Source organism: Manis javanica, chromosome 14 (assembly GCF_040802235.1).
Source record: "Manis javanica isolate MJ-LG chromosome 14, MJ_LKY, whole genome shotgun sequence".
Classification (NCBI taxonomy): domain Eukaryota; kingdom Metazoa; phylum Chordata; class Mammalia; order Pholidota; family Manidae; genus Manis; species Manis javanica.
The window spans coordinates 63,706,387-63,850,565 of NC_133169.1; the positions used below are offsets into that span (position 1 = coordinate 63,706,387).

Consider the following 144,179-nt stretch of genomic DNA (forward strand, 5'->3'; position numbering starts at 1 on the left):
GCCACATTAAAATAATGTCAGTGTTCCCATCTGAACTCTAGTTCTGGATCAATTCTCTATATAATGAGTATAAGGTAGAGCAACAGAATAAGTCAAAATGAAGCCATCATTTATAGGCAGCGTGAAATATCAAAGAGGTAACAAGGATGAATACGAGCAAAAAAGTGAGTTTTTTCTAAAGCAAACTTAGTTCAATTTCTATAAAATAACCGAGATATTTCAATATGGGATATAGCTACTCTTCTTAGAATATTTAATTAATTTCATGAACATTCAAATTAATATCTAGCAAAACATAGGAAGTCAACTCTTAAAGATAGAAAAATGGGAAATGGGAATAATTTGAGAGTATAATAGCATTATGTTTCTGTTATTGCTGCAATAAATCATGCTTTAATCAAGTTCTATCATTAACATATTCTGGAATCTTAAAACATTTCCCTTTCCAGGAGTTGCCATGTTCACAATTACCTCTAGAATTTCTGAAAGCCTGATAATACAGCTTATCTCTGCCATTAAGTGACTGTTACTTACTACGTCAAGTCTAAATTTCTTCATTTTACTTTTTAGTATGGGGTGTTCTAAACCTTCCACAGACTTATTCATTTCTCAGAAATTCCAACATGAAAATTTTGTTGAAGTCTGACACATTTCAAATTCTTTAGAATATCTTACTTTCCATTACGCCTTCACTATATCATTCTCCCTTTCATATAAGACAGACAGACATAAGGCACACTGAGGGTATTTTTCCAAAACTAAACAATCTTACACTTTTTATTGTCAATACTAAAATTAGCATTTATTAATAGTATGTCAAAATAGTAATTTTCTATAAAATGTATCATCACCATGTTTTCCTGTAAATAAGTGGTCTTACACAATGTCTATGGTACTTTATCCCTGAAATTGTTTCAAGCTTGTTAATTTAGGAATATGAGTATTACCTCAAATGCCAATGTAGTAAATTTAATTAACACTCAATGTTATAATAAATTCCCTGAGGACTTAGAGTGAATAACTTGCAACTTGGTAGGCTTGTGATTTGTTCTGGCTATTTTCTTCAAGACTATACTTTTACTTGACAAAAGGATAAACTCACTTGATAAACTTGCCCATAAATTTTGGTTAAGCTACTACATGAATGAAGAAATCCACTGTTGGCTGAAAAGAAATTCAATTCCAAAGACATATATTTTCCTCTTTTCTTCTGGATAATATGTCCAAAGTAATGTATTAGATCACCTCTTTGTTCCTTCAGCAGCTTTTAAAGGTTTGCCAGCTCCCTCCCTTACCAGAGTAGGCACGGGCCTCACCCAGGAAAGCAGATTATGTCAGATGAAAACAAGTGCTCCAGAGATTTACTCCCAGGAAATTCAAAAAATCAGCAATTATGATTAATTGTCTGGTTTGGAGCATTTATGAATCATGATCCCAAAGGATCACTTTTTCTTGTGAATAACTTTATTGATATTTTCCAAATTACAAAACATATTCATAAACTGAATTTCAAACAGTTACTAGGATGCTTATATTTTATTAGCATTTTGATAAGCATGCTTCATTCCATTCTTCCCTTCCCCTATCCCTCCCACAATTATTTATTTAATTACTGCTATGTTATGCAGGGAAAAGTCTGAGGAATGGTATTCTAAGCAGAGAGAAAAGCAAGCTCGAAATCTTGGATTTTTTGTGATGTCTGGGCACTGCAATTAGGATCCTGTACCTTAAATACTGTGAGTGATAGGACAAGGCAAAAGTGCAAGGTGATTATTCATTGGTAGCCAAAACCCAAATAATCATGTCAAAGTGCTCACTCTCTGTGATTTATTTCCAGACTTGGAGGTTTTGTTAAATATTAGTAGGAATTTGCCATCTTATTTAAAGAAGTTTTGGGAAAACCCCTGTAAGTACTGGGCTGGTGTGAGGGATCAAAGTGCTAGATTATTGCATTTAGCATCCTTCCACCACTCAAAAGCTCGCCATTCTTCTTAAGGTAGTCAGCTTTTTAAGGAAATTGGAATATATTATGCTATTTTTAATTTTCTATTTTCTATTCATTGTAAGGAATGGTAAACTATGAGAAAAATATTCACATTTGGAAATTGAGGTCCTATAATTAAAATAGGGAAATATCTGTTATATACTAAATCTGTATTATAAATTGATATTGAATACTACATAGTACAGACTTATATGTATTAGTGTGATCAAATGTAATTTATTCCTATCAAGTATATTTATGCATATTAATTGTATTTCTATTATTACTTAATGTTTTTTATAGAAGAAAAGCAGCAAAGGTAACTAAATTAGAAAATTCTTAAGAAGTAAAAGGTTCAGATTTGTTGTGGGCAAACAGTGGGCATCGTAAATGAACTTTAGCGTAAGTACTGTAGCTACATGAATCCAAAAGATGTAGAGCAGTCAAGACAAAAAAAAAGGCAAAGTAATCCATATTGAAGGGAGGGAGAAGAACATCCTCTGTTTGAGGACATAGATAATGTTGATTTGAGATCTTTCGTCTTGACGTAGGCATTGACAGCTATGTATTTCCCACTGAAGACTGCCTTCACTGTGTCCTGTAAGTTTTGAGATGCTCTGTTTTCATTTATTCACCCCCAAATATCTCACAATTTCCCTTGTGTTTCTTTTTTTTACAACATGGTTTTTTAGAATGTGTTGTTAAATTGCCATGGATTTGTGTATTTTCTAGTTTCCTTCTGTTTTTAATTTCCATCTTCATTCCTTTGTGGCTGGAGAAAGTATTAATGTAGTGCCAGAAAATTTCCAATATATCGAGGCTTGTTTTGTGTTTACCACATAGTTTTCCTAGGGAATATTCCATGTGAACTAGAGAAGAATATGAATTATATCACTGTTGCTAGACTGCACTATATATGTTTATAAGGAATCTGTTTTATTGTGCTATACAAGCCCTCTAACTTTTTTTATGGGTAGATGTTCTATATATTATTGAAAATGAAATATTGAATTTATGAAATATACTATAAAACTCTTTCTCAATTCTGGCAAAAGTTGCATTATACGTTTTGGGGTTCTGTCGTGTAGTGCAAATATTTATATAATTGCTTCATCTTCATGAATTAATACTCTATCAAAACATAGAGATTTTTTGTACTTTTTAAACTTTTTTGTCTTATAAGCTTATTTTTTCCAAGGTTAGTTTAGTAAACCTAACTCCATGTTAGTTACCATTTGCATTAAATATATTTTTCTGTCCTTTCATTTTTCAGTCAATTGTATCTAAAACAAGTATCCAGTGGACGACCCATAACAGGATCACATTATTTCACTTATTCTACTAATTTTGACATTTGATTAGTTTACTACTTATACTTTTAGTGATTATTGATAAAGGACTTAGGTCTGACAATTGCTATTCTTTTTGTATGTCTTTTTTACTTTTTATATCCTCCATCACTGATTCCATTTCTTTTTGCCTTTGTAATGAATTGTTTTATTTTCCTTTGCTATATCCTTTTTTGTATATTTTAATACATATTTACTGTTACATTGAAGTTTATTTTTCCCATTATGAATTTACAGCAATCAAATTTGAACTTATGAGAACTTAATTTCAGTAACATAAAACTGTTTATATGCTCTGTTTCTGTGTTATTGCTGTTGCAAATTACATCTTTTTAAGTTGTGAGGCCATTGACATTAATTTAGCACTTGTTTTTGAAATTATGTAGAAAATTAAAATGCAATTACTCTCTAAAGTAACAATAATTCTGAATTTACATTTTTCCCAAATATTTAACACTATCAAATCTTTAATTTCTTCACAGGGCATTGATTTATTCTCTAGTTTCCTTTCATTTCAGTTGGAATTATTCACTTTAGCATTTCTTATAGGGCAAGCCAACAAGTGACATCTCTCATGTTTTATTTTTCTGTGAATGGCTTATTTTCTCCTCATGTTTAAAGAACAGTGTTACTGGATATAAAATTCTAGTTTGACAGGATTTTTTTCCTTCAGCATTTTGAAAATATCATCCACCTTCCATCCAGTCTGTCTGCTTTCTGATGAGCAACTGAGTGCAGTCCACAGAGGGTCTCCGGTCTGTGAGGATCCGTGTGGTACTGGCTGCTTCTAGAATCAGCCTTTGTCCTGGGGTCTTTGTTTTAGCCTCCAGCCCCTTTCTTGTAGTCTCAGTTGTCAATCTCTTTAAGTTTTTCCTATTCAAAGTTATTTGAGCTTCATGAGTAAAGTTGTGTCTTTCATCAAATATAGGGAATTTTGTGCAATATTCATTAAAACATTGTCACATTCTCTTTTCTTCTTAGAACCTTGCACTCTGTGTACTGGCCTCCTTGATGGCAGAGTATCTTTAGGCTCTAGTCATTTTTCTTCATTTTTTTTTCTTTCTTGTCATGAGATTCAGTAATTTCAATGGTTGTATATTCAAGTTTGTTTGCTCTTTTATTTCTCTGCTCATATCTATTGTTAAACTTTCCTACTAAAGTTTTCACTGATTGTGTTTTTCAGCTATAGAATTTTATTTGGTTCATTTCCATACTTTAAATAATTTCATTAATAATATTTTGTTAACACATCATTTTTCCTGTTTTTCTTTATTTTTGGTCTAGGGCTTCTTTTAGCAAGTTGAGCATATTTTTGCCTCTGTTGTAAATCTCTCTTCAGTCGTTTTAAACACTGAGCTTCATCAGCAATGATATTTGTTATTTATTTTATTCCTTTGGACATAATTTCCTATTATTTTTGTATAGTTCCTAGGTTTGTGTGTGTGTATGTCTGTGTTTTTATGACTATTGGACATTTTCTTGTTATGATGTGGTAACTCTGGAAGTCATATTCTCCCACCTTACCTCAAAAATGGCTGATTTAAAAAAAATGTTGAAGTCTCTAATAGTTCATTTTTATAGGAACCATTCCAATCTATTTTTAAACAATTTTCCCTGTGTGAAGTCACTGAAGTCTGCCCCGTAATATACTTTCTTCTGTGTATATACTGCCCTGTAATATACTTTAGCACATATTTTAACAGACATTCTGTTAAATTCCAGGAAGAAGAGAAAAAGAGAAGAAAAGCAAAACACACAGCTGCACACTGCTGGTCTATGCACACTGGCTTTCTATTGGACACATCCTCCACTCAGGGCCAGCATTGCACTGCTCACTGGTACCAGCCTATGTTAAAAGCTTTACATCTTCTCCAATCTTTTCTCAACACATGTTACCATGACCATTCATATGGATTTCTATAGTGCCCTGTATGCATGACTATTTGTGAATGTCCAAGATTTCCAATGAATTTCCAGAGCTTTCTTGCCTGAGCCTTCAGTAGTTAATTCTGTTTTACCAGTAATATTTTCCTGGTTTTCTATGGTCTATCAGTGTTCATTGCAATATTTTTGAGTAACATTTACCAGTCTTCCAGTCTGCATTCCATGTTAGACAAAACAGGTAAGCCCCTTATGGTACACTTTCAGATAGTTCCCATGCTGGTTTGAATACACACACACACACACACACAGATAATATGTGACTTGGAGCTGCTCTGTTCCTTCCCGAACCAGTGATTAGGGTACCTATTGGGAATGTGGTCTGTCACCACTTTGGACTGTTGGTGATTTAATAATTCACCACTGTACCATGGAGGAGGCTGGGATAAGGGAATTTTAAAATAACCTCCATAACTACTCTGTGCAAGTTGCCTTTTTTTAAATTTCAGCATTTCTTAGGTTACTGGGAAATGCTGGACATTTTTCTGGAGTTATGATCACATTTGATCCGAGAGTTTCTGCTCAATTTTCAATATTTCTTAAAGGAAAAAACTCTTGGAGATGCTTAATCTGCCACCATGCTGACATCACACTTTAGGTTTTTTGTAGCTTTAAATATGTGATTGTAAGATTTTAGTTTTTAACTTCTAATGTTTTATCTCTTTAGAATTGAATTTTATACTTTACAAACTCCATAAATTTTAGTATATTTTTGTTTCTTCAACAGTTAATATAATCAATAATGATGGCTTATTTTTAAAAGTTACACCAGTGTTTCATTTTTAGATATTACAACACATACTTTGTCTTTGTTTAATTAATGGCTGTTTTGATTGTTTTGTCAGTGTTACTGAACATAGTGTCATATAATTTTAATTTTTGTTTTTCTGCTGAACTTGTATGTTACCCCTGTGAAAGTTTTTAAAAGGGGTGCCTCTTGTTTTATAACCAATAAAACTTTACAGGTGATAAAGTTACTTTTTAAATACACTTATTAAGATATTCTGAAGTGATCACCAATTAAAAATAAATTAATGTTAAACTACTTATGCTATGAAACAATCTGAAAAAATAAGAAAAAATAGAAAAATATATAGTTTAAGTATTGTGACACTGAAATCTCAGTCATAAGTATGGTTAGAAGAAAAAAATTGAAGACTTGAAATAAGGAATCCTCTATATTTACCCAGTTTACATTCATAAACATTATTTTTTCAGTGTTTTTTTTTCAGTACGTATAAGCCAAAACAAACATTCAGTAAGTGCAAATGACAACCTGTGGTGCATTTTCTGTGGTATAATTGAATCAAATCAGAGATCATAAGAGAAATGTATGTCGAAAAATCTTCAAATATTTTGAAAAATTTTAAAATGAATAAAGATGAAGAAATGACAGACACATAATAAATATTTTGTACTTTTTGTCAAATGTATTATCAAAAGAGAAATACAGTTTTAAATGCTGACACAGGGAAATGAAATTTATAAGATGAATCTTCTACTTTAGGAACTAGAGAAATAAGGACAGATCAAGGCAGAGTAGGGTAATATAAAGAAATAATTATAAGAACAGAAATCAATGAAATACAAAGGAGAAACATAGAGAATGTCAATGAAATAAAAAATTGGTACTAAAAATATTAAAATCAAAATATGGAAGTCTCTTTCCTAGCTAATCAAGAAAAAAAACCACTTTCAGTATCAGGAATTAAGGAATATATATCAGGCAGTAAAAAGATAAAAATATTACAGTATGCTCTGCCAATAATTGCAACAACATAAATGACATTTACAAGTATCTTAACAGACACAAATCATGACAATTTCCTCTATAAGAAATACCAAACCTGATCAGTCATATTTTGGAAATACACTGAATAATAAAATATCCTTCCAAATCATTTTATTGAGCAGACTGTCATGTGAATTTATCAAAAATAAATAATATAGAACCCTTCATTAATAACTTTTGTGAAGAAATAATACCCTCATGGACACATAAGCATATTAAATACTCCAAAGTATTCAAAGATAATACAACATGACCAGATGAAATATATTCAAGAAATGTGAAGCTGGTTTAACATTTGAAAACAGACAATGCTACTTTCCATACAAAAATAAGTGTTAAAAATGATAAGAATGTCTCAATAGAAATAAGCATTATAGGATATGAAAATTTCAACAGTGTTTTGTGTTTCAACAACAGTCACAGCAAAAACACTCTCAGAAAACTATAACAGAAAGGGGTTTTGATAATCTTTTAAAGAGCTTCTATTAAAAAAACCCTGTAGCTAACATCTTAGTTAATAGTGGAAAACTGAAATCCTTCTTTCAAGAATAGGTACAAGGTACGCCCAAACTCAGTATTTCCACTAGAGACTCTCACAATAAGGCAAAATGAATGATGAAGGCACAGTTAAAAGTCAGCATATTGAGTTGAGAGAATGAAGAAAACTTAATTTGTAAATAAAATTATAGTGTATATCTGAAATCACAGAGACTATGTTTTAAAAATTTACTAGAAGCAGCAAATTAATTTATACAAATCACAGATTACAAGGTCATTATACAAAATCAAATGTATTTTTACACTCAAACAACAAAAAGTAGAAACTGATATTTGGAAAATACTTTTAATAACAATAAAATATTAAATGTAAAGGATAATTTTTAAAAAGCATGAGAAATACCTTACAAAATATTGCTAAACGAAATTAAAGAAGGTCAAACAAATGGTAAAATATACCATGTTCATATTCAGAAGACTCAAAACTCCAGAAGATGTTTGTGTGTGTGTGTGTTTTTAAATTGATAAGCTTCTTGTGAAATATTTATGGAAAACTATTGGTTTAAATAGGGCAGAACAATTTTTAAAAAGTAAATCAGACTTGGAGAAAAATGATGGACTTGAGGTCACCTCAATCGCCTGTTACACCTGTATACCAAGGAAGAAACTACATTGACTATAACCCTGAAAATGACCTGCAGACGTCATAATAAACCATCTGTAACTGGCAAGGAAGGGAAGACCACACTGAGAAGGGTAAGGGGGTGTAGCCATTATCATTTGTGACCCAAGCCATCCCCTTATAAAAGTCCACAATCAGGAGGGAGAGAAATGGAATAAAGAGGTATAACCAATCAGGAATGTCACGTACATGGCCCTGGACATAAGCTCCAGGAAGAAGGGTACACATTGAATTGGGGCTTGGTGATCAGCAGGACCAGATGTCAGGGAGAGTGGGAGCTCTGGGAGGGAGAGCAAGGCTCTTCTCACTTGTGGAGGACCAGTGTGCTCTGTCAGTCCTGCTGGGACCCAAAACAGAGGTGGCAGTCTGAAAGATGTGCTAGATGTTGGAAGTATGCTACGGTGGCAGGGTCTGAGGGAGCAATCTCTAGAGAGAGGAACACATTCCCAGCTGCCCTCAGACCAACTGCACAGATGTTTTCAGAAACCAGTTCTGATATTCTACACCTGCCCCTCTGGTTCATCTCCAGCTTTCCCCTGGAGACCTGCCCCACCTACAACTCTAGGCCCAGTACAGGTCTATCATTAATAACGGGCATTCCCAAAAGAAATCCCTCACTTCAGACAAAGGACAAGAAGAGGCTAGTTGTGGATCCACCATTACTGGCAGAGAAGTTGAAAGGCAAGCCCCATCCACAGACCACCAATGGCAGACTCTCCTGGCCACCAATCAACCACAGCAGAAAACTGGTCTCTGTCTAGCAGAGCATTTGAGCTTCTGGGCACCACAGGCCACCCACTGCACACAGCCACTATGTCCAACATCAGGCAGCATTGCTGATCTATCTGACCCGAAGGAAGAAACAGAAACCTAGACAAAATTAGGGCTCAGTGGAATATGTCTCAAACAAAAGACAAGATAGACACATGTACGTGGAACAAAGATAAACAATCTTCTTGATAAAGAATTAAAAGTAGCAGCCATAGGGATATGCACCTGAATAGGGACAAGAATTGAGGATCTCAATGAAAATTTCAATGAGATAGAAAATATGAAAAAGACCCATTTGGAGCTGAAAAATACAATAACTGAAATGAAAAATACACTAGAGGGAATGAATAGCAGACAGCAGCAGCTGAGGAAAGCATCCGTGAGGTAGAAATTGGCAAGTGCAGAGTAACCAAGCTAAGGAACAGTGGAAATAACAATATTTAAAAATGAGAAGATGCTAAGAAAGCTCTGCAACAATTTCAAATGAAACTATATTTGCCCCAGGAGGATATTAAATATCCTTCTCCCAGAAGTAGAAGAGAAAGACAAAGGGATAGAAAATCTATTGGAATAAATAATAGCTGAAAACTTCCACAGTCCGGGGAATAAAATAGGCATCCTGGTCCTAGAATGCAGAGAGCCCTTAATACAATGAACATCAGGAAGACAACACAAAGAAGAACAGTACCTGAAATGGCAAAGATTGAAGATAAAGAGAGAATCTTAAAAGCCTCAGGAGAAAGGAAGACAGTTACTCACAAGGGGAACTTCATAAAGCTATCAGATTTATTAGCAGAAAGTTTACAAACCAGAAGGGTGTGGTATGAACTATTCAAACTACTGAAAGGGAAAAATCTACAACCAAGTATGCTCTACCCAGCAAGGCTGTCATTTAGAACTGAAGGAAAGATTAAAAGTTTCCAAGATAAACAAAGGTTAAAATAATTCATGACTATTAAAACAGCCTTACGGGATGTGTTAAAGGAACTTTAGATGGAAATATTTTGTCAAAATATTTTTCATCAATGAAAACAAACTTACAGTAAAAGTAGTATACCAATTACTTACAAAACAAGTATGAAGTTCAAAACACAAAAGTAGGAAAAGCAACTATAATGAAATAAAAAAATGCAGGATATAACACATACATAAACTGTGGAGGGGGAATAGGAATAAAAAAGTACAATGTTTGGAGTATGTTTGAAATCAAGCAACTTATTATAGACTGTAGTATATTTAATAAACTGTCTATGAATCATATGGTAACCACAAACCTAAAGCCTATAATAGAAAACAAAAAAATGAAAAGAAAGGATTACAAGCAAAACACTAAATAAAATCACCAAATCACAAGGGAAGCGTGTAACAGAGAAAGGATGCAAATATAACACAAAGAAGAAAGGCAGAGACAGGAATTACAAAAACAACCAGAAAACAATTAACAAAGTGCCAATAAATACATACCTATCAGTAATTATGTTAAATGTGAATGGACTAAATGCACCAATCAAAACAAGATAAAGAAACAAGACCCATTTGCATGCTAGTAAAAGATATTAATATCAACATAAAGACATACATAGACTAAAAGTGAAGGGGTGAAGAAAGATATCCCATACAAATAGAAGAGAGAAAAAAAGGAGTAGCATTACTTATATCATGAAAAATAGGCTTCAAAACAACAAAATGAACAAGAGGTAAAAAGACATAAAATTATAAACAGATCAATCCAAGAAGAAGATATGACAAATATAAGTATATCTGCACCCCAATATAGGATCAGCTAAATATCAAAACAAATACTAACAGACCTATAGTGAGAAATAGACAACAACACAAAAATAACAGGGGATTGTAACATCCCATTTATATCAATGGAAAGAACTTTCAGAAAGAAAAGAAATGAACAGCGGCACTGAATGCCACATTACTATCGATGGATTTAACAGACATATAAAGAATATTCTATCCCAAAGCAGCAGATTTCACACTCCTCTCATGTTCACATGGAACATCCTCAAAAACAAATCACACATTAGGACACAAAAAAACCACAATAAACTCAAGATTAAAACTGTATTAAGCATCTTTGCATTACAATGTTATGAAAGTGTAAACTAATTTCATGAAGAAAACCAAAACTAATTACTTGAATATATATCAAGTAATTAGTTTTAGTCTTCATATATATAAAATATATATATATGGAGACTAAATAACATGCTTCAAAATAATCAATGAACAAATCAAAGAGAAAATAAAACAATACCTGAAGACAAATAAAAACAGAAAAAAAATAGTTATGTACGGGAGATGCTGCAAAACTGGTTCTAAGATGGAAGAACAGCAATACAGGCCTAACTCAAAAAACCAGAATGTCCCAAATAAACAACCTAACCTCAAAACTAAAGGAGCTGAAAAAAAAAGAAAACAAACAGCAAAGTTAGTAGAGGGAGGGACATAATGAATATCGTGCCATAAATAAATAAAATGGAAAATAAGAAAACAATAGAAAAATAATCAGTGAAACCAAGAGCTGGTTCTTTGCAAAGATAAGCAAAGTAGACAAACCGCCAGCCAGACTTTTCAAAAACAACATAAGATAAAAATTTAAAAAATCAGAAACATAAAAATCTTATCTATCATTTTCTTTATTATTCCTTCTATTGAGTAAAATGTTAAATGTCTGTGTTTTCTAATAAAGGTCCCAGTTCTGCCTATATTCATAACTAAATTCACATCCGTAATTAAGAGCAATACCTGGCTCATATGTGTTCAGTAAATGTTTATTTGAGTGAATTATTTTGAGGTACAGAGAGATACTATTGTAAGAACCCTTGTACCACATGGCCTAACATTGTTCCACCTAATTTTCGGCCTAGGGGCAACTGTTGAGTTGTAAATTATGAAAACATTTAAACTGTAATACTATATGGGATTAAACCAGCCCATTTTCTGATTGCGGAATACCTTGTGGGAATAAATAATCTTTGTGCTATCATTTTATCACTTTGTGTTGTATGAAAATATTCTTAAAAACAAAATTATACATTGCCAAAATATCTATTTTAGTATATAATTCAATGCAAATATGTAAAGTTCGGAGAGACATCTTTATCAGGTGGGTATCAATTACTTAATATAATTTTCAGTACTTGCTATTTCCAAATGTGGTCTGAGAATCCATTCTAAAATTGCTTCATAGAGTTAGTTTGCTCAAGTCTTATGTATGTTTCCGACCAAGAAGAGAACCTCTTTTGTGCTACAACTTTGCTGAAAACTTTCTTCACATCTTTGATTGTCAGGGTGTATATGAGAGGATTTACCAATGGCATGACCATGCAGTAGAACACGGAGACCCACTTTACCAATGGTGAAGTTGTACTTGGCTGGAGGCAGACATTGGCAAAGATGATGAGGTGCCATAGTAGATGGTGACCACAGTGAGGTTTGGAGGCACAGGTGAAGAAAGCTTTCTTCGAGCCTCCAAGGAAGACAGTCTGGTTATTTTTACCACAATGTGTTCATAGGAGGACATGGTGAGAAGAAAAGAACTGAGAATCACAACAGACCTACATGTGTAGCCGAAGGCCTCCCCCTAGGATGTGTCTGAGCAAAAGAGTTTAAAAATGGGATCTGAGTCACAAAAGAAATGGTTGATCTTCTGTGGACCTCAAAAGTTTAAATGGAAAACGAGTATGGTAGACACGAGAGGTGATGAAGCCGCCAATCCAAGATCCAGCAGAGAACTGCAGGCACACTGGGATCCTCATGAGCACTGAGTATCGTAGAGGGTTGCAGATGGCCAGGTACTGGTCATAGGCCATCACTGCCAGGAGAATGCACTCGGTAGCTCCCAAGGAGAAAAAGAAGTAGTACTGGGCTATACAGGCAGACACAGAGATGGTGACACCCAATGACAGGCAGGTGGCCAGCAGTTTGGGTAATGTGGCTGTGGTGTACCAGATCTCCAGGAAGGACAGATTTCCTAAGAAAATGGACATGGGCATCTGGAGTGTGGGCTCCATCACAACAGTGAATATGATGAGGGTGTTTGCCACGAGGGACAGCAGATACACAGTGAGGAACATCACAAACAATGCGAGTTGCAGGTAGAGAAATCAGGAAACCCAAGAAAAAAGAACTTGGTCACTGTCACCTCCGTAGCTCATCTTCTCTGATCTGGAACCAACAAAGCCCAGATGATGGATGAGCAAGAATGGGATATTTTAATATTCATTCACTTCATGATGATAAAGGACCTCTAAACATATTAAAATTAATAGCTTCCAAAAACATAATTGGTGTCTTTATAAACATTTTTACATGGAATAGGTCATTTAATTTAAAAAATTAATTTTGAAGGTTAATAGTAAATACTTGACCAACATGAATATTTTACCAATGAAGATACTAAGGAAAGACATTATTTTCCCTCAGTTACATCACTTTATATGGTGGGGCACATTGTACTCAGGTGGGGCGTTTTAGAATACTACAGTGCAAATTAATTCATAAAATTAGTGGCTGTTGCAAGAACATGACATTGTTCCATCAGCAAGTATGTCTCATTCCAGACATTTAAAATGGTGAAAAAATCAGCACCATGAATATCAAAGGCCAGTGACCATGGCTGGATCTCAGATGGAGCTCCTGGGCCACACCTATTGCCTTAGGAACCCAAGGCATTGCTGCAGTATGGACATTATGGCCCCTATCCCAGGTCATCTCTCAGGGCGGGGTGCAAGACAGGAACTGGAGGAAATGCCATCACCAATAAACAATTCAGAAAGTAAGATTCAACATCTAAACAAAAATGATTTTTTCATAAATATTTTTCTAAATTCTTTTCTTGGCTTGTTTTGTTTCAGAATCAGTTCAACCACCAATTTTTCTACACTGGTTAGGAACAGTCAATCAAATAACTTTAAAGTCAAAATTCTATTGTATCTTCAAAAGACATACATTTTTTTTCTATAGCTTGGCTATTATGAAGGAACATTTAATATGAGATATATCCATTTATGAATTTTTAAATATATGATACAGATTTTATAACTATACTTAAGTGTTCTTTCTAAAATAAAAAAAAATACAGAAATCCTTTTTGTAGGGAAACAGTTTTCCAATGAATGTAATGTACACATGTTCTTTAGTTCCAAATAATCCACATGAGGCAGGGAGCCAAGATGGTGGCGTGAGTAGGACAGTGGGAATCCCCTCCCAAAACATATATACATTTTTGAAAATACAACAAATACAACTATCCCTAAAAGACAGACCAGAAGACACAGGACAACATCCACACCTGCAAGAACCCAGCACCTGGTGAAAGGGGTAAGATACAAGCCTCAGCAGGGCGGGACCTGGGCGCCCCTCACCCCCAGCTCCCAGTGGGAGGAGAGGAGTCGGAGCAGGGAGGGAGAGGGAGCCCAGGACTGCTGAACAACCAGCCCCAGCCATCCGCACCAAAGCCCAGATGTACAGTGCATGCGTGGGGTGCTGGAAACTAGGGAAGCAGGACAGTAAGAACTGTGAGCAGGTCCTACAGCTGGCGCCCCTGGGACAAAGAAAAGCGAGTGATTTTTGAAAGTCTTAAAGGGACAGGGACCCCACAGCTGGACGGAAGCATCCCGGGTCACAGTACAACAGCTGGAAATTCCAGGGAACTCCAGGCACACTAACCCCCTGGGCAACAGCTCTGAGACCCCTCACAGAGGTAAACAGCCAAACAGCCCCCCTTCCATTACCCCTCCGGGGCCCCGCCATAGCAGTGCAACTGCCTGAGGCTGGCTACACCCACAGCAAGGGAGCTTCCTTCACACTGGCCGGGCAAGATACAGAGACCCAGTCTACATGCAGTTGCCCAACACAAGCCACTAGGGTTGCAGTTGCCCCAGTAAAGAAAGGCCAGTAGCAAGTGGAAAGAGTCTTACCTCTCCCAGCTGACAGACAAGTCAATAGCATACCACTGCTCCTATCAACATGAAAAGGCAAAAAATTTGATCCAGACAAGACTAACCCAGACAGCTTTGAGATCTTCTCCATCTTTCTCTGAGAAGGAACCTGGAGAGATAGATTTAACAAATCTTCCTGAAAAAGAATTCAAAACAAAAGTCATAACTATGCTGATGGACTTGCAGAGAAATATGCAAGAACTAAGGAGGGAGAATACAGAAATAAAACAATCTCTGGAAGGAATTCAAAGCAGAATGGGTGAGATGCAAGAGACCATTAATGGACTAGAAAACAGAGAACAGGAATGCAGAGAAGCTGATGCAGAGAGAGAGATAAAAGGATCTCCAGAAATGAAAGAATATTAAGAGAACTGTGTGACCAATCAAACCGGAACAATATCCTCATTATAGGGGTACCAGAAGAAAAAGAGAGAGAAAAAAAGGATAGAAAGTCTCTTTGAAGAAATAATTGCTGAAAACTTCCCCAAACTAGGGGAGGAAATGGCCTGTCAGACCAAATAATCCACATGATAAGTGTACAGTAGAAAAAATTATTTGTTTCTATAGTAAGAACTTTGTGGTATATATACAATTTTTACTATTTTTAAAATTCCTTGCCATAAAGGTGCAGACTTGACAGCTCCTATATCACAGTGAAAAGATCAGGAAAATGAAACATGATGGCAATTATGTTCATGTCTACACATTTCTGTGTTAAACACTTAGGAAACTCCCAATCATAAAACTTTACTGAAAGATGTGAAAGGCTTTATGCCACACCATTACTGTTTCCTATTGTGCACTATTGATGTATTATAATATATAAAATTACATATAAAGTGGAACTATAGCTTATAAGGTATAGTTATATGACATAAGCTATAGTTCATATGTAAGTTAGTTATGCATTTTACATGACAAAGGAATGTCTGAGAAAGAACAGTGCCTCAGATTACAGAATATCCAATATTATAAATGTTCTATTATGTAAATCCATTACTCTCTTGGAAAGTAAAAAATGGCATTGTTTATGTGTTCCCCGGTATACTCACAAGACTTTATTCCATTTGGTTATTTTCAGAAATGGAATATTATGGGAAAATTTTGTTTAAACTCTCCTTTTCACCAAGCTCTGTAGTAGAGCACACTACTTTCAATTTGTTCATAAGGGAAGAAAGCTAATTAATTATGCCCTGCTGCATCATTGGCTGTGTCACCCCATCTATGGTATAAATGAACACCAAATTCCTCAGTTTTTTTTTCTGAATTGTCCTCTCTCTGGCCAAGATGCCCAGAAAAGCCTGCTCTGAGATCTCCCCCTGTGGGGATGAATGGGGTCACATCAGCTTTGAGCCTCAGAAGTTTGCCCTGCACCTTGAGACATTCGTATAGATTCCCAGAGGACTTTCCTTTGAAGACGGTCAGTGTCCTCTTCCTTAGGGACCAAAGGAAGAAGAAAGTCTGGAAACTATTAAAAATGACTTCGCAGGAACTGAAGGAATAACATCCTACGTGGTTTCTTTAGCTCCCATTACCCATCTTATCCACCCTTCATTTTTGATTTCAGAATTGTATTCCTCAATATTTCAGACACCATAAACACAGCCAGAAAATCATATTATCTAGCTACAAAGCTAATTAAGAGATTAGCCTGGATATCTCATTTTACAGTAATACAGTGCAAAAAACAACCCTGGCTTGCATCTCTACAGCAAATGATTCAATGGAGAAAGCATTAATCAGATGCTTGGGAAAATTATGCTTCCTACTAGAGTAGATACCAAGATTGAGCCACTTCATGAGACATTTATGTATGAGAGCACAGTGCCTATATGCAAATGGTAAAAAAAAAAACCTGATGAAATTTGTTAGCAGAAGAGAACACCAACCTAGAGGACTGAATAGAATAAGTCTATATGATATTCACATATGTATAGTGATAAGGGAATTTACAGTATAACTTTAAGCTTGCTTAAATAGTTCAAGAAAAAGAATATGTTGTTTAGCATGTTTTGTGAGCATTGGTTAGCCCATATATAAAATCAAATAAAAATTCAATTCTTAGTCATAAATGCCAAGTACATCAAACATTTACCCATTAGGGAAAGAAATTGTAAACCAGTGGTTATAAAGGAGGCAGTGGAAGTCACCACGAAATACTTGAAAATGTGTGGAACAATCTGTTTGCAGTGATATGGAATGTTGGTGGCATGTATGGGTATGGGCATGAGTAATTATAATTATTTAAGGAGCCAAATTCTACACCCAAGGGTAAATGTTTGAATAGTGCGTATTGTACTGTTGTTGGGTGGGATTTCTATGCATACATCTGTTAAGTTTATTTGGTCTAAAGTGTGGCTTCATTTCAATGTTTCCTTTTCTGATTTTCTATCTGATCGGTCTATAGCTGAGAGTGTGGTCTCCCCTTACTATTTATTGTTGCCTTATTCTACCCTCAGATGTTAGTACTTGCTTAATATCATTTGGTGCTCCAAAGTTGGGTATGTGTAAAATTAAAAAAAATTTTTTGAATATAGTTGACCTACAATATCATATTGGTTTCAAGTACTCAGCAGTTATATATGTTATTAAATCCTCACCCCAATTAACATAGTTCCTGTCAACATATAAAGATGTTGCAGAGCTGATTATATTCCTTATGCTGTACTTTCAGCCCCATGACTAATTTGTATTTTGTTTTGAGATTTTGTGCCTCTTTATCCCCTTCATCTGATTCACCCACCCACCTCAACCCATCCCCTATGGTAACCAATGGCTACATCTCAATGTCTATGACTCTACTGCTCTTCTGCTCATTTTCTTTTGTTTTATTTTTAGATTCCACAAACAAATGAAATCACCAGTTATTTGTCTTTTTCTGCCTGGCTTATTTCACTCAGCATAATACCCTGTAAGTCCATCCATGTTGTCACAAATGGCAGGATTTCTTTCTGTTCTATGGCTGAACAATATACCACTGCATATATGAGCCAGATCTTCCTTATTTATAGCCAATAGATGTATTGACAGACACTTTGGTTGCCCCATATCTTGGCTATTGTAAATAATGTGACAAACATATGGGTGTATAAATCTTTTTAAATCAGAGATGCTGTTTTCTTTGGGTAAACTCCTAGAAGTGGAAATACTGAGTGGTAAGGTATTTCTCTTTTAAATTTTCGAGGAATCTCCATATTGTAGCTGCACCAATTTACATTCCCACCAACAGTGTAGGAGGGTTCCCATTTCTCCACATCCTCACCAACACTTGTTATTTCTGATCTTTTGGATAGTGGCCATTCTAGACAGTACTTTTTAAAACTCTTTCTAATCATTTAGAATATTGAGCTCTGTCAGGAATATCTGCCAATTAATTTTTTTCCTTTAGATACCCTTTGCTATTTTTCTGTATGCCTCATTATTTTTTGTGAATTATGGGCATTTTCTTTTTATAACACGTTAATACCAGATGTTGTATTGCCCATTCCCATATTTTTCTGATTGTTTTAATTGATGATGGTTCTACTTGTCCATTTATTTAGGTACCACTCATGTTTAAATACTTTTGCTTTATGTTTTACTGCTTCTTTGTGCTTTAGTTCACTTTAGTTTGGGTTTAGCTAACTTTTTTATATATTTTTATTAAAGTGTAGTTACATACAATATCATATTGGTTTCAAATATAAAACATAGTGCATCAATAGTCACACACATTATCAAATCCTCATCCCAACTAGTGTAGATACAGTCAACATAGAAAGATGTTACAGAACCCTTGACTATATTCCCTATGCTGTACTTTCATCCCCATGAGCAATTTATTTCTTGATCGAGATTTTGTGCCTTTTTATCTATTCCCTTCACCTACCCACTCCAGCCCCTCCCCCATGGTAACCAGCAGTTACGTCTCAGTATCTAATTTCAGCAATATAACGGAAACGTTAAAATCTCTTGAAAGACACAAATTATGGCAATTTCCTCTATAAAAACATGCAAAACCGGATTAGTCATATTTTGTAACTATATTCTGTAATTAAATATCCTCCCAAATAGTATCACTGGGCAGGCATTTATGTGAATAAAAACAAGAGGAATATCTTCATTAATATGCCATCAAATATCCTCATTAAAACACAATAAAATAATATCTAACAATATATTAAGGATCATAAATCATTGCCAAAAGGAATGTAAGCAAGAAGTGTGAAGGGGGGTTAACATAGAAATAACACACATAGAAATAATAAATCTTAAGAATGATATAAATATCTCAATAGAAGCATTTGTAGCATTTGAAAAATTCAAACCTCTTGTGTTTTAAACAGCAAAAAGCACACACTTATCAAACTATAATAAAAAATGGTTTTCATGAATTTAAGAAAGACAGCCTATTTGTTAAAAAAGAAACAAAAACACCCTGTATCTAATACAATAATTAATAGTTGACCACTAAATCCCTTCTTTTCTGATTAAGGACAAGAGAGCAATATCTAATCCCAATATTTTACTAGAGGCCCTGGGAAGTATAATATGGCAAGTTAATTTAATATACCCATTCTTATAAGTAGGAATATTGATTGGAAAGAAAGAAGATAGGCTTATTTGTGAATAATATTGCTTACATATAAAAATCATAAGTAATGTATTTAAAAGCTACCAGAACTAGAAAATGGATTTAGTTAGATCAAAGATAATAAGGACATTAAACAAAAATCAACTGTATTTTTATAACAAAAATTAGAAAGTGAAATTTGAAAAAACACTACTTTAATCGAACTCATTTAGCAAAGTGTATAGAAGGTCTTTAATTTTAAATATATATGGAGGAGCTTTGTGCTTACAGGTATAAAATAGTGCTAAGAGAAATTCAAACAGCCAAATAAATGGTAAGATATACCATATTCATGCATCAGATCACTCAAAATTCTAGTGTGTGTGTGTGTGTGTGTGTGTGTGTGTGTGTGTGTGTGTAAATTTATGAGATGTTTCTGAAATGTTTAGACTAGAAAAACTATTTTGAGAACATAAAGTTGTAGGATTTTTACTATCTGATTTCCAGATGAAATATAAAGTGCTGTTAGTAAACACTGCTATTTGCATAAATATAACCAAATGCTTCATATAGAGTCATGAAATAGACCCACTGTTTCATAATTTTCCAAAAAAAAGCAAAAATTCAGTGAATAAAGTATTGTACTTGTTAAAATAGCATAGAAAATCCATTCTGGAAATATAAAATCTGAAATTTCCCTTTATGCCATGCACAAAATTCACTAGAAAAGACTCATTACCTAAATGTAAGATTTGAAATTACAATTTTCTAGAAGAAATATCAAAAACATCATAAACTTGTAGTAGTATAAGTCATATATGACCCACACCACCAAGAATAAATCATAAAAGATAAAAATGGTAATATTGACTTCATGAAAATTAAAACTTTGCTCTTTAGGAAACATTGCCAAGGAAATGAGAAAGCAAAATAAAAACTGAAAGAAAAATATACACAAACACATCACACAAATATACTATAAATGGAACTAGAACGATTAAATAATGGGGTAAAATAATCAATTATAAATGCCCACATTTGGGCACTTGACAAAATTTCATAATAAATGGCCAGTGAACACCTGAAAAGATGTATCATTAGTCATCAGAAATGAAAAGTGAGAAATGAGATACACTGCACACACACTAGAACAGCTAAAATTTAAATGGGGCAATATCAAGGGTGGGTGAGAATATGGAAATGTAAAATTTTGCAACAATTTTGGAAAAGCCATGGTAATTTCTTAGTAAGAAAAATAGGCACTTACCACACCTCAGCAGTGGCACTCCTAGCTATTTAATCAAATGGAAGGGTGAATGACTGTGACAAGGATTTGCACATGAAAATTCAGTGGCTTTTTTCTTATTAATCCCACATTGGAAGCAGTCTAAATATCTACCAAAAGGTAAACAGATGCTTAAATTATTGTGTGCTTGTTCAAAGGGATGCAACTCAGCAATTGAACAGACTTACAAAACACCTCAGCATGGAAAAATCTCTAAATTATGATGTTGCAGGAAGCGTGACACAAAAGAATACATGATCTATGCTTCTGTATGTGTGAAAATCTGGAGTAAGCACGGCACAGCTATAGTAACAAAAATGAGAGCCTTGGTTGGTTGGGCCTAATGGAAAAATTGAATGAGTGCATGAGGCACGAGGAGACTTTCTGGAATGAATAAGAATGTATCTTCCTTGATAGCAGTTGTAATTACATAAATTTGCCAAAAATCATCAAACCTATATGTGTAATAGGTATATTTTATCATATGCCAATTACAGCTCTAAAAGTTCATTTAAAAAATTATCCTCTATACCCTTAGCATAGTGATTCTTAGTGGGATCTCTTTTAATACCTTCAGAGGGCTTTTGGTATTTTCAGGACAATTTTCTTCATGCCCATGCCAATACATGAAACTGACATTCCATGTTATTGCAAACACACCACCTACACACATTTTCAAATATCTCCTGGTGACTTACACTTCCTGACAGCCACTAGTTGATACTTTCTTTAATAGACATATAGATAGCATCTAGATTTGTTTTATTCAGTCTTATAGGTAGCTGTTTTTGTTCTCCTCTAATACCAAGATTTTTCAGACGTTTATACCCTCTACACATATTCACTAAGGGCCCTAGAACATAACTGTTACATGAAATGGCTCCATCTGCTAGAGTGGGTGACAATTTCCACATTCAGTCAGCAAGTGCTTTTTAGTTTTGTTTATTTGTTATAAAGAGATGTCAAGCAATGAGAGACGTTTTTTGCTTGTCTAGTTTTGATTTTGTTTTTGTGGCTTTATTATTGGAAAAAGAAGACTATTTTCTGATGTATGTTGTCACATTTGGATGTTGGAGAATGCTACATTCTGGTCATGACTTGTGGTGACTGAAAAACTGAGAGATGCCATTCTACAATCATATTTTGAAGGGTTAATACCAGAGGCAGTGGCGTCTAATGCCGCCAGTTGGGGGAGACATTCTTTCCACTCCCATGAAGGCATTTCTAATGGTTCCCCAAAGTTGCTTTATTCTTCCTTTTGATCCTAAGGGGAAAGTTCTCTGACCCTCACCAGACGAAAAATATTCAGGGAATCTATGTGGATGTCCCAAAAGAGAGCTGATTAATGAAACTCAAGATTGATGAAATCCTAATTCTTCTCACAATGGGATCTGAGGTAATGCCTTTCTTTGCAGCTTGACCGCAGAGGAGAAAAAGAAAGAAAATAAAGAAATTTGGTGTTTATCTAGAGCACAGATGGTGCCCCACAGCCAAAGGCACAGCAGGGAGGAGCTTCCACGGCTCATTCCACTGAGACCCAGTTGAGCGTGGTGGACTCCGATGCACAGCCGTGGTGAAAGGGAGGGTTTAAAAGAAATTTAACTAATAACATCCCAGTCCTGAAAAATACTTCAAACAGAATATATGCTGTGAGTATATCTGTGGGGGTTGATCTGAGTTATTCCTCATTTGTCTAGAGTAATAGAGTTCTGTAGCAATTCTTTTATAACTTTTATAATGTGTAATCTGAGGCCATATACTTTCTCAGGCATTCATTTAGCATATGGGATGAGTGACTATAGTTTAAAAAATTAAAATATCAAATAAATAAAAAATTATATGTAAGATACTTTTTATAAGTAAAAGTTATTTAATATTTACAAAAGTGTTTATTTTTTTTTTAAAGATTAAAATGTCCCCATCATCCAGTTTCCTCCTAAGATTCTATATAGATAGAGAGTGTATAACCCCTAATTTTTTGCTGTAGGCAGAGTTAGATAACCATCACATCTTTTACAAAAGAAAATAGATTTCTCTTTGTGATGATGTTTCCTTGATTCTGTTCTAAACCTCTACTTATATAATTTCCAAATAGTTAATAAGTGATTAAAGGTAGGAGAAGAAGAGTTATGTAATATTCTTTTCATAATAGGAGTAAGAAATACTTTGGAATCTTGATGGTAAATTGATAATATAAACTGCTAATAATTTTTCAAATGGAACCAGAAACAAAATCAGGGAAAGGTTTTTTAAAAAATAAGTCTAAGTTCTTTCCTTGAAAATTTTCTTTGAATTTAAAATTCTAGGTTGGTTGCCAGTCATAATACTTTGCAAAAGATTTTGAATAGTGATATAGCCTGCAAGAAACAAAATTTTAGTTTTACAAAAAAGTCAGGATTTTTATAGTATTAAGATCTACAGATTGGGTTTCTGAGACAAATAAAAATATCCCTTGGCCATACTAGTATAATTTTAAATTTTAACCAGATGTATCTAAAATTTTTATAATGTATATTTTGAAAACTTCTATGGTGTCAACAGGGCACCTCAGAGACCATTATTATTATTGCATAAAAATCTGTACACATTTTTCAATAGTATTTTGAGATTCAAATTCTCCATAAAAGTTTAATTCAGAAATATGTGAATATGAATCCAATCGTCTTCACATTTTTTCAGCCAGTTTTTCATTATGATATGAGGTAGTAAGTCTGTATCTTTATTATAGGAATTAAAAAAAAAATGGTAAAAAATATATATTATTGTTACGTGGAAGAAAACAGATATGAGCTGGTGGAGGGAAAATAGGCCAGTAAAGCCCACTAAAAGGGACTCAAAGAGTTAACAGGATAAAACTAGAGAGCCAGAAAAGATAGAGTTAATCCCTGTAATAAAAAATTATTATATATAAAAAATCCCTATGATAAATCTGTCTTCATCTACCTTGACTCTAGTCTGCTCCTCCTTTGGACTGTATTCAAATAAAACTTCTTCTCTGCTTCACTGCTGCGTCTCTGCCCTTCAGTTCTCTGTTGCCATGGGAACAAGAACCGAGGAGAGCAAACTCAAGCCCCCTAACATTATTATATTGCATATGAAATTATTTTATATATGAAAAGTAATACATATATAATATATAAAAGTTTTTATTATTGCTACTAATATGTTACCACTATACTTTTACAGCTATCATCTGGATGTCTTTGGCCCTAAAGCACATGTATCCATTGGAAAAATTGTTTTTTATGAAAATGATACTTATCTATTTTTTATTTTGATAAAAATGCAACATAATTATAACTAGCATATTGTATTTCTTATATTTGGTATGACTCTATGTCTCATGTAAAGTGTTCTTATGCTATGGAAAGAAACTCTATGTCCACTAAAGGATTAATGGACTTTTGAATTTAAAATTATTAGCTTGGAGTTTGTGTCTCTTTTATTCCCCTTCACCTTTATCAACCACCCCTTCATCCTCTTCTGCACAAAACTTCAAATTATAAAATAAAAGTAGTCATAGGAATGGAAGCACAGCATAGATAAATATAACTAATAATACACTGAAATATTTTGGTGTCGTAGCAGGGTATAACTATATCTAGCATGGTGAGCATTTGGTAATGTACATTTGTCACTATGTTGTACATGAGAAACAAATATAGTATTGTAGTTTCCAATTTAAAAAAAGAAAAATTTTATGGTTGATTGTTTCTAACCAGTGTAGAAAAACTGGTGGATACACTGACTTAAAAAACAAGTATCTAAGAATAGTAAGCTTTTAACAAAATATTTTTATTTTATTTTCTTACATGCACATAATTATACACATATATATGTATATGTGTATGTATATGTGTATATATATATATATATATATGTATATACACATAATATACATAATATATATATACATAATTATATATACATAATTATATAATTATATATACATATATATACATACATTATACATACATAATTATACACATATATATGTATATGTGTATGTATATGTGTATGTATGTATATATATATATGTATATATATATGTATATATACATATATATATTTTTTTATTTTGGTATCATTAATATACAAATTACATGAAAGACATTATGTTTACTAGGCTCCCCCCTTCACCCAAGTCCCCCCCCCCCACATACCTCTTCACAGTCACTATCCATCAGCAATAGTAAGATGCTGTAAAATCACTAACTTATCTTCTCTGTGTTGCACAGCCCTCCCCGTGCCCACCCTACACTACTATACATGCTAATCATAATGCCCCTTTCTTTTTTCCCTGCCCTTATCCCTCCCTTCCCATCCATCCTCTCCAGTCTCCCTTTCCCTTTGGTAATTGTTAGTCCATTTCTTGGGTTCTGTGATTCTGCTGCTGTTTTGTTCCTTCAGTTTTTCCTTTTTTTCTTATACTCCACATATGAGTGAAATCATTTGGTACTTGCCTTTCTCCACCTGGCTTATTTCACTGAGCATAATACGCTCTAGCTCCCATCCATGTTGTTGCAAATGGTAGGATATGTATTTTTCTTATAGCTGAGTAATATTCAATTGTGTATATGTACCAACATCTTCTTTATCCATTCATCTACTGGTGGACACTTAGGTTGCTTCCATTTCTTGGGCTATTGTAAACAGTGCAGCTATAAACATAGGGGGTGCATCTGTCTTTTTCAAACTGGAGTGCTGCATTCATAAGGTATATTCCTAGGAGTGGAATTCCTGGGTTCACATGGTAAGTCTATTTTGAGCATTCTGAGGAACCTCCATACTGCTTTTCACAATGGGTTGAACTAATTTACATTCCTACCACCAGTGTAGTAGGGTTCCCCTTTCTCCACAACCTCTCCAACATTTGTTGTTGTTTGTCTTTTGAATGGTAGCCATCCTTGCTGGTGTGAGGTGATATCTAATTGTGGTTTTAATTTGCATTTCTCTGAGAACAAGCGATGTGGAGCATCATTTCATGTGTCTGTTGGCCATCTGAAATTTCTTTCTTTAAAGAACTGTCTATTCAGCTCCTCTGCCCATTTTTTAATTGGATTGTTTGCTTTTTGTTCTTGCTGAGGTGCGTGAGCTCTTTATATATTTTTGGATGTCAACCCTTTATCGGATCTGTCATTTATGAATATATTCTCCCATACTGTAGGATACCCTTTTTGTTTCTATTCATGGTGTACTTTGCTATACAGAAGCTTTTCAGCTTGATAAAGTCCCACTTGTTCATTTTTTGCCTGTGTTTCCCTTGCCTGGGGAGAATATGTTCAAGAAGAGGTCACCCATGTTTATGTCTAAAGAGATTTTTGCCTATGTTTTTTTCCAAGAATTTTATGGTTTCATGACTTACATTCAGGTCTTTGATCTATTTGGAGTTTACTTTTGTGTATGGGGTTAGACAGTGATCCAGTTTTCATTCTCTTACATGTAGCTGTCCAGTTTTGCCAGCACAATCTGTTGAAGAGACTCTCATTTCCCCCATTGTATGTCCATGGCTACTTTTTTCGAATATTAGTTGACCATATATGTTTGGGTTAATGTTTGGGGTCTCTATTCTGTTCAATTGGTCTTTGGCTCTGTTCTTGTGCCCAGTTCCACAATTGTCTTGATTACTGTGGCTTTGTAGTAGAGCTTGAAGTTGGGGAATATGATCCCCCCACTTTATTTTTCTTTCTCAAGATTGCTTTGGCTATTCGGGGTCTTTGGTGTTTCCATATGAATTTTTTGAATTGTTTGTTCCAGTTCATTGAAGAATGTTGCTGGTAATTTGATAGGGATTGCATCAAGATTTGTATATTGTTTTGGGCAGGGTGGCCATTTTGGACAATATTAATTCTTCCTAGCCATGAGCATGGGATAAGTTTCCATCTGTTAGTGTCCCCCTTTAATTTCTCTTAAGAGTGACTTGTAGTTTTCAGAGTATAAGTCTTTCACTTCTCTTTGGTTAGGTTTATTCCTAGGTATTTTCTTTTTTGATGCAATTGTGAATGGAGGTTGTTTTTCCTGATTTCTCTTTCTATTGGTTCATTGTTAGTGTATAGGAAAGCCACAGATTTCTGTGTGTTAATATTGTATCCTGCAACTTTTGCTGAATTTTGATATTTGTTCTAGTAATTTTGGAGTGGAGTCTTTAGGGTTTTTTTATATACAATATCATGTCATCTGCAAATAGTGACAATTTAACTTCTTCTTTACCAATCTGGATTCCTTGTATTTCTTTTTTAACAAAATATTTTTTCATGTACATGTTGACTACTATTCTGTTTACTAGATATACAGTTTATTCATGTATAAATTTCCCCCTAAGTTCTGAATGATGGCATATAATGAGGGTCACAATGTTAAAAACCAAAGCAGCCCTCTGTCTTCATGAGGAAACCGGCATGGCTTAGGAGCTCTGTTCTGAAGCCTTCTCTTTCCTGGATCTACAGGTCTCTGACTAGGCATTGCTGTGGATGTATTCAGCATCTAATGTCTAGGGTGTGTATTCCTCTGGGATGGAGAATGCCATGTTCTTCTAGTAACCACATTTCTGCAAGGATTAGCTCAGATTGTGAACATTCATATTCCCCCTACGTAGATACAAATTCTACCCCCAACACTTAAAGTGATGTAAACTGAGGGGAAAACTGCTTCCTCCCTTTAATATCTTCATTTGCAGAGTAAATTATTAGGTTATTTACCTTGGAGGTGTATTATTTAAATTAAATGAGCTAATTCATGCAAACTGTTTATAAAGACAGCAATTATGTTTTTGGAAGCCATTAATTATAATATGTTTGGCGGTCCTTTATCATCATGAAGTAAATGAATATTAAAATATCCCATTCTGGCTCATCTATCATCCGGGCTTTGTTGGTTCCAGATCAGAGAGGATGAGCTATGGAGGTGACAGACCAGACCACAGTGATCAAGTTCCATTTTTCTTAGGGTTTCCTGGTATTTTCTACCTGAGACTCACATTGTTTGTGATCTTTCTCACTGTGTATCTGCTGTCCCCTTCTGGCAAAACACCATCATCATACTCACTTGTGATGGAGCCCACACTCCAGATGCCCGATGTACATTTTTCTTAGGAAATCTGTCCTTCCTGGCGATCTGGTACACCACAGTCACAGTACCTAAACTGCTGGCCACCTGCCTGTCACAGGGGTGTCACCATCTCTGTGTCTGGCTGTATAGCGCAGTACGATTTCTTTTTCCTCCGTGGGGAGCTACTGAGTGCATCCTCCTGGTAGTGATGGCCCTATGGACCGGTACCTGGCCATCTGCAACCCTCTACAATACTCAGTGCTCATGAGTATTCCAGTGTGCCTGAAGTTTCTCTGCTTGGTCTTGGATTGGGGGGCTTCACTGCCCCTCTTCTATCTACCATACTAATCTCTCATCTGAACTTCTGTGGCCCCCCGGAAGGTCAACCATTTCTTTTGTGATTCAGACCCCATCTATAAACTCTCTTGCTAAGACACATTCTAGGTGGAGGCCTTGAGCTATTTATGTAACTCTGATGTGATTCTCGGTTCTTTTCTCCTCACCATGTCATCCTATGAACACATGGTGGTACCAATAATCAGACTGTCTTCCTTGGAGGCTCAGAAGAAAGCTGTCTCTACCTGTGCCTCCCACCTTACTGTTGTCACCATCTACTATGGCACCATCATCTTTGCCAATGTCTGCCTCCAGCCAAGTACAACTTCACCGTTGGTAAAGTGGTCTCCATATTCTACTGTGTGCTCACCCTGCTGGTAAATCTTCTCATATACACCCTGACAAACAAAGATGTGAAGAAAGCTTTCAGCAAAGTTGTAACACAAAAGAGGTTCCTCTTGGTCAGAAACATACATAAGATTTGAGGGATCAACTCTATGAAGCAATTTAGAATGGATTCTCATACCACATTTGGAAATAGTAAATATTGAAAATTATGAGATTGATACCACCTGATACGGTCATCTCTCTGCACTTTACATTTTGGTTTGAATTATTTTAAAGTAGATTTTCTATAAATATCTTGTTTTCAACGTTATTACAGTGTAATGGCTCAGTGATAAAGATGTAGATACCACAGGCTCACTGCCCTTCATCAGTCCCCCAGTCAGAAATAGACTGGCTTAGTCTCATACAATATTTCCATTGAATGTTTTAATATTTTAACCTTATCAGTAATCATGGGACAAAAATTATTTCTCCTAAATGGAGCAGAGTCATGGAATCTGGTAGTTGACTATTAACATATATAAAACAGTTTTATATAATTGATTAAATAAACATTTTGTTTTTCAAAGTTTATTCAATAAAAGTATTAAATGTATATGATCAGCCATGTGTTCTATACATGTATGTGTTTAATAGTGAATATTAACATAAATGGAGATTTTCTTACAAAATAGTAGGAAAGTATTAGATAATTAGGATTTTTTTCTGGATAATATAACTGATTTTCAACATATATAGATTTTAAGAACCAGAAGTTAAATTCAAAGTTAAATACTTTGAATATTCATAAAGGGAGACCAAAAGGAAAAACTTAGAACAAACAGTACAAAAATGTTCAAGCACTCATTTCAATTTACCAGTGGAGAATAAAAATGAAAGAAAAGAAAATGGTTTTTCTATTGCTATGTTCACTTTCTATGTTAATTAACAACCAATAATTTTCAGGTTTTCAGCACAGTGTGTAACAAAAACAGATGACAAGGGTGCTGGAAGAAAAAACTCCTATCCAAGCTTTTTAGGATGAATGTTCTCCACTCGATTGCCTCTTGAAATCTTGCTATTCAAAGCATAAGCAGTGTTCTAGAAGCATCAGAGTAATGTGGAGCTTGTTAGAAATGCATATCCACACCCAGACATCTTGAAGGATACTAAGCATGGCAACAAGATCCCCAGTTGCGTCGTAGGCATATTAAATCACTAAAAGCACCATTTTAGACAACCAAAGCTTTAAATTGCCTACTGTAATTGCAAAAGGACATAATGAAATCAGGAGTTTCTTGCACATGCCAATACTTGAAATTTTTCTTAGTTTAACTTCATCACATCATTTTCTAGGATAAATTAAATCTAAATTTTCTCTCAAATGTTCAATTAACTTTTTTTAATAGTACACATCATGGAAATTATCATAAAAAATACCTGTACATCTGAATGGAAAACATACTGCACCTTACCCTTTTTTTTCCAACCCTTCCTTTTCCATCAGAATATCAAAAGCCATATGCAAACTCTCACAATAACAGGGAAAAATTCTGTGTCCTCACACAGGAATTTCTGTGTGTCATCCCCGTGTAGGGGAGGCCAAATTGCTTCTACTGTCTTAGGTTGTATGCCTCAACTAGGTATTGGACTAACACAAGACAGATTAACAGGAGAAAAGCACGCACATTTTATTTTATTTTGTATGTGCCCATAGGTGGCTTCATAAGGAAAATTAACATGAAGAAGCTGTTATAACCATAATCTTATATACTTTTAACAAAGAATAATAAGCTGTGGGTGTGTAATAAGTAAAGGAGCTTGAGATCAGGGTGGGAAATTATAGGAAAGTACCTAAGAAATAGAAAAATATAAAGAGAAAATTAAATAAAAAGATAAGATAAGTTGTACTGGCCCATTTTGGCATCAACTCCCAGTTTGCAATGATAAGATTCGCAGGGAGAGCACTTTCCAATAACAAGTGTTATGATCTGCTTTTGGACAGACCTGGGCAGGTCAGGGGGTCCTGACTGCATCCACTTTTTCTCAAGTGCTTCAGCTCAAAATATTCAGTGTGCCAAAGCAGAATATTTTATGTTCCATGTTCTTAACCACTCACAACTAAGGAGAGACTTATCTCAGTAATGGTGGGTGTCATTCAAGTCTAATTCCTTGGCAGATGTACATATAATTCTTCCTCCTTTAATTATTCCACTTATTCCAAAATTATAAATGGGATTTTTTCGAGGGCAAGTCAGAAACAGTGCATGATGTTGAAATATTCATAAAGGAGAGAGTATGCTGTCTACACCAAGTACAATTTAAAGACATACTAAAGAAGCCTGCTTGATTCATGTATTCATTTTTATATCATTCTTATATTTTTGTCAAGTCTGGTCTTACTTTCAAAAGCTTCAATAATGGTTTCGCTGGAAATAAGAGAACTTGGAAGTAAAGTAAGTATGACTTTATAGAAGGATGCATTAAATCAGACATGAAATTTCAGAATCTGTTTTGGTAATGGTCTTCATAAAAGCATGGTAACAGCATAAAACAAAATGCGAACATGAGTCAATATAAGAAATCACAATAAAAAAAATTTAATTCAAATAGTATTTAATTTTATTTTGATTATAACACTAGAAGGGTAGTTGATGAAATCAGACGGAACATGAAGAATATTTTATATAGAGAATAATACATACTTGTAAGTTGTTTTCTAAATTTTGACAGTGTATTTATAGACATCATTTTATGAATGAGAATGACAATGTATATAAGGTAATCTGTATAAGTAAGCCACTCGCTGACTTAGAAAATTGTAAACATATTATTTATTTGACTGTACATTTTCCTGTGGCTTAAATTTGCTAAAAAATGTTTATAAAAACCATTTATACTTTGAATATTAAGTTTATACTCATGTGTTCCCTTGCAATGGAGGTGTACTGAATTGCACATAAAATATGTCTGCTTCATATTTCCTTGTTAATAGAGGGTTGAATTATGGATTATCTTTAAACGTAGAACACTGAAGTCAGATCTATGGCACTATCCTCAAGGAAAAAAATAAAACAGCTACATTGTGTAGTGGCCCCTCATTATTTTTATCAGAAACCTGGCACCTCAGCATTTTCCCTGCCATCCCCTGATTCATAACTATTCATAGTTAATCATCACAAATTTGTACTTTTGTTGCCAAGTTATTTTCATATGCACTAACATACTTTGATTTCCTTAGCCACTAGCAGAATCTGCACTAGATATGTCTTTGTTTGAACACAGCAGTGTTCTCTTCACGGGTCTGACACTTGCCTTTAAGGATGTTGTCCAACATAACCTGCATGTGAACACATTTACTTCCTTATAAGATGGATAAATATCTTTGTCCTGCTCTAACAATATAAACTAAACCATTCACCCTGAACTGAAAGTCCTATATGGCATTCTTATTTCTTTCCTCATTTCCTCACTCATCTTGCCAAAGATAAACAGTTAGAAAAAAGGTTACCACCTCTGCCTCCATACTGTACCTCTCTTTGCTTCTTTAACCACTGAGCCAGAAAAAAAAGCAAATGGAAAGGGCTTCTGGCCCTACTCACTCCTGCAGAACCACATGTAGGCTTGGAATCATCATGCCAGTCAGACTATGCTCAACTGTATTTTCACATAATCCACAGTTATAAGATCATGGGATATAATTCATCTTATTCCATTTCCCTTCTAAGTTGTCATTTGTTTTAAAAGAATCAAAGCTATATGAATGATAAATATTCAGAAATCATAATGCTTCATTTTACTTTAACTCTGGAGGAAACCTGTTCCCAACACAGGGCAAATTACATGTGAAACCAAAAATCAGTCAAAGGGAGAAATAAAGGGGGAGAAACCATTTATTGCCATTTATGGGCAAGCAGTCATCCACTTTTGCTTGCCCATGTCTCTCATGACCCATCTGCCAAAAGAGGCCCCATCCAACCTCTCTGGTCCAGATATGTCCTCACTCCACCAAGTAATCACCTATTCATATGGAGATGGACTACTTCTCTCCCTCTGCAAACACCAATTGATATGGAGATGCAATAAGGCCAAGTGAGAGATTCTGGAAATACTGACATTTTACCTATACTTTTCTATCCTGTTCTTATTTGTTTACATGGACAAAACTTCAAAGTGTTTTCTTTTATATAAGTCAATTTTACCTGACATTCTTCTCAATTTTATCTTGGGTAGGTCAGGGGTACCGTCATATAAAATAAAAATGAATTTACAATACCTCCTACACAAAGATCAAATATAGTATATACATTGTTTTTTGGCTTAATTGTTTTTATTTAATTGTATTTGATGCCAGGGCAAAGAGAGGTTTTTATTTGTTTGTCTATGTTGATGAATTATTGCATATAATTTCAATTCCTCTAGTATTCGACATTGTTTCTAGCCCTTATACATTATGGCATTTCCCTAATCAGCATTACATGAATATTCCATTAAAGGTCAACAATCTGTGTATGAAATTCTTGGAATCCTAGAGTAATTTCTGGTTCCCAAGAATTTTGCCCAGTTTTTTATGTAATTAAAAGGGTGTATCACTTATTTATCTGCCCTGCACCATGTACACAATGGTGAAATTTACAAGTGGATAACCTCCAAACTTTATTGGAACTTGTAGTCAGTTTTCTTATTTGGGGAGAACAAATAACAGCAAAATATAATATTTATAAATACAAATACCATATTATTGAATACACAAAATACCAAATTCCACCACTCTTCCGAAGTATAATCCATATTAAGCAGGAAACATTTAAAATGCAGGGAAAGGAAATTAGATTAACTAAATTAAAATAAATTCTTAAGAAAGAATAAGATGCACCTGAGAGAAAACAGCACAATTTCTAAAAGAGCCATTCTATATAAAATAAAAGGTTAGGGACTATTTAAAATGTTAATACAAGTCTCTCCAATATGAAGAAGATCACACTCATCAGAGAAAATTAACCACTGGGTTATTTACTTACTGAACATGTTAAATTTTCCAAAATAACACTTAAACTTACATTGTAGTCAGAGAAACAAAACATACACGAAGACAAGTGACACAATACAAAATATCAGGCATCAAATTGGCCTCTAAAATCTGACTTTACAAACATCATCAGTAAAGCTGCTGGTAAGACAGAATTGAATCTATTGCCAAGAGCCATAGATCCTAGATTAAAGCAATAGGCCAAAAATCATCCCCAATCTGAACAGACCATCTGATCAGATATGTTGTTATTAGCCAAATTATCCAATTGTATGTGTTCTTGGACTATGCCCTAGATACTTTTGAAAAACTGAAGAGAACTGACATAGGTATAACATTCTTTTCCTAAAATAGCACATATTTCCTCTCCAAGAGCCACTCACATCCAAAGGAGCTATCCCTGGACACAACTACCGAGTTCTATGATACTCTCAGGAAAGAAGGTCTTGGTCTTCATGACATTATCTAAATATACTTCTATTTCATCAACCACACTATGCAGGATTCATCCTATTTTATGGGCTTCTTTTAAAGTATGAAATTAACAGGTCACAGAAGAGAGAATAAATACCAGATTTACACTAGCATAGTTAAAACTTCAGTCCTTGAAACAGGAAACAGTTGTTTTCCCACTTTCAACATTGGATTGATACTTTGGACAGTAAGGAATCATTAGACTTTAATTGTAGTTTAGACCAAACAGACCTAACAGACATCATATAGAACATGCCATCCAACAGCCCCTTAATATACATTCTTCCTAAGCACACACAGAACACGCCCCAGTGTAAAGCTATCTTACATGGGTAACAAAAGTGAGTCTTGGCATATTTAAAAATATTGAAATAAAACCAAACTTCTTTTGGTAAGTATCTTCCTCAGTATTTCATTTTTTTTTTTGCATTGTGAATGGGATTGTTTTCTAATTTTTGATAGTTTATTGTTTGTTATAGAAACATACCATATTGTGTATGTTGATTTTGTGTTCAGCAACCTTAGTGAATTTATTAGTACTCTTTCCTAAATTGAGTTTCTTGGTGTTACATATTTATATATGATACATCATCTGAAAAAACACACAATTTGTTTTCTTCTTTTTCCTATTTGGATGTCTATTATTCATTTTTCTTGTCTAACTGCTGTGTTGGACTTTCACTATTATTCAGAAAAGAAGTCGTGAGAGTTGGCAACATTGTCTGCACCAGATCTTACAGGGGAAACTTTCTATTGTCCCTCTTAATTATGGTTTGAGCTTTAGTATCCTCATAGGTGGCCTTAATTGCACTGAGATAAGATCCTTTTAATTTTTTGAGAATTCTTATGATAAATATATGTTGTCCTTTGTCAAATGCTGTTACTGTGTCTATTGAGATGGCCATATGTTAAATTTTCCAGCTTTATTGGTATATAATTCACAAATATTATATATATTTAAGGTGCACAATTTGGTAATTTGATATCATTATATTCTGTGAAATGACTGCCACAATCAAGATAATTATCACACCCATCATCTTACACAGTTACCACTATTTTGTGCATTCACTTAGCAAATTTCAGTATACACTATAGTATTGTTAACTAAAATCACAAAGCTGTACATTGGATGCCCCAATTTTTTCACCTTATAAATGAATGTTTTCACCCTTTGTGTATCATCTCCCCATTTTCCTCATCCCATAGGCCCTGGCAGTCACCATTCTAACTGCTTCCATTAGCTAGACATTTTGAGATTCCTCTTATCAGTAAAATCATACAGTATTTATCATACTGTGTCTGAATTAACAGCCATAATGTCCTCCAGATTCATACATGTTGTCCAAATGGCAAAATTTCTTTTAGTCCCTGAATAGTCCCTGTATATGTGTGTGTGTGTGTGTGTGTGTGTGTGTGTGTGTGTGTGTGTGTGTGGACATCTATATCCCATTTCCTTTTTCTCCTTATAGATTATTGGACAAGTAGGTTTTTTCATGTCTTGGACTTTGTGAATGATGCTACAATAAACAAGGGAGAGTGGATATATTATTTTTAGATATATACTTAGGAGAGGAGTTGATGTATCATATGGTAGTTGTTTTTATTTTTTGAGGAACTTCAATACAATTTTCAATAAATGCTGCACCAATTTACATTTCTGACGGCATACAAGAAATCCCTAATCTCCAGATCCTTGACAACTGTTATCTTTTGTTGTTTTGTTAATAATCATCCTATTATTTCATTGCTGTTTGGTTTTTATATCTATGATGATTACTGATATTGACCTTTTTTTTCATATACCTGCTGGCCTTTTGTGTATCTTCACTGAAAAAATTTCTACTCAGGTTTACTGCCCATTTTTAAATCAAGTTTTGTGAGGAATTTTTGCCCCTGAGTTATAGGACTTCCTTCTATATTCTAGATTTAACACCTTATCAGATATGTGATTTGTATATATAATTTTCCCTTCCTTAATTTTCCACTATAGTTTTTTTTATTCATTCCTTTTATGTGCAGAGTATTTTTAGTTTGCTTTAGTCTCAATGTTTATTTTTGTTTTTTTTCTTCAGCACATTTGCTGTCATATTCAAAAATCATTGCCCATGTCAATATAAGTTTTCCCAATATTTTACTTGAAGTGTTTTCTATTTTCAGGTCTTGCATTTAAGTCTTTCTTTCACGTTTAGTTACTTCTTATGTAAGAATAGATTATGTCAAATTTCATTCTTTTGCATTTGACTATCCAGCTTTCTCTGTACAATTTATTGATGATATTTTCTCTATTGTTTTCTCTTTGAATCCTTGTCAAAGATTAGTTGTTAACACATGCAACTCTTTATTCTTTTCCATCTGTCCAGAACTCTTAATTCCATGACCATACCGTTTTGATTACAGTAGGTTTATAATATATATATTGGATTCTTTGGGAGAGGTTGCTCTTTTTTACGTCCAATTTTCAACCAAAATCACAAGTTATGCAAGGAATCAAAATTATGTATTATGATAGGAATAACAGCTGAACCTGCCCATGAAGGAACGCAGGCAGTAGATGTAAGACAAGGATTTTTTAAATTGCCTTACATATGTTAAAAGCTAAAGGAAAGACACGGAAAAGCAACTGAAGGAAAATAATATGAACAAAGAATATTAACAAAGAGATAGTAATTGAAGGGTCCCCACCAGTAAGATGGCAAACTTCCGGCTTCTTTTCGGGGTCCTCGGTTCCCGCTGGCGCCACCTGAAGCCCAATCACCTCTCGCCCCCCTCCCAATCCCAGCACCTAGCCAACAGCCACCAGCCCCGTAAAAGTAACACCACAATCACCCTATGCCCCTTCCTATATAACCCAGCACCTTTCCCTAATAAAGCGGAACTCTCCGGTGAATTGCTGTTGTGTGTCGCTCCTTTCCTTTCATTGGTGCCTAAACCCGGGAGACGGGACACCCCAACTGGGCCCCGTCTTCCCCCAACACCAGAAGCAGCTTGCCCTCATCCTCTTTTTCTGGCGCTGGCTCATCACACTCACCACTCCTCTCTGGCCTTTAGGTAAGTTTCCCCCCCCCAGGGTGGGCCACTCTTCCCCGAGCTATCGCAGTGCCATTGACCGTGATCGTCCGGCAAGGCCCTGACGCTTGGGGACGAGGAGGGAAAGCTCCCCGCCTCAGGCCTTCACGGCCCCGGCGGACCCTCAGGCCCCTCCCCCGACAGCCATAAATCCCCGCCTCAGGCCTTCACAGCTGCAGCAGACTCTCAGCACCCCCACCCCCAACAGCCATAAACGAGGTGACTCCTTTGCGGATGAGAACGCTCCCTTTCCCGCCCCCTCCTCCTTCTGTTCCGTCCGCCAAAACCTGTTCAATCTTCCGAAAACGCCTAGCGCTAAGTACCTCGTGACTCCAGCACTCTGCCTTCTTAGGGAAGTCTGGGTGACGACCCACACTTCCCAAGAAATTCCGACTCGTATACGAGTTTCCGCAGACCACCAAGGATCATCGGGGACACCCTTTGTCTCCTTGTGGTCTGCCTCCAGTCCGAGGATCTCCGTTTGTCTTCCCCTGTTTGTCTCCTTCTCTGTCCTTTAGCCATGGGAGCCTCCTCATCCCTCCCTGAAAGTTCACCTCTTGAATGCCTGCTTTAGCATCTGGCTACCCTCTCCCTGACGCCTGATATAAAACCAAAACTTCTCCGTAAATATTGTTCCCAAGATTGGCCGACATACCCCCTAGACAATAACAACCAATGGCCCGCAGGGGGAACTCATGATCCTAACATCACTCACAATCTCTTTAACTACTGCCAGCGCCTGAAAAAATGGAAGGAGATTCCCTATATCGAAGCTTTTCGCCTCCTAGCTCAAAATCCCAGCTTCTGCACCACCTGCTCCCTACGCCAAGTTCTCCTAGCCTGCAAGCCGTCCCTCCCCTCCACACACTCCCAGACCCTCTTCAATTAACTTTGACCCGGCGATGAGCCTCCGCCATACAGACTTCCCCCTTCGGCCCCTCCCCCTCCTACAAGCCCTCCACCCTCCGCCGCTGCTGCCGCCTCTTTCCCCATGGCAGAAGCCTCCCGTCCTCTCCCTTCCCCTTCTTCTCCTACAACAGCCCCTCCTCCTTCCTCTACCGCCGCCACCGCTGCCTCTTTCCCCGGGGAAGAAGCTTCCCATCCTCTCCCTTCCCCTTCTTCTCCTACAACAGCCCTTCCCCCTTCCTCTATCGCCGTAGCCGCCTCCACCCCCGCAGAGGCCTCCCATCCTCTCCCTTCCCCCTCCTCCACCATCTCCTCCTGCACCTCACCACCTCCTCCTCCGTCCCCCTCACCTTCCCCCCTCCTGCAAATCGAGCCTGAGTCTTTCAGCCCACCTCTAACTAAGTTCCAAGAGCCTCATCCGTCTTTGCCCCCTCAGATTCGGTCCCAAGGGCCTCCCAAAATTATCGCGGCTTTGCCCCCATCACCTGTTTCCCCCACACAGACTGAGCCAGAACCCTTCAGTCCCCCTCAGACTCGGTCCCGAGGGCCTCCCAAAATTATCGCCCTGCTCCGGGAAGTAGCAGGATCCAAAGGCATTGTGCGCTTTTACGTCCCTTTCTCCTTAGGAGATTTAGCCCAACTAGAGAAATGCCTAGGTTCCTTTTCCACTGATCCCACGACCTACATCAGGGAGTTTCAATGGACCCTCCAGTCTTACAGCCTCACGCATCATGACATTTTCATGCTCCTGGCCAATACTCTCCTCCCTGAGGAGCGTCGACGAGCTTGGGACTTCGCCCAAACGCATGCTACCGAAACCCACAGGACTGACCCCACCTGTCCCCCTGGTCCCACTGCTGTCCCCGAACAAGACCCACACTGGGATTATAACACCGCCGTGGGTCTCCACTCTCAAGATATTTTTGCCTCCTGCTTAATAGCAGGTCTAAAAAAGGCAGCTCGTAAAGTAGTCAATTTTCAAAAGCTCCAAGACATAATTCAAAAGAGAGACGAAACCCCCTCCGAGTTCTTAGATAGACTCACTCAAGCCCTATTACAGTATACCAGCCTGGACCCAGAAACACCTGAAGGAAGACAGGTCTTATGACATACTTCCTAGCTCAAAGCTACCCCGACATTAAAGCTAAACTCAAAAAGTTAGAACAGGGCCCCGCTACCCCACAGACTGAGATCCTAACAGTGGCCTTTAAAGTCTTCCATAACCGGGAGGAGGAGAAAGAATGCCGTAAACAAAAAGCTGATCAGGCCGATTTCCAGATGTTGGCCCAGCTGATAAAACCACAACCTGTGCGCCCCTCTACAGACAAGCCCCCCCCAGGAGCTTGTTTCAAGTGCGTAAAAGAGGGACATCGGTCAAGGGCGTGCCCCTCCCCCAGATCTCCTACCACCCCATGCCCCAGATGCCACAAAAAGGCCACTGGGGGTCTGATTGCCCAACCACCCGAAGGGGAGGCTGGACGAACAACCCCCATCCTAAGCCCACCGTAGTGGGGCTGGCAGAAGAAGATTGATGGGGCCCGGGGGCTTCTCGCCCGACCATTTCTATCACCAAACACGAGCCCAGGGTTACTTTAACAGTAGACGGTCGCCCCATATCCTTCCTCCTAGATACAGGAGCCACCTTCTCAGTCTTGCGAGAATACCGGGGCCCTACCACGCCAGCCATTACTCCTATAGTCGGGGTAGGAGGTAAACAGATTTTCCCATTAAACCCCCCCCTTTTATGCACAATCCTAGACAGTCCCATACCTTTCTCCCACTCCTTCCTAGTTATGCCCCAGTGTCCCATCCCTTTACTAGGACGGGACATCCTTTCTCTCCTCCACGTTTCCATAACTATATCCAATCCCACAGCCCCCAGTACTCTCTTTCTGATGGCCCTCATAGCTGACAACCCCCCTCTACCCAATGAAAGCTCCGGTTCTGCCCTTATACACCCTGTAAATCCCAAAGTTTGGGACATTACAAGCCCCTCCATGGCCCTATGTCCCCCTGCCTCTATCAAATTACATGACCCCTCTCAGTATATCTGTCAGGCCCAATACCCCCTAACCACTTCAGCCCTCATAGGCCTCCAACCCATCATTCAAGATCTCTTAAACAAAAACTACCTCAGACCCACTCACTCCCCATTTAATACCCCCATATTAGCTGTTAAAAAAAACAATGGATCTTTCCGCCTTGTCCAAGACCTTCGCCTCATCAACATAGCCGTTGTCCCTATCCATCCCTTAGTTCCAAATCCATACACCCTTTTATCGCAGATCCCTGCTTCCGCATCCCACTTCTCAGTCCTAGATCTCAAGGACGCATTTTTTTCTATCCCTCTAGACCCCACCTCCCAAGATTTTTTTGCCTCACCTGGACGGGCCCATACACCAGACATTCTGTACAACTTACTTGGACAGTTTTACCGCAAGGCTTCCGAGATAGTCCCCATATTTTTGGACAAGTCCTAGCTCAAGACCTCAAACAGTTTCACCATGATCACCCCGAGTCCACTTTATTACAATATGTAGATGATCTTCTGCTCTGCAGTCCCTCGTGGGAACAGTCTCAACTTGACACTGCATCTCTACTTAACCTTCTAGCTTCTAGAGGTTACCGAGTATCCCCCGTCAAAGCTCAAATCTCTTCCCCTTCTGTCACTTACCTTGGATTCCTTCTGTATCAACAAAGAAAGTCCATTACCTTAGACAGAAAACGACTCCTCTCTGACCTGCCCGTTCCCAAAACCAAGACAGAAATCCTTTCCTTTCTAGGCTTGGCTGGGTATTTTAGAGCGTGGATCCCTAACTTCTCCCTGTTGGCAAGACCCCTATACGACCTCAGCAAGGGCCCCCCTGAAGAACCATTATCATCCTCACCCTACACTCCTTCATTAAGCTCCGTCAAGCCCTGGTAGAAGCTCCAGCTCTCCATCTCCCTGATTTGTCAAAACCCATCTCATTATACATTCATGAGAGGTCCAGTCAAGCTCTAGGAGTCCTAGGCCAATATTATGGCCCATCCTTTGCCCCAGTAGCTTATCTCTCCAAGCAATTAGACCCCACAGTTCGGGGATGGGCCCCCTGCCTATGGGCATTAGCCACTGGAAAGCTCTTGCAGAAAGAAGCTCATAAACTAACATTCGGAGCGCCCCTTGCCATTCTGTCCCCACATCACCTAAAAGATCTCTTAACCTACAAAAGTTTACAGACTCTCCCTCCCTCCAGACTCCTGACCTTACTGTCCTCTTTCCTCCAAAATCCAAACATTTCTTTCCTCCCCTGCCCGCCCCTGAATCCAGCCACTCTTCTTCCTCTGCCCTACTCTCCTCATACTCCCTCGCATGATTGCCTGGAAGCCCTTCACAACTTCCTTCCGTGCCACTCCACGATCTCCGAAAGGAGCCCTCTCACACTCCAACTTCATCTGGTTTACTGATGGGTCCTCCTTTAAACATGAGGGCATCCACTACTCAGGATATGCAGTAGTCTCCCTCGAAGATGTCATTGAAGCACGAGCCCTACCCCCTGGTACAACCAATCAGCAGGCTGAACTCATTGCAGCCACCAGAGCTTGCACTCTGGCCCGGGACACGTCTCTCACATTGTACACTGACTCCAAGTACGTATTCCACATTCTCTTGTCCCACACGGCAGTATGGAAAGAACGAGGCCTCCTCACCACAAAAGGGAATTCCATAACTAATTCAGCCTTAAGTACTAAACTTCTAGAGGCTTCACAACTCCCACACCGACTAGGCATAGTCCACTGCAAATCACATCAAAAAGATGACTCCCCCATTGCAAGAGGTAACAACAAGGCCGACAGAGTATCCCGGTCAGCTGCCCTATCAGAAACGCACCAGACAACAATCCGTCTGCCCTTGCAGTTTTAGCCTTATCACAAGACGCCCTCTGCTCTCAGGACAAAGAGTCTCTCTTCCGCCTCTTACATGACCTGTTCCATCCCAGCCCCCAATCCTTGATCCACTTTTTACAATCTTTTCTTCCTCTCTCTCCTGAAGACAAAACGCTACTTAACCAAATCACCTGCAAGTGCACCATCTGCCAACGCACTAACCCTAATACCCCCCTCAAAGCCCGACCCTTCCCGGCTCATCAAGCAAGGGGTAATGTCCCCACTGCAGATTGGCAAATAGACTTCACTAACATGCCCCCTGTACGACGTACCAGATACCTACTCGTGCTAGTAGATACATTTTCAGGATGGGTCGAAGCTTTCCCCACCACTAACAAATGAGCATCCATAGTTGCCTCTATCCTCCTCACCCAGATCTTTCCTAGGTTCGGGATGCCCACTTCCCTCCAATCAGATAATGGCCCTGAGTTCACTGCCCAAATTATCCAGAACCTCTCCAAGTCGCTCTCGCTCCCCTGGTATTTACATTGTCCTTATCGACCACAAGCTTCAGGAAAAGTAGAAAGAGCCAATAGGACTCTAAAAGACATCCTGACCAAACTATCTCTAGAACTACACCTTGACTGGGTTCGCTTACTTCCCTTAGCTCTACTCCACATTCGAGCCCTCCCAAAGAAACCTTCCTTCTTGTCGCCCTTTGAGATCATGTACGGCCACCCGATTCTACCCCTGGGGCTCCCTTCCCACAAAGGACCAATTCATCCCAATATAGCCCTTCCACTACTCTCTCTCCTCCGCACTGAATTGTGGAAATATCAGGATTGGCTCCTTCCTGATCCATCTGCCTCCCAAAATCCTCCTGTCTTACAGCCCGGCCAACTAGTGTTTTATAAGCCACCAGAGGATCAGCCCTCTCTCACCCCAAAATGGGAAGGTCCACACCCAGTTATTCTCTGCACCCCCTCGGCCGCCAAGCTCTCACTGCCTGATAACTCTGTCACCCCTTGGATTCATATCTCCAGGTTGAAACCAAATACCCAAGACCCACCTTCTCTGGACACCCAAGACCCTTCAGTCACAATCCAGAGTCCTTCGGATACAGCCCAAGACGCTGTCTACTCTACCACGCCTCATCCCTCTGATCCCTTGAAGCTCCGCATCTCCCGTGCACCCCCTTTGCCATCCATACCTGACTTTTTCCTCCTTTACTGCTCTCTCGCTTTTTTCCCTCATTCCTATTGTCTTCCCTGCCACCCCACCCTCCTTTGTATGGCGATTCAAAGTCAAGCAGACTTACACACAGCATCAAACAAAAGTTACTGCCTTCATTGCCACATCAGACTGCCCTCTGAAAGGCTGCTCTGAGCCTTTGTACCTCCACTTTCCTCCCTCCACCGAAGTATTCATTTACAGCTACCTTTATTCTCCCTACCTCTGCTTCCTCTATGACCAAAGACAAGCCTATTGCAGGCGATGGCAAGACACCTACGGGGGATGCCCCTACTGGTCTTGCACCATTCACTACATGGGTGACTTCCAGTACCCACAGTATTACTCCTCCAACCGTTTCATGAAATATCCCAACGGCTCATTCTCCTTATCAATCCCAGATCCCTGGGACTCTCGATGGGCTGCTGGAGTAACAGCCTCAGTTTACTACAAGGGGTCCTCAACCCCCCACGGTACCCTTCATATCTCTTGAGAGTATGTTCCCTCTCGCTCCCAGATCTCTCAAGTTGCATCAGATATCAGACATTCCGAGAAAGTCATTATCCAAACTCTTGATGGCACCTCTTCATCTTCTTATTCCTCCTACTTTTGGTTACAGCTCATTCAAGACACCACCATCTTTCTCAACCACACCCTCAACACCGCCAATTGTTTCTTGTGCGCATCACTACAGCGCCCACTGCTGGCCGCCGTGCCCCTCAATATTTCCAACTACTCCTTCCATGCAGAAGGACAACCCCTCCGTCCCCTGGCAGACATACTCCTATGGGAACCAGAATACCCAGATAATCTCACCATCCACCACTGTGTAGGCCCAACTCCATCCCCCTCCAGTGCACTTCACTGCCTCTCTATCTACACCCCTACCTCCGGCTCTAAGACTTTTACACAACCGGGACATTTCTTTTGGTGTAATGGCAGCCTTTTCAACTCACTACCTCTCAACTCCGATACACCCTGCATTCTCGTCACCCTAATCCCACAGCTTACACTTTACAGCATGGCAGAATTCCTTGAGCTCCAACCTCCCTTGCACTCGTGCACAAAAAGGGCTGCTTTCCTTCCCATCATGGTCGGTATCTCTTTAATCACCTCAGCCATTGGGGTGGGGTTTTCGGGAGGAGCCTTGGGTCACTCTCTATGGGCAGTTAGAGATCTCAACGCCAAACTTGAGGGAGCCCTGACATCCACTGCTGATTCCCTAGCCTCTCTCCAAAGACAGGTCACTTCGCTAGCTAAAGTCACCCTTCAAAACCGGCGGGCCCTAGATCTGCTTATAGCCGAGACGGGAGGCACCTGCGTCTTCCTCCAGGAAGAGTGCTGCTATTACATCAACGAATCCAGCATTGTAGATACTGACATCACCAAACTCACTGACCTTGCCTCCAGCCTCCACTCTGCTTCCAATTCCAACCCATTCTCTTCAATACTAACAAACCCCCTCCTCACCTGGCTCTGGCCCATTGCAGGCCCCATAATAGTCATTCTTCTCGTCTGTCTCTTCTTACCCTGTATAATAAAGTTCATCAAATCCCAAGTCGGAAAAATCTCTAATCAAGCTTTCAACCAGCTTTTACTTAGGAACTACCAGCTTCAGGCCACAGAAGACCCCTCACCCTCACGTGACCTCCTCACCACATGCTGAGATGGACCCCTCTCTCTGCTGGAAACTGTTCCTGGAAACAATGGCCGCAGATGCCTGGCTCCTGACACCCATATCCTCTTGTCACCATTGGAATCAACAGGTCCTCAACCTATGGTTACAGGGAACCTTCATTGATTTCCAACCTGAAGAAGTCCACATCTACTCATCGTTACTGTGGGGAGTTCTATCAACCCTTTCCTCCCAATCCCCAAACCCTCACTCCCTTCTCTGCCCCTGTTCAGCAGGAAGCATTCAGAGAGAAAGCAACGTCCACAAACCCATAGAGGAGAAAGGGGGGAATGAAGGGTCCCCACCAGTAAGATGGCAAACTTCCGGCCTCTTTTCGGGGTCCTCGGTTCCCGCCGGCGCCACCTGAAGCCCAATCACCTCTCGCCCCCCTCCCAATCCCAGCACCTAGCCAACAGCCACCAGCCCCGTAGAAGTAACACCACAATCACCCTATGCCCCTTCCTATATAACCCAGCACCTTTCCCTAATAAAGCGGAACTCTCTGGTGAATTGCTGTTGTGTGTCGCTCCTTTCCTTTCAGTAATTGTACAAAAGAGCTAAACAGAAGTTTCTCTAATATTAAATATTAACGGTGTTGAAACAAATCAGTAAAGTTTTCCAACAGCATACATTCATTAATAGGCAGGAAAAATAATTGAACGCATTTGCAGATAAGACATTTGAACTTTTGAGGCTGAGGAAAAAAGACACAAGAACGAGAAAAGTGAACAGAGCCTAAGGAAAATTTTGGAGAACACCCAGCGGAAAAAATGCGTGCGGTATAGGAATCCCAGAAATAAAAGAGAGAAAGAAAAGGCCACAAAGATTATTTGAAGAAATAATAACTGAAATCTTCCCAGAATCGAGGAAATACTTAAATCTGCAAATCCAGCAATGTCAATGAACTTCACATAGGCACCCACTGAGATGCTTTATAATCGAACTGTTGAAAGACAAAAGAAACAGTCTTGCAAGCAGCAAGAGTAGATTGACATTTGAAGGGAGCCCACACAGAAAAGACTATGAAGGAATCTGTTAGCAGAAAACCTAAAGAGCAGTAGGAGGCCAAATTACATATTTAAGGTGCCCCAATGAAAAAAAAAAGCCGCCAACTGAGAGCTATATCTGATAACTATCTTTCAAACATGAAAGAAAAATTAAAACAGCCCCAGAAAATCAACACTGAGAGACTCATTACTTCAAAACCTCCCCTAAAGCAATGTTAAACTGAGTTTTTTTGTTGTGAAATGAGAAGACACTAGAAAGTAATTATATGCTTTACAAAGTTATTAAGTTCCAGGAAATGGAAATAAGTGGACAAATGCAAAAATGAGTATTATTACAAATGAATGTTATTGCCAAAGATTTGCTCAATACAGGTTTGCCTTCACTTTGGAACAAACGCAATTATCTATGAATTTCAGTAAAGTGAAACACAATAAAATGAATATGTCCATTTAACCTAGTGGGAATTCCTTTGTATGTGAGAAGCCTCTTTTTCCTAGCTGTTTTAAAAATTATTATTCTTTAATTTTTGACTGTCGATTACAAAGTGCCTCCATGAACTCTTCAATTTGAACTTGTAGGGGGCATTTACCCATCATGTACACAGATGTCTATCTCCCCAGAGTTTGGAAGTTTTCAGTCATTATATTTTTTAAGTAAGTTTTTCTACCTTTTTTTCTGTATGTTTTCCTTCTTGGACACCCATAAAGCATTTATTAACTCCTCTGATGAAGCTCCATAAATGCAGAAGGCTGCTTTCTTCATTTGCTTTTGGGTTGTTAAATTTCTTGTGTCTGGATTTACAAAGATCTTCTCTTTGAGTAAGCAGATTCTTTCTTGAACTTGAATAACTTTATTTTCTTGAAGAAAAAGAAACTTGTTTTCTCAAAGAACTTTCTTTTGAGTTCAAATTTCAAGAACTTCTAAAACTAACCTTATATTATTTTCTGAATATTGTTAAACAGTTTGTATTTGCTAAGCTTTTTTCCAAAAATCTCACAAGAGTTTTAAAACTGACTCTGGAATTTAACACATCATAGTAATGTGCATTTGCATTGCACTCAGTCTCAAGGAATTTGTGTACATGACGGCCTATCAATTACTGAACATTCTCTAAATGTGAGCTAATTTATTATGTAGTCAATGCTAAGTATAAGTAAATTAATTGTTGGTTAAATTATCTTTCATATGCCTCACTGCCTGTATGGACTGGATGTTTTTGAGTTTGTGATATTGATTGATACCTGTAGACACCCTAGCAGTTAACCTTGCTGTAATTTGGTTTCTGCTTAAACTTAATCTATAGCCGAAACTAATCTAAGAGAAAGAACAATATGATTTGTATCCGAAACTAATCTAAGAGAGAAGAACAATAGGTGGTGTGTCTTGGAATCTGGTGCGAGTCATGAGCGGTGTGACAAGGACTGCAAACAGTTCTTGGGATCCTTTCCGAGGCAAACCCAGATGAGGATCACACCGTGAGGCTCACGTGGCCGGATGACTTGATGAGACATAAGAGAAACTTTAATAAATAATTAGCTTGCAATTGTTTAGCTTGATGAAAAAACTCATCTTATAATCATTAATCGATGCCTGTCTTTTCGCTTGCTGTAACAATAAAAGTGCAGGGGAGCGCTGACTTGGTGCTTAGTCTCCAGAAGAAGTCTAAGCCCTCTGCTTAAAACGTCATTCAGACTCGGTTTCTCATTTTTGCAGTCCCCGACTGCTACTGATACCAACCATTGAAATCACGTATTTGTCAGCCCAGATCTCTGCAATATGAATGGACACTCCAACACTACAAGTGGAAATATGACTTTGTGATTTCAATATACTAAGTTAATAAAAGTGTAATTGTACTGGGAGTAAGATGACCAGCACCTGGAAAAGTGCCAGGTAAATGGCTCTTCTCCATAAGAGCTCATTGGGTGTCTGGGTAGATATATTTCTTCAGTGCCTTCTTACCAATTATGGAGATTCTTGACTGCATGCCAACATAGGAAGTGACTCATTAATTAAGGAAAGGCCATTGTGCTACTTTATTTTCACAGGTTGCATAGTGCCAAGATTTGTCCCATAACAGTGAGGGACAGATCACGTAAGTCAATTCCAATGAAAGTGGCATCATTTCTCTTTGGAATATTCCAGAGTTCAAGCCTTTGGGAGATGGAAAACTGATATCATCGTCATACTCGTTCTGACTGCTCTTTATAAAAACTGTGCTAAAGTTGAGACATCAAGAATCAAAGTGACTTTCAGGAAAGGAGTTTCTCAATTCTTGAAAGTCCGAATTAGTGATGTCCTTCTGGATTAATCATCGGTAATACTTTCACCAGCAACAATACTCAAAGCTTGCTGATGTCTTGAATCTTCTACAGAACAGACACTTTAGTGAGTTTATTTTCTTTTAATCTGGTTGTTGATAATGATTTCAGCCAGAAAAGCATAGACCTGCTAGGAAATTCTTAAATTCTTCAAAAGTAAAAGTTTCTTGGGTTATTACATGTTAATTTTAAGATTTCTAAACTATGGGTTTGCTAACAGGCCACAGGAAAACTGTATGTATATACTTACTTATGTTGCAGCTCATATACCAAATGCATATTAGACTTTGAAACAGTTATTTACAGGACTATTTAAAGCATAAAAGGATGCTGAGTTCACTGGAATCAATAAAAATTGGTTAAGATATTAGGTACATTTTATTTCAGTTATAAACAGAAAGTAATGAAGAATGAAGTAAAATAATGATGTGAAATAATTAAAATATAGCTAATTTGGAAATAAATACCACTAAAATATATAGAATATAACTTGGATCATAAGCTAGTGTCTTAATAAACATTGCTTAATTTTGATTCATATGAAATGGGAAGGTGCCTTAAATTATGGGTTAGATAAGAAAAATAATTTTAAAATTCCAAGCATTTGATTATGTGTGACGTAGATTCTTGTATAATTCAGTTATAAATCTCTTCTCTGCTATTAAATCTGATAATCTGTAGTGAATATAATTTTGAAATTGTTGGTTTTAAGTGGTTTTCTTCTAGTAAAGGATGAGAGCAGATATATTGTGTTTCAAATATCCAATTGCAATCATTATTTATTTATGTATTTATTATTTATGTATATTACTCAAAGTATAAAACAGGACACACACACACATACAGTGCCTAAAACTTGTGTGTATGTGTGTTTATTTATGTATGTGCAGAGAGAAGAGTAGAGGGAGAGAACACATAGCATTAATGGAATAATAAAATAAAAATAAGCCTGGACCAAAACTAGTAAATAAAAAGATACATTAATAGTATTATGAGAGTTAAGTGAAGGAGTATTTTAATAAAACTTGTGCACTGAAGAAAATGACAAATACCTGCTTGAAATGATTGCTATTGTTTACTCCTGTTATTTAAAAAATCAGAGGTCTTTTGGAGGGAGCCAATCTTTCTATCATCTTTCTAGGCATATAGATATCAAAAATGTATAAAATGACCTTAGAGAATGCCCATTGTTTTGTGAAGTTCATATTTAAGATGAAAATGAGAACAATTAATTTTAGTCAAATAATCCATTGACTAAAAGTCAAAAATTGTAAAGCACAGGATAAAGGACATGGCATGCAATGTTTGCATTTTTCATATCTATCCCTTCACTTCCTTTCACATGTAAATTAAGACTTTTCTCCATGAGGGATAGATAGCATGGTGCAGTGAATATGGTAAACAATTTGTACATATGCTTCCATTGCATTATAACACTTAGACACCTAGAGAAACAGAAACTTTGAAAAGAAAGGTACATGTACAATGACTAATTAATTGGATTATGTTGTTGGAGAAAATATACTCTTAAAACTGTTTCTCACTTTCTCTTTCAGACAAACACAAATACACATGAACACACACACATTCAAGTGACAAACATTAAATAGGAACACAGTTTTTCTTTAGCTGTACTGAAGTAAACTTAAGTAGGTGTAGGATTTTGACCACTTTAACCATACCTTTTCTTTTTTTAAATGCAGAACGTTTCATCAAGAATGAAGAATATCTCAGTGGTGGCAGAATTTCTTCTCTTGGGTTTTTCTGGACCATCGAGGCTTCAGTTTTTACAATCTGGGATCTTTGTAGTCATCTACCTGTTGGCCCTAGTGGGGAATGGCCTCATTGTCACCATAGCATCCTTGGATCCCTGCCTGTGCACACCCATGTACTTCTTCTTAAAGAATCTGTCCCTTTCTGATGTTTGCCTCATGTCTTCCACTGTGCCCAAAACTGTTGCCAACTCCTTGACCCACATCAATTCCATCTCATTCTCTGGCTGTGTCATGCAGGTCTTCCTGGTGCCTTTTGCGGCAGTGGCAGAGCTGTTCCTGCTCACAGCGATGTCCATTGACCGCTATACTGCCATCTGCCATCCTCTGCACTATGAGCTCATAATGAACAGGGGCCAGTGTGTGCATATGGTGACTCTGTCCTGGCTCAGCAGTGGCTTGATATCCATTATACATACAGCAGGAACCTTCTCCCTAACTTACTGTGGGCCCAATGAAATCCAGCAATTCTTTTGTGACATTCCCCAGTTGTTAGCTATTACTTGCTCAGAGAATGTAACTGCAGAAATCGTGCTCATTCTTATTAATGCAGTCTTGGACTTATGTTGCTTTATCTGCATCATAATCTCATACACATACATCTTCTCCACTGTCAGAAAGATTCCATCCACAGAAGGACGGTCAAAAGCCTATTCCACTTGCCTCCCACACCTGGTAGTGGTTGTACTTTTTCTCTCAACTGCTTTTATTGCTTATCTGAAACCTATCTTAGGGTCTACATCGGTCACTGATCATGTTCTATCATCTTTCTATATTTTGTTGCCGCCTTCCCTTAATCCCATCATATACAGCCTAAGAAACAAAGCCATGAGAGCTGCTTTGGAGAAGCTGATCACTAAGAAGCTCTGGGTGAGGGAATATCATTTTTCTCCAAGAATAAAGGCATTTTATTCTTAAGATTTGTGTAAGTCCAAGTTTAATTTAGCTGCTCAGTTGCAAATCTGTGCTTATCTCCAGGGTTATGTGGAACCCTGGTGGTGATTCTGCAGCAAATTGGAATAAAGTATTCTAATGGAAAAGAATGAAGTTGTCCTCAGGTCTGACAGTTACAGCTTTCAAGCATTGGTAGAAAAAATGTGCACATTCATATTTGTACCCGGTTTCTGTTAGGCTGTCTTGATTTTTGTTTATTGATCATGCATTCTGCTTTTGGGTACTTGAGTAGATAGTCAGAAAAGTCTCATACTTGAAAGGCAATGTGGGTTCCCAGGTGTTCTGGCTTGCAATCCGGAGGAAACATGTCCTCTGTGACTAAGAATGGCCCCTGTAAACAGCCTGGGTGTTCTGAATCTCCTTAATATTGCATTAAATGTCTGTGTTCTTCCTGCACTATACTGTTTAACAAATCTTTCCTTAGATGCACTGGCAGATTACAGTGGTTCTTTTGTATTATCTAAATCTAAAACCTGGAACAGTGGCAAATAAAACATTTGCTTCTATCTCAAAAGCAATTCATAAAGAGAATAAAAGAGGAGGGACACTTCTTCCTGGGAGATTAACTTCTCCATAGACAGGCAGTTCTTCTACCTCTCCACAAACTTTGTATTTACTACACCCATGTGTATACATCATTTCAACAACTTTGGATTGTATAACATATGGAAAAAACTAAGAATGTATTAATAATTTGTGGTCTAATTGCAGAATTAGTTGTTTTATTTATTTAAAAAATTTCACTTTACAATCTACTTCTTATACAACATTTTAAAAATGGTATTAATCTTCCATCATAACTGACCAGGACACAAATATAAATGATATGGGATTCCTTGATGTGTGTTTTATTAGAGTTCATTTTAGGCACTGCCAATTCAACCTCTGTATCAAATAACTACGGGAATTAAAATCTGCTAAAGAACAAACTCAAATTTCTCAGATAATATTGCTGAAATATACATATATATATATATATACACATATGTGCATAAGTTTCTATACTTTTCTGGCTCATGATCTCAGCTAATGTGAATCAAATAAATCTGTACATGAAAAGAAGTGTTAGAATTTACTGGGGAAAAGTGAGAGCTAATGATGTGAGCCTTGTCTGCTTATGCTTTTATTACATTCCCAAATCATCATCTTTTGAAATGATTGACTTAGTTTTTGACATTGAGTATAATATTTTTCACCACTAGTATAATTGGTACATATTTGTGTTTTAGAAGAAAAGTTTAGCATATTACATTCATGTCTTCAAAAATGTACAAGGGTTAATAAATTTATGACTTCAATACTGGTTACTTAATTTGAATTTCACATTATACTTTACACTTATTTATAATTACAAATATACAGATATGTACTCATTTTCTTTGAATCTATATTTTAAAGTGAATACAGTATGCTGTTTATACTTATATTTAGCTCTAATATTTTCTCCTTTCAATACAGAGATGTATGTCAATATTGCATATATGATGGGAAGTAATCGAACTTCGTCATCTTGTTTTCTTCTGTTGATTACCCATTTTGCTCTCTCTCTATCTAGAAGTGCAAGGAAGTGTGATTTAAGCCTCAGCATTCAGCAAATATGCTTCAGTTGGATTCAGCTTTATATCCATCATGTGTATAGCTAATAGCTTCCTGTTTTAATGTCACTGATATTCTGGAGCATTTGCATGATATATGAGCAATGGATAATTTAACACTTATTTAGTTTTATAATTTTAATGGGTTATAATTTATTGTTCATATAATTATGTGTTAAAGACTAATACATGAAAATACATATATGTGTATACATACACACATTGATCTAAAAAAATAAATATTCAAGTGGTCCATTCATTCCAGTAGTTGACTCATAAGATTAATATATGCCATATCTTTTAAAACTAAAAAAATTAAAAAGAATAAAACAAAGTGTGAGTAATTTTTGACTGTAAAGATTTGAAAAAACTTACTAGAACTAACATAAATGGAAACAGATTATTATTTAAATTAAAAATTAAATGAAAGCTTAAAGATTAAAACAAGATAATGAACTCAACATGAAGATGAGCCAGAACATTTTACAGAGAAGGAAATAACATTTTACAAGCACCCACCCATACACAAACTTACACATGAGTAAAAATATAAAGTTATATAGAGAATAAAGAAGGACAAAATGAAGAGACGCTTTGTTTTAGTGTGGGCAACATAGTTTACTGGACATGCCTTTTCATGAATGTAGGCAGGCATTTCTGCTGGAATCCCACGGGATGGCCGAGCTGGCTGAGAGGGCTTCCCAGAGAAAAGCTGATACGGAAGTTTCGCCCAGAGTTGAACTGAGTTGACAGAAGTGTCTACCCAGAGCTGAGACCTTCGCCTTTCAGACCACAATACCCCATATGGAAACCTTCAGCTAAGGTTCCAAAGGAATAGTTGGTAGTGGGCACAGGATGACCTTTTCTTGGTTGTTTAATAGATGTGGTTTAGTCTTCATGTGTTTGCACTTCATTCAAGTTTCCTTTTTGTAATTGATTTCTTGATGTACACCACTGGGTTCAGAAAGTTGCTTCATATTATGTCAGTCCTCTTAAATTTACTGAGACTTTTTTGGGGCCTAACATTGATCTACTCTGGACAATGTTCCACATCCACTTGGAAAGGATGTGCATTTTGCTCTTGAATACAATGTTCTGTGTGTGTGTGTGTGTGTGTGTGTGTGTGTGTGTGTGTGTGTGTGTGTACGTATATAGTGAAGTCCCTCTGTTCTCATGTGTCATGAAAGGTCAAAATTTCCTTACTGATTTTTCTGTCCGGGTGATCTATCTACTGATGTGAGTAGGTGTTGCAGTCCCCTACTATTATCACGTTGCTTTTGCTTCTCCTTATCCCTTTATATCTCAGTAGTTGCTTTATAGCATTAGGTGCTCTTAGCTTGGCTGCGTAGATATTCATAACTGTTATAACTATTTCGTTACGGTAGTTGTTTTGAAGTCTATTTTGTCCGTATGAGTCCAGCCTCCTTTGGTACCATTTGCATGGTAACTCTTCCATCCTTTCACTTTAGGTCTCTGAGTGTCCTTAGGATTTAAGTAAGTCTGTTGCAGGTGGTATATAGAAGGGTCTAATTTTTTTTCTCCATTCAACCACCTTATGTCTTCAATTGGAGAATTTAGCCATTTATTGGCAAATGAATTATTGGCACGCATGTACTTTCTGCCATTTTGTTAATTGCTTTTCTCACTTTTTTTGTAGTTTCTCTCAGTTCCTTTCTTCTTTCTTGTTTCCCTTGTTATTTGAGCATTTTCATAGTGTCATGTTTAGATTCCTTTCTCTTTTTCATTTGTGTATTTACTATAGGCTTTATCTTTGTGTTTTCTGTGAGGATCACATATAACATCTTATGTATATCACAGTCTCTGTTAAGTTGATAGTAACATAATTTTAAACATATTCCCAAGCATTACATTTTTACTCACTGCCGCATATGTTATATTTTGGATGACATATCTGATATTTTATTTTATGTATCCCTTAACTATTGTATTTTTAATTTATAATTTTGTTCTTTTATCTTTCATACTTGATTTGTGATTAATCAACTACCTTTATTATTTACTTTAACCAGTTAGATATTTACTTTTGTATGTCTTGTTATTTTTAACTAGTTCCACTTATTAGCTCAGAAAATTCCTTTTTATACTTCCTGCAAAGCCAGTTTAGTGGTGACAAACACCTTTAGCTTTTTTTAATCTGGAAAACTCTTATTCTCTTCATCAATCTGAATGATAACCTTGCCAGTTATAGAATTCTTTGTTGTTAATCTTTCATCCCTTTCATTATTTTAATTATGCCATGTCTCCCTTCTGACTTGTTATGTTCTGGCTATTAAATCTGCTTATTGTATTATGTGGTTTCCCTTATAGGTAATATGCTGGTTTTCTCTTCTGCATTTCTGATTCCTTTCTTTTTATCCCTAACTTTCACTATTTTAATTATAATTTTTCTCCATGTGTTTCTCTTTTAGTTCCTGGCATTTGGAACTCTTGTTATTCCTGTACCTGGATGTCTGTTCCTTTCTCCATATAACAGAAGTTTTCCACCATTATTTATTCATGCAGTTTCCCTGGCCCTTTCTTTCTCTCTTTTCCTCCTGGGGCCCCTCTAATGAAAATGCTGTTCTCAATGTGTCTCAAAGGTTCCTAACGGTGGCCTCACTTTTTAGAATTCCTTTGTCCTTGTGCTCCTCTGCCTGGGTATTTCCCTTTGCTTTGGCTTCCAAATCACGGATTTGTGTTTGAGTTCATCCATTCTGCTGGGGAACCCTTTTAGAACATTTTTCATTTCAGTTATAACTTTTCTTTGGTACTTTCTTATTTTTTTCTCTCCCTTTATTGAAATTATCATTATGTTCTCCCATTCTTCTGAGTTGGGTGAGCATCTGCATGACCATTGGTTTGAACTGTCAGATTGTTTATCTGTTCATTAATGTTTTTTTCTGTGGATTTGACTTGTTCTTTGATATTGCACATATTTCTCTGTCTCCTCATGTTTCCTCTCTGTGGTTGTCTTTGTATATTAGGGGAAGTGGCAACCTCTTTCAGTTTTGAAGAAGTGGTCTTTGTAGAAGCTTTGTTTGGTGGCCCAGAGCTCATTCTACCCTGGACACCAGAGCCAGGAACCCTGTGGGAGTCTCTTGTGTACCTGGGAGAGTCAGCTGGTTCTGATATGGCTGCAGCTGCTGTGTGTGCAGGGCAGGGCTTGGTGCACTGGCCACCTGATTGCAGCTTGGCCACCAAAAAGGATGAGTGAGGTTTGGGCTGCTTTCTCACCCCAGTTGCAGTAGTGTCTCTGCATAAGTTGGCCAGAGCTCAGGGTGCTCTTCCTTCTGGGGGCAACTTGCTGCCTGTACAGTGAAGATGATGCTCACGGTGACTGCCAATCCAGCTGGAGTCCAGGCACTACATGGGGAAGCTGGGCTTGGTGCACTGATGTGGCCTATTTATACCTTCACTGCTGATTCAGGAGGATGGTCCTCAGGACCAATGTTGTGGCTGTGTCTCTGCATGGTATGGGGCGGGGCTGGTGCTGGCCGGCCCTGCTGAAGCTTGAGTTATGCATAGGGTGGGTGGGGCAATAGCCTAACCCAGTTACCGCACAAGGTGGGCAGAACACTTTCTGGGTCTTGCAGGCCAGAAGGAGGGCACCAGAAATGGATTCTATCAGCTCCATCCCCACAAGTTAGGATGAGACTGTAAAAATGTCCACCAGGGCCTCTCTCCTTGAGGGTAGTCCCTGCAATTCCTGCTTCTAGAGCAGTCACTGTAAAATTATGACCATTTGGTAAACTCCCCATAGGTCTATGGTTCTCCGTTAAATTCTATTGATCTTCAAACTTTACATTTTGGTGCCACATCTGTATGGCCTGGAAGTGCAGTCTGTCCCTCTCACAAGAGGCAGACACCCTTTTGGTGTCTCTTTATGGTTGGCAATGCCCGCTGGTGGAGATAAAGCTGCGGCTGCCATGTGGTGATGGTCTGGACACTGCATAGTCCAGGTGTCTGATGTGGGCAGTCCCTTCACTCTGAGAATTCAATATTTTGGGATCCCTCTTGATTGCCAGTTTCTAAGAGAAGCTGTGTCTCTGCCTCTTTTAAACTTCTCAAAGTGTCTCTTGTCTTTTCTTGTAGAGGTGCTATTCATTTAGTTCTCAGGTATTTTTGAGGATAATTATTCCATATTTAGGCATAAATTTGCTGTGTCTATGGGAGGTGAGTTCAGGGTCCTCCTGCTCTGTCTTCTTGAACCCTAATCCTGGAGGTTATACTTTGTGCTTTACAATTTGGCGTATGATCCATGTTGAGTAAATTTTATCGCTCTTTTCTTTTTATGTGAGAAATCTAGCATTTAATGAGTTTTCAAAAATATGTGCAGATGGTCATTCCAAGTCCATATCAGAAGATAAGAAGTGACTTCAAAAAAGATTCCTGGTGCCCCACTCAGCCACCTACACATTTATCACTACATAAGCAAAAACCATGGGGGTTTTTCCAGAATAGGTTAGTTTATTCTGATCTTTTATAAATGGTGTGAACCCAAGGGGATCACACTGATACTATGTACTTATGCACATATCAGGAGAGTTTTCTCTTTTAATGTCATAAAATACTAAGAGAGTGAGCAAATCTACCAGAAATTTTGGTTTTTCAGTTTTCTGATACTTGGACCTAAAATTTGAGGCTTTTATCAATAGCATTTCATGACTATTCTATTAAAGCCTGATTCTAAAAGTAGGACTAAGGAATGGATAAATGAGGTTCATTTTTATTAAAATAATCAGTATATACTTTTCTATTACAACACTGCATCTCTGGGCATTTTACTCAGTGGAAACACAAGAGATGCAAACACTGTTATTCCAGGGCGTCCCACTTACCAGGAAAGAGTTGGAAGAATGTGTATGGGCTTAAGGTCTCGCACTGAAATTTGCAAGTATCATGAGAATGTAGAATTATTTGTTTTAAGCAAAATGAGCTTTTCACTAATGGATGTGGGCAACTGATCTTTGCCCTCCACATAAGGCTGATTTATATCCATAAACATGGAATTGTAGAGTGTATGAAGGTGCATGTTCTCTAAAGCCAACATATCAAAAAAAGCCATGCACTAATGCCATAGCCACTTTACTTTTTAATATTAGGCTAGAGATTTCAGGTTGAAAATTTACATAAATACAAGATGGGTATTTTAATAGTTAAAATTTGTCTCCTTTATTTGGACATTCTTAACATGGCAAATAGCTCCTTGATTTCATAATAACAGATATGAAAATATTGTATATATTTTGTGTAGATTTAGATGGTTTGTGTGCATCTTCTGTGTGTTTGTGTGTTTCTAACAGGCATTTCTAACAATGAAGGAAAGAGAGATTTGGAGAAAATGCCCAAATATATATCACCTTGTGCCCACAGAGCCATCGAAAATATATAAGCTTATGTCATCTTTGCAGCTTTTCTTAGAGTGACAGTGCTTGGCTACTTGTTTTCTGATATTTTTGTGGTATTTTTCAAAATTAATAAAATTTTAAGTACCATCATTACTTTTTAGGTTATAGTTATTGCTTCTTTGTTTTGTAGAAGTAATCTTTCCTAACTGCAAGGTCATAAAGTTGTTTTCCTATGTATGGCTCTTGGGGAAAGGGTGTTCCAGCTTGGGGTGAATTCCCCATGAGACTGGTAAAACGGAAAAAATTCAAGGGACAGTGTAGGATGGGAGAAGCCATTTTTCTTGCTAACAGCCTGCTAGCCCTGTCTGGTGCCTCTGGCTGCTGCTTTCACTCTACCCTCATGGTAGAACTATTTTATTAAATAAAAATATTATTAATATTCTCTTATGCTGGCTTTTCAAGTAGGAATTCTAAATTACTTTGAATTATCTTTATTAATATTGCTAAATAAATTTTGTTAGCCACTACCCAAAACATACCAGAATAGTTGTGTTCCACTGATCTCTCCAGGTATTATTTCCATGTGTCTGAAGAAAATTCTAGAGTGGCTAAAATACTACAATAATTTTAAGATACATTCCCATTATTTAAATGGTAAAATTAGAAAATGCTGTATCTCAGAACTAAGGAGGCACCTCTCTCTAAAACAATCAAATATATTTAATTTGCCTTAAATTCTACAATTCCAAGGACTTTCCCCATAGTCGATTTTATGTCCTTGTTTCTAAGACTGTAAATGATGGGATTCAGTGATGGAGGTACCACCGTGTAAAAGACTGATAGAGTGATATCTAGGTCTGACCTCAAATCAGACGTTGGCTTCAGGTAGGCCACGGCACCTGTTGTAAGAAACACAGTCACAATGATCACATAAGGGAGGCAGGTGGACAGGGCTTTGGACCTGCCTTCCAGGGAGGAGATCCTGAAGACAGCAGAGAAGATGTGCACATAAGAATACAAGATAGAGATGAAACAAACCAGTGTAATACTTGCACCAAATGCAGTCACTGCCACTTCATTTATATTCATTTTGGTTTCTGAAATCAAAATAATCTGAGGGATGTCACAGAAGAAATGATGGATCCTATTGGACCTAAAAGTTGTGGAAAAAGTTGCGGCAGTGTGCATGGCTCCATAGACCCCCACAGTGATGTATGATGCCACCACCATCTGCCCACAGGCCCCCTTGGTCATAATGGTCTCGTAGTGCAGTGGACGGCAGACGGCCATGTAGCGGTCATAGGACATCACTGTGAGGATGGCAAATTCAGCAGCAGCAAAAGTCACCAAGAACAACACCTGGAAAACACATCCAAGGAAGGATATTTCATTCCGTTTCATCAGGGAGTTGAGAGCAAATTTAGGAACAGTGTCAGAAATGTAGCAGAGATCTATGAGTGACAGGTTCTTCAGGAAGAAGTACATGGGTGTGTGAAGCTGAGGATCCACAGTAATGAGCGTGATGATGAGTCCATTTCCTAACAGGGCTGCCAGGTAAGCCATGAGGAACAGGACACCATGGAGGGTTTGCCTCATCGGGTCCTCAGAGAATCCCAGGAGGAGGAACTCAGTGATACCTGTGTGGTTGCTCATTTCATGCAATGCCAAGTTTCCAGGAGTTAACTGTTTTCTGTAATCAAAATCATAGAAATAAAGGGAAATGGTACCTAAATGTGCTAATGGATATATTAATTATCTTCTCTTTGTTTATTATTTAACAATATTTGTTCAAGAATTTACATAGTACATATGTGTATCTCCATATCAGTTATACTCATTAATTAAATATATATATTATTTGCCACTTAATGTCAAAAAGGTGAAAATAAAAGGAATAGTGTCAAGGAAAAATTAAAATGTTAGGGTTGTAATTTTAGCTGTGTAATTAACTTTAGTGATTCCAAGTTGCAGGGATTCATTGATTTTCTATTGTGATGATGGGTGCACAGCTGTTTAATGAGTAGCTGTGATGGATGGATGAGGTGACCATTTACTGTTTGTCCTGTCCAGTGGGGTCATCACCATCATGGTTGTGCTAGCTTTCCAATGGGTCACAACTAACAGGAGGGAATAAATTCTGGAAATTCCTGTCCAAGCTGTTGCAGGAAACTTCAGCTTATCACTATAAAAAAGATTCAAGAAACCCAAGGAAGAGGCAAAACCAAGGTCTTCCTGGAAACTTATTTAAATATTATCATTATGTGCATATATAACAATGCATTAACATGTTTTCTTGGTTTTATTATCTTTAAACATGAGTTAGTCTTGAGTACATATGGTCATTAAAATAATCCAGTTGCAAAATGACAAATACAGTGTGATTCTATGGATATGGTTTCTCTGGAATAATAGTCCATAGACAGAGACTAGTGGTGATGGGAAGGGTGGGGGGATGAAGGAACTTGGAGTCATTGTCTAATGAATACAGTTTCAACTTTGCAAGAAGAGACAGTTCTGTAAGTGGGTGGTGGAGATTGTTGCCCAACTGTGTGAATATAGTTACTATGACTTGACTGTACACTTAATAATGGTTAAAATGGAAAAATTATTACCTATATTTTACCACAACTAAAAGTAACTTAGCACTGATGCACCAAAGTTTCTAAGACTCAGAAAAGATTCCTGTGATATGAATGTTTGAAGAAAGGAAATATGAGTTCTTACTGTAAAGTCACAGCAGAAAAAAACATGGTCTATTCTCAACATTTGTCAGATTTTTTTGGAACATTTCTTATTTGTGCAGAAGGTATAAAATAATTCATTCCGTTTCTGAATTTTAGTGAGCTAATTTTGGGAAAAAGAATTCTCTACAGTTTTATAGAAGGACTCTGAGATTTTTTCAATAAAGGAGAAAGGACAGATCAGCGATTAGAAAAATTCTTGTTTTCAGTCTGAACCTGTCATGCAGCGGATGAATTACCTTGTGGTATTTGCTTAACATTATATGTGAACAAGTTTTACAACAGTTAGCAAAAGATTATATGTGGAATCCCATGAGAGATTAATAAAAGGAATAGGCATATTTTTATATCACATCTAGAATTAAGTAAATATCAATGTCTGTAAGCAGCTGGTAAATAAGACAGTTAAAATAAGAATTTTTTATTAGACATTTCTTATTATTATAATTTATTATAAGATTTGATTATAGACATTTACTTAGTATTTATTTCACATCAGGTAAAGTTAAATGTAGTGGGTTAAAAGCAAGGCTACCAGAATTTTTCATGTATCCCTTATTGTTGTCCCTCACTAGTTACAGACATTTGACAAGTTCCTTGAACCCTGTGTACCTAAGTCATGAATTTGATACAGGACTGTTTTAGGTACTAAATTAGCACATATTTAGAAGTCTCTGAAGCACTTCACTAATAAAATGATTTTGGCAGCGGTGATGGTCATCACCACTATGAACTGCTGAAGATGTTGAAGTTGTTATTTTTAAAAAATTTTAGTCCACACAGTGAACAAGAGAGTAAGGTACCAATACTACTGTCATTTCACTACTGAGGATAGTAAGACTTGGAGAGGGTGACTGTTCCTCCACCTCCTGCCCCAGTGTAAAGGGACATAACCAGTAAACGGCAGAGATGGGAGAGGATGGTTTCTCACTGACAGCCTCCCTATTCTCTGAGGAGACACACAGCATAGGGAGATCTTGGCAGGCTGGAGGCCATAGATGTAGTTTAGAAAACAATAGAAGATAAGTTTAATTTTAGCCCAACATGAATGTTAAAGTATAGAAAACTAGAACCAGGCCATTTAATTGGTGCCAACAATTTCGTCTCAGTAGATCCTGCCGTTCTACCTGATGGAAAGGGTGCTTAAGTACGTATGCAGCTACTGCACTTAAGTATTTTGTATAAAGGGCAGGAAAAGAAAATTGTCTCAATTTGAGGTATGTTTACATCCCTCCAGTTCTGGGTTTAAATAAGAATTAAGTATGCATCACATACTACTTGTGTTTACACTTTCAGGATATATTCTTTCCAGTTTATTTGTTTACTTCACCCTGGGTCTAGATGACAGGATCCTCCACCTGTAATTTCAGCTTTTTCCAATTTATAAGAAATTTTCTGAATTCAACAGATCGTGACTGACCAGTGATGCAGAATTTGTCACAGATTGTGGGCAGGCTCATTCCCAGGTTGAGCCGCTCCCAGGCTATGTGGACTCTGGGGTCAGATTTTAAAGAGAGCCTTGGAAAAAGAAATAATCACAGAGAAACCCTTTCTCCTGTATTATAATTTTGATAAATGTTTCTAATCATTGTTTAATCTTGACTGGCAAGAGGTCATGAGTCATTGTCCTTTCTGGCTTACTGTAGGGTTAATTTTTATGTAAATAAAAACATACTTATCAGAATATATTTTGAATATGTAACATAAATTTAAAATGTTTACTATCCTTCTCATTAATTAAATACAAAACATTATCAGAATTTATTTTCAAAATGAAATTGGAAGCTGGTTTTAAGAATACATAGGGAAAGGTACCAAAAACTACAGATTATTGTTGGTAATGAAAGGTATTTTGATTTTTAACTTTATGACTTTTGTTGTATTCAGGAACTCATTGGGACAGAAAAAAATACTACTTACTGTATTTATGTGTATTTTTTAACAAATGGTTTCATCCATACCACATTCCTATTTATACTTTCCTATTTATGCATGTATGAGTATGCTTTAGCATGCATGCATGTGTATATGTGTGTGCCTGCTTTTACTTATGCTCACAACTATCTTTTTTTGGTTCTAGGATATTTCTCCTTTAACTGTGTCTGAGACCAAATAATAAAAATTTTCAATAAAACTCATGATCATCATATAGGTTTTGTATCAGGATCTAAAAATCTACATGTGAAAGGATTACACCTAACTTTTCAATTGGATCATATGTTAGAAAAATAATCCTTTCTATAGACAAGGAGTATTATATCCTATCCAAAAGTGCCAAATAAAGGTTACTTACATTTTGACCATGCATTAATCTGTGAAAAACTTTGCTGTAAAAGAGACTGTTTCCTTATTACAGCAATTTTGCAAGTGACTTGAACTCTCCAATCTTCTAACATTCTCTTCAGGAAAATTTGATCCAATTTATTATAACAGGAAATAGTATTAGGCTTGTATCTCAACTGACCTGTGGGGAACTCAGTAATCCTCTCACTGAGAGATCACTTCCTTGCTGCCTAAGAAAAGGCACATGGTTGCAGCTCTGAGGCTCTGGGGTCTCCCCTGAGTCCTTCCAAAAACTCCCAGGAGAGGAGGAGGGGGAGCAGACCAGGAGGGGCAGCTGCCAGTCAGGGACCTGGGGAATCAGACCAGGAAGTAAACCCACAGGTCTGCTTCAGGGAAGAGTGTTTCTTTTGTGACACTGGTTGGGTGGAAAAAGACCAGCTTAGCAAAGCAATTCAGCATTAAGCTAGGAAGCCTCTAAGAGAGTTAAAATCCCTTGTGCTGATCTACCAACTTCGTTTTTTCAATACCTAGAAATGCAAAACCTTTTCTGTTGCCTAGAATAAGAATTTTCATAATTGAAAGTTAAATATTAAGTCTTTAAAATGTCTCTATATCTTATACAACATATATCCGTTGAGCTAATTTCTGTCTTCATTGTGCATGTTTCTTTGGTTTTATCTTAAAAATTATATTACCTAGGTTTTTCTAAAATATTATTTATATCCCAAACAGATGTTTATGTTTTAAAATAAGGATCTAGTGTTAGTTTTTCTGGAGGGATGATTAATTTGATGTAATTATTATTTGCTCCTGCTGAAATAGATGTGATTATTATTTTACATGTTATCTTCTGTTATTTCTTTTGTTTAACATGATGAAAAACAAGAGTAGTATTTGCAAATATGGAATGAGTAGGAGATGCCTTTAAAACCACATAAAGAACATAAAATTCAACTCCAGAGAAAATTGTCTGAGGAGGGGATGCACTGTTTAGAAATCTAGAAGTAGCTTCCCAAAGTGTGTAGATATGTGTCATACTTTTCAGATATGTAACATTTACAAGAAGGCTGAAATCAAGAACAAAGAATTAGAAAGAACCCCTTCACTCTATCAAAAAGAGATTCTCTTCTGTAAGAAATTCTCAGGTTGTCTGGCATGTCTGTCCAGTAGAGTAAGTTCAAGGAACTGAAAAAAGAAATCATCAGGGAAATACTTGCTAATGTCAAGTTCAAGTTCAGCCTTTCCCACGGGGCCCTTTTGTTCCTACTGTTCCATGCCCAGCTCACAGATCCCAGAATTATCATAGAATCTTCTGGGCTTTGAGGTCCCCAAGTAAAGAGCCCAGTCATATTTTCAGGGCTCCAGATTTGACTTGGCTTTTATAGAAACTGATACCTGAACTCCACAGTTACAAGATAATAAGATTTATGAGTCTCTTCCCTTCTCATACTTCATAATAGTTTGATTAGTTTATTTTTAAATTCCTTGAAAAAGTAAGGGAATTAAGAATTTAAACCTTTTGTTTCATGCTTTGTCATTTTTAAACCTTTGTTGTCTTGTGTAAGATATTTGTTGTTTACTGAAATTCTTAATTTTTTCTGTCAAAACAAATTTTGCCATGATGCAAAAAGAAAAAATAACACATTACAAAACAAACCACAGATTTTTAGAAACTTTTTCCAAGTAATATATCCAAATAAGAGACATTATCTAAGATATAAAGAAGAATGGATGTGTAATTCTCATCACACAATCACAAGAAAATTTAAAAAATTAACCAATAATATGGTATAGCCCTTCCACACTTATGTATTTATGCAGGGAAACTAGAAACACCTGGCAGTAAATTTTTCCAGTAGTTTATTTTTACTAGGCTGAAACTAGAAACAATACATATGTTCATCAACAGAAAATGGATAAATGAAGTGTGAATATGACATACATTCAAAAACTACTTTGCAAAAAATGAATAAACTGTTGATTCAGAAAATCTCATGGATGACACTCAAAATTATTCTGATAAGTGATGAAGCCAAACAAAAACAAGCACCTGCTTCATTTATACATAACTAAAGAATTCAAACACATATATAGTCAGAGAAAGCAGATCAGAGATTGGGGGTTTGGAGACAGGGAAAGCCAAATAGAGGGATGACCACAGGGTCTAAGGAAACTATAGAGGACCGTGTTTGTGTTTATTTTGAGTTGAAGTAAAGATTTCAAGTGTATGTACACTTGACTGTGTACATTATCAGTTTGTGCACTGGAAATATATTCAGTTTATTGTATTTCAGTCATACTTTTATTAACCTGTTAAAATAAAAGACAAAAATCGAGTGTACTAGGTATTTTTTTCCTTTGTTTTGGTGTCATATACAAAAAAATCATCTTCCAGACCTATGTCCAGGAGTTCACTGCATAAACTTTTTCCCTAAGAGTTTAATCATTTCAGGATTAACATTGACATGTTGACATCAGTTTGAGTTATTTTTGCATAGTGTGTAAGACAGCAATAGTTTTATTATTTTGCTTGTGGCTGTCCAGTATTCCCAACATCATTTTTTCAATATCCCATGTGTATATCCCAGGTATATTCTTGGCTCTTTTGCTATATATTAATCAACTCTACATGTGGGTTTACATCTGGGCTTTCTAGTTTCTTCATTGATGTATGTGTTTCCTTTCAGGAAAATACTACACTGTTTTGATTACTATAGGCTTACAGTATAGTTTGAACCTGGGGACCATGCTATATCCAGGTTTGTTCTCCTTTCTCAAGATTTCTATGACAATCTGGATTCATTTGTTCCATAAAAATGTCAGGCTCATTTGTCCTATTTATGTGAAATATGCCATTGGAAATTTGATAGAGATTACATTCAATCTGTAGATACTTTGTGTAGTATGGACACTTTAACAATATTAATTTTTCTAATCTATAAGCATGGAGTATTATAAAAATTATTTGTGATTTTTAAATTTATTTGTCAATGTATTTTAGTTTTTAATAAACAGGTCATTTTCCTCATGGGTAAAATATTTTTAAAATTGTATTATTTTTTTTCAGTTGCAAATGATTTCATTTCAGTGACTGCACCAATTTACATTCCCACCAACAGGTTAGAATGGTTACCCTCTTTCCACATCTTTTAAAAATTTTAATAAATAAAATTTAACAAGACTATTGTTCCTTAATCATGAGTCAGGTATATCTATGAGAAAGACTGTAGAATATTTTTATTACATCTCATGATAACTTATCTCTTGATTTTTGGATACTGTGTTATAGGTTTTTACTGTATACCAAAGTATAATATGAATAATTAACAAAAAAGTAAACCATACAGCTTGATAATTTTTATAAACATTCTGTGGGACTGAAACAGCCCAACAAATCAAGAATAAAATTACTACCATTCCAACAGTATAGTTTTTGTTCACTTTCAGTCATTGACCTTTCAAGGTGAAACAATTGAATGACTTCAAACTGTCAATTAGCATGCATGACTTCATGTCTGTTATTAATGGAATCATCCTATGAGGTTTGCTTTTGTCACTCTCCTTTTTATTATGACTGTGATTGGATCAATGTTTTTCTAATGTCACCATCAGTATATCATAATATAACTGTTTAACTGGGTTTCAGCATTATGTTAGTTTCCAGTGTGAGCAACATAAATTACTGGACATGTCTTTTCATGAATGTAGGTAGGCATTTGCTGGAATCCCATGAGATGGCTGTGTCCTGGGTAAGTGGATGTCCATGGCATGGTCCCAGATGACTCCACACCAGAGCCGCATTCTGGTGAGCACCACAGTGGGGAGGATGAGGGGCTCCTGACCATGAGGACATGTCCCTTAAGTTTCATGTCACTTTACCTCTGACACTGCCCAGAACAAAATCACATGTTCTTAAACAGTTGTAATGGAGGCTTTTTTGTAATGTCCAAGTGTCATGAAGAGCACAGGGAAATAGCAATGTTGACGTGAGACACTTACTGAATGTGTATTGTAAACATATTGTGGCAGTGGGACAGTGTGGTCACAGGTGGTCTGGTCTCCTTGCCCTGCAGAGGGACATACCTGGGCAGCCTCTTGGCAAGAGGAAGAAGGTAAAAATACTAAGAGAGAGTAGGTGTCTATCCACACACATCTGTATTTTCTATTTAATTGTGAGCCCAAGAGAGAAAGGAAAACTGCACTTTTCCATTATAAGGATAAACGATCTCTCATTCTGACAGTCTGAACAGCAAGGGCCGTGGTTTCATACCTGGGCCAGGCGGTCCAATCTGAGGTTCTGGGCACAATAAAAACAGGGTGAGATCCACATGACATGAAATGATACAGCAGTAAGGGGCCTAAAAATCTAGGAAATGTAAGAAACATATTTTCTAAACTCTAGGTTCATTCTTGTGCAGGGCCAGGTTTATTTGAAAAAAAAAGTTCATATTATATTATCACTCATACTCTCTTAAAGTAATTTTATAATGAGGAAGTGTAGATTTTAAAAAAACGTATATTGCTAAATAAATTTTGCTAGCCACTGCCCAAAATATACCACAGTAATAGTGCTCCACTGATACTTTCTTCACTGACAGCTCTACTGCAGTTCCCAAATGACCAAGATAGTACATTAATGATATGATACATGAAAGGGATATGTGTTAGGACTAAGGACAAATTTCTATCGAAACTACCCAAATATATTTAATTTAATTTAATTACCAAAACTACAAGGAGTTTTCCCAGAGCTACTATTATGTCCTTGTTTCTAAGGCTGTATATGACGGGGTTTACTGATGGAGGAACCACTGTATAAAATACAGACAAAACCAGGTCTACAATGGATTTCAATTCAAAGGCTGGCTTCAAGTAGGCCACAGCACCTGTTGAAAGAAACACAGTCACAACAACCAGATGAGGGAGGCAGGTGGAGCGGGCTTTGGACCTGCCCTCCAGGGAGGAAATCCTTGATACAACAGAGAAGATGTGCACATAGGAATATAAAATAGAGATGAAACAAGCTAGTGAGATACTTGTATTAAATGCAGTCACTGATGCTTCATTTGTGTTCGTTTTGGAGTCTGAGATCAAAATAATCTGAGGGATATCACAGAAGAAGTGATGGATCTTATTGGAACTAAAAGTTATGGAAAATGTTGCTGCCATGTGCATGGCTCCAGAGAGACTTCCACTGACATATGAAGCCACCACCATCCACCCACAGGCCCCCTTGGTCATGACCCACAGGCCCCCTTCTCATAGTGCAGTGGACGGCAGACAGCCATGTAGCGGTCAAAGGACATTACCGTGAGGATGAACAATTCAGCAGTAGCAGAGCTCACAAAGAACAACACCTGGAAAACACATCCATGGAAGGATATTTTGTTCCTGTTCATCAGGGAGTTGAAAGCAAATTTAGGAACAGTGTCAGAAATGTAGCAGAGATCTATGAGTGACAGGTTCTTCAGGAAGAAGTACATGGGTGTGTGAAGCTGAGGATCCCAAGTAATGAGCGTGATGATGAGTCCATTTCCTAACAGGGCTGCCAGGTAAGCCAGGAGGAACAGGACACCGTGGAGGGTTTGCATCTTAATGTCATCAGAAAATCCCAGGAGAAAGAACTCAGTGACCCCTGCATAGTTGATCATTTCATCCAATATTGTGGTTCCCAGGAGTGAACTGTGTACTGTAAACAAATATATACACTAAAGAAAATGTCACCTGGTCACATTGATGGACATGTAAAGCATCTGTAGTCACCATTTCACAATGTGCAGTGTGTGTGTGCGTGCGTGCGTGTGTGTGTGTGTGTGTTTATAGCTTCTCGTTGTTACTAGTTGCAGACATTTGTCAAGTTACTAAAACCCTGTGTAGCTGTTTTGTCATTTTCTAGCAGGACGGTTCTAAATTAATAATATCTACATTTAGAAGCTTTTGAAAAACTTATAAAAGGACACATAATAAGCAACAAACAAGTGGGCCTACATCAAACTTAAAAGCTTCTGTACAGCAAAGGACACCATCAGCAGAAAAAAGACATCTGACAGCTTGGGAGAATATATTCATAAGCAACTTACCTGATAAAGAGTGAACATTCAAAATATCCAAAGAACTCATTTACCTTAACATCCAAAAAAGAAATAATTTGATTAAAAAATGGGCAGAGGACTTGAACAGACACCTCTCTAAAGAAAAAGTAAATGGCCAATAGGCACATGAAAAGCTCCACATGGCTAACCATCAGGGAAACGCAAATCAAAGCCACAGTGAGGTATCACCTCACACCAGTTAGGATGGCCACTATTTGAAACAAGAAATAAATGCTGGCAAGGATGTGGAGGAAGGGGAGTCCTCCTACACTGTTGGTCGGAATGTAAATTGGTGCAACTGCTGTGGAAAGCAGTATGGAGATTTCTCAAAAAAAAACTAAAAATAGAAACACCATTTTACCCAATAATTCTAGTCCTAGGAATTTACCTGAAGAAAACAAAATCCCTGACTCAAGAAGATAAGTGCACCCCTATTTTTATTGGTGCACTATATGCAATAACCAGTATGGAGGGAACCTAAGTGCCCATCAATAGATGAATGGATAAAGAAGAGATGGTACATATACACAAGGGAATATTATTCAGCAAGAAAAGGAAAGAAATTCTGCCATTTTTAACAACATGGATGGATCCACACAGTATTATTTATGCTCAGTGAAATAAGCCAGACAGAGAAAGAGCAATTCCATATCATTTCACTTATATGTGGACTATAAGAACTAAGCAAAATGGAAGGAACAAAACAGCAATAGATTCATAGACACTGAGAAGGGACTGGTGGTTACAATGGGGGAGAGGGAGGGGGATAAAGAGGCACAATAATCAATGACAATAGACGGGTTGAGGGTTTAATTATATAGGTAACAGTGAACCACTGTGTTGTATATTTGAAACCAATATAAAATTGTATATCAACAGTACTTCAATAAAAAAAGTTTTGGCAATGATGATTCATCACCACATTGGTTGCTGATACTGAAGTTGTTATTACTAATTGTAATCAGAACAACAAGCAAGAGAGTAAAGTCCCTACACTATTTTAATCTCAGAGCTGAAGAAGCCAGACACAGAGGGGCTGCCAGAAGTCTTTCCCGACCCCAGGGCCAAAGGTCATAACCAGTTTATGGCCGAGATATGACTGGTCAGTGGTTTCTTTGACTTCATGTCTGCCTGTTTCCTGCAAAGACACAGAGCATAGATAGTTCCTGGCCAGAAGCAGGGAATGGATGTAGCTTAGAAAACCATAAAAAGTTAGTTCTTTTAACTCAACATTATTTACAGTTAATTGGAAAATAAAACCAGGCCATTTTATTGCTGCTAACAGCTTCATCTCAGTAGTCCCCGCCATTCTCACTGGATGCAAAGGGTGTGGTAATATGTGTGGAGCTTGTGCACTTAAACGTTAGTGAGTGAAGGGGAAAATCAGGATAATATTGTCTCAGTTAGTGGCTTGTCTAAAACTGGCCAGATTTTTTAAGTAAGCATTTATTATCAATCACACATTATTTATATATTTTCAGAATAATATCTTCCTTGTCCATTTGCTTGGGTCTAATGGCAATGACCAACCACCTATGGTTTCAGCTGTCTCCTAACCTGTGGGAATTCTAACTCAAAATTCCAGGAGTCAACAAAATGTACACTTTCTCTTCCTCTAGTCATGAACTAAATACCACCAAACATGAAAGACACATTTCTTGGCTTTGTTTAGTTTCTGTGCTTTAATTCTCAGATGTATAATACAGCAAATTCTTTCTCACCTCTAAATTGTTTAATGAACTCCAAATACTAAGGGACTCATTCTGTGAAACAGACTCCATATAGTTAGGGCTGGAAACATGTCTGGTTCACCCTGACTATATTTGTGGATTTCCAAATCCAACTAAATCTAGATTTCACATTTGTACAAATCAGAAAGTGAAACTCAGTTTCTCAGTAAGACATGTCCTTGTATCTATTGTGACTTAGAAACCCCTGTACTACATCTGAAGGCTTGATGAACACTCAGCTGTTGATGCAGAATTTACCAAAGACAACAGGTGGGCTATTCTCAGGTCAGGCCACTCCCACTTTGTCCAGTCTACTGCTGTGTGACACTCCCTGATCCGGGGCATGTGAGGGTTGAGAAATGAAAAATCCGTTGTCCTATTTGTTGGCCTTGGACACTATTTATCTTGGTGCTAGATTGATATGCTGAGTCATCTCCACATAAAACACTGTTTTAGTTCCCAGGAGAGAGATTTTGCTCCTTTTCATTACAGAGTTAAGAAAAAATTTAGGAACAGTGAAAGAAATATAGCAGAGATCTATGAATGACAGGTTCTTTATGAAAAAGTATATGGCTGTATGAAGTTGAGGATCCCAAGTAGTAAGGATCATGATGTGTCCATTTCCAAACAGGGCCACCAGGTAAGCCATGAGGAACAGGACACCAGGTATGATTTGAATCCTTGGATCATCAGACAATCCCAGAAGAAAAAGCTCAGTGACACCTGTGTGGTTGATTGACATCCAGTGGCTCAGAAAGGGTGAGTCGTGTACTGTAATCAACACATAGAAAGAAATAACATGGTGCCTCCTGGTGCTATTAGATATGTTAATTATCTTACCTGTGGTCATTACCTTACTAATTGTCTGTGTCTATTTATATTTATATATTTATAAAGTATATGTATACTTATACATCAAGTTGAACCCTATAAATATATATAATGTTATATTATTTATATTTCAAAAATCAGAAAAAGCAAAATACATGGAGTAGGATCTTTCAAAATTAAGGTATTAGGTTGTATGTCTAAGCAAGGAAATTAATCTCTCAAATTCCCTGTTACACTGATCTATTTGTTTTGTGTTGCTGTGACTGGCTCATGTATGTGTGACAATGTCCGTGATGGATGAATGAGCTGATCATTCAGCACTTGCAAGTTTATGTGATGTGTTCCCAGTTGTGGCTTTATCAAATTACTCATGTGATATCCACTCACACAAAGTAAGGTATGATCAAAATACACTTCCAGCTGTTAGAAGAAACTCCAGCACATTTGTATAAAAGAGTTTCAAAGAAAACCAAAGTAGGAAGCAAAGACCAAGGTATCCCTGGAAAGTTATTAATTTTGCTTCTTGGTTTTATTGCCTTTGAAAAGGAGTGAGTCTAGAATACATCAAAATAATCTAGTCATAAAATGATAAAAACTGTGATTCTATTAAAATGTACCTACAGTAAGTTCTTATAGACAGAAAGCACATGATGTTTGTTGAGGTCTTGGGGAGAATGAATGTGGAGTTACGCTTTACTGGATTAGAGTTTCAGCTTCTCAGTGTGAAATAGTTCAGCAGATGGATGGTGAATGGATGCCCAGCAATGTGAGTGTCCTCACCAGCACAGAAATATGGTTAAGAATATTTAAGGTTTCTTATTATACCTGCCTTTCCCCACAATTAAAGCAATTAAAAAAATTTCTAACTTTCAGAAGTGATCTCTCTGAAATGAATGATTTATGAAGCATATATTGTAAGACACATTTTAAAATAATTGCCAAAAATATGCACATTACCAGAACACTTCTAATTTGTACAAAAGATATTAATTTCATGAACTGCTGAATTTTAGCCAGTTTCTTTGGAGATAAAGGGGGAATTTTGTATGGGTTTATAATAAGGAGTCTGAGAGTCAGTATAATGTAGAAGAAAGGACAAGGACCAGGGACTAGAAACATTTTGGTTTTCAATCTGTCTGCCTTGAACTGGGTGAATTACTTTGTGAAACTTTGTGAAATTTTAAGAGACTAAGTTTTACAATTACTTAAAAATAGATTGTAAGTGGAGTCTGATGGAAATTTACTAAGAGCAACAGGAGTACTCTGTACACAGTATTTACCACAAGGTAAACATTCACTGCAGCTACTAAATGAGCTAAATAATATGTAACATTGGCTTAGTGTTTACTCTACCTCAGAGAGTTAAATATAGCGGTTAAAAGCAAGGCTACAGAAGCCAGAACTGTGGGGTGTGCACTTCCTCATTGCTGCTCAACACCTGTAGACATTTGCCAAGTTGAATAAAGCTTTGTGTGTGTTTCATCACTTCTCGCAGGACTGTTCTAGGCACTAAATTAGTTATGTAAAAAAGTGACTGAAACCCTTTGTTGACTGGAAGATTTTGTCAATGATAGTCATCATCTGCACTGAATTGTTGGTGATGTTGAACATGTTATTTATTATTAATTTTAATTTTCTCTGTAAACAGAACAAGATGTCAATGCTACTGTCATTTCACAGCTGAGGATAGTAATACAAAGAGAGGCCAAAAGACCCCTGACCTTCCCCCAGTGTCATGGGGCATGGCACATAAATGGCAGAAGTGATACTGGAAAGTGGTTCCTCTCGCTACCGTTCCTGGCTGTCCTCTGCAAAAACACACAGCACAGAGAGTTCTTGGCTGGCTGGATGCAATGTGTGTATTACCTAAATAAATGGTTATTTATTTAGCCAAACATGTATTTTAGATTATAGAAATATAGGATCGGGTCATCTAGTTGTTGCTAACATCTTCACGGCAGTTGTTATTGTCATTTGCATGGGACAGAAAGGGTGTGTTTCTATGTGTGCAGCTTGTGCCCTTCACTATTGGCTAGTGAAGGGGAGGAAGGGAACACTGTCTCTATCACAGGCATGTTTAAAGTCTCCTAGTTGTGTTTTTTAATTAAGAGTTAATTAAGTATCACATACTATTTATCTTCTACATTTTCAGGATAATTTTCCAGACTCTTTGCTTACTTTGGATGTCATTTTTCCATCAGTTACAGTTTCAGCTGTTTCATAACACATAGGAAACTTCCTGTCCTAGGTAGGAGGGATGGCAAAAATTCTAACTCAAAATTACAGGCCTCAACAGAATGTACATTTCCTCCTCCTCCTCTCCTGGTGATCTTAAACACCTTAGTCATTATTGAAAGACTTAATTCCTGACTTTTGTTCATTCCCTATGCTTTAATTATCAGAGATATAACACAGCTAATTCTTCCTTATCTCTAGGTGGTTTTATAAAGTGCAAACATGTATGAAAGTGTTCATCTATGAAAAGGAGTCTACGAAGATAGGGATGTAACCATCTCTGATAATGCCTAACTTTATTAATGCATTACACCAAATTTCACAGGACACTGGATTGTGTATGTTCATGAAACAGCTAATATAGCTCTGTTTCCCAATACGCTCTGTCAGAGTGTCAATGATTTCTGTGGCTCTGAAAACTCTTACACGTCTGAGGGCTTTGTTAACTGTGGCCTAATGAGGCAGCATTTGCCGGAGGTAGTGGGCAGGCTCCTTCTCAGTCTGGCCACCCCAGGGCTGCTCAGCCTCCTGAAGTGTGACACTCCCCAATCCAAAGCACCTGAGTAGGAGGCATGAAAATGCTGTTTTCATTTTCATGGACCCTGGGCACCATTTGTATTGTGGTAGTTCAAATGCTGAAGCATCTCTACATAAAATCACCATGTGTTAGTGGCCATATTGCGATTCTACACATCAAACTAATTTAAGTGCTAAAAATTCACACTTTTTCATTTTTCTGGCAAGAGTAAAGCATAGCAATGTACTGGGGATAATGTTGTAAAGCACACATTTATAAAGATGTGTACACGTATTTTGGGTAGGTTCTTTTGTAAGGGAAGAATGGAAGAGAGGGCTGTCCACAAATCCTCTAATTGAGAGAGAGCCATGCACAAAGGGATAAAGAAAGCCCCACCCGGGCCCTCTGCGCCCGCCCAGGTCAGGCCCCGGGAGGCACGGCCGCCTCCGCACGCCCCGCCGCGGCCCTCGGGCGTCAGGCGCTGGAGTCGCATCTGGGAGTCACGCGGCTGCGGGCTGTGGCCGCTGCAGGGGGCGCCCGGCCCCTGTGCTCTGCCACCGCGGCCCACCTGCGGCTGCTTTTCGCCAGATCCCGGGCTGGAGCCGGAAGCCTCCCGGACGGCTGGGGGCTGGGCGGAAGCGCCGAGGGGGGCCTGGGGTCGGTCCCCAGGCGCCCGAGACGCCGAGCGCGTTGGTGCAGATCCACCGCAGGTGCATGTGAGGGTACCCTGGCTTGCTCTACCTGTCATCTCATCTTTGAGGACCACATATTTGAGAAGTTAAGAGCAGTGACTGATGAGGAGAATGACATGCTTGATCTGGCATATGGGCTCACAGATAGACCCCGGTTGGGCTGCCAAATCTGTTTGACAAAATCTATGGGCAATATGACTGTCCAAGTACCTGATGCCGTGGCTGATGCCAGACAGTCCATTGATATGGGCAAGAACTCCTAAATAAATAAGAAAATTTTCTCAAAATGTTAATCTGTTTTTACAATTATCATTATTAATGTAATTGAGAGCATGGATGAATCGGTTTATTATTTTCACTAGTTTTACTACTTTCATTCACCTTGTCTAACTACTGAGTTTCATAGTTCTGAAAGTATGCAATCTTTATTTTGGTAAGACTATAAAAAGCAAATCAAATGTTAGATATAGTTAATATGATAAAACTTTATGTATTTTACCCTATGTTTGTTTAGTGATTTTGGCAATTTTTTTCATATAAATCTTATGCCTGCTACCTATAAAGTAACTTAAGAAAACTGGTATTATTATTCCTATTAGATGTGGGTGAAGATTGAACAAAAAATTTGAAGATCTGTACTTGAATCTGCATCTTGTTATACAAATTATATGTTCAGATTGAAACTGGAGAAATTACAAATATCTTCTTTACAGCAATAACATGTGAATGTGTATGGAAAAACTGCTCAGTAAACTGCTTAATTTCAAAGACAGTTATTACCTTATAAATAAATATTACAAAATTAAAATAAAAGACATACCGATTTCATTAAGATTATAGTTTTGAGAAACACTGCTTATAATAATTACTTAATATGATGGGTGAGAACTTGAGTCATTTCCTTTCCTAGATTCTTGAATGGTGTGCGGAAATAATTTATGTGTAAACAAGAAACTTCCAATCAGGGTGTATTTTGAATACATAACACTATTTAAAAAGTACACAACATTCTCATAAAAGAAAGGCATGTGTCAGAATTTATTTTATCAATATGTAGGATAGGCTTAATGTATGTAGAGGCTATAGGGCCCCATATATAATGTATATATTTTGATTTTAACTTTACTGTCAAACTTTTAGTTATATTTAGGAGCACATTTGGGCAGGAAAAACCTTGCTTACTGTGTTTCTGTGAAGTGATTATATTTACAAAATGACTTTATCTATACCACATTCCTAATTCTGTTTTCCTTATTTATGTGTATATGTGTCTGTCTGATTTTCCCTGATGCTCATAACTGTCTGGGTTTTTTTTTTTCTTTCAATTGTATCTGAGATGAAAATTGAAATACTCAATAATATTCAAGTTCTTTTGAGAATAAATGCAACTTTTGAGTTAGGTTCTACATATGTACATAGAAAGGGTCACAGTAATTTAATTGGGTTAGAAAAATAATGATTTTTATATAGACAAGGAAAATTTCATCCTCCCCCAAATTACAAATAGTTGTTACTTACATGGTGCTCGTGTGTTTATCTCTGAAAATCCAGGCTGTAAAAGAAACAATTTCCTTACTACAGGAATTATACATGTGTTTTGAACTCTTCAATTTTCATAGATTCTCTTCATCGAGGAAGATTTGTTCTCATCTAATGTAATAGAAATTAGTAGCAGGCTGCATCCCAGCAGGAACTGGGAGAACTGTTATCCTCTCACTGAGAGAAGAACCTCCTCAAGGTATTCTAAGGAAAAGGTGAATTGTTCCATCTATGAGGTGGTGGGGTGTCCCCTAAGTCCTTTCAAGAACACCCAGGGGGGGAAGAGTTGGGACAGGGGAGACCAAAGGGAGATGGTTATAGCCTGAGGACATGGGGAGCTAAAACTGAGAATAAACACAGAGGCCTATGGAGGGGAAAGTGTTCCTGTTGTGATACTGGTTGGGGAGAATATGACGGGCTCAACAGAGCAACGGAACATTAAGCTAAGAAATCTCAAAAATCCATGATACTGGTCTACCAAATTAATCATTTGAGCATATAAATGCACAAACATTGCTTATAAGTAATCTAACATATTTGTTAGCTAGAACAGTAATTTACATAAGTGAAAGTTAAATAGAACTTTAATGTATATAATTATTATTAATACCATATTAATTATATGTACAAGTAATTATATGTCTACTTTCAGAGACATATACATTAAATGAATATTCATACTATGTAGAATATATTAAATGATTCATTTAAGCCCATTTCTGACATCATGGTTCATGCTTCCTTGGTTTTAAATGAAAAAATATATTGCCTGGGGGTTCTTTAGATATTATTCACTTTATTTATATTTCATTTAAGTTATTAGTATTTTACAGTACAATCTAGTGGTTATTTACAACAACTGCTATAGAAAATTTAGCAAGATAACATGTTTTCTTCTGGGATGATTAATTTAATGCACTAATAACATTTCTGCCAGCTGAAATAGATGTAAATATGTTTAGGTAACCTGTGGTACTGTAATACTTTTCTTTAAAATTAGAAAAATTAAAATAATAATTGCAAGTGTGCAATGTGTGGAAACTCCTTAAAATAATCCCTGAATCTCATAAATAGGATATAAAGCAATTCTAGAGAAAAGTTGTTAGAGCAGGAAACACCCTTTTTAGAGCCCAGAATTAACTTGCCAAAGTGGGTGGAAGTTTGAGCTTCATATAGCAGAAATGTAACATCTATAAGAAGGCTTAAGTCATGGAGAAAGGACTGGAATGAATCACTTCTTTCTCTCAGAAGGAATTATTTTCCATGGGAAAAGAGCTCAGGAAAGTTGGAGGACAGCTTTGTAAACTGAGAGAAAGCTCAAGGAGCTTAGAAAAGAAAATGACCACATCCAGCAAATACTACTTAACATTGGGTTGAGTTCCAGGCTTTATCAAGTGACCCTTTTATCGTCTGCTCCATGCACAGGTCAGAGTCCCGGAATTAACATGGGATCATGTGGGTCATCATACACCCAAGGAAGAAGCAGAGCCACACTCTCCGGGGGCAGGCATCAGGGGTAACCAAGATTTGACTGGGCTTTCTTGGCACCTGAGCCCCGACACCCGCAGTCACAGGGGAAATTCTACCTCTGTAACTGGCAGGTTTCCCTACATTTTATATGTAGAAAAGTATTCTTCATAACATGATATACACAATAAGGATGCATTTGTTTATTTTACCTAGTGTTTGTTTTACTAAATTTATTTTATATATTTTATTGCACTGATGGGGAAATCTGGAGCACAGGTAGATTATAGTTAATACCCAGGATGTCAGGCTCATGGGCATACTCCCCAGGGTCCCACACCACAGCTGCATCCCATGAGCACCATGGAGCGCAGGACGAGGGGGCTCCTGACGATGAGGACAAGTACCTTAAGGTTCATGTCACTTCCCCTCAGACATTGTGCTGAAATCTCAATTACGTATTCACAAGTAGTTGCAATGGAGGGTTTTGAAAAAACACAGCGTCATAAAGAGCACAGGGAATCACAGCAGTGTTGGCACGTGAGGCAGATCAGAAGGTGCAGTGTCAGCAGCATGTGGAGCAGGGAGTGAGCACAGCACACAGTGGCCTGCAGCCTCATCACCATGTGCAGGAGCCTCCTTGGGCACCGGGCTGTCTTCAGGTGGAAGCAAGCAAAGTTACAGGAGGAAGGAGCCTTCCCTCCACCCTCCCAGCCCTGCCGTTTCTAATTACACATGAGCCTGCAAGGGGGAGAAAAACTTGATTTTTATATCATGAAGATAAAATGGAATTTCTCAGTCTAACAGTCTATACAGCAAGAAGCAGGGGTTCATATCTGGGCCCTTCTGTGCACACTGAGATTCTGGGAACAAATGGACATGCTTCATTGGGCAGGAAATGATACAGCAGTAAGATCACCCCAAATCTAGGAAATACAGAGGAAAATTTTATCTTCTAAATTGTAGAATCATTCTGGATTGTGGAAGCCCAGGTTGTTCTAATTTCATTGGATTGTGTTTATAAAGAACACTGCTGATGCAATAATTTCTGAAGTCATTGCACCACATAAAAATATTATTGATACCCTCACATGATGGCATTTCAACTAGGAAGTCTAGATTTCCTTGTAATCTTTTTATTAATATTGCTGCATAGACTTTGAAGCCAATGCCAAAAACATACCACAATAATCATGTTCCACTGATGCGTTTGTGTTTTCTCCATGTGTCTGAAGAACATTCTGCAATGTAAGCTCTATCCCTGCCCCCATGTGGCTAAAATAATATGTTAATTTTAAGATACATCCCCACCAAATAAATGGTAAAATTTTAAAACAATATACCTTGGACCTAAAGAGAAACTTCTTTGTTACCTACCTGAATATATTTAATTTTACTTAAATGCTACAATTCTAAGAACTTTCCCCCGAGTCAATTTTATGTCCTTGTTTCTAAGGCTGTAAATGATGGGATTCAGAGATGGAGGCACCACTGTGTAAAACACAGACAGAGTGCTATCCAGGTGTGACCTCAGCTCAGAGGCTGGCTTCAGGTAGGCAAAGGCAGCTGTTGAAAGAAACACAGTCACAACAACCAGATGAGGGAGGCAGGTGGAGAGGGCTTTGGACCTGCCCTCCAGGGAGGAGATCCTTGAGACAGCAGAGAAGATGTGCACATAGGAATATAAAATAGAGGTGAAACAAGTTAGTGAGATAATTATAACAAATGCAGTCATTGCTGCTTCATTTATGTTCATTTTGGGGTCTGAGATCAAAATAATCTGAGGGATATCACAGAAGAAATGATGGATCTTATTAGAACTGAAAGTTACAAAATATGTTGCTGCCATGTGCATGGCTCCAACGATCCCTGCACTGATATATGAAACCACCACCATCCACCCACAGCCCCCCTTTTTCATGATGGTCTCATAGTGCAGCGGATGGCAGATGGCAACATAGCAATCATAGGACATCACAGTGAGGATGAATACGTCAGCAGCAGAAAAACAAAGAACAGCATCTGGAACATGCATCACTGTGAGGATGGCTACTTCAGCAGCACCAAAACACAGGAAGAAAAACACCTGGAAGACACATCCAAGGAAGGATATTGCATTCCTGTTCATCAGGGAGTTGAGAGCAAATTTAGGAACAGTGACAGAGATGTAGCAGAGGTCTATGAGTGACAGGTTCTTCAGGAAGAAGTACATGGGTGTGTGAAGCTGAGGATCCCAAGTAATGAGCGTGACGATGAGTCCATTTCCTAACAGGGCTGCCAGGTAAGCCACGAGGAACAGGACACCGTGGAGGGTTTGCACCTTCTGGTCCTCAGAAAATCCCAGTAGGAGGAACTCAGTGATGCCTGAGTTGTTGATCATCTCATCCAGTGGTGTGGTCCCCAAGAGTGAGTTCTTTTGTGTAACTGAAATCACAGAAATAAAGGAAAATGGTATCTACTTGTGCCAAGATATTATCTAAACTGTGTTGATTATCTCACTATGTGTAAGCCTGTTTATAAAATGTATATGTGTATCTTTATATTAAGTTAAATGTTAAATACTGACAAAAATATAAATTTCTGTATTGGCCAATTAACCTAAAAATGTGAAAATTAAAATAAGGAGTGTGGTTTGAAGAAATAAATTAAAATGTTAAGGTTGTACTTCTAGCAGCATAGTTAAATTTAGTGATTCCAAGCTGCAGTGATGCAGTGGTTTTCAATTATAATGATGGACGCACAAATGTTAAAAGGGATGAGGTGAGCCTTTAATGTTTGTGGGGTACAGTGGGATTATCTTCACCATTATGGCTGCACCAACTGACAATGGGTGTTAACCTAATACCGAGTTAGGAAGAAATGCTTCAAAGTTGCCTCCAAGCTGATACAGGAAACTACCTCACAGTGTAAAAACAGTTACAAGAAAATCCAAGCAATAGGAGAAAACAAGGTCTTTCTGGAAACTTATTTACACATTCTCATTGTGTGTTTGGATATATAATATTGCTTCTTGGTGTTATTTGTTATCTTTGAACATGAATTACTCTTGATTACAATATGGTCATTAAAATAACCTAGTCACAAAATGAGAAATACTATATAATTCCATTTATATGGGTCCCTGGAAAAAATTAATGTAGACAGAGACTAAACTGTGATGAGAAATACTGAGGGGATGAAGCAAATTGGAGCTATTGTTTAATGGATGCAGAGTTTCAGTTTTGCAAAAAGAGACCATTGTGGAGATGGGGGTGGGAGGCTTGCCCAACGATGGGACTTTTTACCACCACTTGACTGTACACTTAACAATGGTTAGATGGGAAATTTGTGTTACCTGCATTTTGCTACAGTTAAAAATAATTCAACATTGAGGAGTCAGAATTTTTAACACTCAGAAAGGATCCCTGTGAATGTCGGTATTTGAAAAATAAAAAAATGATAGTATGTATTTTAAAGTCATAGCCAAAAAAAACCAAAAAATGTCCAATTTTCAACATTTGTCAAATACATTTTAGAACATTACTGTTTTGTGCAGAAGATCTTAAAATAAGTTAATTCATTTTTGAATTTTAGCCAGTTCATTTGTTAAAAAGTGGAATTTTTTACAGATTTATAATGACTCAGATTCATATAACAGGAGAAAAGAAAGATCAGGAATTAGAAAAATTCTTGTATTTAGTTTGAATCTGTCATGTCATGGGTTAGTTTTCTTGTAGTTGATTAATATTGTAGGTGACTAAGTTTTATGACAGAAAGAGATTATATGGGGAGAACCATGGGAGTTTATCAAGAGCAACAGGCATATTTTTTGTATAACATGTGGAACATAGTAAACATCAGTGTCTACAAGGACATACTAAATAAGACAGTTAAAATAAGAATTTATTGTTTATTTTCATTATTATTAAACATTGATAATAAACATTTAGTATTTATTTTATATTATAGAAGTCTATATTTAGAATTCTTTGAAACACTTTACTAGTAAAATGATTTTGGAAACGGTGATGGTCATCATCACTAATGAATTGTTAAAGATGTTGAAGCTGTTACTTATCCATAATTTTAGTCTGCACAGTGAACAGTGTGTAAGCAGAGTATATGTTGCCAATGCTGTTATGATTTCACAACTGAGGATAGTAATACAGAGAGAGGGTGACTGTTCCCCCACCAACATCCCGGTTTAAAGGAACATAACCAGTAAATGGCAGAGTTGAGACAGGAATGTGGTTTCACTGATATCTATGTGTCTCTGTTCTCTGAAGAGACACACAGCATAGGGAGATCTTGGCAGGCTGGAGACAATAGATGTAGTTTAGAAAACAATCAATGAAAAGTTTAATTTTAATTCAACATGAATGTTAAAGTATTGAAAACAAAACCAGGCCATCTGAGTGTTCCGAACAACTTAATCTCAGTACATTCTCCCATTCTCAGTGATGGAAAGGGTGTTTAAGTATGTGTGCAGCTACTGCACTTAAATATTTGTGCATAATGGGAAGAAAAAGAGAAAATTGTGTCAAGTTGAGACATGTTTAAGTTCTTCCAGTTCTGCTTTTTAATAAGAATTAAGTATGCATCACATACTACCCGTGTTTACACTTTCAGAATATAGTCTTTCCAGTTTATTTGTTTACTTCACCCTGGATCTAGATGACAGAATTCTCCATGTCTAATATCAGCTTTTTCAAATTTATAAGAAATTTTCTCATTTCAATAGACAGAATGGAAAAACTTCTTGCTCAAAATTCCAGGACTCATCAAAAATTACACTTCCTTCTCCTCTGGCCATGGCCTTAAATACTGTTTCCTATTAGTGAAAACAATGTTCGTGACTTTTGTTCAGTGTCTCTGTCTTAATTATCTAAGATATAATACAGCAATCTTTCCTCATCTTTAAATGGCTTTGTAAACTCCAAATAATAAAGGATTCATCCGTGAAATGGAGTTAATGAAGAAAGTGATGGAAACCCTTTCTGATAATGCCTGAGTACATTTATAGATTTTGAAATTCTACCTCAACCTGGACTGCATGTGTATATGAATCAGCAAATATAACTCAGTCTCCTAGGATATGTCAGCATCAAGTATTGCTCTGGCTTAGAAAACTGTACTGTGTCTGGAGTCCGGATCATGACTGTCCAGTGATGCAGAATTTGTCAAAGATCGTGAGCAAGCTCATTCCCAGGTCGGGCCATCCCAGGCTATGTGGTCTCCTGGGGTTGGAAGCTCCCTAACCCAGAGCATCTCAGTGCTAAGACAGTGCTCTGTTTGTGGTTCCTGGAACACTTCTCTTGGTAGCAGAAGAAATACTGAGGCACCTCTACATAAAACCACTGGGTTTGAGTGGCCACACTGCAATTCTACACACAAAACTAATTTCAGAGCTGAAATACTCAGTACAGCTCATTCTCTCATGAGGATAAAGCATATTCTGGAAATGGCGATGGTGCTTTAAAACACACATATGAAAAGCCCTAAGATGTGGATACATTTGTCTGATAAACTCTTTTATAACAGAATTCTATAACAGGGAGATATTTCTCTCCAAAGCTATTTTAAAGAGATACTTAGAAAAATAAATAATCACAGAGAAACATTTTTCCTGTATTATAATCTTGATAAATGTTTCTAATTATTGTTTAGTTTTGATTGGCAAGAGCTCATGAGTGACTCTCCTTTTTGGCTTACAGAATGATCTTTATGTAGGGTTAAGTTAATTTATTTGTAAATAAAAGCACACCTTTCAGAATATGTTTTCAATATATAACAATTTAAAAGGTTCACTATCTATCTCATAAATTAAATACAAAGGATTGACAAAATGTATGCTCAAAAATGAAATTGGAAGATGATCTTAAGAATACAAGGGCAAAGGTGCCAAAAGTAGATGTTCTTGAAGTATATAAAAGAGGCGTTTTGATTTTTAACTTTACTCTGTAACTTTCTATATTTGGGAACATTTTGGACAGGAAAAAATACTACTTACTGTATTTCTATATGTTTTGACAAATGGCTTTATCCATACCAATTTCTAGTTATACTTTCCTATTTGAGTGTCTATTACTGAGCTTCTACTTGCCTGCATGTGTGTGCATGTGTGTCTGCTTTTACTTAGCTGACAACCATCTTTTCTTAACTCTGGGATTTTTCTCTTTTAATAGTCTCTGAGAAGGAATAATTGAAATTTTCAATAAAATTCATAATGATTTTAGAGTAAATATAAGTTTTGAACCCAGGTCTACATATCTACATATCAGATGAAAAGATCACGCCTAACCATTCAATTGGATCATATGTTAGAAAAATAATTCTTTCTATAGGCAAGTAGTATTTTGTCCTATCCAAAGTGCTAAATAAAGGTTACTTACATTTTGGTCATGTTTTAATCTCCGAAAAACTTTGCTATAAAAAGACTATTTCCTTATTATGGCTATTTTACATGTGATGTTAACTCTCCAGTCTTCATAGATTCACTTCATCCAGGAAGATTTGTTCTAACCTATTGTAAAGGACATAGTATTAGGGCTCCAGCCTACCCAGAACAGGAGGAACTCACTTATCCTCTCACTGAGGGAAGACCACCTCATGGCTCTCTGAAAAGGCACATGGTTGCAGCTCTGAGGCTCTGGGGACTCCCCTGAGTCCTTCCAAGAACTCCCAGGAGGGGAGGAGGGGGGAGCAGACCAGGAGGGGCAGCTGCCAGTTAGGGACCTGGGGAATCAGACCAGGGAGTAAACCCACAGGTCTGCTTCAGGGAAAAGCATTCTGTTTGTGATGCTGGTTGTATGGAAAATGACAAGCTTAACAAAGAAGCTCAACATTAAGCTAGGAAATCTCCAAGAGATTAAAATCCCTGATGCTGATCTACCAAATCACTTTTTTCAGTACCTGGAAGCAAAATTTTCTCTATGTGCCATTATAAAAAAATTGTTGTCTAAGGGGTTAACATCCAAAATATATAAAGAACTCACACACTTCAACACCCAAAAACCAAATAACCCTAGTAAAAAATTGGCAGAGGATATGAACAGACACTTCTCTGAAGAAGAAATTCAGATGACAAACAGGCACATGAAAAGATGCTCCACATCACTACTTATCAGGGAAATGCAAATGAAAACCACAATGAGATATCACCTCACACCAGTTAGGATGGCCAACATAGAAAAGACTAGCAACAAAATTGTTGGCAAGGATGTGGAGAAAGGGGATCCCTTCTACACTGTTGCTGGGAATGTAAAATAGTTCAACCATTGTGGAAAGCAGTATGGAGATTCATCCCCAAACTAAAAATACAAATAACATTTGACCCAGGAATTCCACTCCTAGGAACTAATCCTAAGAATGAAGAAGCCCAGTTTCAAAAAGACATATGCACCCCTATGTTTATCACAGCACTATTTATAATAGCCAAGAAATAGAAGCAACCTAAGTGTCCATCAATAGATGAATGGCTAAAGAAGAGGTTGTACATATATACAATGGAATATTATTCAGCCATAAGAAGAAAACAAATCCTACCATTTGCAACAACATGGATGGAGCCTTGAGGGTTTATGTCAGTGAAATAAGCCAGGTAGAAAAGACAAGTACCAAATGATTTCACTCATCTGTGGAGCATAAGAACAAAGCAAAAACTGAAGGAACAAAGCAGCAGCAGACTCAGAACCCAAGATCGAACTAACAGTTGCCAAAGGGAAAGCGACTGGGGAGTGTGGGTGGGAAGGAAGGGATTAGAGGGAAAAAGGGACATTAATATTAGCATGCATAATGTGGGGCGGGGAGCACAGGGAAGGCAGTATAACACAGAGAAGACAAGTAGTGTTTCTATAGCATCTTACTACGTTGATGGACAGTGACTGTATTGGGGTATGTGGTGGGGACTTGACAATGGGGGAAATCTGGTAACCACAATGTTGCTCATGTGATTGTATATTAATGATACCAATAAAAAAGTTGTTGTCTAGAACAAGAATTTTTGTAAGTAAAGGTTAAATATTAGGTCTTTAACAGTGTCTCTACATCTTACACAGACATATTCTTTACTGAGTATTCAGATGTGAAATATCTAAAGAAACCATTCGAGCTAATTTCTGCCTTCATTGTGTATGTTTATTTGTTTTTATATTAACAATTATATTAGCTAGGGTTTTAAAATATTTATTTATATTTCAGTGACAGGTTTTAATATTTTAAAGTTAGGGTCTATTGCAGGTTACAAGAAGTGATTTCAAAATCTAGAAAAAATGACATTTTCTGTAGGGATTATCAATTTCATGATTTATTATTTCTTCCTGCTGAAATAGATGTACTTACTCTTATCCTTATCCATTCTCTGTTTTTTGTTTAAAATGATGAAACCAGAGTAATAATTACAAACATATAATCAGTAGGAAGTACTTAAAATCCTGCCTGAATCACATAAAGAATATAAAATTCAACGTGAGAGAAAATTTTTTTGAGAAGGGAATGCACTGCTTAGAAATCTAGAAGTAGCTTCCCGAAGTGTGTAGAAGTATGAGATGAACATTTCAGATATGCAACATTTACGAAAAGGCTGAAATCATAGACAAAGAATTAGAGAGAACCCCTTTATTTCTGTCAAACAGAGATTCGCTTCTGTGGGAAATTCTCTAGTTGTTTGGCAGCTCTGTCCACTGAGGGGCAGCCCAGGAGCTGAGAAAAGAAATCATCAGGGAAATACTCGGTAACCTCACGTTCAAGTTCCAACCTCTCCCATGGGGCCCTTTTGTTCCCATTTTTCCATGTGCAGCTCACAGATTCCAGGATTATCAGAGAATGTTCTGGGCCTTGAGGCCCCCAGGTAAAGAGCAGAATCATGTTTTTAGAGCTCAGGGATCTGGAGTCCCCTCCAGGATTGACTTGGCTTTCACAGAAACTGGTAACTGAACAGTCACAGTTAAAAGATAACGTCTATGAGTCTCTTCCCTCTTCATACTTCATAATATTTTATAAAGTTAATCATAAATTCCTTAAATAATTAAGGGAATTAAGAATTTCAACCATTTGCTTCATGTTTTGTTATTATTTAAACCTTTGCTATTTGGTGTAATACATAATTTGTTATTTACTGAAATACTCCTCAATTTCGTGTTGTCAAAAGAAGTTTTCCCTTGATGCCAAAAGAAGAAACAAACAACACATCACCAAACAAGCCACAGATATTTATAAAATATTTGCAAATAGTGTATCCAATAAGAGAATTTATCTAAGATATACAGAAGAATGGGTACATAATTCTCATCACACAATCAGAAAAAAGCTTATGACGTTGACAAATAATATGGTAAGCCCCTTCGATACCTAAGTATTTTCAACACACACTTTATTGAGTGTTTTTTTCATGAATTCATCTTGATTTTGTCAAACATGTTTTCTTTATCTATTGAGATTTCACCTTTCTTGGGTAACGCTGATGATTCACCTGGAGTTGGAGTTGGTGTGCTCTGTGCAGGGCATTCTTGGTATCCTGCTCCAGTCTGCTTTTGAAGACCAATGTAGCTGGAGAAGTAGTGGAATTGGGAATCCCAGGAGGCTCCATGCCAGGGCCACCAGGGTGGAATGGCTGTTGCTGAATCTATCCAATGTGTGGGATCTCAGAAAGTGTCACAATGGGGGTGATATGTTGGAACAGCAGGGCCTTTTTTAGGCTTTTGTGTTTCTGGAATGTGCCATATCCCCCCCTGTTGGAAGGTCTGGGGCCAGGGTCGGCATATATAGAAGGACTCAGGGCATGTTGTACTCTGGCCAGCTTTGAGGGACAGCTGGAGTTGCTGAGGGCCAGGGGCAAGGAGCATGCTAGCATGGCGCTAGCAGGACAGCTACAGCACCTTCTCCTGCCAACAGTATTCAGAAGGATGGAGAATGTAAAGAATGGTTCTTATTGGCATCTGACACTGGAGATAGTTTCAGAAGTTCCTCAACCATTTGTCACATGCTAGTTTCTCTTTAATCTACTGTTTTATATCCTGTAGTAATGGGCAGGTGAGTCTTTCCACGCACCTTGTTATACACTTCTAATGCCGGTCCCTGTGACAGAGTGAGCTTACCATCATTACTGGGGCTCTGTCTCTCCTATCCTCCTCTCTGTGGTTCCTTTATTTGGTTGCACAGAAACTGCCAATCAGCCATCAGCTATTCTTCTGGAGGAATAGCTCTATATGTGTGTGCAGGATTGGTGGGTCCACAGAAAGCAGTGGTTTATGGTCTTCCTACACCAAGCTCTTGGATCACCTGCAAATTCCTGTACCTTTAACTTGTTTTGTTAAATCTTTATGTAATCTTCAATTCTTAAGGATCACTTTGCCAGGTAGATTATTCTAGGTCTGAAGATTTTAATGCTTTCTCTAATTTGGATATATCGTGACACTCTCCTCCAGCCTGCAACATTTCTGGTAAAAACATCTCCTTTCTGTTTAGAACTACTGACAATTTAATTTAATGTACTTCCTTGTATGTCTGTGGGTTTATTTTGTTTAGAATTCACTAGCCTTCCCTGATAACAAAATATGTTTCCTTCCCCAGGTTAGGGAAATTTTCATCCACTTTTTTGAAAGAAGTTTTCTAATCCTTTTTCTCTCTCTTCTTTTTCTGAGACCCCAGGCATGAAAATGTTTGTCCACTTGTTTTGTCCCCTAAGTCCTTCAACCTATGTTCACTTTTTCATTATTTTCCCTTGATGCTCTCCTTGGCTGAGTTCTCCTACACTATCTTCAGTTTCCCTGATCCTTTCATCTACTTTTTTGTTGACCCCCTCTAGTGTATCGTTCAGTGTAGTTATTGTATTCTTCATATCTGTGATGTTTCCTCGGTGCTTTCTTATATTATCCATCACATTGTGGAAGTCTTAAGTCTGTTTATCCATTCTTCTTCGAGTTGTGTGAGCATTTTATCACAATTATTATACAAACCTTTGTTCAGGTAAATCACTCATCTCCATTTCACTGATGTTTTATTTATTTTCTGATGTTTTATCTGTGTTTTGTTTGGAACATGTTCCTCTCTGATCACTTTGTTTGGCTCTCTGTTTTTATTTCTATCCAGGACATTCAATAGATGGCACTCCCAGCATTGAAGGGTCGACTTCTACTAGAGAGAAATGGAGTCATTCATTTATTTTTAGTGATAGCAGATTTCTGTTGTTGGATGTTGTAGAGTTTATCTGTCCCTTCACTTAATGAAGAATATCATGGTTGCTTTCAATTTGGGGAATTAAGAATAAAGATGGTGCTAGTATCCTTGTCCAGATTTTTCTGTGGACAATTTTTATGTCCCTTCAGACAATACTGAGTGCAGTTGCTGGATCATATGGTAAGTGTGCCTTTAGTTTTATAAGGAACACCCTTCCAATATGATTCTCCCATTGTGTATTCCCACCAGTGTTGTGTGACAGTTCCTGTTGCTCATCATCCTTGACAGCTTTTGGTGTTGTCAGTTTTCTGGATTTGGGCCTTTGTAATCTGTGTGCAGGGGTGTCTCATTGTTTTAATTTGCATTTCTGTGATGACAGATAATACAGAGCATTTATTTATATGCTTATTTAAGTTTATATGATTTTTAGTAAGGTGATTGATCAGGTTTTTGGCACAATTTTTAACGAGATAGTTTTCTTTGTGTAGTTTTAAGTATATTTTCAGGTATGGTCTTCAAGCAGATGTTTTTTTGCATTTTTTCCCCCAGGCAGTGGCTTACTATCCCAGGTTGCTCACACTATCCCTCACAGAGATGAAGATTTTAATTTTAATGGTGTTTACCTTGTCCAACATTTGTTTCATGGGTCATGCATCTTCATTATTGAGCCTGGAGGACAGAGTTTGTGTCACTCCTCCATCATTCATGTGGCTCTGTCTCTGCATGGATGGATGGGATGTGGGGCACCCATGTGACACTCAGAGGCTGCTCACATGTGATGGGCAGGATACTTACCCAGCCCAGTTCTATCTGGTGGTGGAAAGAGCACCCCTGGTGTTAGTAGACAGAGGAAAGGTAGCAAAATTGGTGGCTGTCAGCTCCATCCATGGAGTGGTAGGATGACAGTGAGTATGTGCGGTTTACCAGAGCTTCCATCCCTGGATGAAGACCCTGCAGTTTCCTGCCTCTCTGGAAGTGCCTTCAAAATGAGTAAGTGGGTCTCCCTTGCATTTTGTCTCAACAATTTTCACTCTGCTGCTTTTGCAGTGCAGCTCAGGGTGGAAGGGTCTGCTCACAAGTCCTTCAAGGGTAGAATCTTTGTTCCCTATAGTTCTATGATTTTCCTGGTCTCAATCCACGTTGATTTTCAAACCAGACATATGAGGGGCTTGTCTTTCTTGTGCCAACCCTGGGTCAGCATGTCTGATGTGGAACACAAACCCTTCAAGTGAAAGTGCCATATTTGAGGATCCCTCTTGTGTGCAGGGTCAGTGCATCTGGGTGGGGTTCCATGAAAGCCTTTATCTGTGCCTTTCCTAACCTTGATGTATCTCTTCTCACTTTTCTGTGGAAGTGAGGTTCATATAGTTCTGAGGTCTTTATCGGTGGTTAATTATTTCATTTGAAGCTGTGAATTTACTATGTTCATGGGAAGAGGCAAATTTAAGGACTTCCTATACTGTCATCTTGAAACACTCTCCAGATTTACAGTTTGTGGTTTACATTTTGGCATATGACCATTTTGTATTACCTTTATTATTGGTACATTAGAAGTTTATCATTTGATGGGTTTTCAAAAATACATACGCATGTTCAGTGCCAATCTGTTATCAGGGAATTGTTTTACAAAACATTCCTGATGCTCTAACTCAGCCACCCTCTATGTCTTCCCTTCATAAGCAACAACTATTAGGGATTCTTTTCCAGAATAGTCTGGCCAGATCTTCATATATGTGGAGTTTACTATATGATTTTTCCAGTCCAAATAACATTTTCATGTTTGTTTCTGACATCTATAGAGTTTTCTTTTTTTTAAATGTGCCTAGGTAGTAAGACACTGAGGGAATGTACAAGAATTTGTTGATTATTCTTCTGACAGATACAGGGGAAGTTACAGTTTGGGGCTATTACAAGCAGTATTTTATGAATATTCTTTTAGAAGCCTTATATTTAAATGGGGTTATTTGCATTGGTCAATACCTAGGGTATTGTTCTGCATGTATGTTTATTTGTTAAGTATCAGCTATTAATTTAAAGAGATATTGTTGCATCTTCTCACAATGCCACCAAAGGGAAATGAGAGCTCTTGTTGTAGCACATCCTTGCCAAATTCAACATTTTTATTCTTATTTTTGATAGTATAATTATAGTTTTGGGGGGGTTATTGTCATGTGCTTATTGGACTTTGCTCATATATATTGTGAGATGAGTTTTCCAATCCTTTTCCACATTTATTTGGTCATTTGTCCATTCCTGAATTGCAAACATTAAAGGGCAGGTGCTCTGAAGGGTTCCAGATATGAAAATCAGGAATGTGTGTTATTCTGGGAGACAATTTCAGAAGCTATTTCAATGTGATAGGAGTAACTGGCATGCTGATATACTTATGGTGATTGACCAGGTAAGATGTTGACTGAAAATCAACTACTAGAATTTACAATTTGAAGGTCATTAACTGCCTTGATGAGAGGCATATGGTGAAGTATTAGGGACATTGACTGGTCAGAGTGGGTTTAGGAGAAAATGCCAGGGGAGCATTGGAGACAGAACCAATAATGAGTGTGGGGTGATATAAACATTAGCACTCACCAGAGCCTCTAGTCTGGAAGAGAGTTCTAGAGACTCCCCCACCATTTGGCCAGTGCTACAAGTGAAAAACCTATTACCTTCACTAATAGTGGGTCAGCCTTTTAAACCCTCTAAACTGAGTTTTTTCTGACCCAGGGCAGGCTGGTCTGTATTACAGTCCCTCAGTGATATGCCTCCATACTGAAGGTCTGATTTGGAGTCTTTTATTTCTTCATTTATCCCACATTTTATAGAAGGTGTCTGCTCAGGCATCATTTCTTCCTAAGGATGATTTGCTCTGTGTGTAGGAGTAAATTTGGTGTATGTGTGTGTAGCAAGAGGTTGGTTTCTGCCTCTTTATATGGTGCAGTCTTAGACTGTCTCCAGGAATGAATATTGTAAAAAGCAATATTTCCATAGCTAAAGAATATTTTCTTAAATGTGGGATGAATGCAACAGTAGATGTATTAAATTTCAAATAAGGAAGGAGCCTGGTTTCTCTTGGTGGCTGCATATTGTTATATCCTAAGGACACTTGGTAAATCCTTAGTAAGTATATTCTGCAAATGCTGATATTCTGGAAAGGATAATATAGGGTTTCTAAATGTTTTTGCCTATTTACCAGCATGTATCTTGCAGGTTAATACATCCTGATAACTGGTGATGTAATTATTTTAAAAAGATACATATGCAGGAATTAGGAATAGATAATACATTTTTCATAAATGGATACTTAAGAGTAAAATATTTTTCATTAAAACAAGCCATATGCAATTTAAATTACAATGCTGTAAAACAAGGAACTTGAATATTTTATCAAGTTCACGCAGTACTAGTAAAGGAGATGAAATATCATTATTCTGAGGACAATGGCTTACAAGAAGAGCGTTGGGAAATATAATGTGGACTTAGGGGGCTGAAGTGGAATTTACAAATATCAGGAGAATGTACAATTGCTTTCCTTCAGCAAAATGATGCAGGTAGCTTATTTTTATTCATCATAATGGGTGATTAGCATTCATAAATGTGAGGTTGTAAAGTGCATGATGTTGTAGGGGCTCTAGAGACAACATATCAAAAATCCATGCACAGGTCATTCAATTTGTCTTTTTAATACTAAGCTATTGGTTTCAGGTAGAAAAACTGCATGCATATAACATGTTTACTTTAATGAATATTTGTCTCCTTGTGTTCTGGACATTCTAAACATGAGAAATAGAAGGTTGGTCTCACAAGGTCTGAAAGATTCTAAAGTATTGGTGGATTGATTATGTAAATCTCTAAGTGTATATACATGCGTGTGTGTTGTTCTAATACATTAAGCTTCTAGTCATGAAGGAAAAGAGATGTTTAGAGAAAATACCCAAATGTATGTCAGTTCGTTATGCCCATAGAGCTACAGGGAAGTATTTAGTCCAATTCCATTTATGCAGCACCGTGTAGGTTGTCCTTGAGTGGTTTCTTATTTTTCTGTATTTTTGTGGTGTCTTTCAAAATGAATCAAATTAATATATATCAATTTATCATTACTAATATTATGACAGCTGGTTCTTTTTTAGTGTCAAAAAACTTCTAACCATAAGGTCATGAAGATATATTTCTGGTATTTTCTAGATGGTTTATTGTTTTTCTATTTACATTTGTATATTCTTTTACTATTTTTCTTCCTTTTAAGCATGACCGGAGATAGAGATCAAGAATAATTACTTCCATAGTATTATCAGATTGATTCACATTATTTATTAAGAGGATGGTCTATTCCCCCATGTCTCTGTAGTAGCACATTTGTTATATACCTACTGTCTGTATCTGAGTGGGTCAATTTTTGAATTCTGTTCTTTCATCTGATCTATGTGTGTCTCACTGATCCAGTAATTACTTATGTGTCTAAGAAGTCTTGATAATGGATTATATAAGTATGCCAGCTTTTCTTATTATTCAGCATCTTTAAGTAATCTCAACCCTTTGAGTTTAAGATTTCCTTATGCTTCTCCTTTTCACTTTCAGTGTAAACTTTAGGATAAACATTAAATCTTCTTGAATGACTATGCTTGAATTCAAGTTTTCAGTCCAGGAAAAAGTATATGCTTCAGTTAAGTAGGTGTTTAATTTTTGCAGTACAGATTCTGGGTAAAGAACTGTGAATTTTCAGTAGAGAATTTCTAAGGGTTTATTTTTGGTCATGTAAATTATCTTTAAACATCATTTCCTAATGGTAATTTCTTTTCATAATGTAATAAATTCTGTAATTGGAATTATATTAACTCTAATAGTTTGTTTTACCAAATTTTAAGAAATCACTTTACTGAGGTATGATGGACATAATGTTTGATATATACAACTCGATGACCTTGGAGATCAGAATAACCCATGAAACCTTCATCACCATGAGACCGCAGACCCATCTATCGCATCTGGAGGTTTCCTCACTCACCCTGAGCAAACTTCAGTATGTAATAAGGTGTTTTTAGGTCTAGCCACTGTGCTGTATGGTTAATCTACAGAAAGATTCATCTTGCGTAACTAAGGGTTTGCACCCTTTGGCCATCACCTTCCCAGTTTCCCCTAGTTACCTCCATTTTACCCACTTCTATGAGTTTAATTATTTTAGTTTCCATATAAAAGTGAGACCATACCATGTTTGGATTTCAGTGTCTAGCTTATTTCACTTAATATAATATCCTCCAGATTTATGAATTTTGTCAGAAAGGACATATATTCCTAGGCAATTTTCTTAAAGGTGTGTTTTGAAACAGTGTTTTATTTTTCCAATACATTATATTTTTGGCGTAACATTTCTAATGATGTCTTCTTTATATATTATCCCATAAAAATGTATCAACAGAATTTCATGAAGTAAAGATACCCTTATATTAACGATAGATGAAGAAGAACAAAATGTATTTACTACAGAGTAGAAGCTATCTTTGAAACTTTACAGTAGTAATAACTTGCCTATTTATTACTTTCACCAAGGATTAAACATATTTTATAATTTTTTTACTGAGGAGTGTTTATTAATTCATTTTTATTGAGGTGTATAGTTGACATACAATATTATATTGTTTTCAAGTATACATTAGTGATTGAACCACTGTCTAGATTATGAGGTGCTCATCCGAAATAGTGTAGTTACTATCTGTCAACATTTGAACTTGTTACAGGATTATTGACTATATTCACTATACTTTACTTTCATCCCTGTGATTAATTGATATTATTGTTGATATTTTGTTCCTATTTATCCACTACACAAGTTTCACCCACCTGTCCCAATCCATTCTCCATTGTAAACTCCAGTCCCTTCTCAGTGTCTATAAGTTTTGCAGTTCCATTGATATTGTTTTGTTTTATATTTAGTTTCCTCTTATAAGTGAAATCAGAAAGCATTTGTCTTTTGCTTAATGACTTTTTTCACTGTGCATAATGCTGTATAGATCTATCCATGTTGCAAATGGCAACATTTTTTTCTTTTTTATGGCTGTATACTTTTACATTATATATGTCCCACTTCCACCTCATCCATTCATCTATTATTTTTTTAATTTTCAAGAGTTTACTTGGGTGTGCATGGGGCACCAGACCAAATGTGATTGCGAGTGCTCTATTGATTCACTTATTGATGAACAACTCTTGTAAATAATGCAGCAATAAACATAGGGGTGCCTATAGCTTTTCAAATAAGAGATTTTTTTTCTTGGGTAAATTCCTACAAGAGAACCATGTGGTCTTTCTACTTTAGAATTTGATGAACGTCTGTACTGCTTTCCACAGTGGCTGCACCAGTTTACATTTCCACCAACACAGTAGGAGGGTTGCCCTTTCTCCACATCCTTTAAAAATTTTCATATATAAAGTAAAACCTGACTGTTGTTCCTTATTTATGAATTAGATATCTTTATGAGACATTTATTATAGAATATTTGTATTATATCTAACTTCAGGGTAATGTTCATTACTATTGATATTTTATTTTATCTCTTGATTTATGGATAACATGTAGGTTTTTGTTTTATATCAAAATGTAACAATATGAGTAATTAACAAAATAAATCATACAACACATACAACATGGTCTTTTTTAATAAACTTATGATGGTATTGTGACAAACACAACTTAAGATTCAAAATTACTACAATATTTTTTTTGTTTATATATATCTTTAATTTCTTTCCACAGTGGGTTGTAGTTTTTAGGGTAAATTTTTTTATGGTATCATTGATATACAATCACATTAGCCACATTGTGGTTACTACATTCCCCTAATTATCAAGTCCCCAACACATACACCATTACAGTCACTGTCTATCATAATAAGATGGTATAGATTTGCTACTTGTCTTCTCTGTGCTATACTGACTTCCCCATGCCGCCCCTACATTGTGTGTACTAATCATAATGCCCCTTAATACCCTCATCCCTCCCTTCCTACCCAACCTCCCCATTCCCTTTCCCTTTGGTAACTGTTAGTCCATTCTTGGGTTCTATGAGTCTGCTGCTGTTTTGTTCATTCAGTTTTCACTTTGTTGTTATACTCCACAGATGAGTTACATCATTTGGTACTTGTCTTTTTCTGCCTGGCTTATTTCACTGGGCATAATACCCTCTAGCTCCATCCATGTTGTTGCAAATGGTAGGATTTGTTTTCTTCTTATGGCTGAATAATATTCCATTGTGTATATGCACCACATCTTCTTTATCCTTTCATCTACTGATGGACACTTAGGCTGCTTCCATTTCCTGGCTATTGTAAATAGTGCTGCGATAAAAATAGGGGTGCATATGTCTTTTTGAATCTGGAATATTGTAGTCTTAGGTTAAATTCCGAAAAGTAGAATTCCTGGGTCAAATAGTATTTCTATTTTTAGTTTTTGGAGGAACCTCCATACTGCTTTCCACAATGGTTGAACTAGTTTACATTCCCATCAGTAGTGTAGGAGGGTTCCCCTTTCCCCACATCTTAGCCAGCATTTGTTGTTGTTTGTCTTTTGGATGATGGCCATCCTAATTGGTGTGAGGTGATATCTCATTGTGGTTTTAACTTGCATTTTTCTGATGACTAGTGATGTGGAGCATCTTTTCATGTGCCTGTTGGCCATCTGAATTTTTTCTTTGGAGAAGTATCTGTTCAGATCCTCTGCCCATTATTAATCAGGTTATTTGCTTTTTGTTTGTTTAGGCATGTGAATTCTATATGTATTTTAGATGTCAACCCCTTAATGGATATGTAATTTATGAATGCATTCTCCCATACAGTAGGATGCCTTTTTGTTCTTCTGATGTGTCCTTTGCTGCATTAGTTTGATATAATACCACTTATTGATTTTTGCTTCTGTTTCCCTTGCCTGGGGAGATTTGTTCATGAAAAAGTTGCTTATGTTTATATACAAGAGATTTTTGCCTATGTTTTCTTCCAGGAGTTTTATGGTTTCATGACTTACATTCAGGTCTTTGATCCATTTCAAACTTACTTTTGTGTATGGAGTTATACAGTAATTCAGTTTCATTCTTTTGCATGAAGCTGTTCAGTTTTGCCACCAGTTACTGAAGAGGCTGTCATTTCCCAATTGTATGTCCATGACTCCTTTATCATATATTAACTGTCCATATATGTTGGGGTTAATATCCGGACTCTCTAGTCCCTTCCATTGGTCTATGGGTCTGTTCTTGTGCCAGTACCAAATTGTCTTGATTACTGTGGCTTTGTATTGGAGCTTGAAGTTGAGGAGCATAATTCCCCTGCTTTATTCTTCCTTTTCAGGATTGTCTTGGCTATTTAGGGTCTTTTGTGGTTCCATATGAATTTTAGAACTATTTGTTCCAGTTTGTTGAAGAATGCTGTCATTATTTTGATAGTGATTGCCATTAATCTGTAGATTGTTTTAGGCTGGCCGGCCATTTTCACAATATTAATTCTTCCTACACAAGAGTATGGAATGAATTTCCATTTATTAGTGTCCTCTTTAAGTTCTCTCAAGAGTGTCTTGTAGTTTTCTGGGTATAGGTCTTTCACTTACTTGGTTATGTTTATTCCTAGGTATTTTATTCTTTTTGATGCAATTGTGAATAAAATTGTTTTCATGATTCTCTTTCTGCTAGTTCATTATTAGTGTATAGGAATGCAACAGATTTCTTCGTATTAGTTTTGTATCTTGCAACTTTTCTGAATTCAGACATTCTCATAGTTTTGGAGTGGATTATTTATGGTACAATTTCAAAAGTATAATTTTTGTCCATTTTCAGTCATTGACCCTTCATGGTGAAACAACTGAATGACTTCAAACTGTTAATACACATGACTTTATGTCTCTTATTAATGGAATCATCCTATGAGGTTTGTTTTTATAAATCTTTTTATTAGGATTCTGATTGTTTGATTCAATATTGTTTTACCAAATGTCACATCAGTAAATCATAGCATAACTGTTTAACTGGGTTTCAGCATTGTGTTAGTTTCTAGTCTGTGCCGCAGAAATTACTGGATATGTCTTTTGGTAAATGTAGGTAGGCATCTCTTGGAATCCTGTGGGATGGCTGTGTCCTGTGTAAGTGGATGTCTATAACATGCTCCCAAATGCCTGCACCCCACAGCTGTATTCCTATGAGCACCACAGGGGGAAGGAGGAGGGGGGTCCTGACCATGAGGACATGTACCTTAATTTCATGTCACTTCACCTCTGTCATTGTCCAGAACATAACTACATGTTCACAGCTAATTGCAATGGAGGCTTTTGGTACAAACAAATCATAATGAAGAGCAGAGGGAATCACAGAAGCAGCAGCATGTGATGCAGATCAGAATGTACAGTATCAACAGAATGTGGAGCAGTGAGTGAGCACAGCACACAGTGGCCTGCAGCCTTATCATCACATGTTGGATCCTCCTTGAGGGGAAAGCTGTTCTCAGGAGGAAGACAATTTAATAATATGGGTAACTGTAGAACCATTGTGTTGTGCATTGAAACTAATATAGCATTGTATATCATAAGTGATGCTTCCATTAGAAAAGGAAATTAAAATGCTAGTGGAAAGGAGACTTCCCCATACCCTCGCACCCCTGTCATTTCTTATGATCCTGGGATGGGTAGAAGAACTTCATTAGTACATGATGAAAAAAAAATTGGAATCTCTAAATATTGCGGTCTGGGTGCCAAGGGCCAGGGTCATATTTGGTCCCATCTGGGCATCTGAGATTCTGAGAACAGATGGACTTGCTTTATTGGTCATGAAATAATACAGCAGTAAGATCACCCCAAAATCTAGAAAATATATAGGACAATATTATTTCCTAAATTGTGGAATCATTCTGGCCTGTGGAGGACCTGGATTTACTAATTATAGTGGGTTTTGTTTATAAAGAAAACCACTGATGCAATACTTTTCAAAACTATTTTACTAAATAAAAGTGATATTATTAATATCTTCTTATGTTGGCTTTTTAAGTAGGAATTCTAGATTAGTTTGAATGTCTGTATTAATATAGCTAAATAGATTATTTAGTCACTACCCCAAACACACCATAATAGATGTGTTCCACTGATAACTCTGTTATTTCCATGTGTTTGAAGAACATTCTTCAATGTCATTTCTATCCCTGCTTCCCTGTGGGTACAATACTACATTAATGTTAAGATACATCCCTATTATTTTAATGGTAAAATTTGAAAATGATATATCTTGGAACTGAGAAGGGACCTCTCTCTAAAATAATCAAATACATTTAATTTGACTTAAATCATACAATTCCAAGAAATTTTCCTACAGTTACTTTTATGTCCCTGTTTCTAAGGCTATAAATGATGGGATTCAATGATGGAGGCACCACTGCATAAAACACAGACAGAGTGATATCCAGGTCTGACCTCACCTCAGAGGCTGGCTTCAGATAGGCCACGGCACATGTTGAAAGAAACACAGTCACAACAACCAGATGAGGGAGGCAGGTGGAGAGGGCTTTGGACCTGCCCTCCAGGGAGGAGATCCTTGAGACAGCAGAGAAGATTTGCACATAGGAAAATAAAATAAATATGAAACAAACCAGTGAGATACTTTCACCAAATGCAGTCACTGATGCTTCATTGATATTCATTTTGGATTCTGAGGTCAAAATAATCTGAGGGATATCAGAAGAAATGATGGATTTTGTTGGAACTAAAAGTTGTGGAAAAGGTTGCTGGTGTGTGCATGGCTCCATAGATCTGGGGCACTGATGTATGTCACCACCACCATCCTTCCACAGGCCCCCATGGTCATGATGTTCTCATAGTGCACTTGACGGCAGACAGCCACATAGCGGTCATAGGACATCATTTTGAGGATGTAGCAACAAAGCAAATAAAAACACCTGTAGAACACATGCAAGGAATTATATTTTGTTCCTCTTCATTAGAGTGTTGAGAAAAAAATTTAGGAACAGTCACAGAGATGTAGCAGAGATCTATGAGTGACAGGTTCTTCAGGAAGAAGTACATGGGTGTGTGAAGCTGACGATCCCAAGTGATGAGAATGATGATGAGGCCATTTCCTAATAGGGCTGCCAGGTAAGCCACGAGGAACAGGTGGGAGGGTTTGCCATGGAGGGTTTGCATCCTGGGGTACTCAGAGAATCCCAGGAGGAGGAACTCAGTGACACTTGTTTGGTTGATTACTTCATGCAGTGACATGTTCACAAGACTGAACTCTTTTCTGTAATCAAAATCATAGGAATAAAGGAAAATGGTACCTACAAGTGCTAAAGAATATTTATTTATCTTACCTGTGGTAATTATTTTACTATCTTTGTGTAAGTATATATGTATGCATATGTATATCTCTATGGAAGTTTTACACATTAAATATACATCTATTATTTGCCAATTAATGTAAAAATTGGAAAATAAAATAAACTGGAATAATTTCATGAAAATTCTAAGATATTGAGGTTATAATTCTAGCAGCGGAATTAACTTTAGTGATTCCAAGATGCAGTGATGCACTGGTTTTCTATAATGGTGATGGACACACAAATGTTTGAAAGTGGCTGGGATGGATGAATGAGGTGAGCATTTAGGATTTGTCCAGTCCGGTGGGGTCATCAGCATTATGGCTGTATCAGCTTACTAATGTGCCACACCTAACAGCGATTTAGGAAGAAATGCTCCAAATTTCTCTATTCTGTTACAGGAAACTCCAGCTTGTTACTATAGAACAGTTCCAAGGAGCAGGAAAAATCAAGCTGTTCCTGGAAACTTATTTAGACATTCTCATTATGTGCATAGTTATTTAACATTGTTTCTTGCTTTTATTTATTATCTTTAAACATGAGTTAGTCTTGAGTACAGTATGGTCACCACTATAAAATAATACAGTCACAAAATGTCTCATTTTATGGGGTTCCTGGAATAAATTCATATAGACAGAGACTAACAGTGATGGGAAGGACTGAGAGGATGAAGGAACTTGGAGTTATTTAATGAATACAATTTCAGTTTTGTAGAAAGGGACAGTTCTGGAGATGCATGTGGATATGATTGCCCAACTATATGAAGGCAATTACCACCACTTGACTGTACACTTAACAATGGTTAAGGTGGAAAATTTATGTTTTCCTCTATTTTACCACAGTTAAAACTGATTTAACATTGATGAGTCAAAGTATTCTAACACTTGGAAAGGATTCCTGTGATGTGAATGTTTGAAGAAAGGTAAATGTTAGTTCTTATTGTAAAGTCACAGCAGAAAAAAATGCCCAATTTTCTGCATTTGTCAAATATTTTCTTGGAACATTTCTGATTCATGCGGAAGGTATTAAAGCAATTTAATCCATTTCTGAATTTTAGTCAGGTCATTTTGGGAATAAAGGGGGATTCTTTATGTGTATATAATAAGGACTGTGAGATTCATGTAATACAGGAGAAAGAAGAGATCAGCGATCAGAAAAATTCTGGTTTTCTGTCTGAGTCTGCCACGCAGGGGTGGGTTACCTTGTGGTATCTGTTTAATATTATAGGTGACTCAGTCTGATGACAGCAAGACATTATATGTCTAGTCCCATGGAAGTTTATTAAGAGGAATAGGCATATAGTTTATACAATGTTTGGAATGAGATGAACATCAATGTATATAAGCAGCTACTAAATAAGAGTGAAAGCTACTAAATAAGAGTGGAAATAATAAGTATTTATGATTATATATATTATTATTTATAATTAGACATTGTTAGTAGGCATTTATTTAGTATTTATTGTGCATCAGGCAAAGTTAAATGTAGGCGTTAAAAACAAGGCTACACACATTTTTTGTCTGTATCCCTTATTGTTGTCCTTACTAGTTATAGACATTTTTCAAGTTACTTAAACCCCCTGTGCCTAAGGCATCAATTCGACATACAACCATTTCAGGCATCAAGTTAATTAATATATATTTAGACGTCTCTGAAGCACTTTACTAATAAAATGATTTTGGAAATGGTGATAGTCATGATCACTAATGAATTGTTGAAGATGTTCAAGTTGTTATTTCTTAACAATTTTAGTCCACACAGTGAACAAGAGAGTAAGGTAGCAATACTACTGTCATTTCACAACTGAGGATAGTAAGAAACAGAGCAGTTGACTGCTTAACCTCCTCCACCTCCAATATAAAAGGACAATTCAGTAAATGGCAGAGATGGGACACAAAAGGGGTTCCACTGACTTCTAAATGTCCCTGTCCTCTGAAGAGACACACAGCATAGGGAGATCTTGGCAGGCTGGGGACAATAGATGTAGTTTAGAAAACTATAAAAGATAAGTTTAATTTTAATCCAACATGAATTTTAAAGTATAGAAAACTAGAACCAGGCCATTTGAGTGGTCCTAACAACTTTATCTCAGTAGGTCCTGCCATTCTAACTGATGGAAATCGTGATTATGTAAGTGTGCAGCTGTTGGCCCTAAATATTGGTGAATAAAGGGAAGGACAAAGAGAACATTGTCTCAACAAGATCATCTTTAAATTAGTCCAGTTCTGTTTTTTTTAATAAGAATCAATTATGCATCACATACCACTTGTGTTTACATTTCCAGAATATGTTCTTCCCAGGTTATGCTTACTGTACCCGGGGTTCAGATGACATGATCCTATACCTATAATTTAAGCTTTATCCTACTTTATAAGAAAATTTCCAGCTTCAGTAGGGAGAATTTCAAAAATTCTCACTTAAAATTCCAGGACTCAACAAAAATTACATTTGCTCCTCCTCTGGCCATGCCCTTAAATACCGTTGCCTTTTATTGAAAGAAAATGTTCCTGACTTCTAAGAATAGTAAAGCAGTTATTCCCTCATCTTTAAATGGGAGTGGAGCTGGTGCCCTGTTTCATGAGGTCTGTTCTGTTTGTGAGGTCTGTATGCAGTCTGGTGTAGCATTCTTCCCTGTTGCTATTTTAGGGTTAGCTGTACTAACTATATTTTCACACTATCTTTGGTTTTGGCAAGTGTTCTCTCAATTCTCATGCTGCCATCTTGAATTTCCTCCAATGCCTATTTATTTGTAAAACCAGACATATGAGCAGCTTGTCCTACTGTTGCTAAACCTAGAGTCAGGATTTCTGATTTGGAACATGATACCTTCAAGTGAAAATGCCACATTTTGGGATCCTTCTTATGTGCAGGGTCAGTACATCTGGGTGGGGTTCCCTGAAAGACTTTGTGCCTCTCCTAACCTTGGTAAAACATTTTGTCTTTTGCTGTGGAGATTATTTTTTTTCATATAGTTCTCAGGTCTTTATCAGTGGATAATTATTCTATATGAAGCTGTGAATTTGCTGTGCTTATGGGAAGAGGTGAGCATCTCCTTACTCTGTCTCATTAAACCCTCTCCAGGAGATTTATGGTGTGTTTTACATTTTGGTATATGACCCATTTTGTATTAACCATTATTATTGGTACATTAGAACTTTATGATTTGATGGGTTTCCAAAACTACCCATGATCAGTGCAAATCCATATCAGGAAATTGTTTCACAAAATATTTCTGATGCCCTAACTCAGCCACCCTGTCTTTCTTCCCTTCATAAGCGAGAACTATTAGGGATTCCAGAATAGTTTGGTCTGATCTTCATATATGTGTGCTTCACCATATGATTTTTTTAGTCCAAAAAACATTTTGATACTCACCTATTTGTTGCCAATGTCAGTAGAGTTTGCTTTTTGTTTCACTTTTTTAATGGGGCTGTTAGTAAGACACTGGGAATGTACCAGAATTAGTTGATTCTTCGATTGACAGACACATGGGATATTTACATTTTGGGGCTCTTATAAATAATATTTTATGAATATTTATTTAAAAGCCATTTATTCAAATGGGCTCATTTCCCTTGGTCAATTTGTAGGAGTAGAATTGTTCTGTATGTGTTTATTTCATAAGTAATTGCCATCCATTTAAAGAGACATTGTTGCATCTTCTCATAACACCACCAAAAGGAAATAAGAGTTCTTGTTGCAGCACATCTTTGCCAAATTTAGCATTGTAAATCTTATTTTTAATTATGTAATTATAATTTTTTGGGTTTTACTGTCACGTACTTATTGGGCTTTGCTGATCTTATACTGTGAGATGAGTTTTCCAATGCCTTTCCACCTTTATTTCATCATTTGTCTATTCCTGAGTTACAATCATTTAAGGGAGGTGCTCTGAAGGTTTCAAGATATGACAAATCAGGAATGTGTGTTGTTCTGGGAGACAATTTCAGAAGCTATTTCAATGTGATAGGAGTAACTGGCATGCTGATATTCTAATGGTGATTGACCAGGCAAGATGTGGACTGAAAATCAACTACTAGAATTTACAATTTGAAGGTCATTAACTGCCTTGATAAGAGGTGTACTGATACACCTTGATGATGGTGCAGTGTTGGGAACACTGCCTGGTCAGTGGAGGTTTAAGAGAAAATGGGATGTGAAGGTTGGAGACAGAATAATGATGTGTGTGGGAAGACATGAACATTGGCACTCACCAGAGGCTCTGGTCCTGAAGAGCATTCTAGCAATTCCCCCAACATTTGGCAGGCCCTGTAGTGAAAAATCTGTCACCTTCACTAAGAATGTGTTAAACCCTCTAAACTTTGTGTTTTATCTGACCCAGAGCAGGCCAATATGTGCTCTAGTCCCTCAGTGATATGTTTCCTTCCTGAAGGGCTGAATTGGAGATGGGTCTCCCTTTGTAATGTCTCCATTTGTTCATTTATCCCACACTTTCTGCTCAGGAGTCTGCTCAGGTCTCATTTCTTCCTAAGGACGATTTTCTCTGTGTGTAGGAGAATATTTGGTGTATATTTATGTAGCAGGAGGACGGGTTCTGGTCCTTTATATCCTGCATCTTGGATTGCCTCCAGGAATGAATATTATGAGCAATAGTATTTCCATGGTTATTGAACATTTTCTAAAATGAGTGATGAATGCAAGATTAGATGTACCAAATTTCAAAGAAAGACAGAGCCTGGCTTCCTTGGATGTTTTTTATATAATAGTCTTTTTTTATTAAGTGATAATTGATATACAATCACATGAATGACATTGTGGCTACTGCATTTCCCCCATAGTCATGTCTCCACCACATACCCCACCACTACAGTCACTGTCCATTGGCGTAGTAAGATGCTAGAGAGTACTTGTCTTCTCTGTACTATACTTCCTTCCCCATGCCCCATGTACATAATGTGTGCTAATCATAATGCCTCTTAATCCCCTTATTCTTCCTTTCCCGCCCACCCTCCAAAGGCCCTTTCCCTTTGGTAACTGTTAGTCCATTCTTGAGTTCTGTGAGTCTCCTGCTGCTTTGTTCCTTCAGTATTTGCTTTGTAGTTATACTCCACAGATGAGTGAAATCACTTAGTACTTGTCTTTCTATGCTGGCTTATTTCACTGAGCATAATACAATCTAGCTCCATCCATGTTGTTGAAAATGGTAAGATTTGTTTTCTTCTTATTGCTGAATAATATTCCATTGTGTATATGTCCCCCATCTTCTTTGTCTACTCATCTACTGATGGACACTTAGGTTGCTTCCATTTCTCGGCTATTGTAAATAGTACTGCAATAAACATAGGGATGCATATGTCTTTTTGAATCTGTGATCCTGTTTTCTTAGCGTAAATTCCTAGGAGTGGGATTCCTGGGTGAAATGGTATTTCAATTTTCAAATTTTTGAGGAACCTCCATAATTCTTTCCACAATGCTTGAACTAATTTACATTACCACCAGCAGTGTAGGAGGGTTTCCACTTTTCGAATTCCTCACCAGAATTTGTTGTTGTTTGCCATCCTAACAGGTGTGAGGTGATATCTCATTGTGGATTTAACTTATATTTCTCTGATGATTAGTGATGTGGAGCATCTTTTCATGTGCCTCTTGGCTGTCTGAATTTCTTCCTAAAAGAAGTATCTGTTCAGATCCTCTGCCCATTTTTTAATCGGGTTATTTGCTTTTAGGTTGTGTTGAGGCATGTGAACTCATTATATATTTTGGGTGTCAATCCCTTATCAGATATATCATTTGTGCATATACTCTCCCATACTGTAGGATGCCTTTTTGTTCTACTGATGGTGTCCTTTGTGGTACTGAAGCCTTTTAGTTTGTTATAGTCCCACTTTTTCCATTTTGCTTTTGTTTCCTTTACCCGAGGACATATATTCATGAAAAAGCTGCTCATGTTTATATTCAAGGGTTTTGCCTATCTTTTTCTCTAAGAGTTTTATGGTGTCATGACTTTCATTCAGGTCTTTGATCCTTTCTGAGTTTACTTTCATTTACAGAGTTAGACAGTAATCCTGTTTCATTCCCTTATATGTAGCTGTCCAGTTTTGTGAACACCATTTGTTGAAGAGGCTGACATTTCCCCATTGTATGTCCATGGCTCTTTTATTGCATATTAATTGACCTTATATGTTTGGATTAATATCTGGACTCTAGTCTGTTCCATTGGACTACGGGTCTGTTCTTGTGCCAATACCGAATTGTCTTGATTATTGTGCCTTTGTAGTAGAGCTTGAAGTTGGGGAATGTAATCCCCATGCTTTATTCTTCCTTCTCAGGACTACCTTGACTATTCAGGGTCTTTTGTGGTTCCATATGAATTTTAGAAGTATTTGTTCCTGTTTGTTGAATTCTGTCAGTATTTTGATAGGGATTGCATTAAATCTATATATTGCTTTAGGCAGCGTTGCCGTTTTAACAATATTATTTCTTCCTACCCAAGAGCATAGGATGCATTTCCATTTATTAGAGTACTCCTTAATTTCTCTCATGAGTGTCCTGTAGTTTTCAGAGTACAGGTCTTTCACTTCCTTCATTAGTTTTATTTCCAGGTATTTTACTATTTTTAATGCAATTTTGAGTGGAATTGTTTTCATGATTTTTCTTTCTGCTAGTTCATCATTAGTGTATAGAAATGAAACACATTTCTGTGTATTAATTTTGTATTTCTGCAGCTTTGCTTAATTCAGATATTAGTTCTTGTAGTTTTGGAGTGGATTCTTTAGGCTATTTTATGTGCAATATCATGTCATTCAGTTTGCTTATATTTTGTTGAGTATTTTTACATCTATGTTTATCATGGATATTGGTCTGCAGTTTTATTTTTTTGTCATGTCTTTACCTGGTTTTGGTATTTGAGTGATGCTGGCTTTAGAGAATGAGTTCAGAAGTATTCCCTCCTCTTCGATTTTTTGGAAAGGTTTAAGGAGAATGGATAGTATGTCTTCCCTAAATGTCTGATAAAATTTAGCCATGAAGCCATCTGTTCTGGGGTTTTGTTCTTTGGTAGGTTTATATTACTGATTCAATTTCTTTGCTAGTAATTGATCTGTTAGATTTTCTGTTTTTTTCCTGGGTCAGTCTTGGAGGGTTGTTTGCTAGCACATACTTTTTCATAGCTCTAATAATTCTTTGTATTTCAGTGGCATTTTTTTTAGTTGATAAGTCTATTTAGGGGTTTATCTATTTTGTTTATTTTCTCAAAGAACCAGCTCTTGGTTTCATAATTATTTCTATTGCTTCATTCTTCTCTATTTTATTTATTTATTCTCTGATCTTTATTATAGCAATGCTTCTACTAAGTTTGGGCCTCATTTGTTCTTCTTTTTCCAGTTTCAATGACTGGATTTATACTGTTTATTTGGGATTGTTATTCCTTCTTTAAATCATCCTGGATTGTAATAAAATTTTCTCTTAGAAATGCCTTCACCACATCCCACAGAAGTTGGGTCATTTTGTTACTGTTTTCAATTGTCTCCATATATTGCTTGATCTCTGTTTTTATTTGGTCATGTATCCAATGAATATTTAGGAGCATGTTGTTAAGTTCCCGTGTGTTTGTGAGACTTTTTGTTTTCTTTATACAGATTATTTCTAGTTTCATACCTTTGTGATCTGAGAAGTTGGTTGGTACAATTTCAACCTTTTTGTATTTTCTGAGGGTCTCTTTGTGGCCTAGTATTTGGCCTATTCTGGAAAATGTTCCATGTTCACTTGAGAAAAATATGTATCCTGCTGGTTTGGTGTGGAGTGTTCTATAGATGTCTGTTAGGTCCATCTGTTCTAATGTGTTGGTCAGTGCATGTCCTTACTTACTTTCTGTCTGGTGGATCTGTTCTTTGGAGCGAGTGGTGTGTTGAACTCTCATAAAAATGAATGCATTGCATTCTATTTCCCTCTATAATTCTGTTAGTACTTGTCTCACATATGTAGGTGCTCCTGTGTTGGGTGCATCAATATTTATAATAGTTATATCGTCTTTTTGGATGGCCACCTTTATCATTATGCAATGTTCTTCTTTGTCTCTTGTTATTTTCTGTTTTGAAGTCTATTTTATCTAATACAAGTATTGCGTCTCTGCTTTTTACTCTCTGTTGTTGGAATGAAATATCTTTTTCTATCCCTTCACCTTCAGTCTGTGTATGTCTTTAGTTTGGAAGTGAATCTCTTGTAGGCAGTGTATAGGTGGGTCTTGCTCTTTTATCCGTTCTATAACTCTGTGTCTTTTGATTGGTGCATTAAGTCCATTTACATTTAGGGTGATCATAAGTAGATATGTACTATTGACTTTGCAGGCTTTGGATATGTGGTTACAAAAGGTCCTAGGGCACTTTCTTTACTAACTAGCAGTCTACCTTAAGTCACTTATTATGCTATTATAATCAGAGTCTGATTATTCTTTTTTCTCTCCCTTCTTGTACTTCCTCCTCCACACTTTATGTTAGGTGTCATATTCTGTACTATTTGTGTATCTCTTGACTGATCTTCTGGGTAGCTTATTTAATTTTGCATTTTTTTATTATTGAGTTTGTCTACTTCCTTTGCTGTGGTTTTGTTTTCTCTGGTGACAGCTATTTAGTCTTAGGTACACTTCTATCTAGAGCAGTCCCTTTAAATACAGTGTAGAGATGGCTTGTGGGAGATAAATACTCTCAACTTTTGCTTATCTGGGAATTGTTTAATCCCTCCTTCAAATTTTAATGATAATCTTACTGGGTAGAGTATTCTTGGTTCAATGCCCTTCTGTTTCTGTGCATTGAATATAGCATGCCACTCCCTTCTGTCCTGTAAGTTTTCTGCTGATAAGTGTGATGATAGCTTCATGAGTTTTCCTTTGTAGATGATCTTTTTTCTCTCTATGGCTGTTTTTAATATTCTGTACTTGTTCCTGATCTTTGCCATTTTAATTATTACATGTCTTGGTGTTGTTCTTCTTGGTTTCCTTGTGTTAAGTGCTCTGTGGACTTCCATGGCCTGACAGACAGTTTCCTTCCCCAAGCTTGGGAATTTTTCAGCAATTATTCTTCAAAGAAACTTTCTGTCCCTTTCTTTCTCTCTTCTTCTTCTGGTACCCCTATAATGTGAATATTGCTATGTTTGGATTTTTCACACAGTCCTCTTAATATTTTTTCATTCTTAGAGATCCTTTTCACTCTCTCTGCTGCAGCATCTCTGTATTACTGTTCTCTGATTTCTATTCCATTCACTGTCTCCTCTACCTAAACTAGTATTCTTTTAAGTCCATCCATTTGTTTCATTTCAATTATCTCCCTCCTGAATTCATCCCTTAGCTCTTGAATATTTTTTCTGTAGCTCCATAAGCATGCTTATGACTTTTATTTTGAAAGATTTTTCAGGAAGATTGGTGATTTCCATCTCACCAAGCCCTCTTCCTGGTGTTTGATTGATTTTGTATTGAAGAAATTTCTTTTGCCTTTTCATATTCCTGGAGCTATGGGAGTAGTTGCAGGTGAGTGGCATTTGTGTCAGCTGGGAAGACAAAGTCTTTCCTTCTTGCCCTTCACTGTGCCAGTCTCTGCTGTCAGTGCCTTTAACTGTGCACAGTGAGTGGTCTCTGGGTTAATTCCCTAAACTGCCGTGGGCAGAGTGGTCCTCGGGATGGCGTAGGGTAATGGCAGGGGTCACAGGTGAGCAGTGTGGGTTCTGCCATGGTTCCAAAACCCCATTTGGCTTCACATTTCAGCATCCATCTAACCTGTCTGTGTCATTCAATCATGTACAGTGAGCAGGCTCTGTGTAAGCTGTGTTGTTGTTTTAGGTGGAGCAGCCCTCTGGCTGTTCTGCGGCTATGGCAGGGACAGCTAGTTTGCACTTAGGTGCCAGAAGGGAGGAAGGAGTGGGACAGTGCTTATCACTTGAAGAGCCTCAGTGCTTCATTGCCAACCAGCGGAATAGGGAGCCTGGAGCTCCTGAAAGTTCCCAGCCTGCTGGGATGAGTGTGCCAGGATGATTTTGTTCACCTTCTTCTCCAAAACCGTTGCCCTTTTTGCAGTTGTAAGGTCCCTTTAAGTGCCTGCTTTTCTTTTGTCTCAGGGCACCCGGTTGTGGAAACTTTTTCCCAGTATTAGTCTCAGACTTTGCTTTTCAGCCCCTCTAATCTCCACAGCACCATGCAATGTGGGTCTGTGCTCCCAGTGTAGATTTATAGGGCTGGGTATTTAGTAGTCCTGTGCTTCCACTCCCTCCACACTCTGACTCTCTTCCTCCTATCAGTGACCTGGGTGGGAGGAATGCTCGTGTTCCAACAGGTCGTGTCATTTTACTTTACCCTTTTCCATGAGATGTTGACTTTTCCCAGATGTAGAGTGGCTGGTGTACTGCTACTTCTGTTCACTCATCTAGGAATAGTTGTATTTGCTGTACTTTCAAAATGTATGTGGTTTTGGAAGGAGATTTCCACCACACTGCTCGAGCCACAATGTTTTCTCTGCGTCCACTCATATTATAGTTTTAATGACACTTGTTCAGTCGTTAGGAAGTATGTTCTGTAAACATTGATGCTGGGTAAGTATAATGCAGGGTTGCTAAATGTTCTTGCCTATTTACCAATATGTAACTCCATGTTGTGACATCTTTATTACTGATGAAGCAATTAGTTTAAAAAGATACTTATGAAGGAAGTAGTAATAGGGAATACATGTTTCATAAATGGATACATGAGGGCAAATCTTTTTTATTGAAACAAGCAATATGCAATTTAATTTACAATGCTGTAAAACAAGAGATTTTGAAAACTTTTATCCTGTTTAGTCAGTACAAAAAAGTTGATGAAATACCATTATTTCAAGGAGAACAGCTTGTAACAAAAGAGTTCAGAAATCTATTTACATGGACTTAATGGGTTGAAGTGGAATATACATACATCAGGAGAACTTACAAATTTTTTTCTTCAGCAAAATGATGCAGGCAGCTGATCTTATATATATTAAGGATATTGGTCTGTAGTTTTCTATTTTTTGTATTTTCTTTGTATGTTTTTAGTGTTAGAGTAATCAGTCCTTAGAGAATGAGTTTGGAAGTATTTCCTCTTCTATATTTTAGAATACTTTAAGAATGGATATTGATTTTTTAAATGCTTCACATAATTCACCTTTGAGTCCATCTGGTGCTGCTTTTTTGTTTTTTGTTTATTTTGATTACCAGTTCAATTTTTTTAATGGTAGGTGGTCTCTTCAAATTTTATGTTTCCTCCTGTATCAGTCTTGCAGGATTGTACATTTCTGGGAATTCATCCATTACTTTTTGCTTGTCCAATTTACTGGCATGTAATTTTTCATAGAATTTCCAATAATTATCTAAATTTCAGTGTTGTTGATTGTACCTTCCTTTTTCTTTCTGATTATGTTTATTTGTGTCTCTCTCTTTTTCCTTGTTAAGTTTGGCTAGGTATTTGTCTATTTTGTTTATCTCAATGGACCAGCTCTTGGTTTCATTGATTTTTTCTCTTTGCTACTTTCTATGTTACTTATTTCTGCTGTGATCTTTGCTATGTCCCTCTTTCTACTACCTTTTGGCTTTGTTTATTATTCTTGTCCTATTTCCTTTTCCTTTAGTTGTTGGGGTCTGAGCTGCCAGTGAGGGAGTTGGTGCTTTTGTTGCTGGCTTCTGCTTTTCTTGGCCAGTTGTGATGAAGGAGGCCGGGAGAACCATCATACTTCTGTTCTTTCTCCTCTGGAGGGAGTTCCCTCAGACCCCTACCCCTGCAGCACTATTCCCAAGACTAGCCCATTTTTCAAACTGCTGCTTCTGTTTTGGGTCTTAGTGGGACCAATAGAAAATACCTGTCTATAAGTGACAGAGACTCAGTCCCCAATAGTGCCCCTGTTCTCCTTGCTGTTCAGCCTCATTAATTATAAACTCCCAATGAATTGTGGATTTGTCTTCCCAGAGCAGATCCCCAGGGCCAGGTGTGACAGGCTCCTAGGCTTTTACCTGTTTTCCAACCCATTTCTATCCAGCAGTATGCAGCTCTATTAATGAGTTTCTCTGCCCTTGTGGGATAACACAACTGGCCCCACAGCCTGCATGGCTCATTGTCTGTGGACCCAAATTGGGTAAGACTGGGCACTGGATTCCCTGGTGGGACAGAGCTGCATGTTTCCTCTGCAGGTGGTAATCCATGGGCTGTGCTCTCTGTTTAAGTGCCACTGGCAGGAATACTGTTGTTTTCTATGCAGCTTCCGTTTTACTCTGATTTGGATCCTTAACCAGGTGGGCTGTGTTATCTATTCAGCACTCAGTGGGGCTGCTATTAGATCCCTACCCATGAAGAACCAGAGGGCTGGTCCCAGTTCCCTGCAGGTGCTCCTCGTCTTGCCTTGTAACCATGTGGTCCTGGAGCTCCATTCAGCAGGAGTGGGGTTTGTATCAGCTCTTCTGCCTGGGCAGCCTGGGCTTCAGTTCTAATCTAGGTCTTTGTTGGTTTTGATCAAGCCCATCTGCTCCCAGGTTCTCTGCATAAATGTAGCCCCAACCTTTGCTGTGTAGACAATCAGTGTGATGGCCATGCTGTCTGGTCGAGCCCTGCTGATTTATACAACTTCCAGGTGCTCCAATATGGCATCCTGGTGGCAGGGCCACTAGCTACACTCAGCAGTGCTCCCAGCTGTGATCAGCTCCCTGCTTGAAGGGAAGGTAAAGCAGGTTCCAGGGGAGTGGGAACCTCCACTGGAGACCTCGCCCATGCAGACCTTGCTCTGCCACAACAGCCTTTGGTTGGCATGAGGCACTCTCATTGCCATGGACATAAGCAAAGCTACGACTTTGGAAACCTCCTTGGAGGTGGGAGCTCTGTCCGCTAACACCCGAGTGTTGGTGGTGGGAACCCTCCCCCTTCTCTGGGACAAGGAGTCTCCCAGGGGTTTATGGTATGACCGTGTTTAGTTTTGCAAGAATATGCCTCACTTTCTTCCAACGTAAGTATCATTTTGTTTTCCCACAAGAATTGTATGAACGTTTCTGTGGCTCAACATACTTGGCAGCATTTGATGTCAATTTTCTAGGATTTTGACATTTCTTAGTGCTCAGTGTTTATCTCCTTGTTGCTTTAATTTGCATTTCTGTGACAACACATGATGTGGGATATTCACATGCTTATTTTTTACCTCTGTGAAGAGGCATCTGTGAAGGTCTTTGGAACATTTTTTAAATCAGATTGTACTGTTGGATATTTTTAAGTTTTTTAAAAAATAATTTGGAATATTAGTCTTTTATTAGATGTCATTGTTGCCAATATTTTCTTCTAGTGTGTGACTTGTCTTTTCAATCTCTTGACCATGGTCTGTGCAAGAAGAATTTTTAATTCTGATGACATCCTGATTGTTGATTATTTGTTTTGTGGGACATACCTTTTTTGTATATGAAACTTTGTTACCAAACACATGGTTATTTATGATTTCCTTGGTCTTTCTGTTTTTTTCATAAATATCTGTAAGTGCTGCAACTGAAATATTTTGAACATTGTATTTCCATTCACATTTGTGTCAATGTATCTATTTTGTTTGGTTACACATTGGCTGTTTATTAGAATGTTGTTTAGTCTCTGTGTGTTTGCATGTTTTTGTTTTACTTTTGTAGTTGATTTCTATTTTTATTCCATTGAGGTCAGAAAAGATATTTGATATTATCCTAGACTTTCTAAATTCATTGAGACTTGTTTTGTGGCCTGACATTGATCACTCCAGGAGAATGTTCTATGTGCACTTGAAAAGAATTTATTTTCCTGTTTAGATGGAATGTTCTGTGTACCTCAGTAAGTCCATCCATTCCAACATGTCATTTAAGACCAAAATTTCCTTACTGAATTTACTGGGTGAGCCAACCTTTGCTGTAAGTGAAGTACTATATCTTCTACTATTATTGTATTAATGTCTCTTCATTCCTTCTTGTCTTTTAGTATTTGCCTTATATATTCAGAAAGAAATCGTGAGGATACAGAGAGAGATGAAGAGAGCAATTACTGAATGGATTCCCTAGAGTCTGGAAAGGGGCTGAGAGCGAAAGCTCAAAGGCAGTGATTGGGTTCAGGCAGGAGGACTGACACTTCATCTAAGGTCACAGAGGAAGAGCTGTGTGTGTGATTCTGAGTCTTGTAGGTAGTAGTTGGAACACTGGAGGAATTGCCTGTGAGATATATGATCACTTCTATTTCCTCAGCTTGAATTAACCCTGTTTAGAGCTGTTTTTTGATAACCAAGATAGACGGGACAGAGGCCAACATGGGGCTCTGCCTCCAGGTTCTGTATCCTGGACTTCAGTGGCTGAAACTGCTGCTCTGGCTTAATTGGTACCACAGTTCTAACGAGATCCTATTGGGCTGACCACCAAGTTTTTCTTTCACTACCCCTGCCTTTATCCAATCAGCCCCCCATCTGGATCCTCATAATCCTCATGGGGCCCTTTGCACCTCTCCTTTCCACTGTATCCCATAGTTCCTTCCATGATCTTATTGTTTCACCCTCTCCCAGAATTTCTAAAGTCCAAGTAGGCTCACTTATGTGATGCCTTATATGGGGGCAAGAATAGTCACTAGTGACCTAAAGCAAGATGGGGGAGCTGTGTGGAGCACCAGATTTCTCATTCCCATGATGAACAAGTCCTTATTGGGGCCCTAGAGGTCCATAGTATAGATGATATTTTTCTTTTACAGCTCCCATAACATGTGCTGGAGCTCTGCATACATTTTCCAGCTAGTGGGTAAATATGGTAAATCTCCCTGATTAGGCCAAACTACCCTGATGCTGTTGTCATCCAATCCTGAAGGGCATGATTCCCTGGTAGGTGACGGGCACTTTGCAAGTGCACCTGGAGGGAAAGGTGAGTCCTCTGGGAAGCCAGTCAACCCATTTCAGGACCCAACAAAACAATTTCTCCATCCCCATATGGCAAATTGCAAAAGCCATGTAGGCCGAGGTTCTGAAGGTTCCTACCGAAACTGTATGCTCATGTCCGCCAGCTCATCCTGGGTATACAGTTGGAGTATGGAGTGGTCTATAAGCTGGGGTGGGATGGCTCCTCCCACTGAGGAGGAGCAGTAGCCTTTTTCGGTGGCCCAAAAACAGATAGTCCCTTAACCCCAGACCCCATCCTCTCCCAAATCTCCTCTAGTATCTCCAAGGCTGAAGGCACTGTTCTTTACCCCCCCTCCCCCACAGCCTCCTGCAATGTGGATCCTCCTGCTGCCTCCTCCCTTGCTGCTAAAATATCTTCCAGAAGTGCAACCTACTTTCTCAATAACTGTCTCTCTTTTGGAAGGGCATCCTGTAGGTTATCATCCTGCTCCTCTACATGATGCTGAACTGTGAATCTGTCCTGCTGAAGTCTCACTCTCTCTCTTTGATAATGCTTCCCAATATCTTGAGAAACATACATCCCACAATCCCAGCTGCCATGTGGCCACTCACGTCCTCTAAGCTGTCTTCTATCTCATGGAGGGCTAATTACACAGCTTCTGGTGTCTCCACCCTTCTAGGAGGTGCTTTACCCTTGACCAATTACCCACTGGGGGCTCCCCAAATTGAAGCCCCATGGATAGGGATCTCTTGATTGAATCATTACCCCCCACTGCAGCAGCAGCTGGGGCCTTCCCACAATCCACATGGGGGTTCCTGAGTATCTCCCTACCATCCCTAGGGGCAGCCTGTCATAGCATTGCTTCCATAATGACAGACTTTGTGTTTAGAGGTCCTGCTCTCTTCCAGCAGGTGTAACTCCCTGCTGGATTTATGCTCACAGGCTCGGTTAAATAAACCTTTGAAAGAAAAATCAGTCAAAGGGATAAATAAAGTGGGAGAAATATGTTTTTTGCTTCTATGAAATTGCCTACTTTTGCTTGCCTATGTCTTTCATGACCAGGCTGTAAAAGACCCCACCATACGTCTCTGGTACAGGTGTGCCCTCCCTCCCCCTTGTAATCACCTATTGATAGTGAGATGAACTAAGACCAGTGAGAGATTATGGAAATATCACAGTTTTACCCACAATTACCATATGACAACTACCAAATTTCAAAAATTTATTTTAATGAAATCATAACACTCAAAAAGATACTGAAAAGAATAATGATAGGAAAAATAAATGCTAAACTGAACTTTGTTCTGTGATATACTAAAGACAACAATTTGGAATATGATTTACCTAATTAGCAGTTTTCTGTTTTTTTTTTTTTTGTTATTATTTTGATATTTCACTCTTTGAAAGGTTTGAAGACACTACACCTTAAAGTTACTTGGCTTGGATGTATTGGTTGATATTTAACATATTTGAAATGATACATTTTTCTTACATGTATTGAATTTAATAAGGTGGTAAACCATTTTGATAGAAATTTATTACCTGATTTTGTTGACAAGTTGTTTTGCAAAAACACAAGTGAGTAAGAGAAGAGGCATTATTTTACATTTTTACAAATCTGTTTAATATCTGCCTTAATAGAAGATAGGTTATTCTCAGATATGCCTCTTCACTCACTCTGTTGCAATTATTCTGGATTAATGTATATAGAGAAAATAAGGCCTCATACAGATGTATAGCTGGAAATTGGAAGCATTGATTTAACATCACCAAATAATAGTTAATATTCATCATTGATAGTATGCCAAACTCAACAAGTGATTTATTGAAGATTAGTTGGTTTTATAATTGAAAACCACATATTGAACTTTTTATGTGCTGATTTAAATCTACTTAGCACTTTGGATTTTACCAGTTCTGATTTTGTAACACATTGTCGATCACCTGGAAGAGATTGGCTCCCAGAGACATGTAAATATTACACATATGACATATTTCATCATATGTAAAAATTAAGCACTTAAATATCACTACTAATTTCATTAGAAAAGTCTTTAAGTACTATAAAATTGTCAAGCTCATGCGGGGAACATAATCATTAAAATCATAGTTTTGACTTAAATCTCAAATATCATGAGCAGCTCAGTTTTAGTACGACATTTGCTTCAGTATTGAGAAAATGTCTGTCAAACACCAAAGTCTGTCAGAAACAGCACTTATTTTTACTAATATATGTAATTTATATTTCCCAGCTTGATTGAGATATTTTTGACTTCTGACTTTGTGTAAGTTTAAGTTATACATAGTTATAATTCAATTCACATGCATATGGTGAAATTATTACCGCAATAAGGATAGTTAGCACATTATTAACACAAGTTTTCCAATACAAACCTGTTAGAATGGCTATCATCTTGTAGACAAGAGATAAATACTGATAAGGATGTAGAGAAAAATGGAAAGTTTGTGCACTGTGGGTGGGTTTATAAACTGGAACATCATTATAAAAACAGTTTGGAGGATCCTCAAAGACATAAAAAAAAGAACTACTAGTATTTCTATTTCTTGGAATATGTCCAATTGAATCAATAACGCTACAAGTTATCTGTAGCCCTTGTTCACAGCAGCATTATTTACAGTAACCAAAACATGAAAAAAAACCTCAATGCCTCTATGCAGATGAATGGATCATGATAAAGATTTCAGCCATAAAAATGAGGATTCCTGACATTTACTCTGAGAGAAAGAACACTGCAGCAGGTGGACCCAGAGGGAACTTGGATTCAGACTGCAAAGAATACGGCATTTAGGGGGCACAGTGTAAGGGGGCCAGGGAATATTAGGGATGGAAGGGATCTTGGAAATTGTCTAGTCCAACTACTTCATTTAAGAGTTGGGAAAATTAAGGGCCTGATAGAATAAGTGATTTTCCCAGGATGAAAAAAGGTAGTAAGTGGCCCAGCCAGGAACTCTGCTCATCACTCTTGCCCCTCCTCTGAGAGCTTCCTTTTACTGGTAAGATTTAGCTGACTGGAGCCAAGGAGGTGAGATCGATTAAGCATGGTAAGCCAAAAAAAGCCCATTAGGTTTTCAGTGTGATCTCTGCCGGGGTAGGGAGCCTTAGTGGAGTTTTAAGGTAGAGAATTGTAAGTAGAAGCAGTGGGTCGAGAATAGTGTGATTCATGAACAGTAATGGGTAAGGGTTGAAACAGCAAGCTAACACAGAAGGCTGTGGCCCTGCCTTGTGTGTGTGAGGGTGTAGACTCCCCCAGAGGCACGTTCATGCTGGCGGGTTGGAGGAAAAGAGGAAATTCTTCAGGGGGAGAGTACAAGCTGTTGATGACCAAACTGAAATAACTGTATAGAACTGCATAGGACTGTAAATAGAATCATATACTGTAGAAGTGTGTATAAAAGGTACAATAAAGAAATTATATAGCCATCCCTATCCGAGTCCTTGATGTAATAGTCATTCAACAAACACAGCAAAGGAACCTGAAATTCAGAGAGAAGAGTTGATTTGTTGAAGCTCACATGGATGGCAAATGACTGAGTCAAACTCAAGTCTAGTGCCATGTCCACTACTAGGATGTCTTAACCTGGGATCCACGGATCCTCAGAGAGTTGATAACTGAGCCTCTAATGTTTAATAAACCTTGTGAAGATAAAAAAACATGGATGGATTTTGAAGGCATTATGGTAAGTGAAATGTCAGAGACAGAAAAATACCTTTTTATTTCACTTATTTGTAGGAACTAATAAGTAATCATTACAGAAACTGAGATCAGACTTGTGGTTACCTGGGCAGAGGGTATAGAGAAATGGGATTGGTAGGTGATACAAATTTCCATTTATAAAATAAATAAATACTGGGATGGTATGTCCAAAATTATGACCAGAGTTAATGCAGGTACAGCATGGTGGCCGTAGTTAACAAATATTGAGTTGTATACTTGCAAGTTGCCAAGGGACTAGATCTTAAATATTTTCACCACAAAACTTTCAGATGATATCTCATTGCGGTTTTGTTGTGCCTTTCCTAATGCCTAGTGATGCTGAGCATCTTTTCAAGCACCTGTTGGCTATTTGTATGTCTTCTCTGGAAAAGTGTATATCAGGTCTTATGTCAATTTTTAACTTGGATTATATGTAGTTTTACTATCCATGGGTTTTTATAACTAGCCACTTGAAGTACTGTAATAAATTACTGGCACATTAGGGAAAACTGAAGGAATGGGAAACCATGGCCTGAGTACAATCTGACACATAACATATATATTTTTGATACATATTTTTCCTGAAGTGTTGTTGATATACAAAATTATATTGGTTTCATTTATACAAAAGAGTGATTTGACAGTAATCTACATTATTAAATCCTCATCTCAACCAGTGTAGTTAATATCTGTCAATATAGAAAAGTGTTATAGAAAAAATTGATGATATTCTCTATGCTTTACTTTCATCCCTGTGACTAATTTGTTATTATTGAGATTTTGTGCCCCTTTATCCCTGTCCCACTGCCGCCAAGGTAACCACCAGTCACTTTTCAGTATCTATGAGTCCACCACTGTTTGGGTCCTTCTGTTTTGTTTGGTCTTAGTATTACACAAATAAGTGAAATCATATGGTGTTTGTCTTTCTCTAACCAGCTTTTTCCACTTAGTATAGTACCCTCAAGGTCCATCCATGTTGTCACAAATGGCAGGATTTCTTTCTTTCTTATGGCTGAATTATATTCTTCTGAGTATGTGTACCATTTCTTCTTTATCCACTCATCTATTGATGGATTCTTTGGTTGCTTCCCTTTCTTGGCTATTGCAAACAATGTGGTAATAAACATAGGGATAGAAATACTTTTTCAAATCACAGATATTTTTATCTTTGGCAAATGGCTAGAAGTGGAATAAGTGGATCATTTGTCATTTCTATTTTGAGTGTTTTTGAGGAACCTCCTTAAAGCACTTCCTGCACCAATTTATACTCCACATCAGTGCAAGCGAGTTCTCTTTTCTCCACATCCTCAGCAACACTTGTTATTTCTTGTCTTGTGAATGGTGGCCATTCTGGCTGATGTGAAGTCATACCTCATTGTGTTTCTGATTTACATTACCCTGATGATTAGTGATACGGAACATCTTTTCTCATGCCTATTAGCTATCTGTATGTCTGTTTTGGAAAAATGTCTATTCAGGTCCTCTGCCTACTTTTAATTTTTTATGGTTTTTTTGGTGTTGATGCAAGTGAGTTCTTTATAAATTTTGGATGTTAACTCCTTATGAAATAAATCATTAAGAATATATCCTCCCATACATTAGGATGCCTTTCTGTTCTGCTGCTGATGCCTTTTGCCATAAAGAAGCTTTTAAGTTTGATGTAGTCCCACTTGTTTACTTTTTATTTTGTTTCCTTTGCCCAAGATATGTCCAGGAAAAAATTGCTCATGCTTTTAGTCAATAGTTTATGCCTATGTTTTCTTCTAAGATTTTTATGGTTTTCTATCTTACATTCAGGTCTTTGATCCATTTTGTCTTTACTTTTGTGTATGGACTTAGACAATAATTCAGTTTTATTCTCTTGAATGTAGGTTTCCAGTTTCCATTACACAAGGTGTTGAGGGGGCTGTGTTGTCCTCATTGTATATTCATGGATTCTTTGTCATATATTTATTGACAATGTATGGGTTTATATCTGGGCTTTCATTTCACTCCATTGAACAATGGGTTTGTTCTTGTGCCAGTATCAAGTTGTTTTGATTACTGTAGCTTTTTAGTAGAACTTGAAGTCAGGGAGTGTAATAACCCAAGTTTTCTTCTTCTTTCTTTGAACTACATTAGTTATTCATGGTGTTTTGTGGTTCCACGTGAATTTTAGAACTATTTGTTCAAGTTCATTGAAAGACGTACTAACCTACAAAAAGAGACTCAATAAATTAAAAAAGATTGTCGTTGAATCGAGCATCTTCTCAGACCACAGTGGTATGAAGCTAAGAAGAAATTACTCAAAAAACAAAAAAGCCTACTGGTAAAGGGAGGTTAAACAACATGCTTCTAAATTATCATTATATAAATTAATTAAAATAGAAATCAAGTGATACATGGAGACAAACAAAAACAAAAATTCAACAGCTTGCATTCTGTTGAGCATGCTGAAGGCAGTTCTAAGAGGAAAGTACAAAGAGATACCAGCCTTTCTCAAAAACAAAGACTAATCCCAAATAAAAAGCCTAACACACAATTAAAAAACTAGAAAAAGATAGAGGGCGGAGCCAACATGGTGGCATGAGTAGGACAGTGGGAATCTCCTCCCAAAAACATATATATTTTTGAAAATACAACAAATACAACTAATCCTAAAAGAGAGACCAGAAGACACAGGGCAACAGCCAGACTACATCCACATGTGCGAGAGCCCAGCGCCTGGCGAAAGGGGTAAGATACAAGCCCCAGCTTGGTGGGACACAAGCATGCCTCCCCCCAGCTCCCAGCAGGAGGGAGAGGGAGCCCAGAACTGCTAAACACCCAGCCCCAGCCACCCGCACCAGAGCACAGACACAGTGCTTACGTGGAGGGCTGGAAACTAGGGAAACAGGGCAGCAAGACCTCTGAGTGCGTTCCGAAGATGATGCCCCTGTGACAAAGAAAAGCGAGTTCTTTTTGAAAGTCTTAAAGGGACAGGGACCTAACAGCTGGACAGAAACAACACAGGTCACAGCACAGTGGCTGGAAATTACAGGGAAAACTGGGTGCACTAACTCCATGGGCAGCAGCTCTGAGACCCCTCAAGGAGGTAAAAGGCCAAACAATGCCCCTGTCCATTACCCCTATGGGCGCTGCAAAAGCAGAGAAGCAGCCTAAGGCAGGCCCCACCCCCAGAAATGGAGCTGCCTCCATATTGGTGGGGCAAGACACAAAGACCCAGTCTACATGCAATTACCCAACACAAGCCACTAGGGATCGCAGTCATCCCAGTAAAGAAAGGCCAGTAGCAAGTGAAAAGTTTGGCCCTCCCAGCTGACAGTCAATAGCACCTGTCAACATGGAAAGGCAAAATAATATGATCCAGACAAGACTAACCCAGACAGCTCGGCATCTGCTACATCTTCCCCTGAGAAGGAACATGGGGAGATAGATTTAACCAGTCTTCCTGAAAAAGAATTCAAAACAAAAGTCATAACCATGCTGATGGACTTGCAGAGAAATATGCAAGAACTAAGGAAGGAGAATACAGAAATAAAACAAGCTCTGGAAGGACTTCAAAACAGAATGGACAAGATGCAAGAGACCATTAATGGACTAGAAAACAGAGAAAAGGAATGCAGAGAGAGATAAAAGGATCTCCAGGAATGAAAGAATGCTAAGAGAGCTGAGTGACCAATCCAAATGGAACAATATCTGCAATATAGGGATACCAGAAGAAGAAGAGAGAGAAAAAGGGATAGAAAGTGTCTTTGAAGAAATAATTGCTGAGAACTTCTCCAAACTCTGGAAGAAATGGCCTCTCAGACCACAGAGGTACACAGAACTCCCATGACAAGGGATCCAAGGAGGGCAACACCAAGACACATAATAATTAAAATGGCAAAGATCAAAGACAAGGACAAAGTATTAAAGGCAGCCAGAGAGAAAAAAAAGGTTACCTACAAAGGAAAACCCATCAGGCTATCATCAGACTTCTCAACAGAAACTCTACAGGCCAGAAGAGAATGGCATGATATACTTAATGCAATGACACAGAAGGGCCTAGAACCAAGACTACTGTATCCAGCATGAATATCATTTAAATATGAAGGAGGGATTAAACAATTCCCAGACAAGCAAAAGTTGAGGGAATTTGCCTCCCACAAACCACCTCTGCAGGGCATCCTACAGGGACTGCTCTAGATGGGAGCACTCCTAAAAAGAGCACAGAACAGAACACCTAACATATGAAGAAGGGAGGAGGAGGAATAAGAAGGGAGAGAAATAAAGAATCATCAGACCGTGTTTATAGTAGCTAAACAAGCGAGTTAAGTTAGACAGTAAGATAGTAAAGAAGCTAACCCTGAACCTTTGGTAACCACAAACTTAAAGCCTGCAATGGCAATAAGTTCATACCTCTCAATGATCATCCTAAATGTAAATGGACTGAATGCACCAATCAAAAGACACAGAGTAATAGAATGGATAAAAGAGCAAGATCCATCCATATGCTGCTTACAAGAGATTCATCTCAAACCCAAAGACATGCACAGACTTAAAGTCTAGGGATGGAAAAAGATATTTCATGCAAACAACAGAGAGAAGAAAGCAGGTGTTGCAATTCTGGTATCAGACAAAACAGACTTCAAAATAAAGAAAGTAACAAAAGATAAAGAAGGACATTACATAATGATTAAGGGCTCAGTCCAACAAGAGGATATAACCACTATAAATATATATGCACCAAATACAGGAGCACCAACATATCTGAAACAAATACTAACAGAACTAAAGGAGGAAATAGAATGCAATGCATTCATTCTAGGAGACTTCAACACACCACTCACTCCAAAGGACATATCCACCAGACAGAAAATAAGTAAGGACACAGAGGAAATGAACAACACACTAGAACAGATGGACCTAATAGACATCTACAGAACTTGACATCCAAAAGCAACAGGATAAACATTCTTCTTAAGTGCACATGGAACATTCTCCAGAAGAGACCACATACTAGCTCACAAAAAGAGCCTCAGTAAATTCCAAAAGATTGAAATCCTACCAACCAACTTTTCAGACCACAAAGGCATAAAACTGGAAATAAATTGTACAAAGAAAGCAAAAAGGCTCACAAACACATGGAGGCTTAAAAACAAACTCCTAAATAATCAATGAATCAATGACCAAATCAAAATGGAGATCCACCAATATATGGAAACAAACAACAAAAACAACACTAAGCCCCAACTATTGTGGGACACAGCAAAGGCAGTCTTAAGAGGAAAGTATATAGCGATCCAGGCATACTTGAAGAAAGAAGAACAATCCCAAATGAATGGTCTAATGTCACAATTATCAAAATTGGAAAAAGAAGAACAAATGAGGCCTCAGGTCTGCAGAAGGAGGGACATAATAAAGATCAGAGAAAAAATAAATAAAATTGAGAAGAATAAAACAATAGCAAAAATTAATGAAACCATGAGCTGGTTCTTTGAGAAAATAAACAAAATAGATAAGCCTCTAGCCAGACTTATTAAGAGGAAAAGAGAGTCAACAAAAATGAACAGTATCATGTACGAGAAAGGAAAAATCACGATGGACCCCACAGAAATAAAAAGAATTATTAGAGAGTACTAAGAAAACCTATATGCTAACAAGCTGGGAGACCTAGGAGAAATGGACAAATTTCTAGAAAAATACAACCTTCCAAGACTGACCCAGAAAGAAAGAGAAAATCTAAACAGACCAATTAGCAGCAATGAAATTGAAGCGGTAATCAAAAAACTACCAAAGAACAAAACCCCTGGGCCAGATGGATTTACCTCAGAATTTTAAGAGACATACAGCGAAGACATAATACCCATTCTCCTTACAGTTTTCCAAAAAATAGTCCCAAACTCATTCTATGATGCTAACATCACCCTAATACCAAAACCAGGCAAAGACCCCACCAAAAAAGAAAACTACAGACCAATATCGCTGATGAATGTAGATGCAAAAATACTCAACAAAATATTAGCAAACCGAATTCAAAAATACATCAAAAGGATAGTACACCACGACCAAGTGGGATTCATCCCAGGAATGCAAGGATGGTACAACATTCGAAAGTCCATCAACATCATCCACCACATCAACAAAAAGAAAGACAAAAACCACATTATCATCTCCATAGATGCAGAAAAAGCATTTGACAAAGTTGGACATCCTTTTCTGATAAAAACTCTCAGCAAAATGGGAATAGAGGGCAAGTACCTTGACATAATAAAGGCCATATATGATAAACCCACAGCAAACATTATACTGAACGGCGAGAAGCAGAAAGCTTTTCCTCTGAGATCCGAATTAGACAGGGATGCCCACTCTCCCCACTGTTATTTAACATTGTACTGGAGGTCCTAGCCACGGCAATCAGACAAAACCAAATAATACAATGAATCCAGATTGTTAAAGAAGAAGTTAACCTGTCACTATTTGCAGATGACATGACACTGTACATAGAAAACCCTAAAGACTCCACCCCAAAACTACTAGAAGTGATATTGGTATACAGCAAAGTTGCAGGATACAAAATTAACACACAGAAATCTGTGGATTTCCTATACACTAACAATCAACCAACAGAAATAGAAATCAGGAAAACAACTCCATTCACAATTGCATCAAAAAAAAAATACTTAGGAATAAACCTAACCAAAGAAATGAAAAACTTATACTCTGAAAACTACAAGTCCCTCTTAAGAGAAATTAAAGAGGTCACTAACAGATGGAAACGGATCCCATGCTCGTGGCTAGGAAGAATTAATATCATCAAAATGGCCATCGTGCCCAAAGCAATATACAGATTTGATGCAATCCCTATGAAACTACCAGTAACATTCTTCAATGAACTGGAACAAATAATTCAAAAATTCATATGGAAACACCAAAGACCCCAAATAGCCAAAGCAATCCTGAGAAAGAAGAATAAAGTAGGGGGGATCTCACTCCCCAACATCAAGCTCTACTATATAGCCATAGTAATCAAGACAATTTGGTACTGGCACAAGAACAGAGCCACAGACCAATGGAACACACTAGAGAATCCAGACATTAACCCAGACATATATGGTCAATTAATATTTGATAAAGGAGCCATGGACATACAATAGCGAAATGACAGTCTCTTCAACAGATGGTGCTGGCAAAACTGGACAGTTACATGTAGGAGAATGAAACTGGACCATTGTCTAACCCCATATACAAAAGTAAACTCAAAATGTACCAAAGACATGATTGTAAGTCATGAAACCATTAAACTCTTGGAAAAAAACATAGGTAAAAAACGTCTTAGACATAAACATGAGTGACCTCTTCTTGAACATATGTCCCAGGGCAAGGAAAACAACAGCAAAAATGAACAAGTGGGACTATATTAAGCTGAAAAGCTTCTGTATAGAAAAAGAGACTATCAATAGAACAAAAAGGAACCCTACAGTATGGGAGAATATATTTGAAAATGACAGATCCAATAAAGGCTTGACGTTCAGAATATATAAAGAGCTCACATGCCTCAACAAACAAAAGACAAGTAACGCAATTATAAAATGGACAGATGAACTGAGCAGACGGTTCTCCAAAAAAGAAATATAGATGGCCAACAGACACATGAAAAGATGCTCCACATCACTAATTATCAGAGAAATGCAAATTAAAACTACAATGAGGTATCACCTCACACCAGTAAGGATAGCTGCCATCCAAAAGACAAACAACAACAAATGTTGGCGAGGCTGTGGAGAAAGGGGAACCCTCCTACACTACTGGTGGGAATGTAAATTAGTTCAACCATTGTGGAAAGCAGTATGGAGGTACATCAAAATGCTCAAAACAGACTTACCTTTTGACCCAGGAATTCCACTCCTAGGAATTTACCTTAAGAACACAGCAATCAAGTTTTAGAAAGACAGATGCACCCCTATGTTTATCGCAGCACAAGAATTGGAAGCAACCTAAATGTCCATCGGTAGATGAATGGATAAAGAAGATGTGGTGCATATACACAATGGGATACTACTCAACAGGCACACACCTGATCATCTACATTTGCTCTCTTACAACACTAAACTATGTTTTCTACCTTCATCTTGCATCTACCTACCACTTCAGCCTTTCATTAAAAGTAATAATAATAATAAAGACAGAAATGTGGTATCCACATATAAATCAAGTATAAAAATCAAACCAATATTCAGATTTGAACTAATTGTTTATAGTTCATAATGCATGATCAAAACTGAAAGTTTCTGTGATAACTGCCCTTGTACTGTTCACCATGTAACCTACTCACTATGTAAGAATTTGTTTTCCATGTAAGAACTTGTTCATTATGCTTCAGAAGATTGGAGACTGACAAAAATTAGGCTTGGGGTGGATTAATGATTGTGTATTGAGCATTGACTCCCCTATACAGAATTTTATTGTTGTTAACAACCATTTGATCAATAAATAGGAGAGATGCCCTCACAAAAAAAAAGTATAGACTTCCAATTGTAAAATAAATAAGTAACCGGGATGTAATGTATAGCATAAGGAATATAGTCAAAATATTGTAACAACTTTGTATGGTCATAGCTGGTAGCTAGAATTATCATGTATATAATTGTTGAATCATTGTGTTGTACACCTGAAACTAATGTAATACTGTGTGTCAACTACCCTTCAATAAAAATAATTATCTACAAAAAAAAAATCGGGATAAAGGAAAATAGTACCAGCTGTGTTAAAGGATGTATTAATTATCTGTGGTCAGTAGTTCACAATCTTTGTGTAAGTATATACATAACTCATATGTATATCTCTATATAAGTTGTATACTTTAAACATATATATTTTATTTGCCAATTAATGTAAAAAATTTGAAAATGAAATATAGGGTACAATTTTAGTGAAACATTAAGTTAATAAAGTAATTCTAGCAGTGTAATTAACTTTAATGATTGCATGCTTCAGAGATGCTTTAGATTTCTATTATAGTGATGGGTGCATAAATGTTTAACAAGTGACTAGCATAGCTGGATAGGGACACCATTTAATGTTTGTCAAATCCAATGGTGTTATTATCACCATTATCGCTGCAATAGCTCACCGATGTGGCACACCTAACACAGAGTTAGGAAGAAATGCCCCAAATTTCTCTCCAAACAGTTACAGGAAACTCTATGTCATAGCATAAAAACAATTACAAAGAAAACCTAAGGTGCAAGTAAAGACCAAGATATTCCTGGAAACCAATTTACACATTCTCATTAAGTGCATAGGTATTTAATATTGCTTCTTGGTGTTATTTATTATCTTTAAACATGAGTTAGCCTTGAGTAGAGCATGGTCATTGAAATAATCCAGACACAAAATGCTATATGCTGTATGATTCCATTTATATGGGATCCCTGAATAAATTCATGTAGACAGAGACTAGATGGTGGTGGGAAGGGCTTGGGGAATAAAGGAACTTGAAGTGTTTTGTTTAACGGATACAGAGTTTCAGTTTTGCAAAACAGAAACAGTTCTGGAGATGAGTGTGAAGATGGTTGCCCCACTATGTGACTAGTTACCACCATTTGACGGGACACTTAACAATGGTCAGGATGAAAAATTTATGTGACCTGTATTTTAACCACAATTAAGAATAGTTTAATATTGAAGAGCCAAATTTTTCTAACACTCGGAAAGGATTCCCGTGATACGAATGCTTGAAGGAAGATAAATGTTAGTTCTTATTGTAAACTCACGGAATAAAAAAAATGCCCAATTTTGAACATTTCTCAGATATTCTGTTGGAACTTTTCTGATTTGTAAAGAAGGTATTCAGATAAATTAATCCACTTCTGAATTTCAGCCAGCTTACTTTGGGGACAAAGGGGAATTTTTTACAAGTTTATAATGAGGACTGTGAGATTCTGGTGATATAGGAGAAACGACAGATCAGGAGCCAGAAAAATTCTGGTTTTCAGTCTGAGTCTACCACGTAGTGGATGAGTTACCTTGTGATACATTTTAACATTATAGGTGAGTAATTTGTGTGACCGTTATCAAGACATTACGTGTGGAGTCCCATGGAAGTTTCTTAAGAGGAATAGGCATATTGTGTATACAGTATTTGGAATGAGGGAAACATCAATGTCTATAAGAAGCTAATATAAGAGTGAAAGGAATATATATTTATTATTAGACATTGATAATAGACATTTATGTAGTATTTATTGTATATCAGATAAAGTTAAATGTAGTGGTTAAAAACAAGGTTACACATTTTTGTGTGTGTTCCTTAATATTGTTCCTTGCTAGTTCTAGAGATTTGTCAGATTACTTAAACCTTCTGGGACTAAGTAATCAATTGATGCAGGACAATTCTTGGCACTAAATTAATTAATATGTTTTTAGGAGTCTCTGAAAAACTTTACTAATAAAATAATTTTTGCGTTTCTGACGGTAATCATCACTAATGAATTGTTGAAGATATTGAAGTTGTTATTTCTTAATAATTTTAGTCTGCACAGTGAACAAGAAAGTAAGGTGCCAATACTGTTATAATTTCACAATTTAGGATAGTAAGAGAGAGAGGTTGACTGTTCTCTCACCTCCAGACCCAATGTAAAGGCATATAGCCAGTAAAATTGCAGAGATGGGAGAGGAAGGTGGTTTCATTGACTTCTATGCATCTCTGTTCTGTGAAGAGACACAAGATTAGAGAGATACTGGCAGGTTGGATACAATAGATGTAGTTTAGAAAACAATAAAAGGTAAGTTTAATTTTAACCCAACATGAATATTAATGTATGGAAAACTAGAACCAGGCTATGTGAGTGGTGCAAATAATTTTATCTTAATAGTTCCTGCCATTCTTATGAATGGAAAGCATGTTTATATATGTATGCAGCTGGTGGGCTTAAATATTGGTGAATGGACAGGAGTAATAGAACATTGTCTCAATTAGAGCATGTTCAATCTTCGAGTTTTGTAATAAGAATTAATTACGTATCAAATACTACTAGTGTTTACACTTTCAGAATATATTCTTCCCAAATCGTTTACTTCACTCTGGGCCTGGATGACAGGATCCTCTACCTCTAATTTCAGCTTTTTCCAATTTATAAGAAATTTTATGAATTCAATAGGAACAATGGCTAAACTTCTAATTGAAAATTCCAGGACTTAACAAAATTATGTTTTCTCCTCTACTGACCATGGCCTTAATTAGCATTGCCTGTTATTGAGAGATGATGTTCTTAACCGTTTGTTCAGTGTCTCTGTATTAATGATCTAAGATATAATTTAGCAGTTTTTCCTCATGTCCAAATGGCTTTATAAAGTCCAAACAAATAACAAAGGATGTATCTATAAAATGGAGTTCATGAAGAAAGTGCTGGAAACATTTGTGATAAGGTCTGAGTGCAATTATAGATTTACAAATCCCACCTGAACCTGAATTGCATATGTATATAAATCAGCAAATATAACTCGGTCCCCTAGTCTGATGTGTCAGCACTAACTATTGCTGTGGCTTAGAAAACAGGACTGTGTCTGGATTCCACATCATGACTGCCCAGTGATGCAGAATTTGCCAAAGATAGTTGGCAGGCTCATTCCCAGGTCGAGCTGCTCCCAGTCTATGCGGTCTACTGGGGTTGGAAACTCCCTCATCCAGAGCATCTGAGTGCTGAGACAGGAAATGCTGTTGTCACTTTTGTGGATCCTGGACACCACTTCTCTTGGTGGCAGAAGAAATGCTGAGACATAAAAGTACTGTGTTTCAATTGCCATAATGCAATTCTGCACATCAAACTAATTTCAGGGATAAAATATTCACAATTGCTCATTCTCTGACAAGGATAAAACATATTCTGGTAATGGAGATGGCACTTTAAAACATATATGAAAAGCCCTAAGATGTTAATACATTTTTCAGATAAATTATTTGATAATAAATCACTAGAATAGTGAGATATTTCTCTCCACATCTATTTTAGAGCCTTGTACAAAGAGATAAACAAAGATAAACCTTTTTTCTGTATTCGAATTTTAACTGTTTTTTCTTATCACTGTTTAATCATGATGGGTGAGAACTTGTGAATTATTTTCCTTTCTGGCTTACAGGATGATCTATAGGGTTAATTTAGGTGTAAATAAAATATGCATATCAGAATACATTTTGAATATGTAACATTAAAATTTTCACTTTCTCATAAATTAAACACAAAAAAATGCAATAATTTTTCTCATCAATGAAATTGAAAGATGGTTTTAGGCATACATAAGCAAAGGTACCCAAAACTGCATGTTCTTGCAGGATATGAAAAGTGTTTAGATTTTTAACTTTACTGTATGATTTTTTATTATATTTGGGAATGCAGTGGGACCAGAAAAAGTACTACTTACTGTATTTCTATGTATGTTTTGACAAAAGTCTTTATCCATATCAAATCCTAAGTATATTTTCCTATTTTTGTTTATATGAGTGTGTTACCACCCATTCCTGTGTATGAATGTGTGTCTGTTTTTCCTTATGCGCACAACTACCTTTTTTTTAACTCTGAGCTTTTTCTCTTTTAACTGTATCTGAGACAAAATAATTGAAATTTTCAATAAAACTCATGATCATTTTAGAATAAATGTAGGATATTGAATCAGAGTCTACAGATGTACAGGTGAAAGGATCACACCTAACCATTCAATTGGACAACATGTTAGAAAAATAATACTTTCTATAGTCGAGGAATATTTTATCCTATCCTAAAATGCTATATCAAGGTTACTTACATTTTTACCATGCATGAATCTCTGAAAAGCTTTGCTATGAAGGAGACTATTTCCTTATTACAACAATTTTACATATGACTTGAACTCCCAATCTTCAGATATTCTCTTCATCCAGGAATATTTGTTTTAATCTATTGTAAAGGGAAATTGTATTCGGTTTCTATCCCACCAGGAACTGGGGGAACACAATTGTCCTCTCACTGAGAGATCACATTCTGTCTCTTTAAAAAGGGGCACATGGTTGCAGCTTGGAAGCTGTGGGGGCTCCCCTGAGTCCTTTCCAGAACACCCAGGAGAGGAGGAGGAGGGAGCAGTCCAGGAGGGGCAGCTGCCAGTCAGGGACCTGGGGCATCAGGCCAGGGAATAAACCCACAGGTTTGTTTTAGGGAAAATTCTTTCTTTGTGATGTTGGTTGGGTGGGAAAGGACAGGCTTTACAAAGTAGCTCAACATTAAGCTAGGAAATCTCTGAGAGAGTTAAAGTCCCTGATGCTGATCTACCAAATTAATTTTTCCATCACCTAAAAGTGTGAAACCTTTTCTGTGAGCCACTACAAAATGCTATTGTTTGGAGCCAGAATTTTTATAATTCAAAGTTAAATATTGAGTCTTTACAATATGTCCATATCTATTCAGACATATCCTTAATTGAATATTCATAATATGCGGAATATACTGCAGAGACCATTTAAGCTAATTTCTGCCTTCACTGTACATGTTTCTTTGGTTTTACATTAAAAATTATGTTACCTTGGGATATTAAAGAGTATTTATCTCATTTATATTTCAGTCACAGGTATTCATTTTTAAAATTAGGATCTAGAGTTAGTTATGAGAAGCGATTTTAAAAATGTAGAAAAATTAATGTATTTTCTGCAAAGATTATCAGTTTCATGAATTACTATTTCCTTCTGCTGAAATAGATGTGCTTATTATTATTTGACATATTATCTTGTTACATTTTTTCTTTAATATGATGAAACCAAGAGTAATAATTGAAAATGTATAATGAATAGGAAATGGTTAACATTCTCCCTAAATCACATAAAGAACATAAAATTCAATTTCAGAGAAAGGTTTTGAGGAGGGAATGCACTGCTAAGAAACCTACGAGTAGCTTCCAAAAGTGTGTAGAAATGAGATGCACATTTCAGATATGTAACATTTAGAAGGCTGAAATCGTGGACAAAGAATTAGAGAGAAACCCTTCTTTCTATCAGAAGGAGATTCTCTTACGTGAGAAATTCTCAAGTTGGATGGCACCTCAGTCCCCTGAGAGGAAGCACAAGGAGCCGAGAAAAGAAATCAGGGAAATACATGCTAACATCAAGTTCAAGTTCCAAACTCTCCCAAAGGGCCCTTTTGTTACGGCTGCTGCATGCACAGGTCACAGATCCCAGAATTATCATAAAATACTCAGGGCCTTGAGGTTCCCAAGTAAAGAGTAGGGTCATATTTTAGGGGCTCAGGAATCTGGGGTCCCCTTCAGATTTGACTTGCCTTTCATTGAAACTGTTACCTGAACACTCAATGTTACAAGATAACATCTATGAGTCTCTTCCCTCTTCATACTTTATAATATTTTTATTTGGTTAACCATAAATTCCTTGAATAATTAAGGGAATTAAGAATTTCAGCCTTTGGTTTCATTTTTGTCATTTTTTTAAACCTTTGTTATTTTGTGTAAGATATTATTTTCTATTCAGTGAAACACTTCTCACTTTTGTGCAGACAAAACGAGTTTAGCCTTAAGACAAAAAGTACAAATATACAACCCATCACAACATTAACCACAGATTTTGAAAAAATATTTGCAAGTAATAAATCCAATAAGAGACTTTATCTAAGATGTAAAGAAGAATGTATACATAATTCCCATCACACAATCAGAAAAAAACTTGAAACATTGACAAATAATATGGTATAGGCCTACCACACCTAAGTGTTTATACAGGGTAATCAGAAACACCTGACCAGAAATGTTTTCCAGTAGTTTATTTTTATTAGGCTGAAACTAGAAACAATACATATGTCCATCAATAGAGAATGGGTAAATGAAGTGTGGTATGTCCTATATTCAAAAGCTATTTTGCAATGAATCAATAAACTATTGATGAGCACAACCTCATGAATGAAATGTAGAATCGTTATGATTTGTGATGAAGACTAACAAAAACAGTTACCTGCTTCATTTATGTGTAACTAGAGAATTCAAACACATATATAGTCAGAGAAAGCAGATCAGATGTTGGGCATTTGGGAGACAGGGAAAGCCAAATGTAGGGATGACCACAGGGTCCACGGAAACTATAGGGGGTGATGTTTATGCTTATTTTGACATGAGGTAAAGATTTCAAAGTTATGTACAATTGCTTATGCACACTATTAATTGTGCACAAAAATATATGCAATTTATTATATGTCAGTCATACTTAACCTGTTTAAATAAAACAAGAAAAAAGGCTAGTGGACTAGGTATTTTTATTACTTAATTTTGGTGTCATATAAAAAAATCATCTTCCAAACCTATATCAAGCAGCGCACTGCATAAGGCTTTTTCCTAGGAGTTCAATGATCTCAGGTCTTACACTAAAGTGTTGACATCATTTTAGGTCACTTTTGTATAGTGCGTAAGACAGCAGTACAGTTACATTATTTTGCTTGAGGCTGTTCAGTATTCCCAACCTCATTTATTCAGTATACCATGTGTAAAGCCCAGGTTTATATTCTTGACTCTTTTGTCACATATTAATCAACTATACATGTGGGTTTATATCCAGGCTTTCTATTTTCTTCACTGATGTATGTGCTTCCTCTTAGGAAAATATCACACTGTTTTGATTACTATAGCCTTACAGTATAGTTTGAACCCAGAAACCATGCTATATCCAGGTTTGTCCTTTCTCCAGATTTCTATGACAATCTGGGTTCATTTATTCTATAAAAATGTAAGGATCATTTGCCCTACTTCTGTGAAATATGCCATTGGAAATTTGATAGGGATTGCATTCAATTTGTAGATACTTTTTGTAGTATGGACATTTTAACAATATTAACTTTTCCAATCTATAAGTATCTTAAAAATTACTTGTGCTTTTTCAATTTCTGTGTTTTAGTTTTAATATGCAGATCATTCTCCTTATGGTTAAAATATTTTAAATATTGCATTGTTTTTCTTCAGTTGTAAATGAGTTCATTTTCTTAACTGTACTTTCTGATAATTTTGACTGTATAATAACACAACTGATTTCTGTATGCCAGTTCTGTATCCTGTGACTTAATTCACATTAACTCTAACAGAGTTTTGGTGGAGTCTTTAAGATTTCCCACACAAAGAAAATAATCTACAAATAGTGACAGTTTTATTTCTTCCTTTCTACTTTGGATGTATTTTATTTGCTTTCCTCTTCTGATTGCTGTGGGAAGGACTTTTCATGTACGGAATAAAATTAGCCAAGTTGGATATCTTTGTCTTATGCCTAATCTTAGAGGAAAGTCTTTCAGCTTTTTTTTGCCATTGAAAATGAAGTTAGTAGTAGGTCTTCCATATATGGGACTGTAATTGTGAGGAATATTTCTTCAGTACCCATTTTGTTGAGAGTTTTTAACAGAAATTGATGTTGAATTTGTCAATATATGCTTTTTCTCCATGTATTGAGATGATCATATGATTTTCAGCCTTCATGTTGTTCATGTGTGTACCTCAGTGATTGATCTAGAGATTTGAACCATCCATGCATCCTTGGAATACCTATTTGATAGTGGTGTCTGATCTTTTTAATGTATTGCTGATTTCAGTTTGCTGATTTGTTGAGGGTTGTCACATCTATGTTCATCAGTATATTGGCTTAGAATTTTCTTTGTTGTGTCATTCATTTTATAATCACTGTTATGCTTACCATATAGAATAATTTTCAAACTGTTCCTTATTTTTAAATATTTTAGGAGTGATTTGTGAAGGATACATATTTGTTCTTTACGTGCTTGGTAGAATTTACTTGTAAAACCGTCCCGTGCTGAGCCTTATTTTAGGAGTTTTTAAATTAATGAAACAATTTTATTATTTTAATTAGCCTATTCAGACTTTTCATTTCCTCACAATTCATTCTTGGAAGATTTTATGTCTCTAACGTTTTACCCATTTCTTCTAGATTTTCTAATTCATTGACATAAAATTATTAAGTGTTCATATAGACATAATTGTTCATATGACCCTTTGCCTTTCTGTCACATCAGTTGTAACTTTTACACTTTCATATTTCTGTTTTTATTTACTTGGTCTCTCTCTGTTTTTCATTCGCCTTGCCAGAAATTCGTAGAATTTATTTAACTTTTCAAGGAACCATTTATTAGTTTCATTGATTTTTTTCTATTGTCCATTTTTACTCTGTATTTCATTTATTTCCACTCTGACCTGTATTATAGCATTTCTTTTACAATCTTTGGTCTTTGGTGTCTGTCAGTTCCATCCTTGGAATGGTAGGATGAGCCTGAGAATATATTTTTTACCAGGGCTTCCATCACTGGATGAAGACCCTGCATTTTCCTGCCTTTAAAATGAGTAAGTGCCTTGCATTTTGTGTTGACAATTTTCACTCTGTTGGTTTGACACTGGACTTCAGGGTGACAGGGTCTGTTCATGCGTCCTTCAAGAGTAGAATCTTTGTTCCTTATAATTCTATAATTTTCCTGGACTCAGTCCCTGTTGATTTTGTAAACCAGACAGATGAATAGCTTTTCTTCCCGGTGCCAACCCAGGGTCAGGGTGTATGATGTGTAACACAGTCCATTCATGTGAAAGTGCCATATTTTGGGGTCCCTCTTATGTGCAGGGTCAGTGCATCTGGGTGGGGTTCCATGAAATACCTTTTCTGTTCCTCTTCTAACCTTAATATATCTATTTTGTCTTTTGCTGTGGAGGTGCTGTTCATATAGTTCTCAGGTCTTTATCAGTGGATAATTATTCCATGTGAAGCTTGAATTTGCTGTGTTCATGGGAGGAGGTGAATTTTGGGTCTTCCTTCTCTGTCATCATGAAATACCCTCCTGGTGATTTATTGTTTGTGCTTTACATTTTGGTATACCACCCATTCTGTATTAGTCTTTATTATTTGTACATTTGAAATTCATCATTTGCTGGGTTTTCAAAAATATATACACATGTTCAATGCAAATCCATATCAGAAAATTGTTTCACAAAATATTCCTGATGCCCTAACTCAGGCATCCTCTGTATCTTCCCTTCATAAGCAGCAACTATTAGGGATTCTTTTCCAGAATAGTTTGACCTGAGCTTCATATATGTGGACTCTACCATATGATTTTTTAGTCCAAATAACATTTTGATCCTCACCTACTTGTTGCCGATGTCAGCAGAGTTTTCTTTTTGTTTCCCTTTTTAATGTGGCTGTAGTAAGACTCCGAGGGAATGACCAGAATTTGTTGATTCTTTGATTGGCAGACACATCAGATGCTTACATTTGGGGGCTACTGCAAATAGTATTTTATGACAATTCTTTTAGAAGCCTTTCATTCAAATGTGCTCATTTCCATTAGTCAATACCTAGTAATAGACTTGCTCTGCATGTGTTTGTTTGATGAATAACGGCCATTAATTCAGAGAGACATTGTTGTACCTTCTCACAATGCCACCAAAGTGAAATGAGAGTTCTTGTTGCAGCACATCCTTGCCATATTCAGCATTTTTTATCTTGTTTTTAATTATGTAATTATAATTTTGGGTGATTATTATCTGTGCTTTTTGGGCTTTGCTCATCTTACACTGTGAGATGAGTTTTCCAATCCTTTCCTACCTGTATTTGGTTATTTGTCTATCTCTGAGTTGCAAGCATTTAAGGGTAGGTGTTTGGAGGATTTCAAAATCTAACAAATTAGGGATGTGTGTGAGACAATTTCAGAAGTTATTTCAATGTGATAAGAGTAACTAAAGTGCAAATATTCTCATGGGGATTGACCAGGTAAGATGTGGACAGAAAACAACTACTAGAATTAACTATTTGAATGTCATTAACTGCCTTGATGAGAGGTGCATGGTACACTATTTGGGACATTGACTGGTAATAGTGGGTTTAAGAGAAAATAGTAGGGGAGGGTTGGAGACAGAACAATAATGTGTGTGGGGTGACATAAATATTGGTACTACCAGATTCTCTGGTTCTGAAGAGAGTTTTAGCAGTTCCAACACCATTTGGCAGGTAGTGTATTGAAAAATCTGTTACCTTAACTGATAGGGTGTTAGCCTCTTAAACTTTATGAAGTGTGAGTTTTTCTGACCCAGGGCAGGTGAATACAGGCTCTAGTCCCTCAGTGATATGCCTCCTTACTAAATGGTTGAATTGCAGATGAGTCTCCCTTCATAATGTCTCCATCTGTCCTGTGATATTTTATTTGATCATTTATCCTGCATTGTATAGAAGGTGACTGGTCAGGCCTCATTTCTCCCTAAGAGTGATTTGCTCTCTGTGTAGGAGTAGATTTGGTGTATGTGTGTGCAGCAGGACGCTGGGTTCTGGATGTTTACATCCTGCAAACTTGGAACACCTCTAGGAATGAATATTTTAAACAGTAATATTTCCATGGATAAAGAAAAAAAGTTTCTAAAATGAGTAATGAATGCAACAGTATAAAGTTCAGTTTAATAGAAGGATGTCTTCTTTGGGTGTTTGCATATTATTTAATGACACTTGGTAAATCTCTAGGAAGTATTTTCTGTAAATGTTGATGCTCTGGAAAGGATAATGTAGGGTTGCTAAATGTTCTTCCCTGTTCACCAATGTGTAACTTGCATGTTGAGACATCATTTTTACTGGTGATGCAATTATTTTAAAATGATACTTAGAAAGGAAGTAGGACTAGAGAATACATATTTCATAAATGGATACATGAGGACAAAATATTTTTATTAAAACAAGCAATGTCTAATTTAAATTACAATGCTGTAAAACAAGGCAACTTGGATACTTTCATTCAGTTCACTCAGTACTAAAAAAGGAGATGAAATATCATTTTCAAGGCTTATAAAAAAAGAGTTGGGAAATATATTTACATGGACTTTATGGGTTGAACTGGAATTTACAAATATCAGGAGAATATGCAAATTTTTCTCTTCAGCAAAATGATGCAGGCAGCTGATCTTTGTCTTTCATAACAAGGGGATAGGCATTCATAAAATGTGAGGTTGTAAAATGCATGAAATTGTAGGGGCTCTAGAAACAACATATCAACAAATCCCTGCATAAGTCATCCAATTTGTCTTTTTAATACTAAGCTATTGATTTCAGGTAGAAAAATTACATGCACATAACATGTTTGCTTTACTTAATATTTGGCTCTTTGTTTTCTGGACATTCTAAACATGAGAAATCAAAGGTTGATCTCGCAAGAGCCAAGTGATTCTGATATGTTTGTGAATAAATTATGTAGATCTCTAAGTGAGTATACATATGTGTATGTGTGTATCTGTGTTTGGGCTGTTCTGATACATTAAGTTTCTAGTCATGAAGGAAAAGATAAGTTTAGAGAAAACACCCAAATGTCTGTCAGTTTGTAGTGCCCACGGAGCTACAAGGAAGTGTTTAAGCCAGTGCCATTTATGCAGCTCCTTAGATTGTCCTTGAGTGGCTCCTCATTTTTCTATAATTTTGTGGTAGCTTTAAAAATTAATCAAATTTAATATATATCTATTTATCATTACTAAGATTATGATAATTGCTTCTTTGTTTAGTGTAAAAAATTCCTTCCTACCCACAAGCTTATGAAGATTTATTTCTGTTATCTTCTAGGTGGGTTATTGTTTTCCTCTTTACATTTCTATGTTCCTTCACTATGATTTTCCATTTGAGCATGACAGGGGATAGAGATCAAGTAAAATTGCCTCCAAACTATTATCAGATTGGTTCTGCATTATTCATTAAGTGAATGGTCTTTCCCCCCATGTCTCTGTAGTAGAAATTTTGTATATGCCTACTGTGGAATATTCGTATGTATCTACTGCCTGTATTTGAGTGGGTCAGTTTTGAATTCCGTTCTTTCAACTAATCTGTGCCTCTCTGACCCAGTACTGTATCTATTTATGTGCATAAGAGGTCTTGATATTTGATGACAGAAATCTTCCAGCTTTTGTTTATTACTCAAGGATCTTTAAGTATTCTCAACCGCTTGAACTTTTTTAAGACTTCATTATTCTTGGCCTTTTCAATTTCAATGTGAACTTTAGGGTGAACATTAAGTCCTGTTAAATAAGTGTACTTAAATTGAAGTTTTGAGCCCATGAAAAAACTATATGTTTCAGTTAAGTAGGTGCTTTTTTAGTAATGTATCTTCTATGTAAAGACTTGTGAATTTTCAGAAGTGAACTTCCAACTTTTTATTTTTGGTCTTGTGAATTACATTTAAACATCATTTTCTAATGGCATTTTCTTTCATACAAACATATTTTCTTTATATGGAATTATACTAATTCTAATAGTTTGTGTACAGAATTTTAAGAAATCACTTTCCTGAGGTATGATTGTCATGATATTTGATGAACACTACTCGATGAGCTTGGGGATCAGAATAACCCATGAAACCTTCATCACCATGAGGACACAGACACATCTATCACTTCTGAAGGTTTCTTCATCCCCCTGAGCAAAGTTCAAGTATGCAATAGAGTATTTTTACTTACAGCCACTGTTCTGTACAGTGAATCTACAGGGTGCATTGACCTTGCATAACTCAGGGTTTGCACCCTTTGGCCATCACCTGCCCTTTTCCCCATTTCTGCCCCCTAGTTACATCCATTTATTCCATGCTTCTATGAGTTTGACTATTTTAGCTTCCATATAAAAGATAATTTATGGTTTATCTTTATGTGTGTAGCTTTCTCCACTTTATGTAATATCCTCCAGGTTTATCCATATTGTCTAGAAGGACATATATTCCTACATTTTAGAGATGGAATGTTTTTGCCAAATATCCCTAAGCACACAATAAGTATGTTTTAAAGACTTTTTCCATCATATGCTATAATTACTTTACATATTTTATTTCATTGTCCATAAAATCCAGAGGAAGGTTAGATTATATTGTCACTATCTTTTTCTTGAATTTAGGGCAAAACATTGTTCCATAATCATGAATTAGGTATGAGAAAAATTATAGAATATTAATACTGTGTCTCATGATATTTTATTGTATCTCTTGATTTGTGGATATTTTGTTGGTTATACTGTATATAAAAGTGTAACAAAATGAGTAATTAACAAAAATGCATACAGCTTGATCATTTTTATAAATTTACTAAGACATTGAAACAACCTAAAAAATCAAGAATAAATATTACTACCATTGCAACAGTACAGTCATTGACCTTTCAAAGTGAAACAATTGAATGACTTCAAACTGTCAGTTAGTACACATGACTTTATGTCTTTTATTAATGGATCATCTTATGAGGTTTGCTTTTGTTAATCTCTTTTTGTTGTGATTGTGATTGAATCAATATTGTTTTTCTCAATGTCACCATCAATAAATCAAAATAAACTGTTTAACTGGGTTTCAGCATTGTGTTAGATTCCAGTGTGGGCAACATAAATTAGTGGACATGTCTTTTCATGAATGTAGGTAGGCATTTCTGCTGGAATCCCATGGGATAGCTGTGTCCTGAGTAAGTGGATGTCCATGGCATGCCCCCAAATACCCCCCCCCCACAGTCTCATTCCCGTGAGCACCACAGGGGGAAGAAGCAGGGGGCTCCTCACCATGAGAACATGTCCCTTGAGTTCCATGTCACATCACCTCTGACATTGCCCAGAACATAAACACATTTTCTTAGACAGTTGCAATGGAGACTTGTTTGTAATGTACAAGTGTCATGAAGAGCACAGGAAAATATCACCACTGACATAAGGCACTTACTGAATGTGTATTGTAAACACATTGTAGCAGTGAGACAGTGTGGTGCACATATGGTCTCACCTCCTTGTCCTGGAGAGGGACATACCTAGGAAGCCTCTTGTCTAGAGGAAGAAAGTAAAAACACTAGGAGAAAGTAGCCTTCCCTCCACCCACACACCCCTGTATTTTCTATTTAATTGTGAGCCTAAGAGAGAAAGGAAAACTGCATTTTTCCATTATAAGGATAAATGATCTTTCATTCTGACAGTGTGAACAGCAAGGACCAGTTTCATACCTGGGCCAGGCTGTCCATACTGAGGTTCTGGGGACATTAAAGACAGCATTTGGGTCCATATGACATGAACTATTATAGCAGTAAGGGCACTAAAATATAGGAATTGTAAGCAACATATTTTCTAAACTGTAAGATCTTTCTTTTGAAGGGCCAGGTTGTATCAACTACATTGGATTTTGTTTAATAAAGGACATTGCAAATGAACTTTTTAGAAAAGGAATACATAATATGTATTACCCATATCCTCCTAAACTATTTTGCAATGAGGAAGTCTAGATTTTCTTTTTAAAAAAACATATTCATATTGAAAAATAAATTTTGCTAGCCACTGCCCAAAATACAACACAGTAATTGTGTTCCACTGATATCTTTGTTCTTTTCCCTTTGTAGAACATCCTGCACTGACAGCGCTACTGCTGTTCCCAAGTTACTAAGATAGTACATTAATATGATACATCCCCTTAATATAAATAGTAGAATTTGAACTGCATATCTGTTCAAACAAAGGAGATAACTCTAAACTACTCAAATATATTTAATTTGACTTAATTACTACAACTGCAAGGAGTTTTCCTAGAGTTACCTTTATGTCCTTGTTTCTAAAGCTGTATATGATGGGGTTCACTGATGGAGGAACCACTGTGTAAAATACAGACAAAACCAGCTCTACAATGGACTTCAATTCAGAGGCTGGCTTCAGGAAGGCCACGGCACCTGTTGAAATAAACACAGTCACAACGACCACATGGGGGAGGCAGGTGGAGAGGGCTTTGGACCTGCCTTCCAGGGAGGAGATCCTTGAGACAGCAGAGAAGATGTGCACATAGGAATATAAAATAGAGAGGAAACAAATAAGTGAGATACTTGCACCAAATGCAGTCAATGATGCTTCATTTATGTTTGTTTTGGAGTCTGAGATCAACATAATGTGAGGGATATCACAGAAGAAATGATGAATTTTATTGGAACTAAATGTTGTGGAAAATGTCGCTGCCGTGTGCATGGCTGCATAGATTCCCACACTGATGTATGAAGCCACCACCATCTGCCCACAGGCCCCCTTGTTCATGATGGTCTCATAGTGCAGCGGATGGCAGATGGCCACATAGCGATCATAGGACATCACTGTGAGGATGACTATTTCAGCAGTACCAAAAGTCACAAAAAAAAGCACCTGGAAGACACATCCAAGGAAGGATATTTTGTTCCTATTTACCAGGGAGTTGAGAGCAAATTTTGGGACAGTATCAGAAATGTAGCCAATATCTATGAATGACAGGTTCCTCAGGAAAAAGTACATGGGTGTGTGAAGTTGAGGATCCCAAGTAATGAGCATGATGATGAGTCCATTTTCTAAGAGGGCTGCCAGGTAAGCCATGAGGAACAGGACACCGTTCAGTGTTTGCATCCTTAGGTCATCAGAAAATCCCAAGAGAAGGAACTCAGTGACACTTGTGTTGCAGATCATTTCATTCAAGACTGTGGACCACAAGAGTGAACTGTGTACTGTAAACAAACATACCAGTAACTGAAAATGTTGCTTAGTTGTGTTGATGGACATGTGAATTATCTGTACTAACCATTTCACATGTAGCATGTCTGTGTGTTTGTTTATACCTTCTCATTGTTCCTACCAGCTACACACATTTGCTAAGTTACTGTAACCCTGTGTACCTGTTTCACCATTTTCTAGTAGGACTCTTCTGAATTAACTAAAACAAATGTTAAGAAATTTTTGAAAAACTTTGTAAAAGGAAACAAAATGAGAAGTGAACAAGTGGGACTACATCAAACTAAAAACTTCCCCTACAGCAAAGGACACCATCAGGAGAACAAAAAGATATCCAACATTATGGGAGATTATATTCATAAGTGATTTATGTGATAAATGGTTATCCTCAAAAATAAAAACGCATTTGCTTCAACACCCAAAACACAAATAACCTAATTAAAAAATAGATGGAGGACCTCAAGACCCTTCTCCAAAGAATAAATAAACTGGTCAATAGGCACATGAAAAGATGCTTCACATCACTAATCATCAGGGAAACGCAAGTCCAAACCACAATGTGATATCACCTAACACCAGTTAGGATGGCCACTAGCCCAAATACAAGAAATAAGAGATTCTGATGAGGATGCAGAGAAATGGAAACACTCCTACACTGTTGATGGGTATGTAAATTGGTGCAACGGTTGTGGAAATTACTGTGGAGGCTACTAAAAAAACTAAGAATACAATACATTTGAGCCAGTAATTCTACTTCTATAAATTTACCAGAAGAAAACAAAATCCCTGAT

The 144,179-nt window shown here is 37.1% G+C and overlaps 1 protein-coding gene and 2 pseudogenes across 1 annotated transcript; 2 read left to right on the plus strand and 1 right to left on the minus strand.

Annotated features, from left to right (window-relative positions):
- Positions 1-12,205: 12,205 nt before the first annotated feature.
- On the minus strand, positions 12,206-74,946 carry LOC140846037 (olfactory receptor 5F1-like; annotated as a pseudogene).
- On the plus strand, positions 27,709-28,679 carry LOC108400506 (olfactory receptor 5A2-like; annotated as a pseudogene).
- On the plus strand, positions 49,819-50,790 carry LOC140846262 (olfactory receptor 14A16-like). Its single transcript, XM_073222030.1, has one exon. The coding sequence runs from the start codon at positions 49,819-49,821 to the stop codon at positions 50,788-50,790; it is 972 nt and encodes a 323-aa protein (XP_073078131.1).
- Positions 74,947-144,179: the final 69,233 nt, after the last annotated feature.

Coding starts and splice junctions, on each gene's coding strand:
- LOC140846262 (XM_073222030.1), top strand. CDS start 49,819: ATGAAGAATATCTCAGTGGTGGCAGAATTTCTTCTCTTGGGTTTTTCT.